This window comes from Acipenser ruthenus, chromosome 5 (assembly GCF_902713425.1).
Source record: "Acipenser ruthenus chromosome 5, fAciRut3.2 maternal haplotype, whole genome shotgun sequence".
In the NCBI taxonomy this organism is placed as follows: domain Eukaryota; kingdom Metazoa; phylum Chordata; class Actinopteri; order Acipenseriformes; family Acipenseridae; genus Acipenser; species Acipenser ruthenus.
The window spans coordinates 51054888-51199066 of NC_081193.1; the positions used below are offsets into that span (position 1 = coordinate 51054888).

Here is a 144179-nt window from a genome sequence, read left to right on the forward strand (position 1 = left end):
ACCTCCCCCCTCAGTCTCAAAGTCCCGGAAGAGGGGGAAGCAAAGTGTTTCTGGGCGTGGACACGGTGGAATGTCCTCCACCCCCCACTTCTTTCTGGCTAACAGCTCCCTATTCCGGGGCTTCAGCCATACTATCTCCTGCCGCGAAAGTGCGGCTGGGGGAGCTGGTCTCCTGACCTCCCCCCCCCCCCTTCTTCATGGCCAGCAGCTCCCCTTTGTGGGGCTCCGGCCACCGTACTTCCTGCCGCGAAAGTTGCTGCTCCTCTCTGCTGCTTCAAATAAGTTCTTCACTGTGCGATGCAACTCTTGGCCACTGAATCCGACGTCTCTGAGAAACCGGGTTGAAGAGTGTGCCACAAATCCTCGACAACCCACCTCCACTGGGTAAACCCGGACTCTCCATCCTTGCTGTTCCGCTTCAGCGGCTAGTTGATCATACCGCAGTTTCTTCCTCTCATACGCCTCATCTACAGCATCCTCCCATGGCACTGTTAACTCTACCAGATGAACAAGGCGTGATGATCCAGACCACAAGACAATATCTGGTCAAAGGCTAGTGGTGGCAATCTCATTTGAAAAAATAAGCCGTTGACCAATATCTGCCTGTATTTTCCAGTATCTAGCAGCATCCAGTTGTCCTGGGCGAGGTTTGGTTTTAACACCTTTTCTTGGCGGTTGCTCTCCTGGGCGGAGGAATGTTGTCTTTTGTGTGCAAAGTTTTGATGGAACTGGTGGCAACTTATTGGTCATGTTATGCTTGTCTTCCAATGCTAAGGCCAAACATCACAGCACCTGGTCATGGCGCCAAGTAAACCATCCTTGGCTAAGACCCACCTTACATCCTGTCAAAATGTGCCTAATGTTGCAGGTGATGAACACAAAGGACATGAGGGATCCTCTCCTACCCAAAGGTTTAGGTTCTGTGGTGATAGGAGAACATCATATGTTGACCTGATGAGGAAACTGATCCTGCTCTGTTCCATTGTCCATAGGTCTTGCCAGCCAATCTTGCATTGTTCCACACTCTCCCATCTCATCCATTCTCCCTGCTTGGCCTGGGAAATGGCCTTTACGCACCTCATCCTCTCCTCCTGCTTTTGCACCTCGTTGACTACCAGCTTCTTCCACTGAGCTGGGGCTGCCTTGTGCCATGTAGGAGGAGCTGAACTGAGGCCAAGACCCCCTCTTCCATGCTGAGCTTGCCCCATGATATCACCGATTCGAAGGGCAGCCTTCGCATCTTCCACGGCTTTCTTTGCCGCCCACTTTCTTCCAGTTTTCAACACAGGTGCTACCTCCCTTACGCATTTGTCGCAAGACTCTAATAATGTAATTTCCAGTCAGACCTTGGCGCACATAAACTCCTTGGTTAGAGCGGAGACTGGTAGCTGCAGTATTCCTTTAACAGTATTCCTTCCTCTGCTGAGGCAGCGTGGAACTCCCAACCATTTCCTGATGTATGAACTGATTAAAGCTTCCAGCCTCTCTACTGTTGTCAAAGAAACTTTGTACACAGTCAGTTTTAGTTTGCCTGGTAAAGCGCTGCTGTCTATGCTCTTCAACCCTTCCACTGCTTGTTGTCTAACTTCTCCCACACAAACTGTGTCCTTTAGATCTCCGTCGTACCATCTCCCAAGACTTTTCACTGGCTTCTCAGACACTATTGGTATTGCCTCACCTTTAATATAGAACATTTTATCTACTACTTTACCTTTAATTATAGACATGCTCCTTGATTTAGTGGGCTTGAATTGCATTCGTGCCCATGCAATGTTATTGGTTAATTTGCCCAAATAACCGATTAGTGCAGGCTACTGTTGTAGTCATGGTTGTCATGTCATCCATGTATGCTCGAATTGGTGGTAGTCACATTCCAGAAGCCAAGCGCTCTCCTCCCACTACCCATTTTGATGCTCTAATGATTACTTCCATTGCCATGGTAAAAGCCAGTGGAGAAATAGTGCATCCTGCTATTATTCCAACTTCTAGGCATTGCCATGTAGTGCTGAATTCTGAAGAAGAAAAACTAAATTGCAAATCTCCAAAGTAGACTTTCACTAAATTTGTTATTGTCATCAGTACACTGAAAAAATCAAATGCTGCCCAAAGAAGTTCATGTGGCACTGAACCATATGCATTAGCCAAATCCAGGAATGTCACATGGAGCTCCTTCCTCTCCTTTTTAGCTGATTGAATTTGTTGCCAGATCACATTGATGTGTTCAAAGCATCATGGGAAACCTGGAATGCCTGCTTTTTGTACTGAAGTGTCAATGAAGCAGTTCTTTAATAGGTAAGTTGACAATCTCTGAGCAACAATGCTGAAGAAAATCTTGCCTTCTGTGTTTAATAGGGAAATAGGGTGAAACTGACTGATGCTTGTAGAATCTTTTCCTTTAGGTGTAAAGACTCCACCTGCTCGGTGCCATGCTCTTGGTACAACCTGTTTTTCCCATGCCACTTTCATCAATTTCCACAGGATTCGTAGAACTCCTGAAGCACTCTTATACACTCTGTACAGAACTCCATTAGGCCCTGGAGATGATGAAGCCCTTGCTTTTTTCACAGCTTGCTCTGCTTCTTTCCACTTAGGTGCACAGTCCTCCATTTGGTATTCTGGTGGATTGATAGGTGGGATGTCTGAAAGAACTGACATAGGCGCCTGCCTTTTTGAATCTGTATGTGTTTCCTCCAAATATCTCTCCAGCTCAGACTTAGATGCTTTTAGTGTGCCATTCTTCTCACTAGTGAATAACTTCTTTACAAATCTGTTAGTTATCGTACGCTTCTTCTTTTTGTAGTGTTTCCGTAGGGGCTCAGCTCTGTGCAATGTTGCAATCTTGTCTTTTCTCTTGACATTGAAATAAACATAACGCTTTATTTTGGACATTTACCGGTAAATCTCAAGAATAACCAAGTGGCTCTCGCTAATTACGAAATGTCTCGCTTTTTCGTGCATTTATAATGCTTCAGCAGGAGTCCTTTGTAACTCCAAGTGCCACAAGAGTCTACCATGGTACATATATCTATTCAGTGCCTGTGTTTGTTCTATTTTGTGTCATAACCAAAGTGTGATTTTCTTAACAGAATGTTATTTTTCATCAAACTACGTATTTGGAGTACAATATCCTTCAACACCATTGCAAATTGTTTTATACGCACGTTTACCAGAATGTAGGTGGTTCTACATAAGTGGATCACAGTATTGTTCAGTACCATGCTGAATTGCTCAATTGTGCATTACTGTAAGATTATTAATGATTATTTTGTTATTGGAAAATGTGTATGCAAAAATAAATATTCAATATTAATGTTTTTTGTTAATGGAAATATGCATGCAGAAATAAATATTTTACATTATTGATTATTTTGTTAATTGACAATTTTATATGCAGGAATAAATACATTCTGTGACGATATACCTGCATTTACCAGTACACTTCGGCAAGTTACAAGATTAACTGGTAAATGTCTGAAAAGCTATTTGTTTCTTCATAATTTCTGACATTTACCACATTATTTGGTAAATGTTGACATTTACCAGTAAAAAAAGATAGACCTGATTTGGACTTTTACCATTGTGTGTGTGTGTGTGTGTGTGTGTGCGTGCGTGTGTGTGTGTGTCATGTTTTCAAAATATTTCAGTAATGTTAGAATGGGGCTGTTGTAATTAAAAATAAACTAAAACATAGTTTGGCAGTGACACAATGGTTCTCATGTAGCATAAACAAAATACAGTACCATAGACACACACACACCAAAGAAATGTTCAAAACACTTTTCCACTAATAAAATAACAGATGACAGCCTGTTTTGTTGACAGTTGTTGAACGAGGTCTTTTAGCTGAAATATTTGTTTATACTTTCTTCATCAGAGGGGAAACTGTTATGGGGTGGGTTTGGGTGCCACCCTTTTTGTGATATAGAACAAACCCTGCCCTTTGCAGCAGCAGGACACTCTGAATAAGTGCTCTGCCCATCTGTTTAAGAGACCTGTGGAATGAAATCTGATGAGTTTGCCTAAAATGGTTCAGGGGTTAAGCACACTAAAGTTTACACAATTGTTATAGCAACTTCTTGAGACATATGACCCATTGCATTCCATGCTGTAGCTGGTTGTTTGGAGAAGCCTTTACAACTTTGGTGTTTATATATTAATAAACCTGGGGGGCAAGGGCGGAAACCAGATGCACTGGCAGAGCACTCAAACTCTGTACAAACAGGCCAGGTCGGATTGAGCAGGCAGCTCTATTCGCCTAAAAGCATTAACTCTTATTTTCTTTCCCTGCAGGGGCCAGTCTGGAACCAATTTTTTTATTTGTGTCTAAATTCATTAAGAAATTGATGAATTTAGCCACGTGTTTCAGTTTTAGATTATGATCTCTTTCAATGTTTTTATTTTATTTTACTGTAAACAAGTGTTCTTTAAAATGTGCTTTAAGTCGACATATTAAAGAAAATATTGAGGCAATGTTATTGATGTTCACAGTATCTGTCAGTGTAATTGCCTTTTTTCATTTAATTATTAAGGTGAGGAGAGCTTGTATGAGTTTTCAAATTGGTTGCTACAGCTGCTACTATCTCATAAAACATTTCAGCTGTCAACTTTATAATTTCAATGTTGTGGAAACTCACTTGACCTGTGACCTAAGATGGCTGCCATATTGGGGTTATGTGACTTTTTGGTTTCTGGATGATAAAGACCTAATGCTTTGAGATATTGGCTTCATACTTGATACACAACTGCATTGTTTGATCCTGTCGAGCAAGATCAATCGTGGGCAGTAAAAATGAACCCTTTTCAGTTACCTGTCAAATTATATCTGGTTTGGTTAAAAAATTAGCCTGATTTTATAGTATTTTACACATAAGGATTTTAATGCGTTAGTATACGTAACATACAGTGCTTTCTATATAAGTTTCTGCCAGTTTCACTTTGTGTTTTTTTCATGAAAATGTGTTCAAACTGGACATTTGATCAAATATTAGTATACATTTAGACTACTGAAACAATAACAATCCAAAATACAGTAACTGTTCAGCCCAGCACTCAAGAATGCATAACCCAGACATTTCTGCCACATCTGACAGGGTGTTTCTTTTTTTTTTTGCCAAATGTTCTGTAGAAACTTATGCAGCATTTTCTTTTTAAGGATTACTATTATGTTACAATTGCAATGGGTATGTACCTGATTCAGGCTGTGGTCAATACAAATATATATTCAAGGGTTAATATGAAATGGTATGGGTGCTGCGCTAGCTTTAATTGTGTCCTGTGTAACAACAGTATCTTATATCTTATATGACCTGTGGGTGTTTTCTTTTATATATATATATATATATATATATATATATATATATATATATATATATATATATATATATATATATATGCTTTGCAGGTTTTCATGTACATAGTTTAAAATGTAGCCTTATGCAGAAAGTGATTTTGTGCTATTTACAATATATATATATATATATATATATATATATATATATATATATATATATATATATATATATTAACTTGTTCCCCATTTATCTACCTGTCTATCTATCTATCTATCTATCTATCTATCTACACACCCTTTCAAATTGTTCACCTTTTGTTGCCTTATAGCCTGGAATTTTTTTTTTTTCATTTATCTACACATCCTACCCCACAACTTCCAAGTGAAAAAAATATTCTATAGAAATTTGTAGAAAATTAAATACAAATAAAAACTGAAATAGTTTGGTTGGATAAATGCCCACACCCCTTGTAATAGCAATCCTAAATTAGTTCATGTGTAACCAATCGCCTTCAAAATCACAGTTCCTGTAGGTTACCTCTGCTGGGTAGTGCATTTCAAAGCACAGACTCAACCATTAGCACCAAGGTGCTTTCAAAAGAACTCTGGGACAAAGTTGTTGAAAGGAGAAGATCAGGGGATGGGTATAAAAAAATATCAAAGGCCTTGAATATCCCTTGGAGCACGGTCAAGACGATTATTAAGAAGTGGAAGGTGTATGGCACCACCAAGAACCTGCCTAGATCAGGCCGTCCCTCCAAACTGGATGATCGAGCAAGAAGGAGACTGATCAGAGGCTACCAAGAGGCCAATGGCAACTTTGCAAGAGCTGCAGGCTTTTATGGCCAAGACTGGTCAAAGTGTGCATGTGACAACAATATCCCAAGCACTCCACAAATCTGGCCTGTATGGTAGGGTGGCAAGAAGGAAGCCATTACTCAAGAATTCCCACCTTGCATCCCATTTGAAGTATGCAGAAAAACACTCAGGAGATTCTGTAGCCATGTGGCAAAAAGTTTTGTGGTCTGACGAAACTAAAATTGAACTTTTTGGCCTAAATGCAAAGTGTTATGTTTGGCGCAAACCCAACACAGCGCATCACCCAAAGAACACCATCCCTACTGTGAAGCATGGTGGTGGCAGCATCATGTTATGGGGATGTTTCTCATCGGCAGGGACTGGGGCACTTGTCAGGATAGAAGGGAAAATGAATGGAGCAAAGTATAGAGAAGTCCTTGAGGAAAACCTGCTGCCCTCTGCAAGAAAGCTGAAACTGGGACAGAAGTTCACCTTTCAGCATGACAACGACCCAAAGCACAACCCAAATTTGTGGCATGACTTGAAGATTGCTGTCCATCAATGCTCCCCAAGGAACTTGACAGAGCTTGAACAGTTTTGTAAAGAAGAATGGTCAAATATTGCCAAATCTAGGTGTGCAAAGTTGGTAGATACCTATCCCAACAGACTCACAGCTGTAATTGCTGCCAAAGGTGATTCCACCAAGTATTAACTCAGGGGGGTGAAGACTTATCCAGTTATGATCTTTCAGTTTTGTATTTTTAATATCTATTTTTTCTCAATAAAAACTTTTTTCTCCTTAACAGTGTGAAGTATGGTGTGTAGATAAGTGGAAAAAAATCCTCATTTAAATGCATGAAACTGAGGCACTGACACAACAAAATGTGAAAAAAGTTCAAGGGGGTGTAGACTTTCTATAGGCATTGTATACACACACATTTATCTATCATGGCATACTAATCAAGTTCCATGATGTCATTAATTTTTGTCATGCATGTTTCTATTGTGCTTATATTTAAAAACATATTAAGAATATATGTACATCAATATATGGATATAAAATGGTTACATTGCATATATTTATAATATATTAAAAACATGTGTTGGTTCCATATGGGATATGTCAGAACCCATTATATAAACCCTGCATGCTGACTGTGTTGGTGTCCATGACAATGGACTGACTGCCTTAGTCATGTGTCAGGTGTATAGGGACACTACAGTTTGAGTTTTTGGCTTAATGTTTGTTGTATTGTATGATTCTCTTAAATTCAATTTGGTGTCCTGTGAACATTAACGTCAGGCAATAAAATATACACAAACCATTCACTGTCAGACAGTACATTTACATTTGGTACACTGCTGTAATCTATGATTCTCTCATATTGGTAATAGTTCTAATACAAATTCTGTTTTACAAATACTCTTACAAATACTCTCTACCAGTGTTGGAAAATACTATACAAAACACATGGGATACTAACTTATACTGCTTTACAAATTATCTCAAAACAGTCTGAACAGCAAAAGGAAACATCACATTTCTGTCTAAGGGAGTATAAAATGCCAAAAATAAACCAAACTTTATATTAATAAAAAAGAACAAGACAAGGTGTGGCTGTTTGTTCCTTCCTCCGATCACATGCATTTTGTCTCGCACGATGGTTTCACATGATGCAGGATTGTGACCAGGGTAGTCAGAACCCAGCCAGGAGTACCAGTGTGAAAGGGGCTGGAGATGCCGCTGCTAAAATTAGCTTGTGTGTTAAACTGTTGATGAAAAAAAATCCCCATTCCCTTATTTACCAAAAGCACTCCAAGATAATTATACTTGTTCCTCCTTTACCACCCAAAACAACACATTGGGCAACACTTGGTTAGTGCAGCTGCTTTGCCAATTTTAAACCTTGCAATAGCTACTGTGGGGGTGTTCAGTAACTGCATTAAGTTACTGTAATTTACTTCTACTAAAACCACTCTAAATCCTGTTTAATTTGCCTGAAGAAATTCAGCCACTATTCAATACTCTCATGCTTATTGTGTGTTTGAGAACATTTTTTCAGTAAGTGTTAGTGTTCAAATAATTTTCTAGATAGTGGTTAAACAAGCCAATTACAGTCCAGAACAGTTTCAGCAATATCACACTCATTGATCCTTATATGAGCAATCATAAAAGGGTTTGGACAAGATAATTTGAAACACCTGTCACATGCAGCATACACTTTTGTCTAAAAGGAACAGTCCCTCCAATGATTGTTGATGATTATATTGTTACACAAATGGAAATGTCAGCAGTTGATGAGGTCGACTGCCACTTTTATTTTTGGCTAGTCTTCTGTAATTTAATTTAAAATGTCTGTTTATACCAATGGAAAATAAACCACAACAGGCCAACTTTAAAAAACAACTAAGCTAAAAAATGAATATCTAAAAAAGAACGAACATAGATAATAAGAATGTAAACCTGTCACAAACTGCAGCTCTACCCACAAGTCAACACCATGGCAATGATAGAAAGCACTGCAATGCGATTCAATTATAAAACTAACAGGTGAAAGACTGTCAAACCACAAACTGTTTACATAAATTATTTACTGCTTGGAATTTACATGAAAATACAACTTTATCCACCTTTTAATAATGTTCACAGGGTTTGAATTTCATTTTTGTGTGCTGGGGGGATTCCCCCCCTATGCTGCAGCCAATGGGGGGGATTCCAAAATTTTAGGGGGAAATGGCAAAAAAAAAGAGGCATTTTTGCATATAAAAAATGTATATAATTTTACTGCATCATCATTCACACTGGTGTTCCTTTAAAATAAGTTGCTTTCAGGAGACCTAACAGTAGGGCTGTGTCTGAAGGCCTAACAGTAGGGCTGTGTCTGAAGGTTTGTTCGCTAGCCAGGGATTCGCATTGCAGTGCTTTCTATCATTGCCATGGTGTTGACTTGCAGCCAAGAATCATGTACGAGAGAATAAAGTCTTGCTACACTTAAAATATCCAGCACTACTTTTATTTATTTATTTATTTTAACCAGAACTACTCAGAATGCGTCTCATAGCTGGCAAAATGAATAAATGAATTAGCTGAATAAAACTATGCAAGGTGGGAGCACTTACATTTTTTCATTCAGGAACAAAACATTGACTTTGACGTAATCAAACTGCAGTTGGCAGCGCATCAGTCTGGTCTAAGTTTAATAAGACAAACCTGAACTTGTTCACACTGGTGCTAATCAAGCTTGTTGTAAAACCTGGAATGGGTGAAACTGCTATGCCATAGCAATATGAGTCTTATTTACATCCCTGATGTGTGTGTGTGTGTATATATATATATATATGTGGTCCAGTGGTTAAAGAAAAGGGCATGTAACCAGGAGGTCCCTGGTTCAAATCCCATCTCAGCCACTGACTCATTGTGTGACCCTGAGCAAGTCACTTCACCTCCTTGTGCTCCGTCTTTCGGGTGAGACGTAGTATAGTATAGTTCACACACCCTAGTCTCTGTAAGTCGCCTTGGATTAAGGCGTCTGCTAAATAAACAAATAATAATAATTATATATATATATATATATATATATATATACAGTGCCTTGCAAAAGTATTCAGACCCCTGACCAATTCTCTCATATTACTGAATTACAAATGGTACATTGAAATTTCGTTCTGTTTGACATTTTATTTTAAAACACTGAAACTCAAAATCAATTACTGTAAGGTGACATTGGTTTTATGTTGGGAAATATTTTTAAGAAAAATAAAAAACTGTAATATCTTGCTTGCATAAGTAATCAAGCCCCACACATTAATATTTGGTAGAGCCACCTTTCGCTGCAATAACAGCTTTAAGTCTTTTGAGGTAAGTATGTACCAGCTTTGCACACAGTGTCGGAGTGATTTTGGCCCATTCTTCTTGGCAGATTTGCTCCAGGTTGTTCAGGTTGGTTGGATGACGCTTGTGGACTGTAATTTTCAAATAATGCCACAGATTCTCAATGGGATTGAGATCAGGACTTTGACTGGGCCACTGTAGGACATTCACCTTTTTGTTCTTGAGCCACTCCAATGTTGCTTTGGCCTTGTGCTTGGGATCATTGTCCTGCTGAAAGGTGAATTTCCTCCCAAGCTTCCGTTTTTTAGCGGACTGAAGCAGGTTCTCTTGCAGTATTTCCCTGTATTTTGCTCCATCCATTCTTCCTTTAATTTTAACAAGATGCCCAGTCCCTGCTGATGAGAAGCATCCCCACAGCATGATGCTGCCACCATCATACTTCACTGTAGGGATGGTGTGTCTTGAGGCATGGGCAGTGTTAGGTTTGCGCCACACATAGCGCTTTGAGTTTTGGCCAAAAAGCTCTATCTTGGTCTCATCTGACCACAAAACCTTTTCCCACATCACAGCTGGGTCACTCTCATGCTTTCTGGCAAACTCCAGACGTGCTTTCAGATGGTACTTTTTGATTAACGGCTTCTTTCTTGCCACCCTCCCATACGGGCCAGTGTTATGCAGAGCTCTTGACATGGTGACTGGTGCACCATTACTCCACTCCCAGCCAATGAACTCTGTAGCTCCTTCAAAGTGATTGTTGGCCTCTCTGTGGCTTCTCTCACAAGTCTCCTTCTTGTCTGAGCCCTGAGTTTTGAGGGACGGCCTTTTCTTGGCAGAGCCTGGATGGTGTGATGCAGCTTCCACTTCCTGATTATTGATCCAACTGTGCTCACTGGGATATCCAAACACTTGGATATTATTTTGTACCCTTTCCCTAATCTATGCATTTGTATTACTTTATCTCTAACTTCTGTAGAATGCTCTTTGGTCTTCATTTTCCTTCAGATTCACAGCCTGACCAATGATCCTTCAACAGTGGGGTTTTTATCCAGAAAATGTGACAGCAACTTTAATGGTTCACAGGTGGAGGCCAATGGTAAGGTAATTGTGTCCTCGTTAGGGCAATTTCTTTCATCGGTGTAAACTGGGAGCTTCCACAGCACAGGGGTTGAATACTTATGCAAGCAAGATATTTCAGTTTTTTATTTTTCTTAAAAATATTTCCCAACATAAAACCAATGTCGCCTTACAATAATTGATTTTGAGTTTCAGTGTTTTAAAATAAAATATCAAACAGAACGAAATTTAAATGTACCATTTGTAATTCAGTAATATGAGAGAATTGGTCAGGGGTCTGAATACTTTTGCAAGGCACTGTATATATATATATATAATTATTATTATTTGTTTATTTAGCAGACGCCTTTATCCAAGGCGACTTACAGAGACTAGGGTGTGTGAACTATACATCAGCTGCACCCGACTACGTCTCACCCGAAAGACGGAGTACAAGGAGGTGAAGTGACTTGCTCAGGGTCACACAATGAGTCAGTGGCTGAGATGGGATTTGAACCGGGGACCTCCTGGTTACATGCCCTTTTCTTTAACCACTGGACCACACAGCCTCCTTTTATATATATACAGTACTGTGCAAAAGTTTTAGGCAGATGTGAAAAAATGCTGTTAAGAATGCTTTCAAAAATAGACATGTTAATAGATTATATTCATCAATTAACAAAATGCAAATTGAGTGAACAGAAGGAGGCTGTGTGGTCCAGTGGTTAAAGAAAAGGGCTTGTAACCAGGAGGTCCCCGGTTCAAATCCCACCTCAGCCACTGACTCATTGTGTGACCCTGTGCAAGTCACTTAACCTCCTTGTGCTCCGTCTTTCGGGTGAGACGTAATTGTAAGTGACTCTGCAGCTGATGCATAGTTCACACACCCTAGTCTCTGTAAGTCGCCTTGGATGAAGGCGTTTGCTAAATAAACAAATAAAGAAAAATCTACATCAAATCAATATTTGGTGTGACCACCCTTTGCCTTCAAAACAGCATCAATTCTTCTAGGTACACTTGCACACAGTTTTTGAAGGAACTCGGCAGGTAGGTTGGCCCAAACATCTTGGAGAACTAACCACAGTTCTTCTGTGGATTTAGGCAAACTCAGTTGCTTCTCTCTCTTCATGTAATCCCAGACAGACTCGATGATGTTGAGATCAGGGCTCTGTGGGGGCCATACCATCACTTCCAGGACTCCTTGTTCTTCTTTACACGGAAGATAGTTCTTAATGACTTTCGCTGTATGTTTGGGGTCGTTGTCATGCTGCAGAATAAATTTGGGGCCAATCAGATGCCTCCCTGATGGTATTGCATGATGGATAAGTATCTGCCTGTACTTCTCAGCATTGAGGAGACCATTAATTCTGACCAAATCCCCAACTCCATTTGCAGAAATGCAGCCCCAAACTTGCAAGGAACCTCCACCATGCTTCACTGTTGCCTGCAGACACTCATTCGTGTACCGCTCTCCAGCCCTTCGGCGAACAAACTGCCTTCTGCTACAGCCAAATATTTCAAATTTTGACTTATCAGTCCAGAGCACCTGCTGCCATTTTTCTGCACCCCAGTTCCTGTGTTTTCGTGCATAGTTGAGTCGCTTGGCCTTGTTTCCACGTCGGAGGTATGGCTTTTTGGCCGCAAGTCTTCCATGAAGGCCACTTCTGACCAGACTTCTCCGGACAGTAGATGGGTGTACCAGGGTCCCACTGTTTTTTGCCATTTCTGAGCTGATAGCACTGATGGACATCTTCCGATTGCGAAGGGAAAAGCATGATGTGTCTTTCATCTGCTGCAGTAAGTTTCCTTGGCCGACCACTGCGTCTACGGTCCTCAACGTTGCCCGTTTCTTTGTGCTTCTTCAAAAGAGCTTGGACAGCACATCTGGAAACCCCTGTCTGCCTTGAAATTTCTGCCTGGGAGAGACCTTGCTGATACAGTATAAATACCTTGTGTCTTGTTGCTGTGCTCAGTCTTGCCATGGTGTATGACTTTTGACAGTAAACTGTCTTCAGCAACCTCACCTTGTTAGCTGAGTTTGGCTGTTCCTCACCCAGTTTTATTCCTCCTACACAGCTGTTTCTGTTTCAGTTAATGATTGTGTTTCAACCTACATATTGAATTGATGATCATTAGCACCTGTTTGGTATAATTGTTTAATCATACACCTGACTATATGCCTACAAAATCCCTGACTTTGTGCAAGTGTACCTAGAAGAATTGATGCTGTTTTGAAGGCAAAGGGTGGTCACACCAAATATGGATTTGATTTAGATTTTTCTTCTGTTCACTCACTTTGCATTTAGTTAATTGATAAATATAATCTATTAACATGTCTATTTTTGAAAGCATTCTTACTTTACAGCATTTTTTCACACCTGCCTAAAACTTTTGCACAGTACTGTATATATATATATATGGTGGAGAGGGTCCAGATTTAAAATACCTAAATGTTAAATACATTCTTAAAAGTTTTGAAATTTGAAAAAATAAATTGACATTGTATGCAGAGGAGGCGGCTCTCGGAGTGTAAGGGCATCTCTGCAGCATGCATGTCAGCTTCACATTTAGCTGGCAAAATAAATATTTTTTTATGAAAACCCAGATTTATTTTTTAAGATTTATCTGTTAGGTAAATATTGAAAAAAAAGATTTAAGTTACATGTTTTTTTTTCACAATGTATTTGTTAGAAATGTTAGCTAATTGTTGACTCGCGAAATGTAAAAAATAGATTTTAAATGTTGAATTTGTGATTTGCTTTTTCAACATTTATATATTATATCTGAAACTACAATTTTTAAACTTTGTTAACATTTATGTATTTCACTAAATCTGGACTTTTTGTGGTAAATCTAGGAAAAAATACACGATTTACTTTAAACACAATATATGCTAAGAAAAGGGGGTGGCATATAAAAAGTTTGCGCACCACTGCTCTACATACACACATAGATACCCTGTGTACCCAACAATTATGACACACTCAATAATTTGTGCTAAAGAATAAGATTCTTCTTTGTTTATTAATCTCTGTTTAACACTCACGCACACACAAAACACCCCCTTCGCCACTACAAATGACTTTGAAAATATTTTTTTGAAAAACATATTTGAGCAGCAGCCACAAGATTGGGCTTGCATAGTAGAAACAAAGGGAATGGTACAGGCAAAGAAACAAGCCCTAAGAAAAGGGTAAGCTGTTGATAGTTAAAGTTTCCTGTGACACAGTAACAAGTGAAACTGTTGCCTCATTTTCACAGGCAGAGAAGAACACATTATTTAAATAAGTTGTTAAAGTGTTAACAGCATTTGGGAAAAAAAAAAAAACTAAATATAAACGCAGAAAAAAGGCTTCTAAATAACTTTTTATTTCTTTGAAAAGGAAATAAAGACAGACATTTTGTAAAAATAAAACTCTGGTATAGGCACAATTCCACTCCAGGTTTAATAGATAATAATTACAACTTAAGGACCTAGACAGAGTTTAATTAACCAATGAAGAACATAGTTGGGACAATGACCTGGAATGGAAGGGCGCCCCTTTGACTACGTATGGCCTAACTCAACACCTTATCATCGCCAACAACTGTTCTCTTCAAATGGGTAAAATGGCCATAGCTAAGGAGTCCTCACACATGTACTATAACTAAAACATTTCTATGACACTACCTTAATTATGTAATTTAACTGAAAAACATGGATTTATCAAATAAACAACACGAAACAGTGAATTAAAAAAATATATCCCAAATGCGAGTCAGTTATAAAAGTTATATATATATATATATATATATATATATATATATATATATATATATATATATATATATATATATATAATTTATTTATTTATATACTGTTTTTTGTAAAAAGCTTTTTAATTAAGGATAACAAAAAAACTTCTTATTAGTTACCTCATCACTGGCACCCTTTCTTCAGATAACCACAGCATATATTTAAACCCAAACGTTAAAAAAACAACAGCAGCCCAGAAGCCGTCATACATCCTAGGTCATTGGCCTCCAGTGTCACCTCCAGTACTTCCAGCGGAAGTTATTCAATCAGGTCCAGAAAGTAATGTTCTGAGCTCTGTGCTGACTTTGGAAAATTATGTTTTTAAAGTCTTTTTTCTTCTCTTGTTGTGCTTCAAAAGTTCACCACAGATCTGCCTGAAATCTGTATGTCATCGAATGGAAACAGAGCGAGTATCTGAAAGATAAAATGGGAGAATATCAGAGGTTCTGTAAAAGCCTAAATACATTATTAACCAATAGAACTAAAACAGGCCAATTTTACTTTCATTATCTTCATTAAGTTCACATTCATACTTGCAGGGGTGGGTTGGAGTTACAGTATACTCCATGAATATCCTGATATTAATTACATTATTACATGAACAGTGTACGTGAAGGGAAACAAGGCCACAAACAAGCCTGAAGAAAAGTGTAAGGTGTTCATAGAGGTGCACACAGTTACAGTTTTCAGTGACACAGTACAATGTAATACTGTTGTCTCTTTTTCAGGTAGATAAGAACACATTTTTTAATGTGACTTAAGTATTAATAGTGTTTGCAAAAAAGCAGAAAAAAGGCAAAGATATTAAACATGTAACAGACTAAAGTTCTTTGGGAATATATATATATATATATATATATATATATATATATATATATACACTGTTTTCTGTGAAAATGCAGTTTTACTTTGGTTTCAGCTTTAAGACCATGCACCTGTGTCCGAGTATAAGCAACCCCCATGACTGAAGGTGTGTTTATACATTTTCATTACTTTACAACAAGTTTGTGTTACAAAAATTGATAAAAGATCATAATAAAGCCTTGTAGGTGTATTTCTAATCTATAACAAAAACACTGTCAATGTAAAAAAAAAAAAAAGTTAGAGAAAAGCAACAGCCATTTAAAGTGGTGATATCAAGCACAAAAGCCCATGTTAGGAGAAGCAATTAATATTATTATTATTTATTTACTAGCAGACGCCCTTATCTAGGGCGACTTACAATTGTTACAAGATATCACATTATTATTACATACAATTACATTATTTTTTACACATTATTTTTACATACAAAAGGTGACAAATACCGATGCAGTCACTTTACAATATTTTCCATCATGCCAACAAGTAGGCACTTTTAGGCTGCAGACTTGATAATTGCATTTTTTAAAAAAGCTATATATGGAGCTGCATTTGTGCCATATAAAAATGTGAAAAATGTCATTCGTGTGGGCGTGTGTGTGCGTGTCCATCTGTCTGCAGTTATTGTTCTCATACAGTTCTACGGTTATGCACCATACAGCGCTGTGAACACGGTTTATATTTTCTGCACACTTAAGGATAGTTCATACACTAGTACAGGGTGGTCCGTCAGCCCTGTCGACTCACTCATATGTGTTTGTGGGTTGCTTTGAGCTCCCTATGAGATATTAGGATACAAATAAGCCCTGTGTAAGGCTAATTTGATACGAATCATATGCAAAGTTTGAAATGTACGCATTTTTTCAGTATCAAACAATAATAATGAAAACGTGTCCTCAAATTGAATGAGATAACTTCTCTGAGCACTTTATGTCGGCTTTTTTATTTGCTGGTCATAGCTGTGTTTTTTTTTTTTTTTTACTTGGGTCAAGGTAAGCGATTATTATTGTTATTATTATTATTATTATTATTATTATTATTATTATTATTATTATTATTATTATTATTATTTATTTCTTAGCTGACGCCCCTTATCCAGGGCGACTTTCAATTGTTACAAGATATCACATTATTTTTACATACAATTATCCATTTATACAGTTGGGTTTTTATTGGAGCAATCTAGGTAAAGTACCTTGCTCAAGGGTACAGCAGCAGTGTCCCCCACCTGGGATTGAACCCACGACCCTCCGGTCAACAGTCCAGAGCCCTAACCACTACTCCACATTGATTATAATAAAGAAGAATAAATGGTATTCTTTCTGAATGTACATTACATCTTTTCATCTGCAATCAGCAACATGATGGGGGAAAAAACAGCAAGTTTATTTACTTATTTTTATATATATTTTTCAACACCATGTGAGCGGAGCGTGCCTATTTTGTCTGGAGCGGGGGAGCGGAGCGGGAATTACAAGGAGTGGAGCAGAATGAAAGAAAGAGTGGAGCAGAGCGGAGGATATTATGAGCGGTAAGCAGAATTGTCACCGTTTCGCTCCGCTCACATTCTCTGAACACAACACAGACGCTCGCCATTAAAATATATTGTCTTCAACACAGGATCTGCACATCACAGGAGAGTAGAAGTGAGTAAACTCTGTATCCCTTAGTTTACGATATATTGCCCAAATTCAAAGTGGGTAACGCTGTTTACCTGTGTACACCCTCGACTACACCACTGAGTAAAACTCCAAAGGAAAGTTTAAAGTACCTGGTATTGCCAGGCAGTCTCCCATCCAAGTACCAACCAGGCCTGAAAATTATTATTTTATTTCTTAGCAGACCCTTATCCAGGCCAACTTACAATTGTGATATTATTTTTTTATATACAATTACTCATTTATACAGATGGGTTTTTTACTGGACCAATCTAGGTAAAGCAGCAGTGTGTCCCCAACCTGGGACGGAACTCGCAACCTTCCAGTCAAGAGCACAGTGCTCTAACCACTACTCCACATGTGCTACAAGTGAAGAAGCACTAGTGTCTCATTGTATAACTTTTTTTAAATTTTTTAAAAATTTTTTTTTACATGAAATACGTATTTTTTATATAGGTATACACGTGTCAATTGCTCTGGATAATAGCATCTGCCAAATCAATTAATATGACATATTTTTTTCTGGCTTGTTATTTATTAATGTATTTATACATTTATAATATAAACATGTATTAATTTCTACATTTATTTAAAAATAGTTATTTCTAAATATATTTATTCCTCTATGCATTTATTTAAATCATTTATTTATTTCTACCTAATAAATTATTCCTTTATTTTTAATTAAACGAGGAACTACAATTTATCAGAGATCAGAGATTTAGACAAGGAACCTTCATACCACTCTTGTGTACAATTCCATTCTATGGTATCTACCAAACAAACAGGAAACTGGATATTTTCAAACAGGAAATCGAGAATCGAGCAGAACCTTCAGGTTTTCAGCAAAAACTGGTCAGTCATGGATGTAAGCTTAAAAAATTAACGCATTTCAACAACAGCGCCGTGGCAAGTTCAAACAAAGGTAATCATTTATTTATTTATTTTATTTGTTCGACATGTGCTGTTTTAAAACATATATAAATTGTTTAATATAAATGGTGTGGATATCAAACTGCTTGCATTCCCTGGTTTATTTTGATGTTGACCAACACGTGGAATCACATGATTGGTAGATGTCAAGTTATTTAGCTTTTCTGTTTGAAAAGTTGCTACACACTATTAAAAATTAAAAAGTAAGAAACTGAAGAGGAAGAAGAAGAAGGAGAATAACAATTTGACCTTAGTTTGACAACTTATATCTCATTGTGTATAAGAGGTATTTACATTTTTTTTCACATTTGATGTAAGAAAATTTCAGACTTTTGGTACTGGTACAGATGGTAATTCTGCCGCACACAGCCCGACTCAAGCCGATCTCATCTGAGTATGCACAGATTCTGCCCGACTCAAGCCGATCTCATCTGAGTATGCACAGATTCTGCGATCAGTTGTGCTCAGTTTTGGTTTGCCGTCACAATTGAGTTTTTCCCGACTGGGTGTCGCACACTGCTAAGACTGAATTAGATGGACCACAACTAAATCCTGGTGATTACTATGTATGCAAACGTAATTAACACTGCCCTGTACACGCGAGGCAACCAAAAGAAGCGCTTAGCCTATTAATTAATTGACCATTTACACCATGCAAACGTTTCAGGCAGTGTTTGACTTTTTGTATAGCATGTCTACTACACTTTAGCCTGTGGTAAATAAAATCCAACCTGTTGATTTTTTATTTGACTTTGGCGTTTTTTTCTCAGCGTGTGGATCTAGGGGCTTGTGATTTGTGACCTACTGGAGATCGACGCACCGGTGACTTCTGTTTAGCGCAGTAAGAAAATATAGGCTGCCAGTAGATTGAGAATAAAAAGGTAAATTGATAATTTACCTTTGATTAGTAAACGCCTAAAAAAACACTATTCAAATGTGCACATATCTGGTATTTTTGAATTCAGGACACTTGGAGCAATTCAAGACTAATGTGGAACTAAAGCTGTCAATATTCCACCATTTTGTATGACAAGTTACATGCAAGCTACGTCACTTAAACCTGCTTCATCATTGGTTGACACCCTTATGACTAATCGGTCTCAGTCAGTCTTGGTCGGCAACCGCCGCACACAGACAGACTGATCACATCTGAACGAAACTGCGCCTGAAAAAGATTCAACATGTTCAATCTTCAAATCTGAAGACATCCCGACTGAAATCTGCATAATCTTTTTAAGTGCACGCACACTGATACGATTCATCCAAACTCTGTACGCCAGTTGAGATGAGATGAGTCGGGACGGCTTGAGTTGGGCTGTGTGCGACGGGCTTAAGTGATTTAGTTTTGGCGCTGCAACATGGTGAAAACAGCAAAACTCTTAGAGCTGTATAGAGAGTCTCTAGTTTCCAACAAGTTTTTCTATCTTGTAAGAGGAACTACCGTTCCTCTCAATAGATTTTCACTTTTTTCCCCTTTAACTCTTCTTTAAAATAGTCCCCCAGACAAGCATGTGTGTTTATCTCTATGTTCTTCAGTAAATGAAATGTTAATAAACCAGAGAGGAAGTTGGCTAGACAAACATATACCTAAAAGCTATGCATCTACAAATCTACTTCCTGAGCAATGCAGTCTCTTCTGTTGAACGGCCTTATTTTTGCAAAGGTATATTTGACTTGAGAAGGGCCACAAATCATGCATTCTACTTCTCTAATGCCCGAAGCTTGGCTACTTACATCATCGTTTCCATCTGCAAGATCTTGAGCTGTCTCACCCTCCAAGTTCCTCAATAATTTGTCAGCTCCAGACTGGCACAAAAGATTGGCAATGCTGGCATCCTGCCTCCCAACGGCCAGGTGCAGTGGTGTGCAGCCATTATACATGACCATGTCTACGTTAGCCCCCATCTTCAACAGCAGCGAAACGAGGGACTGGTCATGAAGCTCCACACCGAGATGCAACGGTGTCTTCCCACTGGTGCCCTCCTGAAAGAACACATAGTACAGTGAAGTTGGGTATAAATGGTTGCTATAGAAACCAAGATATTCTGAAACACACAATTCTATGACATTTAAAAATGCACTTGAGCCGCACTAATAAAACAAGAAAAAGTTTCAAAATGTTTAAATATACTGTAATGCAATAATGAAATGCAAATATGTATTGAACAGCATCCTATGGGGGCGAACCATTCCATCTGCCATTAATTTAATGGTGTCAACAGAGCAATAAAATATACATAGCCTGGCAGTCCTTCACATATTTCAGTCAGCTCTTCCATCCTTTTCTTTAGTTACATGATTTGCGCAATTCTTCATTTTGTTACCTATAGAACTTTGGTCACCAGCTCATTTTACTAGGTTACACTGCTAGAATGTGCTATATACAGATACCAACAGCAACAAATATTGACAATTATTTCATGCTTGTTTCAGAATTTTTGTGCTTTGCCAGGGAACAGTAGCACCCAAAACAATACTATTATCAGGCAATAACAGCACTCTGACACCACTGTACAAATTCCCTTTACAAAACAAAGCTTGTTACTTTGACAAATTAAATACATTCTGCTGTTCATGTACCATTACCCAACAGTTTTATGATGACTTTGCTTAGGCTTTATATAAAGATATAAATAGAACATACAATATAAATTTATATTTATATAGAATATAAAATGTACGGTTAGGAATGTCTATATTCTGAGAAACCAACTAAGAGTAAAATTTGAATACTGGATCATTACTGAGGCCTACCTGAGCATTGATATTTGCTTTCTTCCTCATTAAGAGTTGTATCAATTGATAGTTTCCCTGGAGTGTTGCTACATGCATACAAGTCATACCTGAAATCAAAAGAAATCAAATGATCTTCAATCAAAAGTCATTGGCACTACAATGGCAATACTACTGGTACGGCAGAATGGTACCACAATGCTAACATTAACATGTCTACATTCCAATGGTATTCACAATGATCTGCTTCATTCTGATAATCCCATTCAGTATCTGTGGAATACTTGCTTTGTATTGACATTACTGTTCATGTTGTCTGCAAATAGTTCTGTAAGTGTACAACTGTAAATATGTTTTGTTTTGGAAGACAATGGTGGAGAAAAATGTCTCGTGTAAAATGTTTTTTGGGCTTTCCAGTCGCTCAGTTTATTTTACTCGACTGAACCAGGCTTTTCACCCGACGTCATACAAATGAAGGGGAAAGGTGGGGGTTGATATGTAAATCAGCTATGCGTAAAGTACTCGTGCTGTTTTTGAAGATTATTAGTGAAATTTTGTGAAAATGTGGTTTCCATGCGCAGAGAACTGGTACACAAGTTAATCTAAGCTGCTGTAATAAACCAAAATGCCCTGTGCCTGCTTGGTTAATAATGTATTTTACTGCACTTGCCCAAATTGTTTTTTTAAATGTCATTGGCGGGGTGGCATGTTATTAGTATTGAAACCAGTTTCAGCTAATTTATCTAATTTTTAACTGGGAGGTATAAAATGAAACGGACCAACACAGGTATTGCAGAGCACCATGGCTGAAAACTGGTGGCTTGTAAAGCTCTGTGCCACACATCTTCCACGTATGCTCCCAAGACTGTCTTGGGAACAGTGGATGTTTTCCCTTTGTTTTAGGAGCTTGAACCTCCAAACATCCTCTACCAGCAAATCCTTATGCCTTGTTATCTGCTAATGGCTAGTGAAAGGACGGTTTGGACACATACTCGTCCGTCTTGCTGGTGGGAAGAGGTTGTGCTGCATCACTCTTTCACAGATCTGCAGTTGATAAAGTCCTTTCGCGACACCACGGCAACATTCAGCATTATAGTGGAACTGGTAAAGGAAGACATGCAGCCAAAAAGGAATTACGTACGGTCTCCTGTGCCAGTGGAAAAAAGAGTGGCGATTGCTCTGTATAGGCTGGCATCCTCAGCTGAGTACAGGATAGTTGGCTAACGTAGACATGCATAAAACCACAGTTCATTGCTGTATTTACAAGTTTGTCAACTCCCATGTTCAGAGACACTGCAACACGTACATAGCTAGGCCAGATGTAACTGAAGCAAAAAGCATTGCTCTGCGGGACTGTACTGTTTCAATTTTTTATATTTGTTCCTAGCTTGTGGGACTGTGCACTCTATTCCTCTTTCTGAGAGGGCATCAACCACTTGTTGGTACACATGCATGTTACACTGTTTCGGGCGATCGAGCTGGGTCAACACATCCAAGTCACTAACTATACTTATTAATGCCTGGGTTTCCCACAAGAGATATACAACATGACAGGCCAGACACAGCAAAAAACAATAATAAAAAAGACACCTGCATTATCATTAAGGTGAACTACTCCACTGCTAACCATAAAACCGCCCATGAGCCACTTACTTTCTGCCGTCTTGGAATCCACAGTAACAACTGACCTGCTTCCTTGTAATATTTATAGTGATGTCACTTAAGGATAAACACGCTCATTAACATTTACAAGTGAAATGCAGGTTTCCATGTGAAACTGGGCGTGGATTTTCCCGTGTTTTTTGTCATTTACACGAGTAAATGAGATTTACCCTATCCCTCGCTTTGGCCGTTTTTTTCGGCCACAAACCTGATTTACAAACATGCACGCGCATCGCCATTTCATGTGTAAATTAATAATATATTAGTTAATGGAATATTTAACCATCTTTCTCAATTTCTAATGCACTGTAGCACACTGTGGCCCCCTGGTGCCATTTCTCAACACAAGCAGAAAACAAGGCGTTAACCCAGAATGGAGATATTAATTGTGATGCACTGCCTTCTTTTATCATGTGAGGTAAACAAAATGTCAGATGGTGAGCATGTGTAAACTAAACTACATTGGTCACATATCTAACATGGGAGCTATAATACTCCACCATTAAAATATATAATTACACTCTTGTCCCCTATCAAAATATGACAATGAATCGAGGTAGTCGCTCTGTAACCAGAAGTGTGGGCTTGGTGTGCCTTTTGTTTTATACTAATCTTAGGATCATGGAATCTGTAATCTGTAAAGTGTAAAATAATGAATAACATACTGCCATTGACAGGTTATATTTATTAATTATCTGAATAATTAATAAGCAAACCAATGTTCGTCAAATTTGATCAGCTTGAGTTCCTTACCTCTCCAGTTCTGCATCTTCAACACGTTGCTAAGCGAGCTCTCATTCTCTCTTGTCAACTCCATGGCACATTCCAGGTATCCTTGGGCACATGCCACGTGGAGAGGCGTGTTCCCATCCTGGTCCTGTAACTCTAAGCAGGCCTTTTTTTCTACCAGGGCTTGAACCACTACTGGCTGATTCAGGTATGTAGCCAAGTGTAAAGGTGTCTGTAAATAAAGTAAAGTAACCATATGAAAGGAAGGAGTCAAACAGATTGGAAGTGCGTGAATCAGACACAGATACAGCACAAGTGTATTGAAACGGATACTATACTAACATATGCATACCGGCAAACTGCAGACTACACAATTCAGTGAGGAAAAGAGTAAGTCCAGCTTTAAACAGCCTTTGTTTTTAAAACAAAATTGGTGTGTACCATATATGTAGAGGCGATGCTGTTCATTAGATTAATTGCAGGACAGAAGACTTCAAAAAAGTCTCCTCTTCAGGTGTAAGTGGAAATGTAAAGAAACGTGTTATTGTTCATATTTGCATATCAGAAAAATTGTCAGATATTTTGGAACAAAACAATTCTGAAAATAAAAACAAAGTATCCCAATCCTATGGTAACTGAATGGGATGCTGAAAAGTAACATAACAGCAGCAGTAATGACACAGAGTAACCATGGTAGCAAAAAGCGATTATATATATATATATATATATATATATATATATATATATATATATATATGACACATTGCAGATATCATGAAAAAATAGGTAATCTAATAAAAAATAAATATGTCCCATACTATCTATATTGTTGTTTCAGCAAATTTGTGCAAGTGCTCCCTATTTAGCATGAAACTATGACCTAGTAGAACGACAGTACCAAGTTTCATCACTATTGGATGAGCAGCAAATATTCTTGTCAACAGGGGGAACTCATCTACTGCAGGTGTTAACAATTAAACAATTACATTTTTGACTTCTGCATAAGATGAATCAGACCCCACCTAAGCACTGAACCCATGACCTTCTGAAAATAGGTACCTTTGCTAACCACCATGTTAATTCACTCGTAACAGTCAACTTCCAGGTCTGTTATTAGTTGTAGGGGGACATCCCCTTTCCATCGTTTCTAAATGTTTTAATGGGGGGGATCTCCACTCCTCCCACGTCCACAAAAATTCCCCAAGCTGTACCATTTGACACCCATGGAATAGAAAGCCCCAACTGTAAACAAGTAAGTTACTGTTTAAAAACACAAAGTTAAGGGATAAAACAAAATATGAGCTATAATAACTTTATTTGCAGTTCTAATAACAAGATACACATAAATCCCCCGCCAAGGATATTTATAAAAAGTTAGGTGTGAGTGTAAAAAAAAAAAAGGTAATAATGACCATCATTCACAGTAACTTCTTGTCGCAAATGTTAATGCAGAAACTACCACCCAGTTCAAACTAGCAGGTCCCAAGATATAGTCGTCATTAGTTCAGCAAGTCATGCATAAGTACGTTCCCATTATTATAAAGTATGGCTATGGCCCCTTGTTATTTGTTATATATATATATATATATATATATATATATATATATATATATATATATATATATATATATATATATATATATACATATACTGTATACATGATATTAAGTGAGGTGATATAAAACGGGTTCATCTGTGTGTAATATATATATATATATATATATATATATATATATATATATATATATACACACACAGATGAACCCATTTTATATCACCTCGCTTAATATCATGCCCCGTTTTTTATCACGATTTTTCAAAAACCACTCGCCATGCAACATAGGTTCTTTGAGAAATTACAAACCCGCTTATTGTCACGTTTTGTGCAGCCTGTGAAATACTGCGTAGCTGGGCTATACTAAGTAACCACAGGCTATAATTAATTTCCAACGCAACTAACAACCAATAATCATCTCGGCTAATAAAATGATCTTTTGTGCAGCCTGTCAAATACTGCGTGGGCATTCTTAACGGGATACAGTTCAGTTACAAAACACCAACGTCACCAAATTTTTATTTTTTAACATAGTCAGCTTTATTCACAAAAAAAAACACTAAGTGCAACGCCTAATTGATAGCTCTCATCAGTCGACAGTTCATGCCTTTTTTAGATAATGACACAAACTGTTTTGTTCCAGTTAATGATACAAAACGTATTTGTCCTTGTGACAGAGACAGAATGATTCTTGGTGATTAATCTCTCTCCCAACCTGTGTGGACGCTGTGAAAAGGGAACAGAGTGCCCTGGACTGCATGGCCAGACAATTCATTACCAGGATTAGAAGGAAGTCGGTCATCTAGAAAGGGGGCGGAGCTACGATACACTACCCGGAAGGGAAACGACGTGGCAGCCACGGATTGGAGGAGCGGCTGTATTAGTTAACCAAGAGGTCATGATTGACAGAACAAAAGGGGGCATAGCGAAGTGATCTGTTCCTTGTTATGGTTAAAGCTGAACTGGAAGGAGAACGTGTACTGTTATCGTGAGTGTTTTGTTTGTCGTGTCTAAATAATACTTGTTTGTTATTATTAGACGGCTAATACGATACGGAGCTGTCGCCAAAGGCCAGCACTTACCCAGACATCACTGCGCCATTGTTCACGATACACTGTATTTGCACCATGAGCACTAAAGCACTCAATGTGGACTTGTGATTGTGTTATGTGTGGGTGTCAACCCTTTGCGGTCCTATGTCGGACCAGGTCCGACATTACAATTTTCCCTTTCCGGTCCGATGTCGAACCCTGTCCGACATCATCAAAAAGACGTAAAACACAGGTCTCTAGTCGTTTTTTCTCCGGAAAAAGATGAGAAAACCATTCAATGGCCGAGTGAGACCGGTAGGAGCCGAGAGAAACCGAACAAAAATAAAAGGGACGGATCTGAGCAATACACATAGCCACGGAGATAACACGGCCATAAACAAACAAGACAGCTGCTTCTGCATCCAGTGCTCAAAGAATATCACGGACATCTGCAGAGCTTTTTGAGATGTTATAATAATAAAATAATGACTTGGATCGCATTATTGAGGAGTTTGGTAATAAAACGAGTAGGGCGGGGTTGGAGATGCAGTATTGAGTGTCCTGTTGATATGCAGTGCCTTTTAAACCTGTTTTACTGTGAAAAGATACTTTTAAACAGCGCGTCTAAAATAAACTGCACGTGCCTGAGACGCGCTGAATAAATGGAGCACAAAGGGCCCAACCCGTGGATTACAACAAAGCAATACACTCCGTTGTATTGCTTGTTATCATTATTATTTACTGTATTTGTGTTATCAGACCAACTGGATTAACAAATAAAAAATCATTGCACCTGGATTATCGTTACTGTCTGTTCATTGATCACTGCTGCATTCCTGCACCTGCACACTGTTAACCACTTTGCCACAGTCCTGTAGTAAACTATATGCATTTGTTTAAATGTAAATAATGACTATATGTACAGTATTAAAACACTGCTCTTTAATTCACTATTACTTTTCTTTTTTATTTTCGCACTTGTAATGTGCTGTCATAGGCAAACGTGAAACTCGCGTTTATATCATGACCTGCTTATTGTGCCACGAATTATGACTGCACGGCAATCATGATATAAAATGGGTTAATCTGTATATATATATATATATATATATATATATAGTAACGTAGCCTCTCCACAGTCGGCTCGTTTGCCCTTTAGAACACGGACCCAGACACAAGAATTGCACAATGAAGCACTTTCGTGAACTTTTATTTTTACAAAACAAAATAAACACAACAAAACAAAAGCCTAGCTCAAACATAGGGCCTAACTGCACTTGAAACAGTCCCTAACTATCAGACTGGACGGCTAAGCCGTTTACCAGTGACAAACACTTTTACAAACACTTCACACAATACCTTTCTTTGTTTAAACAGCACTTCTCTTCACAAACCAGCTCCCTGGTGATCTCTGATCTAACGGAGCTGGACGCTCTCTTTTGTAGTATGTGGCTGTTCCCAATTGACACCAATTATCTTGTTTGGGAACAGCCACACTCAAAACCACCACCAAAACACAAACAACACCCAGACTTTATTTACATGCATTGTCACGATATATATATATATATATATATATATATATATATATATATATATATATATATATATATATATATATATATATATTGACAAATTGGACAAATTATGTTTATTATAGTTTGAACTTGTGGGAAAAAGAGATTGAATAATTGAATAATGAATATTGAAGTATTTTGTTTATTTAGTGATTTAATACAGTAGTGACCAATGAGTATTGCAAACCTCATGTCTTTTCAATGCAAAATGATCCAATTGAGATCCATTTGGTTGTTATTTTTACCACTTAGGAAATGTGGATATATATTTACTATTGAGTTTTGTGTAAAATATCATATTTTGAATTAAGCAAAATATGAATATGAAAAATAAAAAAAGGATTTCCTTGTTTTTTCTTTCATTTTGTTTAAAAGTAACGAGAAATGAAAGAAAATAGATTTTGTTTTCAAAATATAAACTTTTTTGGTATTCATATTTCATTCATAATTAAAAAAAGCAGGTGTATTACATAATATTTACAAAGTATTTCAAATTGAAAAGACAAGAGGGTGTTACTACTTTTGAGCAACCCTCTCCTCCTGGCCAGCTCCATAAAATACTTGTCAATACCTTTCATTTCGAAGACAGTCTGTAGATCTTTTTTAGGATTTCCGTATCTCTCTATTAATACTTTTTTATTCAGTATTTTAATTGTAAAACTTTGAGATTTGGTACTACACTATGTACAATAAAGTTCTCTGTTTGCTTGCATTGTCTTCAAGGAAATAGGTTACTGATTGACTTCCTAGGTCACTTCACCTCATCTTCAGGGTCAAAGCATCTTACTGGCTGCTAAGTATATCAGTTATTCGGAGAAGCAGTTGGTTGGTTTCTGACAAGAAAGAAAACTCTGATGGGGTGAGTACAATGAAACACAAAAGTGCAAGACTATCAAGAGAAAGGCCTGCTAACCAAGATATCTTTAGCTTAGTGTAGTACCAGATATCATGTCTTAAAATGTAAATACATGTTTGCTAAATCATTTGAGGCCTTTATAGTGACTGGATGTGCACAAAGTGTAACATGAATGGAATTTCTTTGTTAACTACAATCACTTTACTAAAGAGTTCATATTGTATCTACCTGGTAGAGGTCATTCTGCATGTCAAGAACATCTTTTGGATACAGGGAAATCAAGTACAGTGCAAAATGTTGTTCCTCATGAATTACTGCAAGGTGTAAAATCCTGAAAAATAAAAATAAAAAATGTATCAAGATTAGTACAATGCAGGATGATTCTTTTATATAATGCTTAATCTTAACATTTCTATTGAAAACAGAATGTTTTTGTAATAGTGAGTTTGTGCTGAATTTATATCAATGTGGACACTTCTCATAAACACAATGGGTAATATGGGGGCTAGGCAGCTCAGTGAATTGATGAGACATAATAAATCACAAACCTGTAAGATGTTGGTTAAATTTCAGGCCAAGAAATTTGCATTTAATAGCTATAACCACGTAAAATGGCATCTGAGGTTTCCTAGGTTAAATAACAGGTTTTTATCAAGAACCAGCACTTACGTTGGCAGGCTTTTGAGTCATTAAAGCTGAATTGCCACTCCAGACAGTAGCTTCTTTGTAGATTAAGGCAAAAACATGCATTGCTTTTTATGCCCATCAGTAAATGTAGCTTCAAAGTATCAAAACAAGTTACTGAGATGATTAAACTGAAAGCTCTTTCTCCCAGTCTGTTTTTAGTACCATACTAGTTTCTTTTTATGTAACATTAGCAATTATTTACACCTGCATCAAGTAAGGAGAAGGACTTTTTCTGGCTCGGAAATTTTAAACCAGATCTTTTTTTATGTGAACTGATAGCTGACAATATGCCCTTCTTTTGATGTTTTTCTACATTTCTTCCTGCAGCACTGTACGTGGCAACTTGGCTTTAAATATGGGAAAAACAGCATAACTTTAAGCTGAGATTCGAGAAATTCTTCCATGATTAACACAGGTGATTGTCTTTGTATCCAATGCCTTCAAGATTCATTTCACAATCTCTAAAATGATCATAAAACCTAAACAAACAAGCCTGAGCAAGACCTCAGGAAAAAAAGCATAACAGCAGAATTCAAATCAAAGAGCTTGGGAAGTGAAAGAAGTAGCATTATTGGTTGTGCTGCCTCCCCCATAAAATGTGTAGGATTAGAAGAAAAACTCATTTCAGTAGCAAGAAAATAACTGGAACATTTTCCTGCCCAAGATCACTTTAAGTTTGAAAACATGATACATTAAGCTTGTGTTTTATTTGCATGTTTTATTATTACTTATATTTGGATATATAGTAATACTTGGATATCAGAGTGAAATCCACCCTTGCTTTTAGCTTTTTTTTATTTGATGACAAAAGATGCCAAACATAACTAATTTTTAAAATTAAAATCAATTAGTTACAGGGTTACAGAAAATCAGGAAGAATACATAACTGTTAAAATTCCCTATGCAACAAAACAGTTCCTCATAACATCAATGTCAGTATACAAGCCTCTTTTTTAAACATACTGAAGAAGTTAGCAATTTTTTCCCTCTGGACACTTATCACTCTTCCTTAAATGCGCTTTACTTGCTCTTATCTGCCCCCTATTTTACTGTATTTAATCCTGTACTTTAGAGTACCGTAATCTGTCAAGTGTAATTTAATCTGTAGTATTTTGTATTTAATTATATCCTGATGTAAGTATCACTGACACCGTTACCTGCTCCGTTATTAAATCGTATTTTGTCATACTTGTACTTGCTAGAACCAAAGTCATTGTATTTATCTTGCTCTTAATTGTATTATTACTTGAACTGTGATTCTTGAAATGTATTTGTTTATGACTGTAAGTTGCCCTGGATAAGGGTGTCTGCTAAGAAATAAATAATAATAATAATAATAATAATACTCACTGATTAAAACAGATCTTTAAAATGTTTGAGTTTGATGAATACAGAGAAATGCATTCGGTACACATGTGTAAATAAACTGCCAATAACAACAAATCATTTACAGTCCCTAAAGGAAATACAGCGGCTGTGCTATCTGTATCTCAACTAATAACGAATACTAATGTTTCCCAACAAATAGTTTAAAGTGTGAGGAATCTATGGACTAGAGACTCCAAATTTTCATGCCCAACCTCCCACAAGGATGGTGTCTGGATATGGGGATATAAGTCCTGGTGTTTGTGAAAGATAATCAGAAATCACACTTTGGCATTGCAGATAACTTTTACTGTATTACAGTGATAGTGGGAACAAAGAGCTCTTCAGGGAATAGGGAAGTCTTGGGTCCCGGAAATCACAGAATAGCATAACACCATCTCATTGCTCTCTCTGCTCATCCAATAATAAAAGGCAATATGTCCGTCCCCCCTCCATCCCATTTAGGGGCCGATGTAAAGATAGGCGTAGTGCAAACAATTGCGGTAGAGCATGAAAATATGTCAGAGGAAGGGCAGCAAAGTCCTCTTTGCCCATGGAAAAGAAAATAAAAGTTTTCTGAGGAGGAGCTGAGAGTCCTTAACCAACCTCAGTTGTGCTACCAAAGAGGCCATATGGTCCTCTATAGTGGAGAAAGTAAATGCTGTTGGTGTTACCAGGAGGACAGTCATCCAGGTGATGAAAAGGTGAAATTCAGCTATTAGGTCTAGGATGACCTGTGGAGTGAGACAATAATGCCTTATCAACGCATCTTCTGGCATCCCAAACAAAGTGACCCTGGGTTTGAATATGCAGGGTCTTCTCAGTCTTGACCTTCTACCCCGAAAGTTTTCTTGCCTGTCCTCAACAAGAGCCAAGTGTCGCCAGGAGGTTTACCACAGCAGCCATCCTGAGGCCAATGACAGGTCTCTGAAGGTGTGTGGTTTTATAAGGTTCTTAATTACTCGCTTCTACAATCATCTGCACCTTGTAAGAGGAGGTGCAAAGTTTTCAGAGGTTCAGCAATTGCCCACGTGCAAGGCAAAACGCTTACATCTCATTGTGTTTGAGCCCGTTTAGTATTCCAGATCCCTGCCCAATTCCATGCTCTTTTCTTCATTTTAATACATTTCAATATTTAAAGGTGAAAACCATTCTTTACATACGCCACATTTTTTTGTGGCCGCTAAAGTCCGACTTTACGGCAGCTAAACATGGTTTGCGCGTGCAAAACGCAGATTTTGGCCGCAAATCACATTGCACGTATGCTTACATCAGCCCCTTAGTGTATTACATACAGTACAGGCAAACAAACCAACTCTTATATGTGGGCTGTTAATGTATTTCTGTGGTCTATCGCAATCACTTGTTTGTTATGTGAGTAACTTAATGAAAAGGAAATGTTGGAGGGTGTTGTGGTGAAAGGGCATGATGGGATGCATTCCAAACTGACATTAGTCCAGGAAAGGGGTCCTGAACTTTCCTGTGCTTCCAAGTTATTGCTAGGGTTATGTCAGACAGTCGTGACATGCAACTCTGGACATCTTTTTTAAATTCCACCCATTTGCTTACATGAAACTGCATTACCCTCAGATGTCAGTCTATTATTATTATTATTATTATTATTATTATTATTATTATTATTATTATTATTATTTATTTATTAGCAGACGCCCTTATCCAGGGCGACTTACAATTGTTACAAGATATCACATTATTTTTACATACAATTACATTATTTTTTACACATTATTTTTACATACAATTACCCATTTATACAGTTGGGTTTTTACTGGAGCAATCTAGGTAAAGTACCTTGCTCAAGGGTACAGCAGCAGTGTTCCCCAGCTGGGATTGAACCCACGACACTCTGGTCAGGAGTCCAGGACCCTAACCACTACTCCACACTGCTGCCCTAGGCTAGTATTCTGGCTGACACCGAAGACTAGTCAGCTGTCTAAAATAAATTTGCCATTCAAGTGTTAAAATGTCCTCATTTAAAACTTTAACCTTTTATAGTTTTTTACTCAGAACATTTTTGTTGCATTCAAAGAAAACAAGAAGAGTCACCTCAATTTTTTTCTTCTGTTGTTAGACCCTATATCAGGCTTTCCCAACTTGCGGAAGCAATTTTTTCTGGACACCACGTGCATCTGCCATTTGTCTGGCCTTTCAGTAATAATAGTCTGAAATGTACCCACAATACCCAGATAAAACCGACAGTGGAAGACAGTGCACATTAAAAGCACTGACTTAAGTTTGTTTGTCTTTTAAAATATATCCTGCTTTTTATTTTTTTAAATATGAAAAAAAGATGTAATTTGTTTTATAAACATCAATAGTGACTTATGTCCAGTATATTTAAACCTTTGAGAACTGAGAACAAGCTATGCTGTTTTGAAGTCTCTGGGTTTCCTACGTCTACATTATGCTTAGGGTAATATAAGCTGTTAGTCAGAGGCAGTATTTTACAGCACCATCTAAACAACATCTAAAAAATGTCACAAAGCAATGTGCCATTTTCAACACATGCCTCGTCTGTAAGGGGCAATTCTGCTGGTAATTTTAGTACTTGTGCTTTCTTGGTAAAGTCTACTTACAGGTTGCAACAGTGCAAATAAGTATCACTTTTCCAAATGTGGGTTAGACTCCCATTAAACATCCTGCGTACGAAGTCACATTAGTCCTCACTGAATCTAATGCAAATTTCTAGTACTACAAGGCTATGGTTAAGTGAAATCCATTAGTTGTCCACAATTAAAGTATAAACCTTATCTATCACTGCCTGACAACTGTCAATAACATAATTTGTATCCCTCTTATTTAAAACTAAAGGTAAAAAGTACTACGCTGAACTAGGTAAGTGGAAATTACAATTGTAACATGGCAAATTGTCCTATGTTTGTTCAATGGCAATGTTATGCTATAGCAGTGCACATTAATTTGTGTCAGCTATAAAGATTTAATGTAATTTATTAATGCCAAGCTACTGAGATTTTTTCATTGTTATTTATTATTCAAACACTAACAGGAAATGTACAGTAATTTAAAATCTCAATTTACAATGTGCATGTAAGTTTATATTTACAGGTTGCTGGTAAATTGATAGGAAAACATGTTGTGAGATTACACTAGGGATTCCTGTACAAAGTTCTCTTAGAGATGAGTCACTAAACCGTCCTTTGAATTTGCATATGAAACCAGAAGCTACTTAAATAAAATGTGTTAGTTTGATTTTTACAGTTCTTCAATAACCATTTATAATGAAACTGAAAGCTGCACAGAATCCTGAACTTCCAGTAACAGTGAACGCTGTTTACGGCTCATGTTCTCAAGGTACTTGGGACACTATCATAATAAACCTATAGAAATGACAAATCCGCTTTAGAACTGGGCCCCCAGTTACAAACAACTGGGTTACAAACCTCTTGACTTCTTCATAACATTCTTCCTATTTCCTCATTTGGCTAGACTTAGCTCACTTGGACTAAAACCTGATAAATGTTTTTTTATTAGTCATAGGTCATGGGTCTGCCTGCATTTTAGACATCCAATTTTTATGTCTTTAACAGCTGCCCATTACTGCCTTACTGACTGCACTTTTTGGTGGTGACCTGCAGTCTCAGACATGAACCTTCATGGAGTTCTGTAGTACCACCAATGATGATGGCTAAATGGCCAACAAGGCATCAAAGTTATGCAACCCTACTACAAAGAATCCACAGTAATATATTACAATCAAGCTTTATCCTGGCTTTATCCTGTTTTTGTTTGAGCGTCCATTATTCTTCTCTCAATTCTCTCTCTATCTTGGAGGATAAAATAATAATCACAAATCAGAATAAAGCATTCAGGGCCTTTTCTTCAATGTCATTGTCTCAAGACATTGTAGACGACACTGTCCTGAAACATATTAATGATTTCACTTTAAAGAATACTAGGCTCAAGCAAATTACGGGTCTCTTAACACTTCAAGGTCAAAGTATGTCACACAGAGGAGCAGAAAGACTACCAGGAGTGTTCTTGGTAGCAGTCTTTCAATTTTATATGAAAAATGATAGCTAAATTAGGGGGATAGGAGACAGGGGGTGAATGCTTTACCTGGAATGTAAACGAATATTAAATCTAAGTTATTCACAATCATCTCTTGCACATCACAATACTGCTACCTAACTATCTGCAATGCACATTGTGTGCTGAAGCTCATTTATGCCGATATGCTTTCCCCAAGGAGACAGCAGAGATGCCTGGTACTTTTAAGTCCAGGGGCTGGTTTTTCCAAAAAATCGGATTTCCACATTTGATCTGGATTATATTGTGCATTTGGGTTTTTCAAAACATCGAAATGTGTTCAGGATTAGTGTGATCCGGATTTCGTTTTGGTAATCCAATCACACTGTCATCACGATTAAATGTTGTAGTTGGATTTTTCAGAATTTAAAGAGGAGATCAGGGTTACTTCAATCCAAAATACCATATTGTGATCCTACTGCGGAGGTGGATTTAGCTTTTAAATTATCACAGAACATCGATATTTTGTTTGAATTGTCATAGCAAACACACACTATAAGAGTGTTATAATATAATATTTACATATGTATTTAAGTTTTGTAGCCATGCAAGCAAAAAGGAAAACAGGTATTTAGTGGTATAGCTTTAATAAAAAAGCATACGCATACGCCTTCACATACACCTCCTTAAAGCGAGAGATGCTGGCCTCCCGACCGACGAGGAAGACTATGAAGATGTCTAAAAACACATATCCTTTTTTCAAAAGTTGTATTTGTATTCAGTTTAGATTTAGTTATTTAATTTCTGCTAAGTAGGCATAAATAAAATAAACATTGTTTGCACTAACATTAAAAGTGATTTAGATTTTGTTAAAAAAATAATATAAATAAAAGTTGTGTATTAATCATTATTACCACAATCTTATTTATTTTGTTAAATTAGGTAATATCATTAAAAAATCAATATTTTAAAAAAACTATTAAAAACTAGCCTATTCAAAAACTGGATTTTGTAATCGTGATTATTTGTTATCTGGATAAATGTAATCCAGCAGTGACATTTTCTGAAAAACCGGATCAAAATGATCCAGATAAAAGTAATCCTGATTACAAAATCAAGTTTTGAAAAACCCGCCCCTGGTCCTTATTTTCAACCGATATAAAAGTCTGACTTGTCTATATTTTAATTTGTACTTACTTTGTCGTACTGACCAGTCCTCAACATAGTCAATAGATTAAGACTTGGAGAATCAACATGGGGTTAATGACAAATTTGTATGGTCATTTTGCAGTTCACTGTGCTTTTTCATGCAACCACACATTTCTGTGCTAGCATTCGTTTCCATGATTTGTAGCACATTACTGTGTTTTTACTATCTGAACTTATTTTATCACTGCAAAAACAGCAGACACTTCCATTTTGTGGATACCCTTTGCCAATTCTGTGAATCAATACACAAGATCAATAGTAATACAACGGCGCATGAGGTCAATGATTTGCTCTCTGTCCATTTATTCTAATTATATTATTTTTCCAAATTTCCTTTTACTTAGTTATTCACAGCAGTGATTAATTCAAAATAATAATATTTATGTTTTCTACGATCATCAGTTGCTATAAACTGGCTTGTGGCTTTTTTTGGTCCTTTTCCATTTTTTTCAGGATCGAGTATGTTTGTGTTCACAATGCAGTTTGCAAGTGCAGTTGGTTCACTTAGTCTGTGAACCGGATGTTTACAATATCCTGCAAGGTATCTTGAAAGATGGCAGCTACTGAAGTATTGCTCAAGTTTTTAATAGCATGTTTTAGATTCTTACAAATTGGTGAGGAAAAAAGCAGGGGAACAGGGAAGCACTTCTCTAATTTAATAAATGCATTTGTTGAATGCCTGCAGGAGGGGAATAGTGCAGCATTCAGTTACGAAACACTGCACTTTTCTCCTACTGTAGGCATTGAACAAAGTAATTTGTTGTACCAGTGTTTCAAGGATCAAGTTGGCTAAACACATAATACAGTTAAAGTATTTGAATGAATAGTACATTGATTATTAGGCTGTGTTCACACTGGGTCCATTTAGAGGGTTTGGTCTGCACTCGGTATGGTTCAGTACGTTTGATATGAAGTGTGAACAACAGTCTGCTTGGGAAATGAATCGTACCGAGCTTGTATCGAGTCTAGTTCACTTGCTGAACCTCAATGTGAACTGCAATGTGAACTATACAAGGTAACCAGACTTGGAAGTAAACATTTCACGCGTAGTTTAGTTCAGATTCTGTGGAAACAAGTAGAGCAAAAACAAAATGTCTTGGGGCTACATTAGGGATTGTCCCAGTTTCCAGCCTTCATTTTTTGTCCCGGTAGGAAACAGTAAAATTGTTAAATCGTCCTGGTTTTGCAGTTGTATCTTTTTCTTTTTTAAGTACAAAACTGTATCATTTCATTGTCCTGCCTTTTAAAGTGTACTATCTTCTGTAATAGTAGCAGGAGTCACTTATTATGAACCTATAGGCTATAATATTTAGTGGTCACTGATATCAATGTGATACAACCATCAAAAATATTGGGGATCAGATGGCTTGTATGTCAAGGCCTGTAACAAACAGCTTCCCACAGATGTATCAAACTGAAGCAGTTATGGGTGCAATTAAACAAAAGGACAAAAATAGACATTCACTACATTCAGCCACAAATGAAATATAGTAACATGCAATAGTTATTTACAGTATGCTGTTTTTTAATGTTTTAATTAATAAAAGTTTAGCAACTGTTCTAGGCTATTGTTAAAGTAACCAAAGGTAATCCAGAACAGTTTCAGGAAACACAAACTTTATTTAACACAAATTTGTCTTAGTTCATAATACATTATGATAATATCCTATGTTCTCTACAGTATATAATATGTTTTTTGTGCAATCAGTAGCATTTGGATGCTTAAAACCAAGCTGCCTTTACGGTTTCATTGTTCTAAGCATAGATGGCCTTGTATATGAAACTGCCTCCCACTGCTCCTCCAGCCAAGAGAAAACAGAGGGGATATTCTGCTGTTATGTGGGTGTGCCCAACTCAAATGTACTGACAAGCTCAAACACACACAAATGCATTTTAGACATTTGTTTCAGGAGCAAATTGGTCAGCAGTTACCCTAGACATGTATTTTGTGAATGCACCACAATGGTGTCCAATCTCTCTGGTGTGTTTCCCTTTTTAAGGTCCTCTTTCAAAATGTGAATGCTTATACACTCTACATGGTGAACAACGCAACCTGAATTTTCACCAATCATCTCCAAACTGTTATCATAGACTCTTAGCCTCCTATAGAGCTTCTGGGTTGCATTTGGATATAATCAGATAGTGTTCATACAAATTTTACAAATATTGGCATTGCACGATTATGAGAACTTCCATAGTTCTATTACTGATGGGGGTACATCTATCAATCTGAGCTCCAAGAATACTCTCCTAGGCATTACTGTATCCAAAAAAAGATGATTGTCCCTCTATTTTTCTCAGATTGCCAACTGGTTTAATCCTGGCTATACTGTACTCTTTCAGGCATATCTTTCTGGAGTGATCACATTATACACTAATGGATCTTGTTCAGCATGAATAACAGCTAGGATGTACATTTGACTCAGTTATATACTTGAGATACACCTGCTTTTCAGTAAGGTTTTGTATATGACTTTCTACAAAGACTGTTTTATGAAAAGTTACTCAAGCTGTTGTAGTAACGCTGTCTGTGGTAATGCATTTGACCCATGTACAAACTTACAATCCAACTTCTATTCAAAAGGGTTCTGAACCTTGGTTCCATAACTTTCTACAAAGTTCAAGACTGTTTAATGAAAACTTACTCAACTTAGTGTGGTAAGGTCACTTACAGATTATATGGACATGAGTGGCATACAATTGATCACAAAAACTACTTCAATACTAAATATTGCCATAAGAGCAAAACACCATTAACCACCATGATAGGCTGGATTTTATTTTTCATAATTTGAACTTTATTTTGTGATAATAGAACAGATAGATAGCCCTCATCAAGATTACAGATTAACCTTGATACACAAGATCTTGAAACACAGCAGTGGAACAGTTAGCAGCTTCACAGTCATAATGTAATGGAACCAGAGTTCAAATCCACCTCTGTAGACAGTAATTTGAAGATACACGGCTTAGTATGAAACCTCAAAAAAGTTGAGAATCTTTTTTTTTTTTTTTTTTTATGAATGCCGACTTTTTAAAAGGTTTTCCATGTAGTTTCCATGACTGTAGCATCAAACACTTCCCTAAATGACTATGCAGAATAAAACACCACCATACTTTTTAAATATCAAGGGGAAATACGCATATGGGGAAAAGCTGACCTTTATTTCATAGCTGAAGCTGAATAATACCGCAGATGCGTACATGCTGTTTCAAAACATGCTTTAAGAAAAATGTACACACATAATACCTTATAAGGTGTGGGAGAAAAAAAAGCACAATGAACTGAAAGTTAGGAGCTAGCTGCTACCGAGCAGCTTACAAGGCCATCATAAATGTAAGCACTGACGTACTGCTAAATGTATGTGATGCAAAAGTAAAAAGTGGTTTTAATAGTTTCATAACGTGTTTGTGTCTAATAAAGTACGCTTGACACAGTATGCAAAAATGATTTCATATTACATTGTATGTTCAATTTTATATTGGTTACTTCCTTTGTTTCGGTTGTCCTACTTTCATACTAGACCTGGACACAGTCCATAATAGTTTTAGATGTAGGGGCAAAAGCTTCCTTTCCATTTAAACTTGATTGACACTGGGCCATTTTGACAAGGCCTTTACATCAAGGAAAACAAAACTTTAATGCTATAAAGCATTAAATAAATAATTGGCCTACCTGGCTCATTAAGGAGTGCATGCCAGTTCTTGGTCTTGTGTTAACTAAGATAGTGAATTCCTCTTTAATTTCAGGTGCGGTTCACCCAGGTTTGAAACTGGCGTAGATGAGACCTCTTAAGAAACAAGATCTCTCTCCTGAGGTGTTAAGAAACTAACGTCCTACTTTCAGCATACCATTTTTAGCCAAAGTAATTGAAAAAGTTGTTGCTGACCATCTTTACGACCATCTCAGCAGTAATGATTTGCTGGAGAAATTGAAATCTGGTTTTCTTTCCATTCATAGTATTGAGACTGCTTTGACAGTTTGCAATGATCTTCATATGGCTACAGACTTCAGTACACTTTCAATTCTTGTTTTGTTGGATACTGTTGATCATGAGATTTTGTTAAATCATCTGCAGTCTCATGTTAGTCTTTCTGGGAAAGTTCTAGATTGGTTTGTTTCCTATCTATCTCACTGTCACCAATTTGTCTCTCTGGGCAACTGTACCTTTGAAATGTACAGTTTGGCGTTCCTAAGGGCTCTGTTTTGGGCCCTTTGTTGTTCAGTGTATACATGTTACCTCTTGGTGACATTCTTAGGAAATTCAATCTTGTCTTTCATTTTTATGCTGATGATACACAAACCTATGCATCATTTCCAGCACAGGCAGGTATGGCAATAGATACTCTTACAAAGTGTCTAACTAACATCTGATCATAGATGGCTACAAACTGGTTGAAAATAAACCCAGATAAAACTGAGGTTTATTAATTGGATCTAGCGAAATGTAATACAATCAATATTATTTTTGATGGCAATTCCATTTTACTTTCCACTAGAGTGAATAACCTGGGGCCGGTTTTTCAAAACTTGTACTCTGACCTATTTTGTTTTGTTTTTAAACTTTGTACAGCTCTCTGATATGCTATATAAAAAAACAAAAAACATTTGTATTGTTTCACCGTTGCAGATGTGCTTTGTGAATGTGGCCCTTTATCACCTTGTGAATCAAATATTCTATTACTTTCAGCAGTCACAGGTTATTAACAAGCTCCATTACAGCTCAATTGCCAAAACGAATTCAGAAAGCATGGGAATGTAAGTATTTAGATTACAAAATAGAGTTTTATAGACTCCAAGGTGGCGTGATACTTCCTGTGTTACAGGTAATAAAATCCCACCTGATCTCACATAGTTTAATATGTGCATTATAGAGCATGTGTACAACTCAAGTTGTATTACTGTACCTGTAACACAGGAAGCAACGTGGTAGGAAAACAATGCTCCAAAAGTTTCATAGTGAAATAATTTAAACAAAAAAAAAAAAAAAGCAGCAGCAAAACAACAATAGGCCTATTAATATCACTGATTATAACATATAACAACTTACTAAACCAATATTCTGCAGTATTACAAAAACCAGCATGAAGAAAATGATTTCAAACTGCTACAATATTGGTCCAGGACATCTTGAATCAGCACAGCCACTGTTAGTCAATGTATCCCTTCTATGCCATAATATACGTGTGCCCTGGACCCCCTCCCTACTCACCTCTTTCAAGCTGCTGCTCCTGCTCTACTTCCCACCATCTCCTCCCTTCTCAACACCTCTCTCCTTTCTGGTCTCTTTCCCTCTGCCTTCAAAAAAGCCTCTATCACTCCCCTCCTCAAAAAACCTACCCTCGACCCCACCTCCCTCCAGAGCTACCGTCCTGTCTCCCTCCTACACTTCCTCTCCAAAACCCTAGAGCGGACTGTACACCGCCAGCTCTCTGCTTTCCTGTCCAACCACTCTCTGCTTTCCTGTCCAACCACTCTCTGCTCGACCCTCTCCAATCTGGCTTCCGCGCTGCTCACTCCACTGAAACCGCCCTCCTGTCTGTCACCAACTCACTAAACTCTGCCTGAGCTGCCTCTCTCTCCTCTGTCCTAATTCTCCTCGACCTCTCTGCTGCCTTTGACACTGTCGATCACTCTATTCTACTATCCTCTCTCGCTGACCTGGGAATCTCTGGCACTGCTCTGGCCTGGTTCTCCTCCTTCCTCTCCAACCGCACATCCAGGTGACCTGGCGTGGAGCAACCTCCACACCTCGCCCTCTCTCAACAGGAGTCCCCCAAGGGTCAGTCTTGGGTCCTCTCCTGTTCTCTCTCTACACCCGCTCCCTGGGCCCCCTCATCGCATCCTATGGTTTCTCATACCATTTCTATGCTGATGATGCTCAGATTTTCCTCTCCTTCTCCACCTCTGACTCCACCATCCCCTCCTGTATCTCTACCTGTCTGTCTGCTATTTCCTCCTGGATGCACTCGTATCACCTCAAACTCAACTTCTCTAAATCTGACCTCTCCCTCCTCCTCCTCCCCCTCCTCTGATCTCTCTATCTCTGTTCCTCTAGAATCTACCACACTCTCTCCCTCTTCCTCCGCCAAGAACCTCGGAGTCACCCTGGACCCCTGCCTCTCTTATTCCCAGCACATCTCCACTCTGGCACGCACTTGCCGATTCTTCCTGAGCAACATCCGAAGAATCCGACCCTTCCTCACCAACTACGCCACCCAGCTCCTGGTCCAGGCCTTGGTACTCTCCTGTCTAGACTACTGCAGCTCCCTCCTGACTGTCCTCCCTGCGTCCGTCACCCGTCCGCTCCAGCTCATCCAGAACTCCGCTGCCCGCCTGGTGTTCTCTCTGGCTCGCTTCTCCCATGCAACTCCACTACTCTGCTCACTCCACTGGCTCCCGATCACCGCTCGCATCCAGTTCAAGACTCTTGTACTAGCCTACAGATGCCTTGACCAGACTGCACCCAGTTACCTCCAGACCCTCATCTCTCCCTACACCCCCACTCGATCTTTCCGCTCCGCCTGCACTAGAAGACTGGCTGTACCTCCTCTACACTCCCCTGCCTCCAGAGCCCGCTCCTTCTCATATCCTCGCCCTGCAGTGGTGGAATGACCTTCCCACAGATGCCAGGACTGCCCAGTCCCTGACCACATTCCGGCACCTCCTCAAGACTCACCTCTTCAGAAAGCACCTGTAGAACTCCTCTGTTTTTCCCCAGGGACACATATCAAACTTCCTTAAATGCGCTTTACTTGCTCTTATCTGCCCCCTATTTTACTGCATTTAATCCTGTACTTCAGAGTACTATAATCTGCCAAGTGTTTAATCTGTAGTATTTTGTATTTAATGATATCCTGATGTAACTATCACTGACACTTATCTGCTGTATTACTGAATTGTATTTTGTTACACTTGTACTTGCTTGAACCAAAGTCAGTGTATTCATCACTGTATTTATCTTGCTCTTAATTGTATTATTACTTGCACTGTGATTCTTGAAATGTATTTGTTTACGACTGTAAGTCGGCCTGGATAAGAGCGTCTGCTAATAAATAAATAATAATAATAATAATGGTAACAGCAGACAATAAAACCCAACCGAATCAAGGCCACAAAGGAAACCACATTGTTTCTGTGAACTAAAGCGTATGTTCCTGTTACTATCTGTAGCTGGAGGGGAGTTCTGTCATTTCCAAACACTACTGAAGCAAAAGGAAAAAAAATGGATCCCCTCTTTGTATTTTTGTCACACTAATAACTATTTATCACCAATGAATAAAGCTGATATGCTCAATATGGTTTTTAAGTTGCAATATATACAGTGCCTATAAAAAGTATACACTCCCTTTCAAAATGTTCACCTTTTGTTGCCTTATAGCCTGGAATTAAATGCATTAAAAGTTTTTTTTTTTTTTTCATTTATCTACACATCCTACCCCACAACTTCCAAGTGAAAAATATATTCTAGAAATGTGTAGAAAATTAATTAAAAATAAAAACTGAAATAGCTTGGTTGGATAAGTGTCCACCCCCCTTGTAAAGCAATCCTAAATTAGCTCAGGTGTATCCCGTTGCCTTCAAAATCACACACCAAGTTAAGTGGCCTCCATCTGTGTTAAATTGTAGCGATTCACATGATTTCAGGATAGATTCAGCAGTTCCTGTAGGTTCCCTCTGCTGGGTAGTGCATTTCAAAGCAAAGACTCAACCATGAGCACCGAGGCGCTTTCAAAAGAACTCCAGGACAAAATTGCTGAAAGGCACAGATCAGGGGATGGGTATAAAAAATATCAAAGGCCTTGAATATCCCTTGGAGCATGGTCAAGATGATTATTAAGAAGTGGAAGGTGTATGGCACCACCAAGACCCTCCAAACTGGAGGACCGTGCAAGAAGGAGACTGATCAGAGGCTACCAAGAGGCCAATGGCAACTTTGCAAGAGCTACAGGCTTTTATGGCCAAGACTGGTCAAAGTGTGCATGTGACAACAATATCCCAAGCATTCCACAAATCTGGCTTGTATGGTAGGGTGGCAAGATGGAAGCCATTACTCAAGAAAGCCCACCTTGAATCCTGTTTGAAGTATGCAAAAAAACACTCAGGAGATTCTGTAGCCATGTGGCAAAAGGTTTTGTGGTCTGACGAAACTAAAATGGAACTTTTTGGCCTAAATGCAAAGCATTATGTTTGGCGCAAACCCAAGACAGCGCATCACCCAAAGAACACCATCCCTACTGTGAAGCATGGTGGTGGCAGCATCATGTTATGGGGATGTTTCTCATCGACAGGGACTGGGGCACTTGTCAGGATAGAAGGGAAAATGAATGGACCAAAGTACAGAGAAGTCCTGGAGGAAAACCTGCTGCCATCTGCAAGAAAGCTGAAACTGGGATGGAAGTTCACCTTTCAGCATGACAACGACCCAAAGCACACAGCCAAAGCTACACTGGAGTGGCTAAATAACAAAAAGGTAAATGTCCTTGAGTGGCCCAGTCAGAGCCCCAACCTAAATCCAATCGAAAATTTGTGACATGACTTGAAGATTGCTGTCCATCAATACTCCCCATGGAACTTGACAGAGCTTGAACAGTTTTGTAAAGAAGAATGGTCAAATATTGCCAAACCTAGGTGTGCAAAGTTGGTAGAGACCTATCCCAACAGACTCACAGCTGTAATTGCTGCCAAATGTGCTTCCACCAAATATTAACTCAGGGGGGTGGAGACTTATCCAATTATGATCTTTCAGTTTTGTGTTTTTATTATATAATTTTTTTCTCAATAAAAACTTTTTTCCCCTTAACAGTGTGGAGTATGGTGTGTAGATAAGTGGAAAAAAATCATCATTTAAATGCATGAAACTCTGAGGCACTGACACAACAAAATGTGAAAAAAGTTCAAGGGGGTGTAGACTTTCTATAGGCACTGTGTGTGTGTGTGTATATATATATATATATATATATATATATATATATATATATATATATATATATATATATATATATATATTAATGGTGTATGTTTTATATCATACTGAGTAGGATGGTGGGGCTCCCCCCTGGCTTTTCCAGTAAGGTTCTCACTTGGGAAGTGAAGATCCAGAGTACAATTAATCTTTAATAGCTCCTCCCTTAATGTATTGGTTTGAGGAAGCTGCATCTGGCAAGGGACTTTCCTCACAATACTCCACCTTCTGTTTTCCTTTTCTTCCACTTCTGCATTTTTTTAAAAGAGTCCCCTGGTATGGCAATGTGCATGCAAAGACTGGTGTACTAGTGTAAAGTCAGAAAGTGGTATGCTTTCCGATTTTAGTACAGGTGCAGTTAATTGTGATCTGATGGGTGTTCTGCTATTGTCAAAAAGTGGTACAATTTACTGTTAATTATACTGTTTTGCAAAATTAAACTGGAAACAGAAAACCACTTCTCTTAAAAGAAAAAAAAAATTCACGACGAACAAGACAAAATGAGAAGTCACTAAATTTGCACAAATAAAGAATTTTACAAGACCAATATATTGCATATGTTAAATATTTGTATACTATTTTCTTAATGGTGGATAAATATGATAAATTACATTAAAATGTGTAAAAGACTGTAAAATATGATACATTCAATATTAAAAGATGTGATAGAATGAAAACAGCATAATGTGCCAGATTTCAATGGGCGTTCCCCTGCTTTCTTAGCGGAAGTTGTTTGGGCATGCCTGAGCAAGGACAGTGCTCTGCTTACCACTTTTTAACGCATTACACTTCACCTGTTCATTTTTATTTATTTATGTTTTACTTTTAAAAACTTTATAAATCAATTAAATATACTTAAAAAAATTATGCACTTTGTACCTAAAAAGCTGTAATTATTCTGCTCTTGTGATCATTCTTTTCTAAACTACACTTGCTATTTTCTTAGAGAACAAGAAGCACGTTTTACCTGAATGTGTGCCGTTTCTGTTACCTTTTACAGAAACGTCAACGAGCTTTGCATTTCCGTAACTTGTCACTTCCTTTTTCTGTTTTATTATTAATGTCCAGCGGACAACCAGGTAGACGATACATTTCACACTGTAATTATTAACCAGGAAATAGCAAATGACCAGGTTTTCATCACACACACAAACTAAAAAATCAAATTAAATAAAGATTTCCCTGGAAACAAATTAGAATTGTGTACAATCTTAGAATTGGTTGGTTAAATCTAAACCATCGTTACATGGGCTGAATGTGTACATAATAATAATAATAATAATAATAATAATAATAATAATAATAATAATAATAATAATAATAATAATGTTCCCTTGTAAAAAATAAAAATAAAGCCGGGTCTATGAGGCAGAATATTACATAGGAAATCGACTTGTGGTGCAGAAGAATGCTTTTAATAAACTATTCAAAAATAACCTACGTGTCTCCATCATCGCTGATTGAAGTTAAGACCTCTATTTCTTGTTGGCTAAGTCCTTCAGGTTCTGGCTTTTTTGGGTGTTTTTCCTCTGTAATTTTACAAATTTGTAAAATTTCCGACAGGTTTTCTGATGTGATGGATGATGACCCATAGGAAGAATCAAGTCTGTCCTCTGTAACACTGTCAACTTTATTGTCGTTATCTTTTTTATCGCCATCATCTGCCTCCTTTGGTGATTCTTTCTTAATATTGCGATTATCTTCTTGATTTATCGATCTGAGGGAATCTGAAACTGAATCAAATCCTGAATCGCAGATATCTTCAGGATGATCATCCGCCTCCTTTTTTCTGTCTTCTCTAATATCCATGGTCGTGTAATTTAAGTTGTATAAATTCAACGTTATTTTCTCCACAGGGCTTGTGGTTCACTCAGTCGAGACAGAGCCTTGTGTAAATTGAGCACAACACAAGGCCGTTCGTTTCAGTAGCACAACGAACGAAGTGTGTAGTTTCATGCCACCAAAGACTTATCTGTTTTGAATTCTTTACAAAATAAAAAAAAGAGCAACATTAAAATAAAATAAAAACGTTTAAAGTTAATATTTAGCTTTTACATTCGGAAGGAAAAAAACCGTAAGTTACTACAATACGTTTGTGGAACATTTTTGAGACTCTAAAGCCGTACTTGCGCTGAAGTTCGAGCCGAGCCGAGCCGAGCCACATACACGCCAGAACCCAAGTGTACTCTGTCCAAATACCCTGTATTAAAATAACATACGCCTGTTAATGATTACGTCTTTGGTTAGGGGTGGGTGTGACCTTGTCACAAGCTGTTTCACTCGGGGAATCCCCAAAGGGAGTGGCTTAGGGATTTTTTTTTCTTTCTTTCTTTCAAAAACCGGTAGTGAAAGGTAACTTTTTGCTTGGAGTCTCCGTGGTTTAGCCGGTTTATTGAGTTACCCTTGCTCAGGCATAAACGTGTTGTTTGTGGAGCAGGTGAATGTCTGAATACAAAACACACGATCAACAAACTTGCTGAGACACCGTCACCTGACAAATGTATTTAAAAATAAATGTAATTGATGTGACTGCTAAATGACTCCGTTGTTTAGCTTTCAGATAACTGTGTTTGCATTATAACTAAAATAAAGAATACCTTTCAATTACCGGTTGCATGTTTCCCTGAGCAAATGTGTAAATACAATAGCAATGGAATGATGGTTGTGTGGTAAACATTAGCAGAATGACAGCTCCAATGCCAGACTGTGGAACCACACAATTCATAGAACACAGGACCACAATGTTGTTTACAAATCCACAGTGTTTCTATTTCTGGTAATGCTGCAAATGATTCTGGTCAGGATTTTTTTTTATAAACCCACACAGTTGTTATAATCCCAATAATACTTGTCTGTCACCTTAATTAAATCACCCAACACCCTATAAAATATACATTATAGAAACGCACCCCAAGATAACACCTATAAAAATACTATAATATACCACCTATACTTAGTACATTTTTCTAGCAAACCAAGGCTACGTGCATACATTCACACTAGGTCAATTTAAATTGAACTTCTAATCGTGGCCTGTTGCAGGAAAAAGCTCAAATGAAGTAATTGGATTTTAACTTAGTTCATGGTGCCACCCGGTGGTCAAATGTTGCATTTTTTTCAGGCTGCTGAGTGGTACAGCAGGTTAGTTTTTCTAGATCAGGTCTTTCAACGGTGGTGAAATGAGTGTGGGTGGTCTCAGTTAGCCCCTAGTGGTCGTTAGTTTACATCACAAAACCAGCACAATGATCTGCTTGAGAGACTGGTGATATTTTAAGTGTAATCATGAAGCATTATCTTTTAAGAAGTCATAAAAAGTTGCAAATTAAAATTCATGTGGAAAAACTAGTCATGTTTCACCACTAAAATAGATACAAAGAGAGATCACAACCATCGAGTTAAATAGAGGATGCTGGTGCATTTGCACTTGCTGTACCAGGACCACATGTTTTTAACTTGTTAGTTACCAGACATCATTAAAGCTCATACATAAAATAAAACATTGGCATTGCTAGTATTTATTAGCAGTTTATTGTTGCTTAATAGATTATGTAAAAGGTGTTTATAGTAATTACAGAGCAAGTTAAAAACCTAAAAGAAAGGAGTCAATTTTTACAATACAAACTCTAAAAGGTCATTTCTTTTGGTGAGGTCACAGTTGACTGTGGGTTACAAATCTGTTTAGTTTTGTGGACCTCACAACCACACAATAAAAAACAAAAAATCTAGTCAAGATTTTCTATTTTTATTTTTTGAACAGCAGGCACATCACTAAAAGAATATGAAATGAGCAATGGTGAACTATACTCGTGTGAACCATGAATTGTTAAAGAAAAAATACTGAACACAAGAGGGCAGAACACAATACGTGGAATATATTTATTGAAACTCTCACTAGATTATAGTATATTAATGCAACATGTATATACTGGGAATACTGAGCTGTCGCTATGGAAACAGAAACACCAGTTCGACATGTAGGTAAAATAAAATAAACAGGCTCATCAACTGTCAGTCTGATTGACTAATGACACACATGTGTCACCAAACAGCTATAAGAAAGACAGCATAAATATGCCTGTATTTAGAGATGGCATTTAGAGTGCCATGGAATCAAGTGCGATAGGTGCAACAGTACATTTGCTAACCTAAAACCTCATTAGTCCTGGATTCAAATGCACCTTAGCTTTCAACTTAAATTAGTTTGGTGGTCTCAAGTAAGCCAGTGGTCATTAGTCCACATCCCAAAAGCACCACACAATTCAACACAATACAGACCTAGAAGGCTTCAGGTCAGGACTGAGATGTGCAGCCAGTTGCCCCTTGCCTTCCATGAGCATTAAACCACATCAATATAATTTTTAAAAAGGGAGGCAATTAATACTTCTTTCTCTGTGTAAATATATAATAATGAAGTATCCACTTATATTTAAACACAGACAATTCTGGAGAATTCAGAATGCATTTGCTACGTAAACGTATAGTAATCTTTGTTTTGTTTTTTGACAAAGACAAATGCAAATTATTACAGTTTCAGTGATACTTACTGTATCATAGGATATATCACTCTGTTGGTAGTTTTCAAATTTCAGGTGGCTTTTCTAGGAAGGAGTTTATCTCAGGATAACTTTTCCTTTGGGGAGAAACCACCAATCCAGTTAAACACAAAAAGAGAAATCAAATCTTGTTAGTACTGTATCCTTGATTCCAGCTGGTAAATTAATGTTTTGATTCATTCATTTAATTTAGAAGAGTTGACTGGGAGTCATTCAAATTGGAAGCAGTGGATATATTACATGCATACAGCAGCCATGACAATAAATTACACTTTGTTGTATTCATTATCAGAAGCAAAACTGAAACATTTTATTTTAGAATAAAATCCTAAAATGTCATAAATTCACAGAACACCTTCTTGTAAGCAATGCAGGACTAGTTCTAGGAGCATTTTTATTATGCACAACATCAAAAATTACTATAATATGACAGCCTGTAGAACAGAACTTTGAACCCATGTCATGGTACTAAAAAGGAGGATCAATTGTAGTTGCGATTAAAGTTGGACTGCCCCATTGTGTTCGACCTACATATATAGAGAGAGACAGTAGGTTGGGCTAGCAGTGTTGAAAGTTTGTATTGTCATGTAATTTAAATGGAATGTGTAAGTCTTTTAACAAAGTATTAACACATACAATTAGCTGAACATGTACAATGGGGCTAATATTGTATTGGTATATAGAGGTCGTTTTCATGGAAACTGCACATGAACAAGGTGCCTAGTGCTTTCACATGGCTATAAAGTCTTCTGGAAAACTGTATTTACCATTACACTTTATACATATTTTATTTACACTCCTGTAAAACCACTTTTTAATTGTAAATAAAGCTAATTATTTGAATGTTAATATAAAGACAAATAAATCATTCCTGGGAGTAAATACCAGCAGATTTATGGGTGGTGGTGTATTATCATCATCACTATCTTTCAGATAGATCCCGCTTTGTCCAAAGTACTACTATACAACAGTTTATTCAAGTAAATATGCCATGAACCCAAACACTTTTTTTTCTGTGGTTTCATTAGCGGTAATATATTCGGTGTAAAAAATAATAAAACATAGCCTTTGATATTACTTAACAGAAAGTACTGCAACGCTTACGCATAGTAGTGTATTCTTAATCTGAACCAGACTACGTGTTACCCATATTAATATTACTTTTTCAAATTGTCAACAAACGATGGTATATTTTCTGTTATACGTCTATGAAGCTGTGCTGAAATAATATCTACAAAAAGATTCTTTTTTTTGGTGGTAGTTTGCTCTAAGAGCCGAGGCAATTATATAAATGATCATTGCAGTTGCAGACAGCAAAGGAGAAAATCACAGCAAGACAAGGTCACGTTTCTCCCCCAGCAGAGGGAGAGAAGGGAAGATTTTTTTTTGTATGCAGCCAGACTCTTTCCCTTCAAAGTACCTGGATTGCATTCCCAAGGACTGTCAACGCGGCTCGGTTTACCTCTATACACCACTGGATTTCAACTGGTAGGGCTCACGAATGCCTGGATTTTTTTTTTTTTGACATGACATGGATGAGGGAATGTGTTTTTTTCTAACAGACCAAATAGCCGCATTTTAACGACGCTGCAAGTGATGTCTTTTTCCTTATTCTCTGAAACGAACGAACTAGCTGGAGCTTTCATTAGATGCCAAACGTCAGTATGCTGTAGAAAAAAGGGTTATTATTTAAAAACAACTGCATTTGCTTCCCACAAAAGTTGATGACTATAACAAAAATACCAATTTTGCAACAGGGGTAGAATAAAAAGGATTCCACAAACTGTGGTGGAGGCGTGGATGTTTTGATCCTAAATTTATTTTGTCACAGGGTATCCTGGATGATGTATATTGTGCTTGCGGGCAGTTTTTTCGGAATGCTCTGACTTTGGACTTTGTTAAAAAGGTGATCCATGCCCTATCATCATTACTATCATAATCACCATGTCCCCACCAGCCTCTGCTGCGGCGATGGCCAGTGAAAGCAGCACCACCAACATACCCGATGAAGAGGAGGCTGAGAATGGCAGGGAAGAGGTGAGGGGAATATTTAACTACACTACTTGCTTATGCTAATTTACACCTTTTCTTTTTTTCCCCTTTTCCATGCCCTATATATATATATATATATATATATATATATATATATATATATATATATATACACATACAATCTATTTACACATCGATGTGTAGCACGATCGTGTTTCTGTTTTTCGAATCACAAACCAATATTTATTTGTATTGGCTAACTAGTTGGTTGTTACCTGTAATTCGGTGTTTTCGAAAAACAAACAAAAAAACAAGAACTCTTATTTATTTGCTCAACATTTTAGAATATAGATTACATAACGTATTTCTAAACGACCTGTTTTCATAATTTTGTAAAGAACAACCTGTGAAATATCGGCGGTTCACATGGTCTTCGTATGTTTTTTTATGTCTATGTGTGTGATTTTGTGTGTGTGCAGAGGGCTGCATCACATATAAATGAAGCGTATTGTTGGTATTGAAAGAAGTAGGAAAATGTGCAGTTCGGTTCTTTTAAATGTTGCGTGCATTTTTTCATGTTTATCCACATACCAGCAGAATATATTCCCTATCTGTTTAATTAATCTGTTCATTGTTACCAACTGCATACTATCCAGATAATCCTTTATTATGTAGAATTTTCACCTAATAAAAATTAAAACACGTATTTTATGTTTTCCCCCTAATGTGGAAATGCAGCATGATTACTATTTATAAATACTACCTGTAATCAACGTCTAACTAGCAGGATATATCCCCTAGCTACTTAATGCATGCGCTTATTGCATAATATTCAAGGAGTGCATTATTGTCTAGTAAAAAATAAAACATATATGTCGTTTTTTTCTCTTATGTAAAAGTGGAAGCATGTTATTTTTATACTTTAAAAATACTGTATTTATATTATTTATACTGTTGCATACTATTTTTGGATAGTATAATTGAAGTAAATGATATATTTTAAAAGGCTTGAAACATATTTTGTGCAGATAGTTGCATTGATATTTTTAGACAGGGAGATAAAACAGAACACATAAATTCATTATAAGGCTGTCACCAGAGCCTCTCTTTGGCACAGAACAAGCACATTATGTTTGCACATGCACTGCTGCTCCTCAAGCCCCATGTGTTGTATGTCATACTTTAAAATCCTGAAAGGGTGGTAGCAAGTACAACTGAATCTGTATGTATGATTGCTGATTTGAGGTCCATTGTTCAAAAGATCCAACATTGTTAGAATCATTAAATATAGTTGCTGATACTCAACACACTAGGTCATGTGGTGTTTATGTTGATATGCAATTTGCACCACTTTTTTTATTCAGCCGTTATAAAATTAGTAAGAAGAATTTTTCAATAATATATTTTTTTCCCACCAAAAAAATGTTCAATTACACTTTGGAGTAAAAACCTTAATAAATGTGGCCCAAACATTTAAATGAACAGCCCAGATCATACAAAACTAAAAACATCACACCATTTTGATAGTATTGTCTCAAAAATGTTATTTTATTTTTGTGGGGAAAATATTTAATTTGAGTTAATATAAAGCATACGAGCAGTTTTCATTTGCTTAAAGTTGTTGGCATATGAATATATTAGACACACAATTTTTTTGCAAGAGGTGGGCTTTTCCTATTAATGCATTACTTAGTCACCTAGATACTCTTGTTGACTGCGGTATGCAATGAAAAAAAGAAGGTAATGCCGTAGTTTCAGTGGAGGATGTGTACTTCATGGTATACCTGTAGTGTATGTCATCTTTTACTTTGCTTGCCTATTGAAACAGAACCTCTGAACAGACAAGTAATCAGAAATGTTGGTGTGGTGATAGGCTGTAATTGTACTTGAACTGCCAATCTTATGGATGGTGATGCTTACAAAATGTTGTACATTTTCAAACAGTATAATATAACATTCATATTTCATATTTGCATGAGAAAAAGGTAGGGTTTAAAAAAATAAACATCAAACAATTAATAAATATATACAAAATATAACTTAGTTATTTGTTTCTAATGGTTCAATCTTGCTATAACATGTCAATAACCATGTTGTGATGCCTACAGACTTTCTGGGATATCTAAAAAATCCTGTACTGCGAAAGCATTGGACAAGACCATAGCTGTTGATTTGGTTCTGTTACATTTGGACCCCTGTAGCAGGACAATTGCCCTGCACATGTGTAAATTAGTGTTGGTATAATTTGTATGTGGAAATGGGTTTATTGTGTATCTTTTTGTAGTTGGTTTGTGTGATTACATTATTGTTTACAGACGGGCGCTTGATTGAGACTTGCTGCCTGCTAGGCTTGGTTGAGGGGAAGGGCAGCAAGTGATTGGCTGTGCTGGTTCTCAATCAGCAGGTGGGCGGGTCTCGACCGAGTGTCCGTCAGGTTAAAAGCATCCACGGGAGATGGCTCGGGGTGACTGCAACGTCATGCCAGAGGGGAGCGGCGTATACTCAGGAGGAGAGGGTCTGCTCTGCAGGAATGACAGCTACGCAACCCTGACACTGCAAGCGGTGCTTGTGAAGGCAATGCCCAGCCAAGGCCGTATGAAGCAGCAGGAGTCATCGTATGAATACCGGCTCATCAGTAGGTTAGTTTAGAGGATAGTGATCCCATGTGATGTATAGTGAGGGTTACGTAGTGTAGCCGGTTCCTGAGCGGGACGCCTCATTTTAAGGCTAGCGCTCACCCTCTGTGGCACCTTTTATTTGTAGTTTTTGTACTGTTTTTTATTTTGTATTTTTGTACAGCTTGCTGTATGTGTCCTCTGTGCGTTACCATGGCTGGTAACGTCACATGACCACCTTTATTTACTTGCTGTTTGTGAATAAATCCTGCGCGCCTGTGCCGGCATTTTCAACTCGACCTCCATTGTGTCTCTCTGTGTTGCTTAAACAGCGGCTACCCACACACATGACATGAGCACCTTGTCACAACCCCCAAAAAACATGCCTGAGGAAATGCCTCAAAAAGCCGAGAAAAGAGTAGATTTGGTACAAAAATATTTAGTGTAACAGGAAGTGTTGTGTGATGTATTGCAGTTATGGATTCTGGTGAGATGAGATGAGGTTAAATCTCTGTAACTATGAATGCAGACAAGCCTGACTCTTTTTGCATAGTGGATAAGATGCTCGCTTGCTTTGTTTCGCCCAGCTTCTGCCCTGTTACATGAGCAGCACTATAAATCATTATATACCAAGCTTAATATTGTGCCCCCCCCACATCTCTGCGAGTGCACCTCAGTCCATTTCAAACATCCCCTGGCATTCAGTCCAAGACATTGGTCCTTGTCCTCTCCACATTTGTAAGATTAATGTAATGACTCAAAATGCTGCCTACTTTGTTTGGTACTAGTTATGCAAGTCGTATTCTCTTTCACAAAAGGAATGTGTAGATATCTCTTGCAAATACCTCAATCAATCTGACCCATTATGTGGTTTTGCTGTGTCTTTGCTGTGACCCCCAAACACAGTTCAATTGTTACCAGGGACATTCAAACCCAGGCCACTAGAGGTGACGGGCAAATAGTAACCAAACTACATCACACTTTTACAAATAAATATACCACATATAACTATGTGGTAGTTTTTACTTACACTAGGGGAAGACTGTTGCTGGGGAGGCAGGTTAATGGTTACATTATGCTTGTAAAGATACCCTGAAATCTATTAATAAGTCTACATTTGTAGTTCTGGTTTTATTAAACAGGTTTTTGTTTTTCCATTTCAAAAAGTTGGTTAAAGACTGGAGTAAATGCTTGGAAAATATGCCCAAAAAGCAATACATTCAAACATCTAAATATAAAGTAGTAAAATGTAATTGCAGTGGTTAACAAAAGTCTATTTTTCAGCCACATACAGATTTCCAGTAATATATGGATGGTAATTGTGATATGGTGAAGGCTAATAGAAGGAGTGAAGGGCGGCCTCCCAGCAGACGGAGGTGCTGTTGAGGCTAACTTATTTGCCCTTATCGAGATGGAACTGACAATAGGTCTACAGTCAGGTTGTGGTGGCCATCTTGATAAGTTATTTGGGGCATAAGTTGATAAGTTGATAAGTTGGGGCAGCAGTGTGGAGTAGTGGTTAGGGCTCTGGACTCTTGACCGGAGGGTCGGGGGTTCAATCCCAGGATGGGGGACACTGCTGCTGTACCCTTGAGCAAGGTACTTTACCTAGATTGTTCCAGTAAAAACCCAACTGTTAAATGGGTAATTGTATAAAAATAAATAAATAAATAAATAATGTGATATCTGTATAATGTGAAATAATGTATAATGTGATATCTTGTAACAATTGTAAGTCGCCCTGGATAAGGGCGTCTGCTAAGAAATAAATAATAATAATAATAATAATAATAATAATAATAATAATAATAATAATGGGGTGGAGTCGGGAGCATATAATGAACCTGTGTTAGCTGAGAAAGTTAGATCCTTGTAGGGAATAGGCAGGAGAAGCAGAAAGTCCAGTTGGTGGATTTTTTGTTGCATTCAGTTACATCTTGCTGTGTTCCTGTGACCAGGACTGGTAGCTCGGGAACCCTGTAACCAGGGCTGAAAAGCCTTCGGACCAGGCCGTCTCTCTCTTGTTACAAACCCTCTCCCTGCAAATATTGTAAATATTGTAAATACAAACCTGTGTGCACTCTACTCTTGGACTTTTTATTCCTCACCACTTACTAGTACTGTTCACCCATACCGCATGCATGTGGTGTTAAGGGTGGGATGACAGCACCCCCTGGCGGTACACCACTATGAACACAGACCGGTTCTTTAAATTCTTGCAGGAGCAAGAACGACGGCGAGGTGCCCAAGAAAGTCAGCATCAGCTGCAGTGGGCCAACTTCTTTACACAGATGGAGAAGCTGACCACCCCACCCCCTCCGAGCCCGGACGCAACAGTAGTCAGGTGATTCTCAGTGCAGCCCAAGCTGACTGCGAACGATGATCCTGAGGTGCTCCTGATTACATTCGAGAGGATGGTGGAGGGAGCCCAGTGACTTAAGGACACTTGGGCGATCAAGACAGCACCTTGCCTGATGGGGGAAGCCCAGGCCGCATATCGGGCCCTAGACTGCCGTGGCACAGGATTACGAACAAGTTAAAGTGGCCATCTTACATTGCCTGGGGATTACCCCTGAAAAAATCGATTGCCAAAATGTTTCCTCTGCAGTCTGACCTGTTTTCCCCTAAAATCCGCCTTAAGAAAAGCAAGAGGGAGCAAAGGGTGGAAAAAGAGAAGGGGAGCAGACGTAGGCTGGAGGAAGGGGCTGGCGTAGCCATTCGGTTAAACAGAGTGGAAAGGGTGTGGTTATACAATGTGAGCTACAGGGTGTGACTCACAAAGCAGGAGAGACTGCTGCACTTGATATACTGACATTTTGGGACAGAGATATTGATTTGGCCCTTGAGCAAAACAACGATCCGACCTTGAAGTCCGTCAAGAATCAAATTCAGTGTATCGACGGTAAGAGGGTTATCAATTTGAGTCCTATCACTTTTCCATATTTGGCCGCAAAACCAGCTGCTGTACATTGTGTCACACATCTCAGGGACAGGACAGACTGTGTGGCAGCTGTTAGTTCTGATGTCTTTTTGAATCGAGATGCTCAGACTTGCCCATGATATCCTGTTTTCGATTCACCTCAACAGAGAAAAGACAGAGAAACGTATACATTGGTAGCCACAGTCAGCTATTTACTTGTCGTGATACTGTCACGGTGTGACAACCCAAAAATGTTGCAGCTTTGCAATCCTGTTTTTTCTGAATACATTAAATCAGCTGCACTTCATTAGTCCTGCCACCAGGTGGAAAATAGGAGCAGAAAATGCATTAAACAAACCAGCAGGAAGCTCAAGCGTTGCTAAAAGGCTCATGGTTTGGAGTTCTGCTTTTACGTCAATTGATTGTTGACGCGTGTTCAGATGGGAGGAGTTATAGTTATTGAACTAAAATCAATATACTGTAGCAGGCCTACAAGTATAAATACCCCACAAAACACTCACCCTTTTTTAAGTGTACAGGAGATGATCAGTCCAGCAGGAATCTCAAATGATCTGCAGCGTCCTTATTGTAATATTAATGTAAATATGTATATATACTACCTGTACAGTACTTCCACTATATTGGTTCAATATTCTGTACCAACGATTATGCAGTCCTGATAATTTTGTATTTGTTAATACTGTATATGCAGTCCACTGAAGTCCAACTATAATCGAAAGCACAACAGTTTATATTGTCTTAAAGAGTAAGTAGTGGGGTTCTGTGTGAGTTCAAAAGTCTAAAGTTTTCTTGTTGACATAAAATAGTGTATTGGATACATTAACCTAGATTTACGTTTTTTAATTAATGCAATTCTGTCCATCCGTTTGCCATATCTTCGTAACATTACTGTGATCTGTATACAGATTTGACAGCCGGGGTCTTTAAACTTCACGCCACGTATGTTCGCTTCTCATTGGTTAGTTTCCCAAGCTGCAGGATCGGATCAAGATTATGGATCAGTGGAGCCAGAGCCATATCCAGATCTGCTTAGTAAAACACCTTTGCACGATCTGACTCCAGTGATCTCGGTTCCGATCACGTTTTTTTTTAATCTCGTTAGTACAACCGGCCCTGTGATTAATCAGACAGCGAATGACAGTACTGTGCGTCAGTGCAACAGTGAGTCATTGCACAAGCACCTCCCCCCTTGCTCGAGGTTAGCAAACCAATGCAGGGTATATTTTATGCTATACTCTCTTCCTTTTGAATCATCGTCTGATTATTCTAATATATATTTTTTTTAAATCCGACTGGTAAAACATTTTGGCGACCCACCTGAGCATGGCTTGCGACCCACTGGTGGGTCCCAACCCACAGGTTGAAAAACCCTGATTTAGAGGACAGATCTCAAACCCGTGCACTAGAGCGGACATTTTGAAAAGACCTTCAAACCGACTTTAAAATTACAAATTTAAAAAGTTGTCAGGATGTTAACAATGAAAAGAAAAACTAGAGGTACGTCAGGGCTTGAATTTCAGCGCGGGATTGCAGGAATCGCGCATTTTCCAAGTTGCTCCCACATATCTGCAACTTTCAGTGCAGGAAAATCCCACAGAGATATTTTAAGACAACAAGCTACTGTATTTTTCACCCAATTTAGAATGCCTGAAACGCTACAACAATCTCTAAAGAAGTGGGTGTCAGTGACGAAAGCACTATGAGTCGCATTCTGAGTAGTTCTGGTTAAAATAAATAAATAAATAAATAAATAAATACAAGTAGTGCTGGATATTTCAACTGTCGTGAGACTTTATTCTCTCGCACGTGATTCTCGGCCGCTATCTTTAAAGATTCTAGTAACTCAGTACACTAAAGTAAGTAAACAGTTTTGAAAAAAAATATGCTATCTAGGTGTTGTTTTGCAAGCGGTGAGTTTCGCTTTAACTCTTAAAACTCACCCCTGTTCATTTTGGGGCGCCAGCGCACCGAAGGTTATGCACATATTACTCAGGCACCGTAAAAGTACAGACACAGGGCTTTCCAAAGACGTATTAAGTGTGTGTATGAGGTACTCCTAGCCGGAACTACGATCACCTGAAGTTAAGCCTCTCATCATGTGACAGAGTTCACAGCTTAGGTTTCATTTTAAGTCAATTGCTCCGTCGTAGGAGCTAGACTGAAAGGTGCGGTATCGTTGGGAAGCTTAGAAGCTCAGCTCCCTCCCCCCGCCCCCCCTCATGTACATATCATATTGAAGTTCAATGGTGCAGTGTTGTTGTTGTTTTTTTTTTTGAGCCATCTATGATTACAATATATATAGCAGTGACCAAACATGATTATTTTGGAAAAACGTTTTTTTTGGTTTTGCATATATTGCCTGATCCTGTTGCAACTTACATAATATGAAAGGGAATGTTGTGGCCTTTCATTTGATAAGTTACATGCATGCAGCTGTTTGTATCCTGGGACACTATCACCCTTCATGTAAATATGCTTTATTTTGCTCTTATCTGCCCCCTATTTTACTGCATTTAATCCTGTACTTCAGAATACTGTAATCTGCCAAGTGTTTAACCTGTAGTACTTTGTATTTAATCACATCCTGATGTAACTATCACTATTTAATCATATCCTGATGTAACTATCACTATTATCTGCTGTATTATTGAATTGTGGTTTGTCACACTTGTACTTTGCTTGAACAAAAGTTATTGTATTTCTTGCTCTTATTGTATTGTAACACTTGAAATGTATTTGCTTACGATTGTAAGTCGCCCTGGATAAGGGCGTCTGCTAAGAAATAAATAATAATAATAATAATAATAATAATGCAGCACAAACTATCCAGTAGTTACACATACATCAATGAAAACAGTGACAGTTGGAAATAGGGCTGAGTGTAAAGAGTTAAAAAAAAAAAATGGAGCGCTGGTTAAAGAAAAGCACCTTTTTCTTCTGCTGCAGCAAAAACTTCACGTCAGGCAATGGCAAAAGCAATGGAGAGTGCTCTGTCTCACAGTGATGAACAACTGTAGGTCTCCTGAAAGCAGCTTATTTTAAGCAACACCAGTATGAATGATGATGCAGTAAAATATATGTAGTTTTTTATTTGCAAAAATGCCTTTTCTTTTGCAATTCCCGCTAAAATTTTGGAATCTTCCCCATTGGCTGCAGCATAGAGGGGAAATCCCCCCAGCACACAAAAATGAAATTAAAGCCCTGTACGTTATTTAAACAGTTGTAGCAACATGTGGGGATGTATATATTATATTTTTTGGAACCCCGCTATTTACTCTTTAAGAGTCTGTGTACCCAGATAGCCCAACGTCAGTGGTCAACTATGTATTGATGGGCCATGGGCCAACATGAATCTAATTATTATCCAACCTTGGCAAATGGCTCTCTGTATATGTAATATAATCATTGTTTGTATTTTGTCCCATTATCACCCTCCTGCCTTGCATAAGGCAAAGGGATGCTGCTGCCCCAACTTAGTCCTCAGTGCTTGGTAATGCTTTCTGTGTTTTTGCTTAAGTATGTAATTTTGTTATTAGATTTTTTCATTTATTTGCCTTTATTTTCTTAAGTATGTAATATTACAACATTTGAACTAGTATGATAAAATAACCAAAATAACAAAATCTGCAAATTAATAAATATTGATACTGCCAACGCTATGTAGGAAGTAACTGAGATGAGTGTAAAGACAAAACAATACCCAATTACTGCCCTGTAAATAATGTCAGCAGTGTATGTACTGTACCTTCACATTGCATTTGCTGCACTGTGTAGTTTGTGTCTCAGTTAATGTTGTTGCACTGTAGAAAACTTAACCTAGAATTTGGTTAGAATGCTGTGTTTGCTGTATTAAGTTATCTGCCCCACAACACAATAAGAGTAGATGGTACACAATACAGTAAATTGTAGAGGATACCATGGCTAGAACTAATTATATGTCAAAGGAGTAATTAACTATACAACTGTGCATGTAAAGGAACAAAAAAGTTGCGTACATTTTTAAAATAATACATTGAATTTATTTGTTTTAAAGTTTAAATTTAACAAAATTAACAAACAAAATATCATTTTGACAGAATAACACAATAGTGTGACGTAATAATACAATAACAGAAAAAAAGACAATATCTGAGTAATTCTTTCAGCGATTCCAACCTGTAAAAAAAATATATATATATATATATTTTAGCTCAAAAATATTGTACTACATCAAAATACAATCTATTCTATTCTATTCTATCTATTCTAGATTGGTTTTGTTACAAAGTAGTGGCAAGCAACAGAAATTAATATTCATTTAACATAAAAGGTTATACATAAAGGGTTAACAAGGAGTAGAAATCAGAAAAGGTGAATGCTGTATCGTGTGATTACAGCTGTCTTGTCTTGTCTACAGTGCTGTGGATAAGAATTTAATTATGGCATGGTTTAATTGTATTATATTCATAAATAACTAATAGAAGCTTGGCAAGTAGCAGACCATTTTTCTGGTTTATGTATAAACCCATAGTCCATGATATTTTTATATTGATTTTTGCTTGAAATATTGCATATCAGCACAATTATTAGCGTTCTAAGTATTCTGGGGTAAATTGCAGCGTAACAGATTTAGAGTAAGCCATTATTGATTGCAGCGTAAGACGTTTTATTAGACATTTGATCTTTAAGTATGCCTTTAAGTTTACCTTACTGCCTGTGCCTCTGTTTTCTCCCTCCATCCCTATCACCAGCATATTTTAGCCATGATTTTATGGTGGCTTCAACTGCAGCATCGCTTGCATTAGCTGCTTGTAGATTTTTCCTTACAGCTCCTGCAGAAATTAGCATATTAATTATTAAAACATGTACAAAGTAAAAGAAATCCCAAACAAAACACATATTTATATGAATGCATTTACGTATACATATCTAAGTGTATTTGCATGCAAGTGTTTACAAAATGTAATAAAACTAGCCCTCTGAAATGTATGCTAAATAAATGCCATCCTTAAATACCGGTAGTTCTATTTCCTAAATAAATGCAATATACTGTAAATGTCTTACAGATGTAAACTTAAATGTCAGTATGTCACAAGGCTGGCTCGCAGTGGGGAGGTTGATGACGTCACGGACCAGGAAGTAACTGAAACCAAACAGTGGATGGGCGGGTGAAGCTGAGTGCAATGGCACTCAGCGCGTTTAATAAACAAAACAAAAGATTTAAACAATGAACAAAACACAAAACAAAAAGGCGCGATGGCCAAACAAATAGAAACAAGTATATTTGTTTAAATATAGCAATTGTTAATTTTATATATTCTCGCGCTCTCTCTCCGCTCTCCCGTACTCTCCTCTCTACACTCACCCCCGAGAGCAGAGAGCTGCAGGTTTATATACTCTGGCTGAGGGATTAACTAGTTGTTAATTATCTTATTACTCCTCGGCCAGAGTCTGCACGCGTTTGGTAAGGATGCATGACTGTCAGCTAGTTAAATAATCAGTAGCTGATCAGCCATGCATCCTCACAGGGTTTTTAAATATAATAATAAAAGACGCGGCGCTTTTATCCGCGCAGCAAACAAAAATACAAATAATAATAAATAGGGGCGGGACACTCCGCCACACAGTACTTACGGAGCATCACAGTTTTCAGTTCAAGGTTGGCGAAGGCACGCTTTTGTACCTTTTGCTTCCAGTTTAACTTTGTTGCTAATCCTGTGTCTAGTGTCCTCTTTAAAACTCCTGGTTGTTTCCAAGACTTCTGCCCCACCAGTGGTACTTAAAAATGAAGCCTATTGATTGAAATATGACAAAATACTTAGCACAATTCAGTGTAACTAAGCACAACTGATCACTATTAAATACAGAATGTATATGTATTATTGATAACTAAAAAAGTGGACAGGCTTTTAAAATTTACATTTTATTTTTTAAACTTCCGTATAATTTCAATATTATAAAAAAGAAAAAAGCACCATCCAAATTCTGTTATCCATAACTATCAATACTATACTGTCATTAGATTTTAGTTTCAATATACAATTTTTTTTTTTTTTATTGAAGTCTTCCATGATGTGTGTCTAATATTTATATAACAATGCAATTCTTGGATAAAATACTTTAATGCAATACTCACAAGTTGTTTTTTCGGTCTGTTGTTATTTTTTAGTCTTCAAAGAGGGGATGTCCATAACAGACAGTGTCACCTCTTCGGGCATTTCATCCACATCCGCTCTGCTCTCCAACTGAGTGGAATTTATTATTTGATTTAATAATCTTGTGTTATGGTCAAGCTTTTCCTCTATGTCCACCAGCATCTTCATGGTATGCCTTTCTACAGCTGCAAAAAGAAACAAGTATTTTGCAGTTTATGTAAAACATTCTGAAAAAAACACTGTACCAATTTAAATCACTCATACAAAGCACTGTATAGCTAAATTATACAGAGAATCATTGATAAAACTCTCCTCACTGGAGCTACAGGAGGAAGCAGAACAGGTGGAGGTGGACATGGAGTTGGTGGCACTGCAACAGGCTCATCCTCAGATTCAGGGCTTGACCAATATTTTCTGTTTGGTCTGGAATAAATAACATGAATAATGTTGTGTGAGAAATGGGGCACTTTTTCTTTACGAAATGGCGGGTGGCATTAAAAATACATACATTCCCAGGGTGCTTAGCTTCGGTTAGCGGAAGGGGCGGGGCATCCTGGGGATAAAAAGGAAGTGTGCACTCAAGTAGAGGAGAGTGTGTGTACCGGGTCTGAACAAAGGAACAAAAATAAACGAAAACAAACACCTAGCTCTACTCAAGCAATAACTAAAACACAGGAACAGGAATCTAAACTATAAAACAGGACAGCTAAGCTGTTTACCTGTTAAACAAAAACAAACAAACAAAAACACACAGTTTTTCACAATTCTCAAAAGGTTTTACACTACCTTTCTTTTAACAGACACGACTGTACACAAACAAACACACACACACACACACACACACACACACACACACACACACACACACACAAACAGAGTCAGGCTTATTCACACAACAGCCCTGAAGAGACTGGCTGCTCTCTTTAAATACCCTGCAACTGGCTCTAATTTACAATGATTGCCAGGTGCAGGGGATAATTAATAATAAAACAATACAATTATAATGAAACAATTAAACAATACTAACAATAATACAAATAAATAAACAAATACACAGTTCTGGCAGGGAGGATATTAACCCCACTTCCTGCCTTGTCACAATACATTTAAATTATGTTGTAACCATATGGAACATACAGAGACCTGACATAAGTAAATCAACATCCAAGCTTGAAAGAACATCCGTTTATTATGGGAACACTAGCAAAATATGAGTGGGGTTAATACTTTGTGGAGCATCCCTTTGCCTTATGCAAGGCAGCAACGTGCATACTCATTGTGTGAATGAGATTAGTAATCCTGGTCTTTGGGTTTGCAGCCCATTTCTGGCACAGAATCTGTATTAGGGAGTCCCAGGAAGTGGGTACAGTGCTGTCAGTGCTCCCAGGAAGTGCTACAGTGCTACAGTCTTTACAGTGCAGATAATACATTTTGACACACTATCATTAAAATCATTGCTGGGCCAACAATCATAGCATTGTTTTCAGTATTCTATATGTAAACATAAAAGTGGGATATGTGTATATTTCCTCCACTATATTGAAAACTAAAATGACATGACTTACATTCTCTTATGCTTGTAGTGGTTCATCATCTGTTTAAACTCTATTGTGGGACTACAACATTCAGATAGTTGTAACTTGTACTAAAGAATGTTCTTAAGTTTTATGACAATTGTGGAGATAATAAAAACTTAACCTGATTCGTACAAAATTTGAATTTTGTGTTCCTGCCAGGAATTTGCAGGAGGCTCCTTGTTTTGAACTGCCTTATTAATCATGTTTCCTGTTTTGTAAAGAGGGCACTTGCACATATCCATCCCCCTTCACCCAAATGCTTTGGACAACTGCCACTTCTTGGTCGCTCACAAATTCGACGATTAAAAACAAAAACTTGTGATCACAGCAACTCAGGGTAAAGTGTGCATGGGCAGCTGGTGCAAGTTGTTGTGGTGCCTTGTCCATTACATTTGCCCGGTGGTTCTCAACCCTAGACGGTGCACCCCCTAGGGGGGGAGCGAAGAAATGCAAGGTGGGCGCGAGAAGCATCCAAAAAAAAAAAAAAGCAAAATGTTATATATATATATCAATAGAAAGGCCATTAAAAATTGATGTAAGGCACAGCAGGGTCAGATAAACAATGCGCGATTAAAAAAAAAATGCAGAGTAGAAACGTGCAAAAATGCACAGTAGTGTGTGTGTATATATATATATATATATATATATATATATATATATATATATATATATATATATATATATATATTCTTTATGTACGTGCACAGATACAGTCAATTGTAAAGGTTGAAAAATCGGAATATCGGCTTGTACCATATCAATTGAGATCTATGACAGCCAGCTAATCTTAAAATAGGTCAGTTGGCGCCGTGTTGGTCAAACACCAGCTTCCCAACCGCGATGATCAGCCGACCATGCAAACCTTATGCCAACATTGGGCCAACGCTGTGTGCTATCAGGGTAGTATAAACAGCGACAACAACTGTGTTGTTTGTATTTTTGCAACGTTTGAATATAATAAAAAATATGATTTATTATATTCATACTATACTGTAGCCTACAGCATGTTACATTGTTATAAATCTTGATTTATCTTTTTAACAGTACAGTAATTTTATTAATCCATTGCTTTCTTGTTTTCTTTTATTTAACATTAAATAATTTATTTCATTTAAACTGGGCAAGTGACAGCATGTAAAAAATTAAACTGAATCGCATCACAATTTTTATTTGCAACTGAATCCATCCTTTCCTGCTAAGAGCTGTATTTACTGTTTTAAACCCATAATATGATGTGCATTGATCAGTTTCCAGCATACCATTCAGTTTGTAATAGTGGCCTCTATTCATGGAAGTGTTCAGAATTTGTCTAGAAATATTTTCCGAAATTTTCATGCTTAATTTTTTTCTTAAATGGGGAGTGATTCATCAAAGTTTTATTTAGAAAAACTGTCATTCGGACAGACTTTTTGTGTTGAATTTTATACATAAATTAAGGGAGCTTTACATATGGACTGCCTTAAATGCAACTTGATTTAAATAAAGCTGGTGACGTTTTGTCAGGAACATGTGTTAAAGGCAGAGGCCCTGCACATTGATAATTGGGTGTTTTGTAACAGTTTTTACACAGCCACGTGTTTAATTGCTTAAGTTTTAATTGTTTTATTAATTTAATTGGAAACACCTGCCTGTAATTATGCAGACAGTTGTGTAAAATAACAGGTCTGCCTCTGGGTAGGGAGATCTGTATGAAGATGAAAGCCTGGAGGAAGCCTGTGGGGACAGACCTGATAGGTAATACTGTAATACTTTTGTGTTACTGGTAAACGGCTTAGCTGTCCAGTTATAACTAGGACTGTGAAAGCGCTCCTTGGTGGAGCTAGGGCTTTGTTTTGTTTGTTAATGAAAATAAGTATCCAGGCACTATTTTTTTTAAATATAACTGTGGTTTCAAGTACTATTCTTACACTAGAAGACAGTGGAAAAGGTCCTGAATGTGGCAAAGCATCCCCACTTTGCCACACATGGAATGAAAAGAGCAGGCTTTATGTCATGAAGCACACATGTAGAAGGAAGTGGGTGAAAATCGGACCAAGACATAACTGCTCAGACGGGGCATTAAAGTTATGCAAAACGTCTTGAAAAATCTCTAGTCTACATCAATAATATTTATTATGAGTTGTCATGCTTTTGTAATTGTGTGGTATAGTGTGTAAGACATTTCTCTGATTCCAGTGCCATCACAGTAACAGTTACAAACTGGTCACAAATCTTAATAAAATACCTGTATGTGAACTTTGTTTAGAAGAGGTCAGAGGCAGTGTTAACTATTATTATTTCTTAGCAGACGCCCTTATCCAGGGCAACTTACAGTTGTTAAAGAATATCATATTATTTTTTACATACAATTACCCATTTATACAGTTTTTACTGGAGCAATCTAGGTAAAGTACCTTGCTCAAGGGTACAGCAGCAGTGTCCCCCACCTGGGATTGAACCCATGACCCTCCGGTCAAGAGTCCAAAGCCCTAACCACTACTCCACACTGGGGCTGCAACGAAGGGTACTGTGGAAGGGTGGTTTGTAATTCACTGACACACACGGGAGACACAAGTTTTATTTGCAAACACTGCACTGGTGCCCAGTTTTATTATTTTAGACGTTTGTCTTATTGCCCGCAGAGGGCGCTGTTGTCCGTGGCCTGAGTACCGACAATGGTACACAGGACCACAGGAATACCAATACTGGTAAAACAGTTAAAAGCTGGCGCACTCACAGGTGCTCAAAATAATAATGAAAACAAAAGGCGAAATGAAAAGGGAATATAAAACACAGTAATAAAACTACAAAATAAAGGTACTGCTTACGTAGTGCCCCCACTGACGCTAAGCCAGTCAGCTCGGGATCTCCGTCCTACGCTGTTATGCACTATACACTGGGTGGCCAAGGTTCCCCTATCACTACACCCGTCCCCTTGGGTATGTAACAAGAGATTTTAATAAAATTGTTTATTTTTTTCTGGCTGTTTTCCTCAGCCGTGCGTGCCTGTTTTGGTCGCTCGCTCCAACCACTGGCCTTCTCAGCCAGCGTCTCTGTGTGTTTCCAATTACAGCCACCCGAATGCATAACCTAGTGCAGTACTTATGGGCCGAGCAATCCCCCAAGGCCCGCCTCTCAGCCACTGAGAGAGAGGGAAAGCCATCATAATAACAGGCGGATCTACGAGGCTGCTGCCCCCTTCCTGCAGTACCACGCATGCACCAGATAGTCAGCACAGATCTCCCCACTGTTACAAGCACATTTAATCCTTCGAAGGTTTGGAACACATTGCCGAAGGAAGGTTAAAACCTTCAATGGTACTTATTTTCATAATTTACTGGTGACACCACCATAGCTTGTTTATATTTGATATTTTATTTTACAGGTAATCCATATAAATGGAATAAAGCATTCACATGTAGTTTAAAAATACATTATATAGAACAGTAATCATGTTTTTATTATTTAAATAAAAGTAAAAATACACGTTTATGTACACGTAATTGATGCTGCTTGCGATATATACAGTAAGCTTGCATTGCAGCAGCACCTTATTGCAGCCAATTAAAAGAAAGTTAGGTTACTTACCGTAACCCTGGTTCCCTGAAAGAGAAGACGACCACCAAGACATTATGTATGGTATTTTCTGGTACCCAAGAAGGACGGTGGGTTTTGCCCCATCTTAGACCTGAGGCTCCTCAACGGGTTCTTAAAAGAAAGGAGGTTCCAAATGCTGACGCATCGTCACATCCTCCAGTCCATCCGGCCGGGCGACTGGTTTACCACTGTGGACTTACGGGATGCGTATTTTCACGTTCCTATTCGTCCAGAGCACAGAAAGTATCTCCGCTTTTCCTTTCAGGGAAGCGTTTGCGAGTTTGCTGTGCTGCCATTCGGCCTTTCCCTAGCTCCTTGTACGTTTTCAAAGTGCGTGGATGCTATCCTGGCTCCCCTGTGGCTGCAGGGGATCAGAGTGTCGCGGGAGGAAGCCCTGGAAGCACTGGCCCACACGGCAGTTGTGACAGAGCATCTGGCAAGGCTGGGCCTCACCATCAACGATGCAAAGAGTCGGCTTACACTACGTACGTAGTGCGTAGTGCACTACGTACTTGGGGCTCCAGCTGGACTCCATTGCGATGCGTGCATACCTGTCGGACGACAGAGTTGCAGCTATCCAAGGTTGCCTCTCCCTGTTTCAACAGGGATCGCAGGTCACCCTCCTATTGTGCCAGAAACTATTGGGTCTGATGGCCGCAGCCACATCAGCCATTCAGCTGGGTCTGCTTCGCATGCGACCGCTAAAAGCGTGGCTCAATGCGTTCCACCTCAATGCCAAACGCAACAGACACCGTCGGCTGACTGTGTCTCACGCGTTCTCGGCAGTCCTAAGTTGGTGGAGGACGTCCTCTCACCTGTGCGAAGGTGTGAGAATGGGAGTAGTGTCGAACCACCAAGTGGTGACGACAGAGGCCTCCAACTTGGGTTGGGGGGCAGTCTGGGAAGGCAGAGGAGTACGCGGATACTGGCCGGACCACTGGACAGCAGTGTGGAGTAGTGGTTAAGGCTCTGGACTCTTGACCGGAGGGTCGTAGTTTCAGTCCCAGGTGGGGGACATTGCTGCTGTAACCTTGAGCAAGGTACTTTACCTAGATTGCTCCAGTAAAAACCCAACTGTATAAATTGGTAATTGTATGTAAAAATAATGTGATATCTTGTAACAATTGTAAGTCGCCCTGGATAAGGGCATCTGCTAAGAAATTAATAATAATAATAATAATAATAATAATAATAATAATAATAATAATAATCCCTGCACATAAACATGCTGGAGTTGCAAGCGGTTTCCCTTGCTCTCCACCACTTTCTCCCAGTGCTGAGCAGCACGCATGTGTTGATCCGGATGGACAACACGACAGTGGTAGCGTATGTCAAACACCAGGGAGACCTACGGTCCTCGGGATTACATGGCATAGCCTTCAGGCTATTGCAGTGGGCTCAGAGGAACTTGCTGTCCCTACGGGCGACGCACATTCCTGGGGCAGTGAACTGGGCAGCGGACCTCCTCTCCAGGAGCGGTCCGCATCCGTCAGAGTGGCGACTCCACCCTCGGGTAGTGGAGCGTATTTGGAACGGTTCAGGAAGGCGCAGGTCGATCTCTTTTCCTTGGCAGAGATGACGCATTGCCCCCGCTTAGACGGTCCACTTGGCGTAGATGCCCTAGCGCACAAATGGCCCAAAGCGATTTTGTATGCTTTCCCGCCTATACCGCTTCTCCCGGCATTTCTCGAAAAAGTACGGTTAGAGAAAGCGTCAGTTCTCCTAGTGGCCCCCAAGTGGCCCAGGAGAGTCTTTTTTCAACCCTGTGCCAGTTGTTACACGGCCAGCCCTGGGAGATTCCACTTTGCTTGGATCTCCTCAGTCAGGCGAAAGGCTCTCTTTGGCACCCGGAACCGGGCAGGTTCCAGCTCTGGGTCTGGCCCCTGAAAGGGACCGCTGGTTAGCCCTAGGACTATCAGATGCGGTTGTGGGTACATTGCAGAGTGCTAAGGCAGACCCCACTAGGTCTTTGTATACCTATAAGTGGAGGTATTTCCAAACTTGGTGTTTGGATAGAAGCCATGACCCCATATGTTGCCCTATGCCAGTCATCTTAGTTTCTTCAAGAACTGCTTGATGCTGGTAGGTCACCTTCCACCTTGAAGGTGTATTTAGCGGCTATCTCTGCTTGCCGTGCCCCCTAGATTCAGTGTCTCCGGGCACGCATTTTTTGGCTACCCGTTTTCTTAAAGGCACTCGGCGATTATGCCCTCCTAGGAGGACTGTTCTCCCCAAATTGAGCCTCAGTGTTGTACTGGAGGCTCTCACGAAGGCCCTGTTTGAGCCCATACACTCCATAGAGTTATCCCATACATAATGTCTTGGTGTTCACATCGGTCACCCTCACGGGTTTGATGGAAAAAGAGAAATGGCTTCCTTTGGATAGTAGTTTTATTCCCTCGGTGGGCGGGACCGAGTGCATCATCCAAGGAAGGGGCCTATTGGCAGCTGTGATATAGAAAGCTCAGCAATACCTACCAGTGGGCAGGCATATCCCATACATAATGTCTTGGTGGTCGTCTTCGAATTGAAAGGGAACTGCAGGGACTTAGACTTAGAGACTTAGAGACTTAGAGACTTAGAGCGTACTCAGAGGAGCAAGGCGAGCGCTTTCACCAGGATACCAAGCCACCGCTACCAAGGACAGTATAACGAGAATATGATGGGAGACTACATTTGGGGGCTGATTTGTGAAAGTGATTTACAATATAATCGTAAATCTCGAAAAACTACTCACTTCTAAATCTTTTGTAGTCATTTTTGTATTACTTTAGTATAAATACATGTTAATTTGGATTCATATGTTGTTTTTTTCTGACTTTATGTGAACGAAAAGACACAAATTCGCCTGTTTTCTCATTGGAAATAGGTAAATTTCAAAATATCACTGTCCTGGTCACAAAAGCAAAGTTTGTGGGGAATAATAGCCATTTTCTATACTTTTGAGGCATAAGCAATTAGGAAATAACACTTACTACCCAGGAACAAAAAAAAATAAAAAATTTGTTACACGCACAGACATGCCAACAGTCCCTATATGGTCGGGACAGTCCTGATTTCCTAGCAAATGTCCCGTGTCCCAATGCATAGGAAGAAAGTCCCGATATTTACCCATAGAAAAAAAATAATTTATTCTGCACAGTAGTGTTAGTGAAAACCACACGTTGTGCCCTTCGTGCGGCTGACACATCTGCTGATCACTAACTTATACAAAGGTAAGAACGCTTCATTATGTCTATTTTTACTGTCATGATGGTCATGTCGTGTTGAGTTGGGAGGGATACGTCTATTATATGAAAATGAGCATTTTTTGCGTCTGACTCCTCCCATGTGTATGATGCATATACACTTTTAATTTACACTGGGGACATGTCTCTCTCACTTTTAATTTACACTGGGGACATGTCTCTCACTTTTAATTTACACTGGGGACATGTCCCTCTCACTTTTAATTTACAATGGGGACATGTCACTCTTACCTTTTCAACGACAGGGAAATACCCTCCCCCCCATGCAGCAGTACTATACCTCAATCATGTATTCATATAATCGGTATAGTCGCAACTAGGACCCAGCGGAAACACCAATAAACTGAGGCAGCATTGACGCGCAGTGCATTAAGGGTGATCTCAAGCAGACAGGAGATGCCTTAAACAAGCAGCGATTCACACTTCAGGGGGAGGGGTAAGGTGTTTGGTGTAGAAAGCAGGGTGGTGAGGGGAAGAGAGTTGTCACAAAGAAACATGCAAAATACTTCTGATCTTTTTCAAAACAGGCATCTATTAATTGCTTCCGCCCACTCGCATCAGAATGTCAATTTAATGTAGCCTTCACTTATCTGTACACCACACTTTTGGAAACGTTACGTACATTTCACATATAAATATATTTAAATACAACTGAGTTTACAGGTACAGTGTCGTACTTTAATGTACAAAACATGGTGATTTAGTGGGGGAGGGAGGTTAAAAAATCTGTGATCGCTTTTCTTTGTGTCAATAAGGCAAACGTTTGCTGTATTTATATTCTCAGAAGTAACCAGCTTTATCAGAGCTTTGGCAGATGTTTTACTGAAAATACTTACAGGTGAAAAAAGGAAAAACAAAACATTTTTTTAAAGTCATGAAATTATTATTTTTCTGTACAATTTAACCCATTGGGTTTTCTCTGACTCAGACTTCTATTTTTTTGTAACGTTGCAACACACTAACAACTTGCTGAGACACCCAAAACATAATTGTAAACACACAGGACATTTTTTAGGCTAAAACTAAGGAGATTTACAAAGTGATGATGAAATTGCTTTTGTTCCTTAACCTGTCCAAAAGATATGTGGCTGTATTTACGTGGAAATTAATTTTGTGCTAGAGGCATAAAATTGTAGAAGGGAGATACATAGGACCCCAACGAGTACGCAGTCTTTATCCTGGTAGGCATTAAAAATGTGGGTGGAAAAAAAGAAATGCAGTCCTTGCTGTTTAAACAAAGAATAGAAAACTACATCTCCCAGAACGCCACAGCTATCTAAACTATCACATTTTAACAACACTCTTTTTTTTTACTGTTAAGCAATGTTTAGCCAAATAGATTGTTGTTCAACTAATGTAAAAATTCGATCTGTGAGCGGAATTGTACAGTGCAGTATAAAATTACTTTAACCCTTTGCGGTCCTATGTCGGACCTGGTCTGACATTGCAATTTTCCCTTTCTGGTCCAATGTCGGACCCTGTCCGACATCATCAAAAAGACATAAAAAACAGGTCTCTAGTCGTTTTTTTTCTCCGGAAAAACCAGAGTGAGACCGATAGGAGCCGAGAGAAGCCGAAAAAAAGGGGTGTATCTCATAAATACAGATAGCCCCGGCACCACATAGATAACACGGACATAAACAAACAAGATAGCTGCTTCTCCATCCAACGCTCAAAGAATATCACAGACATTTGCCTAGCTTTTTTTAGATGTTATAGTAATAAAATAATGACGGATCGCATTATTGAGGAGTTTGGTGATAAAACGAGTGATCAGGAGATGATTTATCGGTATGCACTACTATGAAGAGGTATGTGAAAAATACAGCGAACAAAGGGTGGGGCGGGGCTGGAGATGCAGTACTGAGTGTCCTGTTGATATGCAGTGCCTTTTAAACCTGTTTTACTGTGAAAAAAAATACTTTTAAACAGCATGTCTAAAATAAACTGCGCGTGTGAAAATAAATTGGACCTGACACGCCTGAGACACGCTGAATAAATGGACCGCTAAGGGTTAACTCAGTGTAAGCTTTAAGCTTTTGGCGTTCACGAGCTTTAGCGTCTGGCATCCGTTGACCATGAGACTGACCATGCCGACTCCCAGCCAGCTGTCTGTAGGGAAGTTGGGGCTATGCTCAAACTGGGAGTGATTGAGCTGTCACACAGTCTGTGGTGTAATCCGGTGATGCTGGTGTCTAAACTGGACTGAACCATTTGCTTCAATGTTGGCTTTTGGAAAATCAACTCACTGGCGACAAAGTGAAGGCTAATAGAAGGAATGAAGTGTGGCCTTCCGATAGACGGAAGTGCTGTTGAGGCTAACTTCTTTGACCTTATCGAGATGGAACTGACAATAGGTCTACAGTCGGGTTGGAACAGCCATGTTGAAAAGGGAAGCTACACAGGTGCTGTGGGTTCCAATCCACCAATACCAGGTTTAAGCAATAGACCAATCTGCTAGAGCTTGGCTGTTGCTGGATTTATGGGGTGGAGTCGGGAGCATATAAGGGACTTGTGTTAGCTGAGAAAGTTAGTTCCTTGTAGGGAAAAGGCAGGAGAAGGAGAGAGCCCGGCTGGTGGATTTTTGGTTGCATTCAATTACACCTTGCTGTTTTCCTGTGACCAGGATTGGCAGCTCGGGAGCCCTGTAACCAGAGCTGAAAAGGACAATCTCACCACATCACCAATGGAGCCAGCTCATGACCCATCTGACTCCAGGACTGAAAACCCTTCGGACTACGCCATTTCTCTCTCTTGCTACAAATCCTGTCTGTCACTAAATATTATAAATACAAACTTGTGTGAAATCTACTCTTGAATTTTTTTTATTCCTCACCACTTACCAGTACTGTTCACCGGTATCGCCTACAGTGATTTATTCATAGCTCTCTCCTTTTTAAAATTATATTTGATTGAAATGAACTATCAGACAGGGCAGACTTCAGTGAACAAATAAAACATGTCTGCAGATGTCTGTTTCCACTGATGTAACGAACCTATGGGAAATGAAAATATCCAAACTGATGCATAAACAATGAAGGAACAGTAAAACATTCAAATCTGCTTTTCATACTTGACACAGAGAGTAATAGCTGTACACGCTTGACTGCAGTGCAAGCTTTTTACATCACTTACTATTGTAAGACAAGTATTTTATTTCCTTTCAGATTAAAAGAAAGCAAAACACAAGTTGCATTCGATATGAGTAAAGTTGGTGCACAATCAACACATTTAAAAGTTTAATGTCACTTTATACTCATATAAAGGTACAAACAAAGGTTTTAAAATCCATCTTCTTACCTAGGATTAACAAGCAATATTCTCTCTTTTCAATTTGGAATTTGCAGATATTTCAAAAACAAGCATCTGGGGGGCTCCCGAATGGCGCATCCAGTAAAGGCACTCCGCGTGGAGTGCAGGATGTACTAATTGGCCGAACGCAACCCGGTTGGGGAGGGGTTAGGTTGGCCAGGGTGTCCTTGGCTCACCATGCACCAGCGACCTGTGTAGTCTGGCTGGGCGCCTGCGTTGTCTTCCGCCGCTGTAGCTCTGAGGTAGCTGCATGGCGGGTCTGCAGAGTGAAAAGAAGCGGACGGCTGATGACACACGTTTCGGAGGACACGTGTGTTCGTCTTCGTCTCTCCTGAGTCAGCGTGGGGGTTGCAGCGGTGAGCCAGGCTTAAAAAAAATTGGGTATTTCAAATTGGGGAGAAAATGGGGTAAAAACAACATATATTTTTGTTTATATTTCTTTTGTATTTTAGTGTAAGTTATGCCCTGTAACTTGGTTGGAGTCAGAAACCAAGTTTTAGGGCAATTTTACAGTAAAAACATGTTTTAGATTTTTAAGAAGGCTGTTACCTCATGAATAATCTCTGAAAAAATTTGGGGAATGTAAAAAAACTAGAAAGATAAAAATATCTAATTTCTGATGATGTAGAAGGCTCAGAAGCGTGCAGAAAAATCTACTATGCAGTTTGAACAAGATGACATCACTGGCAAGCTGTTTCTACCAGGAAGAGACTCAAACACAAGAAAGCTGCAGCTTTAAATGCAAATGTGCCATTAATTATTAAACAAAATTAAATATTTGAACAAAAACAAAACACTACACAAAATAAAATGGCATGGTGGCCAAAATAAACAATCAAACAAAAACTATATATATTTTTAAACTGTGGTTTTAGGCTGAGCCTCCACTTTCATAACACACACATGGCTTAAAAACTCCCCTAAACACCCACGATAATTACATATATATACAGCATTTAAACAGCACCTCAAAACACATACCTTCACCCACAAACACCGACATAAATTCCCTCCTGTCATTTCACATTACCACCCGTGAACACCTATTTTATACACCCGTGGCTGGAGCCTTAATTAATCATTTAAACATGTATTCAATTAACGGCTCCAGCCACATTCCCACGTGTGTTTGCAGGGAGGATTTTAATTCCCTCCCTGCCATCCAATACTCCCCACACAACACACACTCTGCCGTGTTGCCACACGGCTACACTAATAATACAAAATACCTTTACATAATAACAATAATCATACTAATAATACAAAATAATACAAATAAACCCAGGGGCGGGGTGTATCCCGTCACATGCAGTCGTGTATTTTATAGAAAAAATAAATATGATTGTAGGACACAGCACCTGTATATTTTTGATGTAGTTGATGTATGGACCAATTGCATATACCTGTAAAATCTATTGCTGTGCATCTACTAATGCCATGTTGTTGTTTCTTTTTTCTTTTTATGATTTTTGTTTCCGTGGATGGCCATACAGCAGCGACCACTGAAGCAGTCCCTTAGCAAATCACTGTGCAGAGAATCCCACTGGAAATGCCTCCTGCTTTCCCTTCTCATGTATGGATGCATTGGAGCCATGACCTGGTGCCACGTGACCACAGTCACCAGACTGAGCTTTGGCACCGCCTACAATGAGGACACCATGATATACCATGACAGCCCCTGTTCTAATGGCTATGTCTACATCCCCCTGGCCTTCCTGGTCATGCTTTATGTCGTGTATCTGGTAGAATGTTGGCACTGCTATACCAGAAATGAGCTGCAGTACAAAGTAGATGTGGAAAGCATCTCCGAACGGATACAGAGGATGCAGCAAGCCACACCATGCATCTGGTGGAAGGCTATCAGCTACCATTATGTGCGAAGGACAAGGCAAGTCACGAGATATAGAAATGGAGATGCCTACACCACAACCCAGGTTTATCACGAAAGGGTCAACACCCATGTGGCTGAAGCTGAGTTTGACTATGCCAACTGTGGAGTAAAAGACATTTCCAAGGACCTCATGGGCTTGGAGAGCTTTGCTGTCACCAAGCTGAGGTTCACCAAGTGCTTTAGCTTTGCTAATGTTGAGTCAGAAAACTCATACCTGACCCAACGTGCTAGGTTCTTCACCGAAAACGAAGGCTTAGATGACTACATGGAGGCAAGGGAAGGAATGCATCTTAAGAATGTAGACTTTAAAGAATACATGATTGCCTTTTCCAATCCAGACCACCCCCCTTGGTATATCTCCCACTATGTCTTCTGGATTACAGCCCTTTTGACTCTGTCTTGGCCTCTTAGGGTGCTGACAGAGTATCACACTGCTTATGTCCACTACCATGTGGAAAAACTTTTTGGCTTCGACTATGTTCCTGTGACCCCATCTGAGGAGCGGCCCTACTGCAGGAGGATACCTCGGGTTAACACCATTGACAGCACAGAGCTTGAGTGGCACATTAGGTCCAACCAACAGCTGGTCCCCAGCTACTCCGAGGCCGCCTTAATGGACCTTGCCCAGCTCTCCCGCTGCAACACTTACACTGTGTGCAATTATGGTAGCTACAGACAGAACTGCGAGAGGTGTCACCGAACCATCAGCAGCTCTTCCATCTTCTCCAGGAGTGCGCTAAGCATATGTAATGGCAGTCCTAGGATCCCCTTTAGCGCTAGCAGGTTCTCACTGGGACGTCTCTATGGGTCGAGACGCAGCTGTCTGTGGAGGAGCCAGAGTGGGAGTCTTAATGAACAGAATTGCCCCAACGAGAATACACGCTGCTTGTCCGGGCTGATCACAAATGAAGAGGATCCTCCACCCTATCAGGACGCCCTTTACTTCCCTGTTTTAATAGTTCACAGGAATGAAGGCTGCCTCAACCATGATCACAGGACCCTGCACAGGAATGGCTCCTGCGTCGAAACATCCTTATAACTAAATATGGGAACTTAAAATCAAGGTAGATTTGGTGAATATGTGCTTTGCTGTTTCATAGAAACCAAATTGTATACTGTTTACACATTTGGAATTTATGGAGTGACTAAAGTTGTGTTAAAATATCTGAGTAAAAGAAAAAGTTGTAGTGCCCCACACAGTTAAAACAGGTTTATATATTTAAGATGGTTACCTTATAAGCCCATACTGAAAATATCGTCAAAAATATAGTGCTTCCTGTAAAATGTTCAAAGTATTAAACAAAAATACCATTCCTTTGTAGTCGGTACTATTTTATTTTGCCCATTTAGTTAACAGAGAAAGATGAATAAAATGTATGTGCCTGGAACTGAAACTAAGACATTTGGAGAATGTAAACAGACTGGGAATAACATGTGAAGTGCACAGAAGGGTTAACTATGGAAGAATGTAGTAAACAGTCACCAGGGATCATAACTTTGTATACAATTTTATATGATAGTGGGTCACTGCTGCTTTCTTTTTCTTTTATTTAACTAAAATTGTCATGATTTATGTAATATGTGGCCAGCTGGATATATATGTCAAGTCTATTACTGTTTATCTACTAGTGATACTGTTGTTATTGTTTTTATCAAATTGTCTCCATGGAGGGGGCTCCCGAGTGGCGCATCCGGTAAAGGCGCCCCGCATGGAGTGCAGGATGTACCCTATAGCCTGGACGTCGCTGGTTCGGGGGGTGGGTTTAGGTCGGCCAGGGTGTCCTCGGCTCACCGCGCACCAGCGACCCCTGTAGTCTGATTGGGCGCCTGCGGGCTTGCCTGAGAGTTGCATTGTCCTCCGACGCTGTAGCTCTTGGATGGCTGCATGGTGAGTCTGCAGTGTGAAAAAAGCAGTCGGCTGATGACACATGCTTCGGAGGACAGCGTGTGTTTGTCTTCGCCGCTGCCGTGTCAGCACAGGGGTGGTAGCAGTGAGCAGAGCCTAAAAAAAATAATTGGCCATTCCAAATTGGGAAAAAATAATAAAAACAATAATTGGCAATGACTAAATTAAAAAAAAAAAAAAAAAAAAATTGTGTCCATGGATTGCCATATATCAACAACCACTGAAGCAGTCTCTTGGCAAATCTCTGTGCAGAGAATCCCACTAAAAGGACATGCAGCTTTCCTTGCTCGTGTATTGGTGCATGGGGGCCATGACCTAGTGCCATGTGACTACAGTCTTTAGTCTGACTTTTGACACCAAAATATACCATGACAGCCCCTGCTGCAATAACTATGTCTACATCGTCCTGGCCTTGCTGGTTATGCTTTTTGTTATGTACCTGGTGGAATGTTGGCACCTCTACAACAGAAATGAGTTGCAGTACAATAAGGATATTAAAAGAGTTAGGTACAAAGAATACAGCAAGCCATTCATCTGGTGGAAGGCCATCAATTACCATTATGTGCAAAGGACTGGGCACATAATACAATATGTAGGGCATTTCCAAAGACCCCGTGGGACTAGAGAGATTTGCCGTCACCAACCTGAGGTTTACCAAGTACTTTAGCATTGATACCATGGAATCGGTTTAATATCATGGACAGCACGGCACATCAGGTCCAACCGACAGCTGGTCCCAAGTCTTAATAAACCTATCCCAGCTCTGCAGCTGCAACGCTTACACTGTGTGAAACTATAGTAGCTTTGAGAGAAGCTACAGTATCTTAACCATGAGTGCACCAAGCATATACAGTGGCAGTGCTAGGATCACTGGGACATCTCTGTAGCTTATGACACACAGAGTGGGAGTCTTAAACAATTAGAACTACCCCAATGGGAACATCTGCTGTTTGTCTGATCAGATCAGAGGTGAAATAGATCCTCATTCCTATCAAGACGCCTTTTACTTCTATTGCTTACAGAAACAAAGGCTGTCACAACCATAATCACAGGTCCCTGCAGAGGACTGCCCCCTGCATCGAGACAACTATATGACTAGATATGAGAACTTAAACTCTGAGGATATATATACAAAATATAAAAAAGGAATGTATTTCCCAAGGTTTTCCAACGGTCATTCGCACAGTTGCAAAGTCCAAGAATCTACGGATTTAACATATGAAGAATGCTGCAAGCTAATTGTCTTTCAATGTTGATTAGCAGAAAAATTAAGAATCATATATGTCCATGGAATTATAATACCACTTTTTAACAAAGTTCCCGGTGCCTTGGTAAGTGAAAACATAATGACTTCTCAAGAACACACTCATCCAGGGACCTGTTAGTATAAATAGGGGATGTATTAGGGCTCTGGATCGATACCAGTTCATTAGCCTCAGCAACCTGAAGCAGTACATCCCACAGTTATTGCTTTCTACTGATATTTGTTAGGGGCAACCTATTCAATTATAAGAAAAGTATTACATAAATCTAAGGGAATGCCATTCTTATGTACCAGCTGCAGTCAAAGCATATTTCAGTCTTGAGCTTTAATACCATACCTAAGGAATTAAAAGCAACAACCTTGAAAAGTCACAAGCTAAAAAAGCAGTATTTGAGGACGTGGATGTTTTTAATTAAAATGAAAGTCTTATTACATTACAAATAGTATTTTAAAAGAATATTAACTAATTAGAATGGCAACATTCTCACAAGGCCCCCTATTGATTTGCTGTTTATCTTTTTGTTTTCCAGACTTTAATATTACTGTAATATAATGTTCACACAACCTTGCAAGTACTTGTGCTTTAGGTAATTGGCCCTTGTGTGAGCCATACACTTGCCTACTAAGGAATACATAGGAAATGATGTGAGGTCAGATGGGGTCCTGTTATCTGTAACACAGGAAATAAATGGGGAAACCAGTATTTCAGTTTGTTCCGTGGCAGGATACACCGGTTTACTGAATGCAAGTGAAAATGTTCAAAAAACTTATGAAGGGCTTTTGTGAAAACATTGTTAAAGCCTTGGTATCTATATATTTTAAAGTGAATATTTATAGTGTGGAAGTTTAACAAAACAGAGCTTACCTTTGTTTTGTTTAATATTCACATTCCTTTGAATAATTTATTTAGGCTTGTATATGCAACTTTAACATTACAATTATTGTAAGCATCTCTCCTCAGAAATTGTAAACAAAATATCCCCAACAACCATGGCTGCTCAATGTTTCTTACTGTGACGTAATGATTTCCTGACCTCAAGCAGAGCCATGGTGGTGACATGCAAATTGACCCCTAAGCAATCAGGTGGGCGGGCCTGGGTCCTAAAATTTCTACACACACACATAACTGAGATTATTATTTTTTTAATCTCGATGAATCACAATTCATTTTTGTAATCACTTGATAGGCCATATATATATATATATATATATATATATATATATATATATATATATACAGTGCCTTGCATAAGTATTCACCTTGGACTTTTCCACATTTTGTAGTGTTACAACCTGGAATTAAAATGGATTTAATTGGGATTTTTACCATTTGATTTACACAACATACTTAACACTTTGAAGGTGCAAAATATTTTTTATTGTGACACAAAAGTTAATTAAACAAAAAAAAAGACATTTGTTGGTTGCATAAGTATTCACCCTCCTGAGTCAATACTTGGTAGAAGCACCTTTGGCAGCAATTTTTGTCCATTCTTCTTGGCAAAATTGCTCAAGCTCTGTCACGTTGGATGGGGACCGTTGGTGAACAGCAATTTTCAAGTCTTGCCACAGATTCTCAGTCGGATTGAGGTCTGGGCTTTGACTGGGCCATTCTAGGACATTCAGATTCTTGTTTTTAAACCACTCCAGTGTAGCTTTGGCTGTGTGTTTAGGGTCATTGTCCTGCTGGAAGGTGAACCTCCGCCCCAGTCCCAGGACTCTTCCAGACTGAAACAGGTTTTCCTCAAGAATTTCCATGTATTTGGCTCCATCCATCTTGCCCTCACTCCTGACCAGTTTCCCAGTCCCTGCTGATGAAAAGCATCCCCATAACATGATGCTGCCACCACCGTGCTTCACCGTGGGGATGGTGTTCTCAGGGTGATGAGCATTGTGTGCTTTGCGCCACACATAGCATTTTGCGCTAAGGCCAAAAGGTCTCATCAGACCAGAGAACCTTTTTCCACATGTTTGCTGTGTCTCCCACATGCCTTTTGGCAAAATCCAAACAGGATTTGATATGGGTTTTTTTCAGCAATGGCTTTCTTTTCGCCACTCTTCCATAAAGCCCAGCTTTGTGGAGCGTCCGGGTTATAGTTGTCTCATGGACGGTTTCTCCCATCTCTCCAGCTCCTTCAGAGTTACCATTGGCCTTTTGGTTGCTTCTCTGACTAATGCCCTCCTTACCTGGTCACTGAGTTTTGGTGGACGGCCTTCTCTAGGCAGAGTCGCGGTTGTGCCATATTCTTTCCATTTTTTAATAATGGATTTAACGGTGCTCCGGGGGATGTTCAAAATTTGGGATATTTTTTTATAACCCAACCCTGATTGGTGCTTCTCCAGAACTTTATCCCGGACTTGTTTTGATAGCTCCTTGGTCTTCATGAGGCTGTTTGTTTAGATATGCTCTCTAACAAACTATGGGGCCTTCCAGAAACAGGTGTATTTAATCTGAGATCATGTGACACTTTAATTGCACACAGGTGGACTAATTATGTGACTTCTGAAGGCAATTGGTTGCACCAGAGCTTATTTAGGGGTGAATACTTATGCAATCAAGACTTTTCAGTTTTTTATTTGTAAATAATTTTGAAAAATATGTAGATTTTTTTCCCCACTTCGACATTATGGACTATTTTGTGTAGATCAGTGACAAAAAATCCTAATTAAATCCATTTTAATTCCAGGTTGTAACACTACAAAATGTGGAAAAATCCAAGGGGGGTGAATACTTATGCAAGGCACTTAATCTTAGTTTTAATTGCATATTTCATTGATGCAATTACTTCATCCATCTAATTTAAGTTATTATTATTATTATTATTATTATTATTATTATTATTATTATTATTATTATTATCATCATCCAAAAAACAACCCAGCATAAAAACCATGTTATCCTATTTCTGGATTCTCTTTTTATTTACAGTCTAGCGTTGTTGTTAAATTGTTTGAACCAACTGCTAAATCACAATGGAGTCAGTTTATTACTCACCAAACTGCATTTACAATTATCAGTTTGCTTTACAGTTTCCTTTACTCATAAACTGATGCCGCAGGAAATGAATTACGGTATGCTAAGAGGGACAAGACAGGAGTGCGAGTAACGTGCATTAAAAAAATGTATCTTCCAAAAAATATTCACACAATTATTATTTTGAGATTCAGATTTTATTAGGGAGCTCCCCTAAATCCCTTATTTAGAACGTTTTAGGGTATTAATGCTTGTGACAGCCGTTTGGATGCGTGCATTTGCTGCTGAGTGACAGACAGGAGATGGAGGTTGAAGTGGATACGTCCCACAGGCGAACAGGATTTATTTACATTTCAACACACTGAACAGCTCACGTGACACAACCAGCAATGGCATCGCACGGAGTACATAGAACACAGTGTACGAAAACTTTGGTAGGATCTACAATCTCTGAACCAATCTCTGTTCAATAATAAACTAACATTCCTGAAGAGATTGACGAATAAACGGTTAGGGCGGATATGCGGCAGATTACTGTATATATATATTAGGGGTGGGCAACGTTATGAAAATTGAATATCGATATCGTACATGTATATATCGTGCAAGTCTTCCAAAATACAGAAAACTGTAACACAATTGCAACATGAAACATACAGACGTTAACAGATATTTACATAAGAAATGCAATAGCTTACTTTAACTTAGTATCTTAATATCCATGGAGAAAAACAAGGTCTAGTTATATTGTTTTACTATTCCATGCCATCATCAACTACCTCAAAACTGAAATACTGTACTTCACTGTGCATGCTAGCCAATCCGGAAGTCATTTAATCTTCTCTCATGCATCTAAATGTATTAAGTAGCCTACGGTGTCATGCTGAATGTTGCATTATTTTGAGATGTTTTTTGATGTTTTAAAAATACATCTTGTTTATAATACCGAATGTTCACATTTTAAAAATACATTACTAATAGTAATCACATGGAAAACATGCAGTGAACCACACTGACTCATGAGCATATCTCAAAATAATCCCAATAGCACTTAATGCAGCATTTAAATTGTGTTTGGTATCTTGTGAACACGTTCTGAATGGAAGAAAAAAATACATATATCAAACTATTTAAGCCGATTTTCCTGTTTATTATGTTTGTTTGTGTTAAGTTTGTTTTTAGGTGTGTATCCCTTTAAAAAAGACGATTCTGTTTTTAAATAGATGGTAACTTTACAAGTAAAGTTGTGAGGCTTGCTTTATTGGGAAAGTGGTCAAAGTAGCTGATTTGTGTCAAAAGTCACATTGTTTACTAATTGTCTCATGCTTAGAATGTGCTATAATTTTAAATTTCTCAAAGTTCTATGACAGTTAATTCAACAATGGGAAGCAGCCTACTGAAAGTTGATGCTGTTACTAAAACAGCTGTACCTCTTGATTGGTAGACGCCATTCCTGTTTTGATTTCACATTTGAATAGCTGAGTAGAGAAAGATTTCATTTCCTCTAAGTATTTGTCTAACTTGTTGAGAAAGTGGTCAAAACGGCAGTTATTTCTAAAAGTTCACAGAAAATGTAGTTGGTGCTGTTACTAAAACAGGTGCACCTCTTGATTGGTAGTTATTAGTGGGGCTTGCGAAGCAAGAGTCCCCACTTTAAATCTTCGACACACTGCTTCTTCTTCTTCTTCTTCTTCTTCTTCTTCTTCTTATTCTTTGGCACGCTACTCATCTTACACCGTTTAATCTACAAACGCCGTTCAAACTTTAAAACGTGTAGACCCGTCTGGAATAGTGTGCTTGTATACAACTTCTTGATATCTTTTATACTTTTAAGCTTTTTGTCCTTTTTTTGTCCATCTTCATTCACTTTAATGGGACTTTTTTCAACATTCTAAAGCTCCCCATTGTTTAAAAACTCCCTGACTTCCAACATTCTATTTACTGTAAATGATGTAACTTTTGACACAAATCAGCTACTTTGAAATATTTGTTCATGCCAAAAGTATTGGCACTTTTACATTAAAAGTATAATAGAGCTAATTTAAAGATATATTCATTGATTGAAAACCATTACACAGTAACTAAACTGCATTATAAAGCCAATAGCCAGAAAAATAGGTCATTATTTCCAACATCTGTTGAAGAAGAATGTTTTGGCAACAAAGCAGATGATGGTCAAGATAAAGGAGTTGGATTCACATTTGAGAATAGCACTTGTAGTAGACTACAACCAAGGAAATAGATACAGAACAGTATCAAAGAAATATGGAATACCAAAATCCACAAATAATCAAGAAGTACCACAGAACACATTTTACTGAAATGCTTAAAAGAAGCGGACAACCAAAGAAATTACGGGTACAGCGAGTAGAAAAATCATCCAAGCAGCTAAAAAAAAAAAAGAAAAAAAGATTATAAGCCAAGGACTTAAAGAAGGATTTAGAAGCATCAGGCATCAGTGCATGTAATAACTTTACAAAAGACACAGAACACAGAAGAGTCATATACATGTAGACCTCCCTGCAAACCACTTAAAAAAAAAAATCTTCTTAAATAAGCCAAGAAATATGAACAGGAATCTGAAGCATTCTCTGGTCCAATGAGTCTAAAATAGAACTGTTCCCTAAACAATGGACCATCGTATGTTTGGAGAAAAAAAAGGAGAAAGCATTCAATGAAGGAAACCTTGTATTTACAGTTAAACATGGAGGTGGTTCGATCATGACATGGGGGTGTTTTAGCAGTCCAGGTACTGGAGACATTGATGTGATTGAAGATCGAATGAATGCAGCCATGTATCAGAACATTCTATAAAGTACAATGATACATTCTGCTCATAGGCTGATTGGCATTCCAAAATGACAACGACCCAAAGCATACTGCTAAGTCAACTCTGGAGTTCTTGAAGAAAACAAATATAAAAGTTCTGGAATGTCCTTCGCAATCACTAAATCTCAATGACTGATCTGAAAAAATCTGTCTGAGCTGATTATGATTTCCATTACACGAGAGTAGATGTGAAAACTTCATGCTGATTTGAACTCGGCTCTCGCCAAGATAAGCACCAACTAAGACGTAGCTTTACAGTAAACTAATGTGATCCATAGGTGTCTCCATCCATTTGCGCTTCCTTCCATATGATGATGTAGATATCCTTCTGTCAGGTGTTGATGGCTGAAGCGTAATGCTGGCTCCAGGGATCAGCTTATTTTGCCTCCCTAGCGCATCAGCACACACAACGGCTGCGATGCTGGCTCCGGGGATCAACCACAGTGCAGTCTCCCCAGCGCATCAGCATGACAACCGTCTGGATTGAGCGAAGTAGAGTACATCTCTGGGGTCTTCAAGTGTGCACCTTCCATCCTCGGTGTTTCATTGACTAGCCCACGACACCTCAAGAGGGCTCAGCGGTGATTCTGGTGTCCCAGCATCACCCCCCTCCATCCCCCACTCAACTCAGCCCAGCTTACTTACCCGTACATCAAAGTTTCTTTCTTTCTGTTGTGATTGAGATACCCAGCTAGAATCTTTCCGTCTCAACCACAGTAAGTTGCTGCTTCTCTCTGCTGCTTCAGATAAGTTCTTCACTGTGAGACGCAACTCTTGGCCACTGAATCCGACGTCTCTGAGAAACCGGGTTGTAGAGTGTGCCACAAATCCTCGACAACCCACCTCCACTGGGTAAACCCGGACTCTCCATCCTCGCTGTTCCGCTTCAGAGGCTAGTTGAGCATACCGCAGTTTCTTACTCTTATCTACAGCATACTCCCATGGCACTGTTAACTCTACAATAAAAGTTAAAATACTTAACATAATGATTTAGTATTTAAATAATGTCTATTTTAGACACGGTTGCTGCAGAAGGCCTTTATATGAATGAAGGGGTGTCTAGTCTATCTGTGTCAGTAATCTGAGTTTTGTGCACTCCCACTTGATCACTAAGGTGTTAATTTGCACATGCACCATGCCGTTGCTTGGGGTCAGGAAAACATTATGTCAGAGTCAGGAATTTTGTAGTAAACTGGAGGGGTTACAGATATTAATTTACATTCTTAACAACTATTTCAAAGATCATAGGTTCTGATACCAAGGTCATTTTATTAATTTTATGAATCGGTATATATAAAAGGAAAGAAAAATCCCATTGAGAATGTATGAAATTATAGTAGAATATAGAATAGCATTGTTAGAATATAGAATAGCCAATTAAAAAAAAAATATATAATTAACAAGGTGGATTATGCGTTAAAACCCCTTGTGCCGCAATTATTTTACATACCATTCCCAGGCACCATCTGTCCATCTGAAACTGAATTTAATGTGCTTAAAAGTTTTCATTTAATTTAGGATTTATAAAAAAAATATTGTCTAATTTATTTTCCCAAACCTAAAGGTAAGGCTCTACTTTCTGGGATATAATATAGAGATTTGTATCCTCCAGTAGTTGGCTTTTACTCATAAACAACAGGCTGGATTTGTCAATATTTAAAGTGAAGCAATTAAAGCTAGGACCTTACTGAGATTTTTTTTTCCAAAAGGTCTTCAAATTAAATCAATAACTGTTGACCATCTAGGTACAATTTCCTTTACCTTTCCTGCAAACACATTCATCTGTGCAAGACCCATAACCAATATCTGGGGAGCCTAACCAAGCCAAGTGACAGGACTGTTTTATTTGTAAAAAGTACAAACAATTCCATCCTTAAATAGCAGCATTGACTTCTTTACACTTTCTGAAGGAATGTATGTTTGTGAACTTCATTCCAGTTGCCTGGGGGCTTTGTGGAAAATTCACTGTGATACTAGTTGGATGTACTGGATAAATGTAAGAGCTGAAGTTCATCTTTGCAAGCTGGATTTGCAATATTAGGTTTCATTGTTTTCCAAGAACAGCTGTAAGTCAAGTCAAGTCAAGCATTATTCACATTGAGTGTATGATGGATTAATTTTCCAGTTACCAATTAATCCATTTTGACTGGAACTAAATGTTTCCAATCTGAGTTGAATTTTTAGGTACTCCCTATGCTGGGTTGTAAAAGTCTTTGAGATTTACCTCTGAGATTTACCATGAAGACTGTTTTTTTCTTACTCCCAAAAGAATTGTGAATAGCCCTGCATTCCAAGTGCCAAAGTTTATTGTTTTTAACAACAATCGAGGGCAGATCTTCTGATGATCATCAGTAAAGCTGTACAGGTATAACTACAGTATAAGTATTTTGCATGAGATTCACATTTTGCAATCAGATATGCAGGAGACACCAATAAAGCAGTGTATATGGTGTTTGTTATTAATTTATTTGCCATTTTCACTTTTTTCTTAGTACAGTGTACAGTACAAGTTTTTCTTTTCCTCATTGCTGTTCGTCACCTTTTCATAATTTTTTTTCAGTTTTTAACCAAAATAATACGTAATACCTGCCATTGTCTTGTATTTAGTGTATTTTTTTTCTTTACGAAGAATATTTCAGAACATTTCTTTGTCTATGTATGTTGATGATAAATCTTAAAATGCCACCTAATTACAGACGGCAAGTGATTTATGAAAAAATAAATACTGTGACACCTACTTTCCCAATATGGCAACTCCCTTTCATTGAATTTTAAAATATTATGTTATTATGTGGCTAATACTCCAGCAAAGTGAGTACCTAAATAAACCCAAATTCATTGGTTTATAAGGGTGGTAGATGTTTAACTGCACACTAATATTGCCAAGTATAAAACTAATCATTGGCTCATTAGCCAAGTGTTAAGCACATAATTTAAATGGACCAACATTGGCTATAAGAGGCTGTGTGGTCCAGTGATTAAAGAAAAGGGCTTGTAACCAAGAGGTCAGTGGTTCACTCACTGACTCACTGTGTGATCCTGAGCAAGTCACTTAAATGTTAACCTATTTAGTGTGGTTCGGGGGGGGGGGGGGGGGTGGAGCTAGGCCCCCCTGCATCCTATCATCTCCTTTCATCAATTAAATCTACCTTATTTAGCCGTCAGTCACCCCTATCTAGCTGTCTTGTGTTTTTTTGTTCTGGTATAAAGCTACGTAGAATGCAAGACGCACATCTGATTACTCATCAGCAAAAGAAGCATTTAATATGGAGTACTCACAGCAACTCTCTTCCTCGGATTCAGACGATTTTCAGGATATCTTGTCTGTAGCAGAGCATTCTCCCGCAGCTTCAAACCAGGGTCTGATCAGCCCACCATTCTTTTCTCCGCCCGGCGTCTGTGTAAGATCTGAACAGATGCCTCCCGACCAGGATAATTTATCTCTACCTGCCGTCCAAGGAGTTAATCTCTGCTGATCCAAGTGACTCTTGCCTCAGGATGCATCTCCTGAGCGACTGTACTGGAAGGATTGGATGCTCAACAAGCTCATAAAGCTTAATAAAAGTAATTGAGAATCGCTTTTTCTTCTTTATTGTAATTTCATTTCGGCTGAACCAGTATTTCCATCCAAGAAAGCTCCCCGGCCACGCCCGGCTGTTCAGCGGCCTCAACCAGGCAGCAGGCAGTCTGCACCAGACATCCCCACAGCTAGCACATCAAACCAGCAGGCAGCCGCTCTAGCCAGTGAAATTCAGCAAGAGCACTCCCTGATATTTCATGAAATAAAAGCATTCATGCAGCTATTTGCTGACACATTATCTTCATTCAGTACTAAATTGAGCGATTTGGATAAACGGGTGTCTAATATTGAGCAAGAGAAGCAAAGTTTAGCTCTTTTAGTGTTCTCCACCATTCCTGCAGTAAACACAGCAGTGACCACTACAGTCACTTCTGGCTCTGCTCTAACTTTGGTCCCTTCAGTACAGCCTCCCATGTACAACCTCGCTACTGCAACAGCATATGGTTCCGCCTCCTTAATCACAGCACGTCATCATTCAATATCCCCGCAAACTTGGCGCAACATAATAGAAGGTAAGGGCATCAGTCTAGTTTCATTATTGATGGCGACATCAGAGTTCTTGGATCACAGAGTGGTGGATTGTGGAGATCTATCAGTAACACTGAAATCCAGAGACCCCAGATTACTCAAAAATCGAACTTTTGGGGAATTCGTCCTTGCATTCGCCATATTCAGAGATGTACTATGTTCAATATACCCAAACCACATAGCTAAATATCTTCAGTGCTCACAGTCTCCTCTCCCATAAACATGTCGGTTCTATCACAAACACTTCTGAATCATCCTGACAAGATTTTCACCAGTTACTTAATCGATGGACAGGAAAACTTTTTTCAAGCGGGCTCAGTCAAATTCCTTCTTCCTCTTTTCAAAGTAAAAACCTTCATTCTGCTAATCAAGAACCAGAGTCAGTTCAATCTCTCATTGAAAAATAAATCAAAAAAGGATTTATAGTCGGCCCATTTTCAGCTTCCCCGTTTCCAATCTACAGGATTATTATTATTATTATTATTTATTTCTTAGCAGACGCCCTTATCCAGGGCGACTTACAATTGGTACAAGATTTCACATTATACAGATATCACATTATTTTTACATACAATTACCCATTTATACAGTTGGGTTTTTACTGGAGCAATCTAGGTAAAGTACCTTGCTCAAGGGTACAACAGCAGTGTCCCCCACTGGGGATTGAACCCACAACCCTCCGGTCAAGAGTCCAGAGCCCTAACCACCACTCCACACTCCACACATTAATCCTATTGGCATTGCCACTCGGAAAATGTCAGAAAAAAAGCGGCTCATCATCGATCTATCAGCACCACGGGAGTCAAGCACCAGCAACATCAACTCGCTCATTCCTCACGATCAATTTTCTCTTCATTACATTACCATCTCAGATGCAATTCATGCAATTAAATTAGCAGGCCACGGTTCATGGTTAGCAAAAGCAGATATATCAGACGCATTTAAAGTAATGCCAATCAATCATTCTCTTTGCCACCTGTTTTGTATATGCTGGGAAGGAAAGTTTTATTTCGCTACTCAGTTAACCTTCATATTCAACACTCTTTCAGAAGCGCTATGTGGGATTCTTCTCAAGTCTTACGATGTTCCATTTCTGCTTCACCTCCTTGATGATCTCCCCTCTGCTTTCATAGTTCATGCAAAGGATTCTTTACACCTGGCACCAGCTACTATCAAATCCTATCTGTCAAGAATTCAACACCAATTTCACTTGATGTCCATCTCTTCTCCACCTATACTATCAATCCCAGCTGTTCGTCTCCTCTTGCGAGGAATTTCCAAGTGCTCACCGGCTCTATCTCCTGCTCGCCTGCCTATCTCTATAGACATTCTCTGCAACTTGATTTCATTTCACCGCCAAAGCTGCTTCTCTCCATTCGATGATTTAACTATGGAAACCATATGCCTATCCACATTTTTGTTTTTTTATAGATGCTCCGAATATACAGTTCCTTCTGTTTCTAGCTTTCCTACTCTAAGTATCCGCTGCAGTGACCTCAAGCTCATTCAAGATTCCTATTTCATCCTATTCCTTCGCATTTCAAAACGGATCAGCTGCAGCAAGGACAATGCATTCAGCTTTCAAAAACTCTCTATGCCCCTACACTTCCATGCTGAAGTACATCGCAGAACTCAAGGCCACTTCATCGCAATTCTACACTCCTCATTCATTCAGAATAGGAGCAGGCACATCAGCTGCAAAAGCAAATATCAACCAGCATCTAATCAAAAGTATGGGGCACTGGACCTCATCAGCAGTCGAAGCTGATATTCATTCTTCATCATCCGAAATTGAACCCCCCTACTATTACATGATAGGCCTTTGAAAAGGCAGAACCTCTCTCATGTGTTTTAATACATACTAATCCATGTTTTTCTTTTCGGGCCTCTTCGTATGTCATGTCATCTCAGAGAGGGTGACCCCTCTTCGTATGTCGGGTTACCTCAGAGACGGTAACCCCCCTCCTGTTTATTGGGTCTCCTCAATGGCGGATCCCCCCTTCTACATGTTGGGCCTTGAAGAGGCGGAGCCCCTCTCACTAGGTGTTTTATATGTTACTAACTACATAACTTTAAACACTACATCAGGTGGCCTTGCTCCACCCCATGAACCTCCTTGTGCTCCGTCTTTCGGGTGAGACATTGTTGTAAGTGACTCTGGAGCTGATGCATAGTTCACTCTCTGTAAGTCACCTTGGATAAGCATCTGCTAAATAACCTAATAATAATAATAACCAATATGGTATACTTGAGGGCTGTTAAGTATAAGAGGCCCAATTCAATAAAAATGTGTTCTGTAACTTTAAGATGACATTGTTTTCTCTAAGTTACAAATCTTTATTCTTTATAAAAATGTTTAAGATATGCATTGTAGTATGACATTCTTTAATTTGATAAATCATTTTAATGGAATGTATATTTCTAAAGACCATGAAATACAACTTTCAATCAGCCTGGCAACTTTCAAAGCAATGTGTTGAAGCTGATATTTTAAGGAATATTTCTGACCGTTCAAGCAACAAAATATAATGATTCTTAATTTTAAAAAAATGGTGAGATGTCACCTACAATGACTGTAGTTGACTTATGTTTCATGACCTTAAAACCCATTCATATATTTTATTGAATATGGCCCAATATGTATTTGTAAGATTTTGAGTTGTCATTTATAGTCACATATTCAGTAATTCTAAAACCTCAATATCTACGTTAACTTCATAAATACTGCATTATACTCATGTTAAACCAGATTGGACTGATAATGATGTCATTACTCACATACTGTATTTACAGGAAATAATCCAAACTTGCTTCTGATAAATTGTTAGCCACTTGAATTTAGTTATTTGTGATGCATGGGTAAAAGAGAATAAACAATATTACAAAAAATACTCTGAAAAAAATGAGTTTCAGATGATATGTTCTTTTTTAATGTTTCATTCATTCTTTGTGGTTCTTTTTGTAAACACAATTGTATTTGTCGGTGATTTCACTGTATGTTTAGGAGCTGCTCTTCAGTTCTTGTGGTTTGTCAGGCCTATGTAATGTAGGCTTGATCAGCCACAGTGCCTATGCCAGTAAGTGCCCGCACCATCTAGTGCACAGCAGTGTATTGCCAGGCATACTAAAGGAAAATTGTAACGTGCGGATCTGTAGATGGCACTGGCTCTAACATCTAAAAACACACTTTAGTTGAGATTACATATATCTATGGCAGGCAGCTAGAACTAAAGAGCACTAAAACAAATTGCAAACATGATAAAAAGTTGACAGTGAAACAAAATAAAACCAAACTTGAAGCTACTTAACCTTTAACCAACAGTATAATAAACAGAGACTGTTACCATCACTAGATGTTTTGCTGAAGGTTTATTCTCACTTAAGTATACATCTTATGTCTTTTATAATTGAAAATTGTTAAGGTTTTCATCTTTAAATAATAACACATATTGTACACTGTTTGTGGTAAGATAAACTTTTTACTGTAAATAGTGCAAATACATGGTATTAAAAAGCTTTTCTCTTCTCATCTTGTACCACTATGTCCCACACACAGTAAAGAAAGTATAAAACTTGATTCAAACAAAAGTGTTATTTGTTAAACCTGAAATTTAAACATGCACTGTCATGTTAAAATGTACTTAAGAACATGTTGTAAATACAAGGTAAAAAAGCAAACTGTTAAGAGATTGATAAGCAGTTGATTAATTTTGCTCTATCCTGCTCATTGCTGTATCCTTTGAATATATGTTTTTCTAATTTAAGTTACAAAATCAGCATTGGAGTTTTGGGATGAAGGAAGTTCTAGCTGTTGCAACAACATGGTTGTTTTCTTAAAATAGGGTTCACTTGAATATCAATAAATAAAACACTGGATCTGTCTGCCAGATATAAGAAAATACAACTTCAATTACAGGACAAAGGAAGAGAGCTTTTTTATGACTGGTAAAAAAAAACATCTTGATAATGGAAGCCGGTTTGAAACAAATTGTTCAATTGAAAAGAATACACGAGTTAATCCAAATAAGATCCCGTTATCCAAAAAAATAATGACTGACAAAAGCAAAAGTTTAAATTACTCATCTTGAAGAAAAGTATTGTATGTACTAAATCTCATTGTTGTTGAAATCCTTGTACAAATTATTGCCTGGCACCACACTATAAATGTTCGGACGTATCCTAATTTCAACTCAAAACACGTCACAAAAGTTTACAAGAAAGCCGTTGGCTATGAAAGGGCACTGTCTTTATGTCAAATGAGTTGTATTGCATGGAACTATTGAAATAGTGCTTTATCCCCTACCAAATGATCTTCATTGGTAGTAGATCACAGTTATTGACACAATAGCATAAACCAATGCACACTGGTAATCCCTTGCACTACCATGGTACCATATTTAACTGTGTGTTGCTGTCTCTGGACCACAGTGCAATGGTCATTCTAAATACATTGTGCTGTGTCACAAAGACGGCCGGAGTGGGTGGCGTCAGACCAGATCCAGGAAATAAACAACAGAGACTTGGAGTTTTGGTGAAGCACGCGCTCAGCATTTAATAATTAACAGACCAGAAAATAAAAGGGTTTTAAACACAAAACAGGACACGGCACTGGAGCCAAAATAAACAGGTAAACAAAACGAACTAACACACAAAACAAGCGGACGAACGTTTAAACAAGTACCGTGCTAGCACTTCCAGCACGCTGTAGCAATTGTTATTCTTTACTTTTTAGTTCTCCTCCTCTCTCCCGTTCTCCACTCACGAACACCCAACCCCGAGTGAATGAAAATGTGTCTATATATACTGTTGTGCTAGGATTCAATTACTAATTAATTATTCACTTGAATCCCAGCACGTGAATGAATTACGTGCAACCCCGTGCTCACATATTGCATTTAACCAGCACGTGAAGTGATTTGTGCCCTCCTCATGCCTAAATATAAATTACCTTTTTAAATCACACGTGAAACACAGACCCGTTTATATCCCGTGTACCAATCTATACACCAACATTAACACACGCACGCAACATACAACACATAATATGCACACAGGGGCGGGGCACATTGCCACATGCTGTCATGACTGCTAAGGTTTCTTCAGAGTAATACACTGGTTTTATTACGGCATTCCATTCAAATTTTGTAATGTATTTTTTCATAAGCAGTGGTATAGCCAGAACAATTGCTTGACATTATGCAATTATGCAAGTTCTTCTTTATAAAAGTGTCAGGTAAACTCTAACAAGCAGATACCAACTGGTTCAACTTTCTTATGGTATAAACAACACTATAAACCCTGTTTTACAGTTTACAGATGCTGACATCCTTTGTTATTGTAAATTTGTAAACTTATGCTAACAAAAACTTTTACTGGTATGTTTAAAGCCCTTTAGAGTTCTTGTTTACTAGACATTTTAGATAAACACCCCGTGGCGGGGCAGAAGAGAGCCCTGCACATAATTAGAGGGGGAAGGGCAAAGCCCTGCTTGTAAATGTATTTATTTATTTATTAACATTTTTATAGCGCCTTTAGCCAAGGTGCTTTACAAGTTTAAACAAAACGGTAAAATCAAGAAAAATGGGTGAAAAATAATGTAAGTTTATTGGGCTAGGGTGGGGAGATACAGATTAGTTGCTTATATGAAAGCAGAGGGCAGAGGCTAGGTCAGAGTCAGGCAAGCAGAGTTATAACAGGAGGTTAGGGGCCAGAAGTAGCAGTAAGATGGGCCAGGGAGAAGAGATGCGTTTTGAGGGAGGAGCGGAAACTACGCAGTGTGGGTGACTGTTTTATGATAAGTGGGAGTCTATTCTAATGAAGGGGAGCAAGAAGGGAAAAGGAACGGAAACACGATTGGGCACATGGTGAGGGTGGGACAGAGAGGGACTATAGTGATTGGGAGCGTAAGGGGTTTGGAGGAACATAGTAGGTGATCAGTGCAGCCAGAAAAGGTGGGGCAAGACCATGGAGAGATTTGTACACAAGGGTAAGGAATTTGGACAAGCAACGATAATAGACACAGAGCCAGTGTAGCTGGAGGAGGAGAGGGGAGGTATGGAAGGAGCGACGGAGGTTGAATATGATACGGGCAGAGCTGTTCTGAATTTGTTGTAATGGTGTAAAAGCGTAGGAGGGGAGGCCAAGGAGGAGGGAATTACAGTAATCGAGATGGGTGAAAATGAGAGAGTGGACCAGGAGTTTAGTAGCAGAAAAGGAAATGTAGGGGCGTATTTTGCGGATGTTGAATAGGTGGAAACGGCAGGTGCTTGTTATTGCCGAGATATGGTCAGAAAGGAGAGGGTGGAGTCGAAGATGATGCCGAGGTTATGAGCAGAGAGGGATGGAATAAGGGACAAGGGAGGGAATGAGATGGTAGGGCAGGGTGGGGGTAAGAAGGGGGAGGGGAAGAAAAGTATTTCAGTTTTTGATGGGTTGATGAGGAGGTATCGGCGCACCATCCAGGATTGGATAGCAACCAAGCAAGCTGATATATGGATGGCAAGGTCGGGGGTAAAGGAGGGGAACGAAAAAAAAAACCTGAGTGTCATCAGCAAAGAAATGATGAGGGAAGTTAAATGAAGAAATAAGAGCTTTAAGGGGTGAAATGTATAGGAAAAATAGCAAGCGTCCAGTGCAGCCAGATAAGGTGGGGCAAGACCATGGAGAGATTTGTACACAAGGGTAAGGAATTTGGACAAGCAACGATAATAGACACCGACAGGGACACCGACAGTCAGAGAAGAGGGGAAGTGGGGCTGTTGAAAGCAACAGCAGAGGTGCGTGAAGATAGGTATGACTGCAGCCAGCCAAGGGGTGTGCCCAGAGATTATTATTATTTTATTATTATTATTATTTATTTCTTAGCAGACGCCCTTATCCAGGGCGACTTACAATTGTTACAAGATATTACATTATTTTTACATACAATTATATTATTTTTAACACATTATTTTTACATACAATTACCCATTTATACAGTTGGGTTTTTACTGGAGCAATCTAGGTAAAGTACCTTGCTCAAGAGTACAGCAGCAGTGTCCTCTATCTGGGATTGAACCCACGACCCTCCGGTCAAGAGTCCAGAGCCCTAACCACTGCTCCACAGAGATGCTGAGGAAAGGCAAAGGAAAGATCAAGGAAAGTGATAATTGAGGCCAGCATGGGAGGAGTTGGCCAGATGATTCTGGACAGTGAGGAGGGCGGTCTCAGTGGAATGGGAGGGACAGAAGCCAGACTGAAAATGGGGGTAGAGTGAATTAGCGGATATGTAGTGTGATAGGCGCGAGTGGACTAAATACTCAAGGAGCTTAGAGAAATATGGGAGAAGAGAGATTGGGCGGTAATTAGCAGGGCAGGCAGGGTCGAGAGAGGGTTTTTTTAACAGTGGGATGATGGTAGCTGATTTGAAGATGGCAGGACAGGTATCAGTGGATGGAGATAAGGCAGGATAAGAGATCACTAGCAGTGAGGGCTGGGAGGGATGGAGATTGGGATGAGGGAGGGGGACAGACTAACTTATTGAGGGTTGAGAAGAGTTTACGGGGATGGGGGGGGCAAGAGCAGTGATGAGGGTTAGGAAGTAGTCGTGTTTGGCTATTTCCAGAGCAGAGTGAAAATTGAAAAGGAGGGAGTGGTAGGCTTAGAGATTCAAAGGTGAGGGGGATGACTTCCAGAGTTGCTCCGCCCGACACAAGGTACATTTCTCCGTTTTAAGGAAAGGGGTAAGCCATGGTTGAGGAGGCCTAAATGAAGGAGGTGCTAGCGAGTTGAGGGAAGAGGATAGTGCAGTAGATAGGGTGGCAGATAAATAGTGTGTTTATTTATCACAGGTGATTGTGTTATGATTAAAAATGTATTGGTGTATTACTTAAAAGAATGTATTGTCTGGTGAGTGTTCATGAAGGAGGAACAGGAGTGAGAGAGGAGAACAAAACGAAAGTAAAAAGAAAAACTGGATTATATAGGATCAGTGAAGGCGACTGCCCAGCCTGACCTAGGTATTGGTTTTCTTATGTGTTCGAGACTTTGTTTTTTGTTTAAAACTTTATTTTGCTATGTGAGCAGTGTTTCTGTTAAAATATTGTATTTATTTTTGTGTAATAAACACGGCGCCACAGTACCTATCTGTGTGGTATCTATTTCTTGCCTGATGTCACCACCCTTGGCTACCCTGTCGCACAAGGTGTCCTAAGTGGGATAACAGCGCCGCCTCCAGGACTCAGGCCAGAACAGGTACTGCGGGTACCTTATTATCGTTTTTTTATGTATTTTTGTGGAAATGGGAAGGAAAAGCTGCAGGAAACAGCAGCAACGACACCTGCAGTACCAACAGCAGCAGCAGCAACAACAACAGCAGCGCAAGAGGTGGTGGTCATGGGTTCTGACCCTTTTTGGGACCCCCCGGACTGAGCAAGAACAGTGGAGGACTGAAGGGACCCCCCAGTGCGGCGTTTGTGGAGAGTTCGGGCATGACCGGGAGGACTGCCCCTATGGAGACCCCTTCTATGAAGAAGCGTGGAACCAGAGAATGGTTCTGGATGGTAGACGCGGAGCACGGCAAATAAATAATAATAATAATAATAATAAAAGTCTATTCTCAGTCTCTCACTTGCTCTCCGCTTCACAGCGCTGTTTCAAAATGATTGTGCCAGAGAATACGTTCTTGTGTGAGTATATATTGTATTAAACATTTTCCTTCATATAAAGCTACCGATTTTTAGTTTTTTTTTTTTTTTAAATAGGCAGTGTTGATCACGGGTATGTCAAACTGTATAACAGAGCAAGTATAGTAATAAAATAGGTCTTTAAAAAAATAGTCTGCAGAGGTTGTCGTTAGTTTAGACTTGACTGCAGAATGTGTTCAATAACTCCTAGTTATTGACAGCATTTTGCTGTCATTCACGCTTATGAATAGCAGGTTGATGCTCAGGATCGTTAACCTTTCTCTCAATTTGTTAAAAACATGCCTTCAAAGACGAAAATCGTTGGGGCTTAACAATGCATCTGAATTATCTCTTATGAATAGCAACTGCCGTTAAATAGGCGTTAACCCTTCATGAATAGACCCCTACGTATGTTGAAAAAGCTTACAAAAATTACAAAATTACAAAAAATCTGTGTATGGGGGGGCACCCGAGTGGTGCATCCAGTAAAGGCGCTCCACGTGGAGTGCAGGATGCGCTCTATAGTCTGGACGTCGCGAGTTCGGGTCCAGGCTATTCCTTTGCCGACCGAGGACGGGAGTTTCCAGGGGGGCGGCGCTCAATTGGCCGAGCGCCGCCCGGGGTGAGGGAGTGTCCTCGGCTCACCGCACACCAGCGACCCCTGTAGTCTGGCCGGGCGCCTGCAGGCTTGTCTGTAAGCTGCCCAAGAGCTGCGTTGTCCTCCTACGCTGTAGCTCTTGGGTGGCTGCATGGTGAGTCCTCAGTGTGAAAAAAAGCGGTCGGCTGACGGCACACACTTTGGAGGACAGTGTGTGTTCGTCTCCGCCCTCCCGATTCAGCGCAGGGGTGGTAGCAGTGAGCTGAGCATAATAAAATAATTGGCGATTCCAAATTTGGAGAAAATAATAAAAATAATTGGCAACGACTAAATAAAAAAAAAATAATCTGTGTATAAAAGTTTCAAATAGTAAAATAAAAAATTATAATAATAACATTACCATAACATAGAGGGTGAGGGTAGTATGATTATTAGTATTTAAGCTTTTGTGGGCTGTTAACATCCAAGTCAATCTGCAATTCAGATGATACTATGATGGTATCTCTTTACACTAGGTAAGTTTAATAATATTAAAGGGTACTGACCCAAGCATGCACCCAGCCTAAAACAAATAAGGTTAAACTTTATAAATACATGACACATAGCTTCTTTAATATTTTAAATCCATTTCTCAAATGAAACCTCAATAGATTTATTGACACCAAGAAAGGGTATTCATAACTAAAAATGCCTTTACTAAGCTATATAGTTTTATCAAAAATCAGGATACCTTAAATTTCAGGGGATGTTTAATATATTAAATTCATCTTTGTAAAAAACACAAACTCATAATGGGATTGCTCCCCAGATGAATTCTCAAATTAAAACTTTAAAAAGCAATTAAAACAGTCTCTAGGGCAATTGCCTTTATTACAGTAATACACACAAACCAATTAATCAACAGCAAAAAAGCTGCAACCATCCTAACAGCAGCACTTTTCATTGGTTCAATATAACTGGCAAATCCTTTATATCTGTACACTTTGCTGCAGTTTAATTTCATCTTAACATGATAAGATTATTTTACAAATATCTACTGTATGTACAGATTAGTATATTGCTGTCTATATTTCTTTTTCTGGACACATTGGGCAGGATTTTCAAAAACCAGTGTTATTGTATCGAACTCGTGGTATAGTAACAAGAGCTTTAGTAGCAAGTGATTTTCAAATGAAACGTGTTAATTAAATCAATCCATTAATGCTTTGAAATTGAGTCGATGAGGTCGTTAATGAACACATTTGTTAAAAAGCTTAATTGTTGCAGGTCACATACATACTGTCTCAACAACTTGATAAGGGGAACTTGTTAATCAAAATGCATGCTAATGAGATCAAGAAAAATGAATGGAAGCATAATTTGCTGTTATGGAAACTACTAGCATACAGGGAGATGGCTCTCACACCAGCCAAATGAAATAAAAAATAATGGGAATATCTATTTTTGTGAAGACCTCAGAGATGTACCCTACTTTGCTCAATCCAGACGGTTGTCATGCTGATGCACTGATCCCCGGAGCCAGCACCGCAGCCGTAGTGTGTGCTGATGCGCCAGGGAGGCAAATAAGCTGATCCCTGGAGCCAGCATTACACTTCAGCCATCAACCCCAGACGGATATTTACATCATCATATGGAAGGAAACGCAAATGGATAGAGACACAGATGGATCACATTAGTTTACTGTAAAGCTACGTCTTAGTTGGTGCTTATCTTGGCGAGAGCCGGGATCAAATCAGCATGAAGTTTTAACATCTACTCTCGTGTAATGGAAATCTAAACGTCATTTAAAATTGTGCATTTTGTTATGCAGAATGTACATTTATTTAGAACACTTCACATATAAAATGTTGATTTAAGAATATCTGGTGTGTGGGTAAAAATCGGACGGCATGGATTAAAAAATAATGTAAACCCCATTAGTCATTTACCCTCATTCGCGGGGATATTTTGCCACAGCTTACTACATAAAACTCTTTTAATGTGCATTTTGCAATCTTTTTTTGGTTAAAAAGAAAATAATACCTAAGCCATCTATGTATATTGGTTGGAATTTATTTTCTTATGATGATCTACTTTTGTATGTATTTTAGCATGTACGATTGTAGGTTATAAATACATATGTTTCAAGTGCCATTGGTGTTTGTAGTTGTTTGTTATTATACATGTATACCATATATGTAACACATACTTAATTACATATCTATTAAGCTTTTAAAATTACCATAGTACTCCCTAACCCAATACACAATTTGTTTATAGTTAATTGTTCAGTGAATTTTTCTAATCATGCATTTTATCTAGTACTCTTTGCTCGCCTCTGCGATAAATAAACTCAACATGATTAGAAGTAGCCACCGAACACTTGCAGTATTATAAGAACATTTTATATGCATACAAATGTGTGAAGGTGAAAGTGTACATTTTACATAAAGTGTGGGGGGAGTCTGACAACATTACAAATACATCTAGGCATAATCCACGTCAATGCGCTCGATCACATTCCTAGTTCATCGCTGTGTGTCCTTGACGCCTGTTCTTCATTCTTGTGTGGATAAGACATAGATGTTAAAACTAAATCTGCAATCACCTAAGGAAACTTTATTGTAATATCTAATATGCTGTTTTCTATACCAAGACTTCAGTTGTATAAATCAAATAAAATCTACAGTAGATGTTGGCTGTCATATAATGTACATATGCAAAATTCAAATAGGCTACAGTTGCATTGATAATTTCTTGGTAGTCACTGGGTGCAGATAACGGTATATATTTTTTTTATCAATACAACACATGTTCCATAAGGTTAAAATAAGTGAATAAATCTAATTCATAACCACAAGTATAGAAAAGGCTAAAATATTTTTATAACTACAAATATTGAATTATCAAGGGAGTCTGTAAGAAATTAAACCTGGTCCTGTACACTCTCTCTCTCTCTCTGTATCATCCATCCATCCATTATCATTAACCACTTACTCCTTTACAGGGTCACGGTGAGCCAGAGCCTAACCCGGCATACACAGGGTGCAAGGCGAGACAACACCCTGGACAGGACGCCAGTCCATCGCAGGGCACCACACATACAGTCACTCACACATTCACACAGAGGGCAATTTAGAGTGACCAATCAACCTGGACAGCATGTCTTTGGACTGTGGGAGGAAACCGGAGTACCCGGAGAAAACCCACGTGAACATGGGGAGAACATGCAAACTCCACACAGACAGTACCTTAGGCTGGATTCAAACCTAAGACCCTGGCGGTGTGAGGCAGCAGTGCTAACCAGTACGCCACCGTGCCACCCTGCATCTCTGTATCAAACTTTTGAATATCCTGCCCATTGTGGGGTGCAAGAGCCTACTATTCAGGATGATCACAGAACTAATAAAAATCAGGTATGTCATCAACAGACAGCCTCAGCCAAGCAACACACAAAAGTAGACCACAATTGACCTAAACATATATATTGAAAAATAGTAATGCCCAAGCAGTTACATTAAAACTAAACAAGCAATTTCAAAGATCATTCAGTAGCTTTTTAGCCATTGATAATATCTGAACTTGGGCATTGTTTTTGTGTATGAATAAATTGGGGTAGAAGTATGCCAGGGCATAATACATTACAATGTGAAATAGGCTTTTGTAATGTTAGAGATGTATTTTATCCTGGTCATTTTTTTTTTTTTTTTTGCTTTAATGTTAATTCTCCGATATTTCCTGGTGTTTCACCCGTCACATCACTGTGTTGCATGGTCTCAACGAGACAAGATTCTTTATATCCTCTGATGCGGCTCATAACATGATGGGGAAATGATCAGGAAATGCTAGGATAAATGGTTGTGAAATCCCCTAAAGAATATTCTCCTTTCCATTATCAAGACCATTTCTAGCCAGTTCTCTAAATAATGAAATAAGTGTATGAAATATGCACTTGTATCTTGGCTAGGAAAAACTGTACAGTACCTTTTGATTTTCCAGATCTTTTAAACTCTCCTCTCTCTCTCTCTCTCTCTCTCTCTCTCTCTCTCTCTCTCTCTCTCTCTCTCTCTCTCTCTCTCTCTCTATATATATATATATATATATATATATTGTTAGCCAAGAGTAATCTTTAAAAATAGGTCACAGAAAGAGCAACATTTTTCACACCATATGTGCTGTGTTACTTTTTGTCACTTCATATATTTATAAATAAAAATGCATAAAGGGGTGCTGCGATAAAGAAAAAAATACTGTGCCAAGCCACTGTAAAATCGTATTAGGTGTGGTTTTATATAAGGCCCTCTTTTACTTGAAATATAAAAAAAAACCTTATAAGTTCCTGCACTCTGCTCCAAAACCTCTAAACAATGATTATACAAGTGTTAAGAGTTCTAGCGTTTTATAACCTTTTTGCTACTGAGTGATTTTTTTTTTTTAACCAGATCTCATTTTTTAATTTGTCTTGGTTGTATTTAAACCCAACAACAGACTGACAAATTACACTGTTCAAAAGACGGCCTCCCAGTGCCACAAAAATCCTTTGCCTGGGGATATTGAATGAAAACAAGAATATACAGCTTGAAATGGCGGAATAATCCCAATCGAACAGGTTCAGTTAATATATGTTCTATCTGATGAAGTACAATCAGCTTCCAACAGAGCAACAGTTCACTTACTTCAAGTTATGGTCATTATTTTTCTAATACCTTCAATAACTGTAAACCGGGAAGGACTATTAAGATAGCCCTTAGAATTGGAAAACGTTTATTATAGTTTTGAACTCAGAAGCGAGTGTTTTTTGAAAGGTAGACTTAAAGAAGGCGATCAGTGACAATGATAAAAAAGCTCAAGAGAAAGAGAAAATGACTGGAAGTGAATGCACTTTCAGTGAGGATAATCGTGCCTTAAATAACCACCTTTATTATAATACAAAATCTTACAGATTTCCAAAAACATTGAACCCAAACAATGGTAGAGCATTACGTGCCACCTGCTAAAAAACAAAGAATAAAATAATAAATCTATGCGATGTGTTCAACCCGGTGAACAAAAAATATTAGGCAGAGGAGCATCTTACTCCCCCCAAAGGAAAGAGAGGCTGAGAGATTTTCAGAGAATCATTATTTGCTAAAAATCGGTGTGCCGTGTTCATCCCGGTGAACAAAAGCCAGTTGTCAAAAACAAAAATATATATAAATACATACATAATTATGGCCACCAACACCACTGCACACATTTTATTGAATGCACAAAAAAATATCAAAAATGTAAATAGTGAACTCCCCCCCCCAAAAAAAAGATATTACATAATGTGATATCTAATTTTTTAGTGACCGAAGTAATGGAGGGAAGAAAAAAAAAAACCTAAAAGGAAAAAATCTCTGGCGGTCCTAGACCTTCAGCTCCTCTCCTCAAGGCCTACCCCCCCCCCCCCCCCCCACACACAAATATACACAATAGGTGGCATCATACAGCAAAATGCAGTTTGTTGGGTTTTTGTTTGTTTTTATGTTTTTTTCAAATATAACAAAGAATATGGTAGGGTTGGATCCCAGAATAAAGTCCTTCATTACGATGCAGGTTCCAGGTGTTGTTGGGCAATGAGAATGTCTTTAATGTTGCTCCTCATTTAAATCTCATAAGCATCTGAAGACCACCGACCAAGGTTTTTGATGACATGCGCAGGAATGTTCGCTGAGCAGCTGTGGTTGCAGCTGTGGTTGCAGCTGTAATCCTGAAGGAATGGCACAAATAGTTTGATGAAGAAAGGATGCTTTTTGGAGATGTGGAGTTTTGCAGAAAACCAGGATCTGGAGACTGGCAGGTTCTGCACAGTTAGCTGGTCCTGAGCCGCAGATCGGGGTCTGGAGGCCAGATATCTCCGCATGGAAACGTGGGGACATAAAACAGAATTAGTACAAGCAATTTGAATAGTTACTTCTTCCCTTAATTTATCAGATTTACTTTGTTTAAAAAGGAAAGAAAAACACCCCTTGAATTGCAGTAGGAACTCGATAGATAGCTAGAGGGAGCAGAAAAGGGGGAATACAATTAGTACGATATTTTACGTGCTTTGAATGTATGGAACCGTCACAGGGTGGCTTGTAGTGGTGACGTCAGACCTGGAAGAAATACACACAGTACTGTGAGGTGAAATGATGAATGCACTTGCTGGCACTGGTTTATTGTAAAATAAAAGGTTTACCTTTGCGGTCCTATGTCGGACCAGGTCTGACATTACAATTTTCCCTTTCTGGTCCGAAGTATCATAAAGACATAAAATAAAACAGGTCTCTAGTCGTTTTTTCTCCCGAAAAAGCAGAGAAAACCATTCAATGGCCGCGTGAGACCGATAGGAGCCGAGAGAAGCCAAAAAAAGGGGCTGATCTGAGCAATACACATAGCCCTGGCACCACAGAGATAACATGGACATAAACAAACAAGATAGCTGCTTCTGCATCCAGCGCTCAAAGAATATCACAGACTTGGATCGCATTATTGAGGAGTTTGGTGATAAAACGAGTGATTAGGTGATGATTTATCGGTATGCACGACTATGAAGAGGTATGTGAAAAATACAGCAAACAAGGGGTGGGGCGGGGCTGGAGATGCAGTACTGAGTGTCCTGTTGATATGCAGTGCCTTTTAAAACAGTTTTACTGTGAAAAAAATACTTTTAAACAGCATGTCTAAAATAAACTGCGCATGTGAAAATAAATTGGACCTGACGCACCTGAGACGCGCTGAATAAATGGACCGCAAAGGGTTAAACAAAACAAAACACTCAAAATAAACGGCGCAATGGCCAAACTAACAGACAGACAAAACAGTGGACTAACAGACAAGCAAGTACCGTGCTGGTGCTTCCAGCACGTCGTAGCAATTGTTATTATTTCTCTTTCTTTTTAATTAATTCCCCTCTCCACACCCGTTCTCCACTCACCGAACACACAACCCTGTGTGAGTGCTTTGTGTCTTTATATATACAGTTGTGCCGGGATTCAATTACTAATTAATTATTCACTTGAATCCCAGCACGTGAACTAATTTGTGCAATCCCCGTGCTCACATATTATTACATACTTTATATGCACGTGAAGTGATTGTGCAATCCCTATGCCTAAAGACAACTATATATTTTAAATAACTCGTGCTACACAGACCCATTTATATCCCGTGCACCCATATATACATTATATATACACCAACATTAACACACCGCACGCAATATATAACACAAAATACACACAGGGCAGGGCACACTGCCACAGGAACACATGACCTGAGATTGAAGTTCAAGGTCTATATGACTGCAGCAGGACGCCTCGATAGATAGTTAGAAGGAGGAGAAAAGTCAATTAATACAATTAGTACAATATTTAACGTGTTTTAAATGTATGGAATATGTGACCCAGAGACTGAAGTTTAAAGTCTCCGATTCGGGGGTCCGATAATGGATCAAGGAACGGGTTTCAGTGGTGATTTCGCCATGCCGGAGGAAATGCGATGTACTAGGAACTGTATTAATGATACTATAGATTTTCTGCCTGAGAATCTCACAAGCTTTATATTAAAATTAGTTAAAATTGCTTTCTATTACACAGAAGCATGTAGAAATGCTTTTGTGTAACCTTTGTCCCTGGTACATTTTCAGTAATAAAAGGTGCATCTCCTTAAGACTAGATAGCAGATCTGACAGACATTGACAGTGGGCTTAATGTAGGTGCTTGGTTGACAGGTGCTTCTGTATACAAGACTGCATAAATTACATAAGGATTAGTCTTTAAGCCATTCTGGAGAACAGACTTCAGAGCAGATTTCCACTCCCACCCTCCCTGAAGGAATTAGAGACGGTAAGCATAGTAATGGTCGCATATCCCTCCAGACGTGTCATGTTGAATCAGTGCCAGTCCCATGCAGGCCTCTACTGATAGTGTCATGGCAGATGTTTTTCTTTTTTTCAAAAAGGCCTATTTACCAGACCCAGTGTGTTGCAGTCCCTGAGATAGAACAGTAGCTGTGGTTTCTGGCAGCTCATTACTTCCCATATGAATATTGGTAAGGGAAGCATTCTTTAGAAGAGCATGAGCAATGGCCTGTCTCCTTTCATCTCCTATCTGATTCAGCCTGAGATTCAAAGATGTGAATGTTATACTTTTGGTAATAGACAATGGCCTTGGCACTATGAGGCCTGATCTTGTTATCATAGACAGTGCTACTCTTCTTTTCTTTTTCATTGATCAGTTTTCCGATAGCTCTTGCCCCTCTGTCCCCAGTCAGATTATGGGAGAGGTCAAGCACTGTCAAGAATGGGTGATCCAACAAACTGTTGATAAGTAACCTCACTTTTTCATCAACAACTTTGCTTTGATGTATCCTGAAGACCTGTCAAAATAAGATTCAGTATGTTAATTAATATTCTGCTGTTTCTTGTGAAGTCAATGTAAGAAGAGCCTGAGGCTAGGTGGAGTACAACAAGCTTATTGGGCATGACAGCTGGACAGCAGTGTAAAATAATGTGATGCTGGCTTTTGCATGCCTGCGTTTCGAGATCAAATAAGAAATGGTGTACTGAATGTGCACAATATTTAACTGAATGCTAGTTCTCTGAAAAGTGATCATTAGGTGCTGTCAATGCACCATTTTTTGGCTAAGCTGTTTGAACTAAATACGTCATAAACTAGAATATGGATTAAACCATGGGTTTTCAACCGGGGGTACACTTACCCCTGGGGGTAGTTCTAAGGGTCACAGGGGGCAAAATTCAAAAACAAAAGTAAAAGTAATGATCTTGAATGTATTTTTGTAACAGCATTATATATTATCTCTAAACCACTGTGCATCTGTAGTATTTTGTATTTAATTATATCCTGATATAACTATCACTGTCACTGTTATCTGCTCCGTTATTGAATCGTATTTTTTCATATACTTGTACTTGCTAGAAACAAAGTCATTGTATTTTTATCTTGCTCTTAATTGTATTATTACTTGTACTGTGATTCTTGAAATGTATTTTTGTTTACGACTGTAAGTCGCCCTGGATAAGGGCATCTGTTAATAAATAAATAATAATAATAATAATAATAATAATAATAATAATAATAATAATAATAAATATTTCATTTTTGTTTAGCAGCTCGAAGGTTAATATAGTATAGTTTCAAAATTATTATCCACCTGTACGCATGTGTGATTCGATTGAGCAGATTTCCACTCTGATAGGGTGGATGAAGCAGGCGTCTGGTGATTTTGCCTATGGAGAGCGCTCTGTGCAGCTCTTGAACTTTGTAGTTTTATGTATAGACGTATAAATGCTCCGGTAAACATAAATAATAATCACAATACTCATACTTCGACTGTTTTTGTTTTATTTATTAAGCGCGGCTGCATTTTAGCAACAGTAATAGCGGAAGGTTGAATTTGTTTTTTGTGTTTGCTATAGTACATCAGTGGTTGTCAAATGGCGGCCTGCGGGCCAAATCCGGCCCACAGACGTGTGTCGTCTGGCCCACGGAAGCCTCCTTGGCAGAGCTGTATGACGGGTGGCGTGAGAGCGGAACTTTATTGTAATATTGTAATATGGGGGATTCCCCATATGACCTTCATATATAGTAGCCGCGGGGCAAACACAACAAACTGTATACTGTACACATAATGTTTCCTGTGTTGTCCGCTGATGTGAGTGGGTGTGTGATGTGAGTCTGTTTCGTCGGCTAATCTCTCTCCATAGCAGCCTGCCTGCATGTCAGTTCTGCGTGTGCTTTGAGTTGGGGGTGTAAGTGGCCTGCTCTGCAGCTGCCCGCAGGTCATTTGGCCCACCATGAAATTTAATTGCCGACCCCTGGAGTACATCAGATTTCATGTGTATCGTTTTGAGTCTAAAATTGATACATTTCATACTTGAAAAAGAAAAACAAAGGAAGAAAACACAAGTGTCTTCAGAAAGTGCAAAGCGACAGGAAGTTATACCAGTCCCTTTGGATAATTTTTATGTTGGCTTCAATAAAAAGTTTATCATTGTTAGTTATTATAGTTCATGTTTTTTTTATATTGTAAACATTTTAAATCACTGTGACAGAGAGTGAATGAATCCAAGTCAACAATCTCCCTCCCGACCTGTGAGGGCGCTGTGTAACATGCTGGATGGTACAAGGCAGTTCATTAGAGGGTCAGTCGGAAGCCGGCCATCCGGGAAGGGGGTGGAGTCACAGTACCAGAAGTCATTGCCCTAGTACAGTAAGCGATGTGTCAGTAATGGATAGGAGGAGACGTGATTGAACTAGCGGAGGGGGTGTGACTAAGGGTATATTAGGGGACGTGACGCCGTAATCTGTTCCTTCGTTGTGGTTACTGAAAGGACCTTTAAGGAAACAGAAGTAATTAATTATTGTGAGTGTTTCATGTTTTGTTTGTTTGATGTGCTAACTGTTTGTTATTTGTCTTTGTTAGACAGCTAAGCACTAGCCGGGAGCTGTCGCTACAAGCCAGCACTAAACCTGGACTATACTACGCCACTGTTCCACGAACTGTTTGTCTTTCACTAGACCTGCAAAGAGCACTCATTATCGGGAGAAGTGACCCTGTCTATGTTGTGTCTTATTGTTTCGTGACTGAAACCCTTGTTTTGCACAGAGCGATACACATTGCTTATTATTTAAGTGTTGTTGACACGCAACCCAGCCAAATAAAGGAGCTGTTTTATTGAACTTTCACTGTCTTGTGTGTGTTATTCCTGAGCACTGCACCAACTATGTCTGTGCACAGCAAGCCACTTTGCCACAATCACACACTTAATTATGCTGAGATGGGAAGTAAATGGTAACGTGGCAAACATTTACAGTGCAGTCTATTTTGGATTATTTATAATTTTGCCAAATAGAAAGCAACTACATGTGATTCCGAAGAGATTCCCAAATCAGAGGTCAAAGTTGGAGATTAGGTGGATATAGACAATCAGGGAATGTGATACTTACAGTCCCTAATAACCAACCATTTTGTACTAACCCAGTATTTAAATGTGTAATACAAGAGTACTGAATCCATTAGTCTATTTTATATTTTAATGGTCAGTTCATAGGTTGTTGGCATACTATTTAATATTAATTTACTTAATCAAAGAATAAAGTCTTTATATTTTAGAATCGTGGTACAATGTGTGCCTAATGACGTTGTGTTCTGCTACACTGCTGTACATCAAGCAGCTCAATGAAGACTGATAGAAAGACAGGTGTAGGTGGCCTGGTAGCTTTTTCACTCACGATAAAGTTGAAGTGTTTACATGCCAGTTTGCAGACAGGCTTCAGGGCGAGGCGTGGGGGATACTATATGAAGCTCACTGAAGGCACAGCATGATGACATACTGGGACACAAAAACTAGAAGTTGAAAGCTTAGAGGGATGTAATATGGGGCTAACTGCAATTATGTGTCCAGATGAGTACATTCAATTTAGCGTCTGCTGCCAGAAACGTATTAAAATGAATTCTATGAGTTTTAATTGGACCGATTCTCCCTTCTTGGAGACCCAGAAGTTGTTCTCTCGGTTTCTGTACTGTAAATAGTTGTGAGCTATCTCTATGACATAGACTGTGAGACTGTAAAACCTACAGAACTGAAATGTCATTCCAGTAGTAGCACCAGCTTGCATCTGTTGCACTTGAACAGTAGATATTCCTTGGAGGGTTTAACGTGGGAATGGGGTGTTCAGACACAGTACATTACAGTTCAATGTGACGACAAGATGAGTGGGATGCAGTTTAGACTGAGACACGGCATGGGAAACTGTTTGAGAGGGTCCCCCGGACACTGCCTGTGCTGATTTAAACATGCTTTGAGATGAAAGCCTACAGAGAACATGTGAAAACACAGATTGGAACGAAGATGGCTTTTTTTTAACCTGTTTTGTGTCTTGAAAATTCAGTAGCAACCTCATTGCACCAATGCAGATTCGTATGTCCTGATATTCTCAAATAAATGATTGCTTATTAGTATTCAAGGCTTGCTTTTGGTACTGTCATTTTATTTTGTATAGCTGTCTATCTATTTTTTGTTAATGGCAGATAACAAGCTGTGGGCAGTGTGTTCTGCTAGCTGTACAGTCTCAAACATCGTAGGGATTCAAAGTTACCTAGAGTGTTACTCCAAGGCAGTCAATTGCTTTTCACTCCTAATTGTCTGAAGCAATTAATTAGTACTGAAGCTTTTCTTCTGTTCTACAGATGCTTTAGAAGTCGTTCAGTTTATTGTTTTGTAGCTCTACAGTTGCATTGCACATACAGTATGGAACTGCACTGTGTGTTTTTGTTTTACACACAGTTATGGGTTCTGAGAAAAAATCTTTAGTATATTTCAGACCCAGCAAAATGCGTGCTTAAATGTACGTAAAATTCTTCACAGTTGGTGTGTACATGTACTGAGAAAGAGAGTTCAAAAACAGCAAACAGCTCTATATCCAAGGAGAATCAGACAGTCAGACACAGACATTTAGGCAAATTCCTGGTGGATTTGAAGAACACAGTAAGCAGCATCTTCTCAGTTTATCACTGACGCTATGACTTCTTAAACCACAAGATAATGACTTCACTTGTGTGCCTCATGAGACTTGGGAAAGGGGAAGTACTTGATTTCCTGTGCCGTATGTACATATTGAAGACAAACATTTATTTGACCGTCATGCTTTCCGTTTTACCCTGAAATACAAGACCAGGTCCCAGAAGATTGAATACTAGTAGCTGGAAACTGTGAATGGTCTGGTCTTGCAGCAACTACTCATGTTGTATTTTAGGATTTAATATCAACCGAAATGGATTTCAATTAATTATCACTAATTTCACATAACTGCTGGTAGTTACTGGTGTGAAGGGTGTTATTGCAAGTGAAGATATGGAATGTGTGGTTTATTTCTGCTTTTTTTTATTATTCTTAAAAATAATAATAATCCAAAAAATAATTTTAAAAAAGTGCATACAAGCTTTCAGCTCACATACTGTTTTTTTTTATTTTATTTATTTTGTGTGTGTGTGTGTTTATTTTGTCTGTGTTTTTATTTTATTGTGTTTATTTTTTTATTTTTTTATATACATTTTCATGTTTGGATGTTTCTATCCATGCCACTTAAAAAAGAAAAAATGTATAAATGTATAAAGTTGTATTATTAACAATTGTATTGTTAAAGACCAAAGCCAAGTGCATTAAGTGTACATGGCTAATATAGAAACATTTGACTACACTTGATGCATCCTCTGGTTATCGCTTAATTAGGATTTGTTTTTAAAGCAGATGAACTGGCAGGTTTTCTGGTCATTGACATGTACCATACAGTTTAATCTATTTGTAGGTGGTCTCCTGCCTCTGATTCTGTAACAGCAGTAACAGAAAATGAAATGTAATGCCTCTGCACAAATCCCTCTGTGGCACCTGGAGTGGATTGGCAGTAATGTTTTGAAGATGTTTCATGCCTGTCGATACAGTATCTCCCGTACACACTGATGGAAAAGGTTTACAAACAAGGATGTATCTCCCAGCTTTAGTGTGTGTAGCTCCCACAGTCGCTCGCTTTAAATCAACTCTCAAGACCCACTTGTTCTCTCTTGCTTTCAATGCTCTTTAAGCCTGATATCTGTTATTAGCTGCTGTCTAAATTGCTATTTCAGGTTTTTCACCCCATCTTATTCATATGATTCTGTATGACACACGCATCCACAATGTTTAGAATTTACATCCTAGCCTTATATTTAATGTATTATGCCTGTATTTAAAAAGCTGCAGGTCTTTCATATTGCAACAGAGGGATTAACTGGCTCTTAATTACCTTGTGTATCCCACTGTCACATTCAGCACAGGGTTTCTCATCTGCGTGGTCAACACCCAGTTTGTCAATAAGCACTTGCTATTGCCACGCGTTCTCACAAGGTATAAACAATAACAAATCAGCGTGTTTTTAAATACAAATAAAAACAATACATTTTTAAATAATAATACACCAAATACAAACTATAATATGCACAGGGGCGGGGAGTACCCTGACACAGTTTGTAACTTATATAAGGTACATCGGATACAAAATACGGTATTATTCTCTTCATCATTTTACAGTATAAATACTTGAAACTAATGGGGGTAGGCTGAATACAAGGGAGTTCTCAGTAAGATTTGCCATTCTAAGTTTCATTACAAACAGTGCACTGTAGGCAAAGTAGTGAACAGTCAAAGTCTGGCATGCATGACTGGAAGTGCCGTAAGATCAGCCACTCAAAGCGCAATTACGGTACCATAACCATAGGCACTGCCTTTAATATCCACATGTATATTGTAACATGTCATAAACATGCTCTCTACTTAGTTAATAGGGAAGTTAAATGGTGGTAGTGTTTAAAACATTAAAATTGACTCTTTTTTTAATCTTAAATCTGTTTATATTCCGCAGGTAGAGTTGGGACACAAGCATCCTCACTCTTCTGCTTGTCATTAGTTACCTCACTGAGATAGAAATGATGTAAAACACAGTACAATGAAAAACTACTCTACATTTCATGCTATAAATTGCTATAAATTACTGGATATATTATAGCTTTTTTGTACATCTACCGTCAGTAAACTCATTTCACGGGGCAGAGCAAGGCCACTTGATGTAATGTTTGCAAACATGGAGTTAGTAACATATAAACATGAAAAGAGAGGGGCTCCGCCTCTTCGAAGGCCCAACATATAGAAGAGGGGTTCCATCATTGAGGAGACCCAACAAACAGGAGAAGGATCACCGTCTCTGAGATGACCCGGCATACGAAGAGGCTCGTGAACCAGAAAAAAAAACATGAATTAGTACATATTAAACACATGAGAGAGGCACCTGTTCAAAGGCCCAACATGTAGCTGGGGGGTCACCGTCTCTGAGGAGACCCAACATACGAAGAGGGGTCACCGTCTCTCGAGATATAAACGTCCGCCCCTGGGGGATAATGTGAATTGCAGAGTTGAAATGACCCAGCAAAGAGAGCAGTGCACGTTTCCTGATTGTTTTACTGATTTGGAAGTTCTGGATAAGAAAACGAAAGTGATTGAGTTTAGACACGGGGAGGCTGGCTTCGTTTTTTCTTCTGAAAGTGGGACGCCAACTTCTAAAAATAAACTCTTAAGATTAATGATCGCTTCTGCTGGTGGATGTGAGGGAGGAGAGATCAATAGAAAATCATCAAGTAGGTGGAGCAGAAATGGAACATGGTAGGCATTGAGAAGTTTCCAGCATAATGCTTCTGAGAGAAGCGAAGTTAACTGAGTAACCAAATAAAACTTTCCTTCCCAGCATATCCCAAACAGGTGGCGAAGAGAAGGATGGATTGGCATTACTTTAAATGTGTCTGATATATCTGTGTTCTGATAGCTGTATATCTATCTGAACATAGTATCATTGCGCTACTGTTCTACACTGCCATCTAGTGGCGAACTTGGGTACTGCAGCTTTAAATCAGTTAACTTCCTGTTCAGAGCTTATTCCTGTCCAAGCAATCTGAAGAACGGAAACACCACAGACGAGCTCCGTCTTTCTTACTTACTAGGCTTTGGATAAAGATAAGTCTGTAAGTAGGCACTTTTTGTTTTCAAGTCATTAGTACATGTTTTCGTTAATTCAAGCTGTGCTTTCTAGATGATTTACGTTTTTACATGTTTATTTTAGTCTTTAGCGTCGCGATGATGCTAAGCTAATATGTTCTAACTATTCCCTATAGGAATTGCATTGATTGTTAGCACGCTAGCTAATGTTTCGACATGGGACTTAGCTACTTTTGTTTGTAATGTATCTAGCCCTTCTAATACTTAGATATCAGTATATTACAAGAATATGTGCTTGTAATTATGTTGTATGTGTGCATAGTTCTGGTACTATCATTTAGTGGCACTTTTTCTGTCATGCAAATTGTCATATTTCTTCAGTGTCATGTTGGCTAGCTAGGCCTACTGTATTGTTAGCTCGTGATGGTTTGTGGAGTCAGGCTATTCTTTATGTGTATGTATTGTGTGAATGTATGCTGAACATTTTTTTATACATATTTTCTTTATTCTGTATTTTACAGTTTTACAGAAAAAATATTCACTAAAGATTTCAAATGGTACTCCTGCCTCCTGGGTCTTTATTGGAGTTGTTAGCTGTCTGCCAAGCTTTGTACTTTATACACATCCTGAGGGCAGAACAGTAAAAAGACTTACTACACGGTGGGCCCAGCCACAGGAAGAGTGGATCCCTTCTACACTTCGTCATCCAGCTTCTTCAGCCATCAGACACTTCAGAGAGATAACCCGGCTCATCATGCAACAATCAGAGGATCAAGGTAACACACCAGACATCCTTCAGCATCCAGACGCAGAGGACAGCACATACAATACGCTGGAGACCAGGTCACGGTGCTCAAGCTCTAGAGACTCCAGTCAATCTGATTTGACATCAGTTAGTGCTGAAGCTGCCAGGTCTAAGCGCATTAGTTCTAGACATTCGAGCCACTCTAACTTGTCATCAGCTAGTGCTGCCGCCACCAGGGCTCGTGCAAAAGCAGAGGCTGCACGCGCACTGGCTTCCTATGCAATACGAGAAGCTGACATGATAAGAGAACAAGGCTGCATAGAAGAAGAGTAACATAGGGTTACAGCTGAAACAGCTAAAAGAAAAGCAGAGGTGAAAGCACACTTACATATTCTCAAGCAGGAGAAAGCTGCCACTGCAGCCATAGCTGAAGTCAAGATTCTTGAAGCAGCTGCCGTAGATGAAAACAGAGAGCCAAGCTGTCTGATAGAAACCCAGATGACACCTCTCAGCTCAATTCAACACACCCATGAGTATGTACAGTCACACACAACCATGTACAGTGCTCAACAGCCTTGTGACACAAAGCTATCGAAACCATCGAAGGTCCAGCCAGCAGCAGCCAACATTGATACAGCCAGCCGCTACAAGACTGAACCAGACCTCCGATGTAACAAGCCAAGTGGTCATGAGCAGAGAGACCTACCTGTCAGTCCTTCAGGAAACCAGCAGAACACTGACATAATCCCTCCATGTCAGAACACCATTATGGGCTACAGAGGAGAGATTATCCAAGAGAGGGTCCAACCAAGCCCACCTGCCATCTCGCCAGCCACAGCCAAGCCCTGCGGCTGCCCCCAGAGAGGATTCACCCAGACAGAACTCACCCGATACATCAGGAGCTACAGATGTAACCAAGTACCTGGTACGTCGTGAAATGGTGAGTTCTGGCCTTTTGAAGTTTGACGACCACCCAGAAAACTATTGGGCTTGGAAATCATCCTTCCTTAGCAGCACCCAAGACTTAAACCTGACAGCCAGAGAAGAGCTGGACCTACTCTCCAAATGGCTCGGGCCCGGGTCATCTGAGCAGGCCAAGAGAATCAGATCGGTGCATGTTTACAATGCAACAGCAGGGCTCACAATGGTATGGCAGAGACTTGAAGACATCTACAGTTCACCTGAAGTGATTGAAAACGCGCTACTGAAGAAAATGGAAGATTTTCAGAAGATAACAAACAAAGACAACCAGAAGTTAAGAGAGCTTGGGGACATGCTTCTAGAGCTGGAAGCAGCTAAAGCTGGTGGATACCTGCCAGGCCTCTCGTATCTGGACACAGCTCGCGGAGTCAATCCAATCATAGAGAAGCTCCCCTACAACCTACAAGAAAGATGGATCTTGCAAGCGTCAAAATAAAAGGAAGATCATCGGGTTGCATTCCCACCGTTTTCCTTCTTCTCCAAGTTCATCGTCAACCAAGCGAAGACACGCAACGATCCAAGCTTCGCCTTCTTGAACTCAGGAGGCTCTAGCTCCGCAAAGACTGAGAAACCACCTGTGAAGCACAACAGAGAACACAGAACGCCAGTGTCCGTACAAAGCCAGTCTGAAGCCAGCCAGGCTAGACTCTCAAGGAAGAAAGTTGAGGACCCAGGTAAACAGTGTCCGCTACACAACAAGCCTCATCCACTGAGAAAATGCCTCAGCTTCAGGAGCAAGACACTAGATGAGCGCAAGTCTTATCTCAAGGACAACCTCATCTGTTACTGATGCTGTGCTTCAACCCGACATCTCGCAAAAGACTGTGAGAAAGCGTTGCAGTGCAAAGAGTGCGACAGTGATAGACATCCGTCCGCACTGCATCAGGGGCCAGCCCCATGGAGAACAGAGAACTCCGCAACCAAGGAAGATCATGGCAGGGAGCAAAAGGAGACCACAACACCTGCAGTAACCTCAAAGTGCACTGAGATCTGTGGAGATGCAGTCAGCTCTAGATCATGCTCCAAGATATGCTTAGTCAAAGTGTATCCCGCAGGACACAGAGAGAAGGCAGTCAGAATGTATGCTGTCTTAGACGAACAAAGTAACAAGTCTTTGGCAAGAACAGAGTTCTTCGAACTCTTCGCTGTCAGAGGAGGTTCCGCTCCGTAAACTCTGAAGACATGTTCAGGAGTTGTGGAGACATCCGGGAGGAGAGCAAGCAGCTACATCATCGAGTCGATGGACGGCAAAACAGCTCACTCTCCCCACTCTCATAGAATGTGACATGATGCCAGACGACAGATCAGAGATCCCCTCACCTGAAGTTGCACATCATCACCCTCATCTGACGCAGACAAGATTCCAGCACTCGACCCTGACGCAGCAATCCTCCTTCTGCTCGGAAGAGACATACTGAGGGTGCACAAAGTCAGAGAGCAGTACAATGGGCCGCACAACGCACCCGACGCGGATGGGTCATCATCGGTGAGGTATGTCTGGACGGAGCTCAAGCCAGCTAAAGTGAGCATCTACAAAACAAACATGCTGCACAATGGACGCACATCATTCCTTAGCCCCTGCGCTAACAGCATCCAGATCAAGGAGAAACTGGATAACACTACACAGCGCCAGGGAGCTCAGAGCGGCATGGAGGCCGCCGTCCCAGCTGGAGATACGGACGACCTCGGATGCAAGGTGTTCGAAAGAACACAAGACGACGAGAACACAAACCAGCCCCATCTGTTGAAGATGGCATCTTCCTCAAGATCATGTACAGGGAAGTCTTCATGGACAAGTCTAACAGCTGGGTAGCTCCCCTACCTTTCCGTTCACCCCTGGTGTCACCTCCCCAACAACAGGGGACAAGCAGTGAAACGCCTCGCTTCACTGCAACGCACTTTGGAGAGAAAGCCGGACATGAAAGAACACTTCCACGACTTCATGCAGAAGATCTTTGACAGCGATCAAGCTGAAAAGGCACCACTGTTGGAGGGAGAACAAGAGTGTTGATACCAATCTTTGGTGTGTATCATCCCCAGAAACCAGGTCAGATACGAATAGTATTTGACTCCAGCGCCAAGTATGAAGGCGTCTCCCTCAACGATGTCCTCCTCAGTGGACCAGACCTGAATAACACACTCCTCGGAGTCCTCATCCGATTCCGAAAAGAACACGTTGCAATTACGGCAGATGTGCAACAGATGTTCTACTGCTTCCTAGTCTGCGAAGACCACCGCAACTATCTGAGGTTCCTGTGGTATGAAGACAATGACCTCAACAAAGATATCACAGAATACAGAATGAAGGTACATGTGTTCGGCAAAAGCCCCTCCCCAGCTGTGGCCATCTACGTCCTGAGACGAGCAGCCCAGGGGGGTGAAGAAGAGCACGGCACAGATGCAAAACAGTTCATCATGAGAAACTTCTATGTAGATGATGGACTTACCTCATTCTCCAGCGACGAAGAAGCAATCGACACCCTGAAAAGAACAAAAGAAATTTTAGCAGAGTCCAATGTGAGGCTGCACAAGATAGCCTCCAACAGCAGCAAAGTCATGGAAGCGTTTCCTCCAGAGGATCGTGCGCGAGAGACCTCAAGGACCTGGATCTGGGAGTACATCCGCTACCTCTTCAGCGAAGCCTGGGGCTCAGTTGGAACCTGGAAACGGATAGCTTGAACTTCCGTGTATCCCGAGAAGAGGAGCCACAAGAAGAGGTGTCCTGTCCACGGTCAACAGCCTGTACGACCCCCTAGGGTTCGTAGCACCTATCACTATGCAAGGCAAGGCTCTAATGAGAGAACTCTCTACCGAACATGAACAATGTGAATGGGACACACCACTCTGTGGCGGAGTGTCCCGCCCCTATGTATTTATTTATTATTATTTATATTATTGTTTGCAGCGCAGATAAAAGCGCCGCGTATTTGTTATTTGTTATTTATAATTTAAAACCCCGTGAGGATGTGTGGCTGATCAGCTACTGATTATTTAACTAGCTGACAGTCACGCATCCTTACCAAACGCGTGCAGACTGTGGCCGAGGGGTAATAAGATAATTAACAGCTAGTTAACCCCTCGGCCAGAGTATAAGAACCTGCAGCTGTCCATGCTGCGGGGAGTGAGTGTACAGAGGAGAGTACGGGAGAACACGGGAGAGCGAGCGAAAAACAATTGCTACATTTAAAATATATTTGTTTCTGTTTATTTGTTTGGCCATCGCGCCTTTTTGTTTCGTGTTTTGTTGTTGGTTTAAATCTTTTGTTTATTTATTTATTTATTAAATACGCTGACCGCCGTTGTGTTCAGCTTCACCCACCCATCCATTGTTTTGGTTCAGTTACTTCCTGGTCCGTGAAGTCACCACACCTCACCACTGGAAGCCATCCTGCCACACACTCCCAGAAAAGAAAGAAACGCAGTGGAAGCTGAGGAAATACTCATTGATGGAACTCGAACAGCTCACCATCCGAAGGCCCTACGTCCCTGTCTCCTTGTCCTCCACGCAGCAGAGAGAACTGTGCGTCTTCTCAGATGCATCCACTATGGCCATAGCAGCTGTAGCCTACCTCAGAGTGGTCGACATCGAGGGACAAAGTCACGTTGGGTTCATCAAGGGAAAGTCCAAATTCACTCCACGTCCTGCTCACACTGTTCCACGCCTAGAGCTTTGTGCCACTGTCTTAGCAGTGGAGATGGCAGACCTGATCATCGATGAAATGGACATTGAGATTCATGCAGTGCAAGCTCTACACAGACAGCAAGATTGTGCTAGGATATATTCACAACGCATCCAGAAGATTCCATGTGTACGTGTCAAACAGAGTGACACGCATCAGGAATTCCACACACCCAGACCAGTGGCACAACGTCAGTACGGTCAAAAATCCAGCAGACCATGGTACTAGGCCTGTGCCAGTAGCCGCCCTCAAGCACACCAACTGGTTCTCAGGCCCAGCCTTCTTAACAGGAACAGAGACAGAAGAGACTACTCAGTCAGAAACCTTCGAACTTGTGGGACCAGATACCGACACAGAGGTCCAACCGCAAGTCAAAACCTTCACTACCAAAGCAATTGGAGGCCAGCTTGGCTCACACAGGTTTGAACGATTCTCCAGCTTGAAGTCGCTCACCCGAGCAACAGCATAGCTCAGACACCTGGCCAGATCCTTCTCCAGGGCTCCAAACAATGACAAGTGCAATGGTAATCACCTTGCACAAGCCAAAACCAACATTATTATTATTATTTATTATTATTTATTTCTTAGCAGACGCCCTTATCCAGGGCGACTTACAATTGTTACAAGATATCACATTATACACATTATACGTTATTTCACATTATACAGATATCACATTATTTTTTTTACATGCAATTACCCATTTATACAGTTGGGTTTTTACTGGAGCAATCTAGGTAAAGTACCTTGCTCAAGGGTACAGCAGCAGTGTCCCCCAGCTGGGATTGAACCCACGACCCTCTGGTCAAGAGTCCAGAGCCCTATCCAGTACTCCACACTGCTGCCCTCATCAGATGTGTACATCACGTCTTCAAAGAAGAAATCAAGTGCCTCACCAAAGGAGAAGAGGTCACCAAACACAGTCCTCTCAAGAAGCTGAACCCCATCATTGATGAAGATGGGTTGATGAGAATCTGAGGCCGCACATCAGCAGTTGATGGGACGTGGGAAGAGAAACACCCTCTCATTCCCAAGAACCACCACATCGCCACTCTGTTGATAAGATACTACCACGAGCAAGTTGCACACCAGGGTCGTCACTTCACCAAAGGTGCAGTCCAGTCAGCTGGATTGTGGATCGTTGGAAGTAAAAGACTGGTATCCAATGTGATCCATAAGTGTGTGACCTGCAGAAAACTCAGAGGTAAACTGGAAGATCAAAAAATGTCAGACTTGCCTGCAGATAGACTTACCTCAGATCCACCGTTCACTCATGTTGGACTGGACGTCTTCGGACCCTGGAACATCACCTCTCGCCGGACCAGAGGAGGCAGCGCAGAGAGTAAACGCTGGGCTGTCCTGTTTTCCTGCATGAGTACAAGAGTGGTACATATTGAAGTGATTGAGTCTATGTCTACCCCCAGCTTCATCAACGCTTTGAGAAGATTCTTCTCAATCCGAGGACTTGCGAAGCAACTCCGCTCAGATCGTAGCACGAACTTCATCGGAGCCTGCAAAGAACTGAAGATCCACACAGAGGACTCTGAGATGAGTACTTACCTTCAAGACCAAGGATGCACATGGACCTTCAATCCCCCTCATGTGTCACATATGGGAGGAGCTTGGGAGAGGATGATTGGAGTCGCTCGTCGCATTCTGGATGCCATGCCTCTGGAAGTTGGCTCTACTCGTCTCACACATGAAGTTCTCACCACACTCATGGCTGAAGTCATGGCCATCATAAACGCTTGACCCTTAGTTCCAGTGTCTACAGATCCGGAGATGCCAGCAGTCCTGACACCTGCAATGCTTCTGACTCAGAAGATTGAAACAACAACAGCGCCCCAAGGAGACTTTGACCTCAAAGATCTCTACGGTAAGCAATGGAAACAAGTTCAGAGTCTCGCAGACACATTCTGGAGACGATGGAGACAAGAATACCTGGTGACACTCCAGCCACGCAGAAAATGGCAAGTTGACAAACCTAACCTACAAGTCGGAGATGTTGTCTTACTGAAAGACACTCAGGTCCACAGAAACGAATGGCCTGTTGGACTTATCGTCAAAACTGTACTCAGCAGTGACAACAAAGTCCGAAAGGTTGAATTCAGAATCATGAGACAGGGCACCCCTAAGGTGTACTTTAGACCTGTCTCCGAAGTCATCCTACTAAAAGGTCATTATACCAGGCGGGGAGTGTTCTGATAGCTGTATATCTATCTGTACATAGTATTATTGCGCTACTGTTCTACACTGCCATCTGGTGGCGAACTTGGGTACTGCAGCTTTAAATCAGTTAACTTCCTGTTCAGAGCTTATTCCTGTCCAAGCAATCTGAAGAACGGCAACACCACAGACGAGCTCCATCTTTCTTACTTGCTAGGCCTTGGATAAAGATAAGTCTGTAAGTAGGCACTTTTTGTTTTCAAGTCATTTGTACATGTTTTCGTTAATTCAAGCTGTGCTTTCTAGAAGATTTACGTTTTTACATGTTTATTTTAGTCTTTAGCGTCGCAATGATGCTAAGCTAATGTGTTCTAACTATTCCCTATAGGAATTGCATTGATTGTTAGCACGCTAGCTAATGTTTCGACATGGGACTTAGCTACTTTTGTTTGTAATGTATCTAGCCCTTCTAATACTTAGATATCAGTATATTATGAGAATATATGCTTGTAATTATGTTGTATATGTGGATAGTTCTGGTACTATCATTTAGTGGCACTTTTTCTGTCATGCAAATTGTCATATTTCTTCAGTGTCATATTGGCTAGCTAGGCCTATTGTATTGTTAGCTCGTGCTGGTTTGTGGAGTCAGGCTATTCTTTATGTGTATGTATTGTGTGAATGTATGCTGAACATTTTTTGATACATATTTTCTTTATTCTGTATTTTACAGTTTTACAGAAAAATATTCACGAAAGATTTCAAATGGTACTCCTGCCTCCTGGGTCTTTATTGGAGTTGTTAGCTGTCTGCCAAGATTTGTACTTTATACACATCGTGAGGGCAGAATAATCTGCTTTTGCTAACCATGAACCCGGCCTGCTAATTTAATTGCATGAATTGTGTCTGAGATGGTAATGTAATGAAGAGAAAATTGATCGTGAGGAAAGAACGAGTTGGCTGCTGGTGCTGATAAATCGATGATGAGCCGCTTTTTTTCCTGACATTTTCCGAGTGGCAATGCCAGGATTAATCCTGTAGATTGGAAATGGGGGAGCTGAAAATGGGCCGACTATAAATCATTTTTTGATTTCTTTTTCAATGAGAGATTGAACTGAATCTGGTTCTTGATTAGTAGAATGAAGGTTTTTACTTTGAAAAGAGGAAGAAGGAATTTGAGCCCGCTTGAAAAAACGTTTTCCTGTCCATTGATTAAGTAACTGGTGAAAATCTTGTCAGGATGATTCAGAAGTTTTTGTGATAGTACCGAAATGTTTATGGGAGTGGAGACTGTGAGCATTGAAGATAGTCACTTGGGAGCTACTGGGCAGATTGCTTTAGAATGAGCATCTCCGCAAGTACTGCACATGTGAATATAATTGCATTGCCTGTTTGAACACAAACCGGTATTGAAATTATTGCAGATTTGTCTTCCTCCTGCAAATCTGATTCTACACCCACGTTTGTCTTACCTTGTGGATTGCTCCGGGGGGGCTGAAGAATGTATGGAGTTGGGGATGGAGATTCTGTTTGAATAGTGAGGAGGAGCGATGCCGACTGCTGAACTGGAGGAGGATAATGCTATGGCTACCTTCGGGCAGAGAGATGTTGAGTGACCAGTGGAACCACAGTCCCCGCATGCATTAGCTCTGAGACCACCGAAAATCCTGTTGAACAGATTTGAATTGGGTTGTGCCCAGTCAATGATGTGGTTATCTGATGTCAATGTAGCTGCTGCTTTTGCTGAAAAAGCTTTGTGATAATTGAAAAACATGGACCCTCTGACAGACAGCTCCACAATGTAAAATTCATAGGAGTCTAATTCAGCTCTGTGGGTGGGTATACTGAACATAGTACATCTCTGAATATGGCGAATGCAAGGACGAATACCTCCAAAGTTTTTTGAGTGGGGTTTCAGTGTTAGTGTCACTGATATATCTCCACAATCCACCACTATGATCCAAGAACTCTGATGTCGCCATCAATAATGAAACTAGATTGACATCCTTACCTTCTATTATGTTGCTCCGAATTTGCGGGGATATTGAATGATGACGTGCTGTGATTAAGGAGGCGGAACTATATGCTACTGCAGTAGTGAGGTTGTACACGGGAGGCTCTACTGAAGAGACCAAAGTTAGAGCAGAACCGGAAGTGACTGTAACGGCCACTGCTGTGTTTACTGCAGGAATGGTGGAGAACACTGAAAGAGCTGAACTTTGCTTCTGTTGCTCTATGTTAGACACCCGTTTATCCAAATTGCTCAGTTTGGTACTGACTGAAGATAATGTGTCGGAGAATGGCTGCATGAATTATTTTATTTCATGAAATATCAGGGCGTGCTCTTGCTGAATTTCGCTGGCTGGAGTGGCTGCCTGCTTGTTTGATGTGCTAGCTGTGGGGACGTTTTGCTCTGGCGCAGATTGCCTGCTGTCTGGTTGGATCCACTGAACAACCAAGTGCGGCTGGGTAGCTTTGTTTGGTGGAAAAACTGGTTCAGCCGAGATGGAATTGCAGTAAAGAAGAAAAAGCAATTCTCGATTACTCCCTGCTGGGATCGCACTGCCATTTTTGAAAAGGGTCTTTATGAGCTTGTTGAATATCTAGTCCTTCCAGTACAGTTGCTCCAGAGATGCATCCTGATCCCGGAGTCACTTGGATCGGTGGAGATTGGGCAGCAGGTAGAGATAAAGTATCCCGGTCGGAAGGTACCTGTTCAGATCTTATGGAGACACCGGACGGAGAGAAGAATGGTGGCCTGATCAGACCGTGGTTTGACACTGCAGAGGAATGCTCTGCTATGGACAAGAAATCCTGAAAATCTTCTGAATCCGAGAAAGAGAGTTGCTGTGAGTACTCTGTATTAAATGCTTCTTTTGCTGATGAGAGTAATCAAATGCGAGTCTTGCAATCCGCTTAGGTTTACAGCACAATGAAAAAACACAAGACAACTACTTAGGGGTAACTGATGGTTAGAGTAGATTTAACTAATGAAAGGAGATGATAGGATATCGGGACCTAGCTCTGCCCCTCGCACCACACTAATAGGTTAACATGATTTTTTTTTTTTAATATTTGCATTTAAACATATATACCGTAATTAGTGGTACATGTACCTGTTTAACCCTTTGCATTCCATTTATTCAGGCGTGTCAGGTCCAATTTATTTTCAAATGTCCTGTTTATTTTACATGCACTGTTTTAAAGTATTTTTATTCATAGTAAAATGGGTTTAAAAGGCACTGCATATCAACAGGACACTCAGTACTGCATCTCCAGCCCTGCCCCACTCCTTGTTCGCTGTATTTTTCATATATCTCTTCATAGTAGTGCATACTGCTAAATCATCTCCTGACCACTTGTTTTATCACCAAACTCCTCAATAATGCTATATAAGTCATTATTTTATTGCTATAACATCTCAAAAAGCTTTGGAAATGTCAGTGATATTCTTTGAGCACTGGATGCGGAAGCAGCTATCTTTGTTTATGTCCGTGTTATGTCTGTGGTGAAGGGGCTATGTGTATTGCTCAGATGCACCTCCTTTTTTCCCGTTTCTCTCGACTTCTTTCAGCTTCTACCAGTCTCACTTGGCCATTAACCCTTTGCAGTCCATTTATTAAGTGCGCGTCAGGTCCAATTTATTTTCACACGCGCAGTTAATTTTAGACACGCTGTTTAAAAGTATTTTTTTTCCACAGTCAAACGGGTTTAGAAGGCCCTGCATATCAACAAAGCACTCACTAGGCATCTCCAGCCTACCCCACCCTTTTGTTCGTTATAGCTTTCACATATGCTAATAAATAAATAATAATAATAATAATAATAATAATAAAAAATAATAATAATAATAATAATAATAATTCGGTTTTCGGTACAGCAGCAGTGTCCCCCATCTGGGATTGAACCCACAACCCTCTGGTCAAGAGTCCAGAGCCCTAACCACTACTCCACACTGCTGCCCTTATCAAACATGTTATAACAAAACCGGACCAATAATTCAATAGCTGCCACCTTTCAATATGCCTTGCAGGATTTTGTAAACATCCGGTTCACACACCATGTAAATGAGCCAAGTGCACTTGCAAACTGCATTGTGAACACAAACGAACTCGGTCCTGAAAAAAACGGAAAGGGACAAAAAAAACAGCTTTAGTTTGCATCCAAATGAACTCGGCCGCTTTGCTCGCAGATATATGTGAACAGCAAGCACATTGATACATTGTTTCAAACAAAACAAACCAGACCAAGTCTGTTTGAAACATCTACCCCTTTATGTCAACAGCAAAACTACCAGTTTCAAAAGCTGTAGTAAAGGTGATGTCATATTTACATTTGTTAACAGAGAAGAGTATCAAGATGTTCTTCTGTAGGTTTATAAAATCAATTATGGAGGCCAAGAATTCTGTCACATGCCTTGACAGCCACCCGCCAGTCAGTGCGCCTATCATTTCCTGTTTCTAGAAGTAATTATTAAAGGGTTAACACACAGCCAAAGCATTATTGCAGAAAAAAATATGGGTGCTTGCAGGCATTCTAGGAATCCATAAAATGGCTGCCCAGTGGTGTTTTACAATGTGCCAGTATACAGAAAGAAAGCATGTGTGACTTGTGAAACTGAGAATATAAAAGAAAAGGAAACATGCAACAAAAACTATCAAGATTAAGGTAATGTGACTTTTGTGCTTCTATGTACAGTACCAAAAACATGTTGTATTGTGGACTATGCAGTTTGGTCTCTGCGTTACCAATAATATTTATATTAACACAGCACTGATTTTCTCAAAATCTAATTTACCATAAAAAATACTTGGAGTGGCCATCTGTTAATGCTTTATTATGGCCATATACAATAGTATGTCCTTGGTAAAATTGAGTTTAACACCACTGTGTAAACATAATACAATGCCTTTCAGGATAGGCTAATACATTAGCTGCTATGTGATTAGCTGCTAGGTTAAGGGTCGGGAAACTAATACACTACATTACACTACATTGCTGTTCTATGTTGTCTGTTCAAAGTGTGTGTGGTGCACTTGATGTTAGTGCTGGAGATTGCAATGTAATTCATACTACCCATGATGGGTGCCAGTCCTGGGCGCCAATCAATCAGCATCCCTAAACGATGACCACACCACTAATAAGACATGACAGCATACAACTGGAGCCACTGAGAAATGGTAGTTTGCAACTCTGGATCTTCCTGGCCAGATTCTCGCAGCCCCGAGGGAAAAATGACTCAGATAAAATGAAAGGTCAAACTCATGATTGCAGTAAATTGAAGAGTATTATTTTTAAATCCCTACCCATCTTAATCCTTAGGCTACCATGGCTCTGAGTGTGTAGAATTTACTATACATCACTGTCACAAAGACGGCCGGAGTGGGTGGCGTCAGACCAGAAGCAGGGAGTAAACAGACAGAGACTTGGGGTTTTGGTGGAGCTGAGCGCGTGATTGCGCTCAGCATTTAATAAACAGAACAGAAAATAAAAGGTTTGAACAGACAAAAACACGGGACACGGCACTACACGCCAAAATAAAAAGACAAACAAAACGTACTAAACACTTAACAAACGGTGCACGGAGAGACAAACAAACACGGTGAGTACAAACACTTCTAGATATTATTTTTACTATTTTTACTACTTTTACTACTTTTACGTTCTCCTTCTCTCTCACCCGTTCTCCACTCTCGAACACCCAACCCTGAGTGCAAGAAATGTGCGTCTATATATACTATTGTGCTGGGATTCAATTACTAATTAATTATTCACTTGAATCCCAGCACGTGAATTAATTCTGTGCAACCCTGTGCTCACATATTACATTTAACCAGCATGTGAAGTGATTTGTGCTCTCCTCGTGCCTAAATACAAATCTACACTTTTTAAATACACGTGAAACACAGACCCGTTTATATCCCGTGTACCAATCTATACACCAACATTTACACACGCACGTAACATACAACACATAAATGCACACAGGGGCGGGGCGCACTGCCACAATCACCTATGTACAGATGTGTTTATCATTTTAGTATTTTCATTAGTTTGCCTGAATGGAGAAATATGATCTTCTGAGTAACATATAAAGTTCATAATTTCCCGAGCAAACATATTTCTTAGAACATTACTTCTTATCCAATCAATTCAATTACGTTCAGTTTTATATTTCCAAAAATTACTTGGGGGCAGGGGGGGGGGACACCCCTGAAAAGAGTACTGTGACCACTGTAACACAGGATTCCCTGTGTTAGATATGTCATTTGTTAATCACTTGGATAAAAAAGAAAATCTGGAGCAATTTTATGACAGTTGTGAATGGTTGATATAAACAGGTTTGAATGTACAGGTCTTATTTGGCAGAATATATTGTCTTAATTATGCTGCTTTTCATTTGTCCTTACACTAAAGAAAAGCAGGGATTATTCCATGTGCAGTAGGTTGTAATGAATCTCCTCCTAACGGCTGATGAGTTAATAAAACTGACATTAGCATAAGACCTGAACTTACCACTTGACTACAGAGCTTGCTCTTTAGTTTAACGGAAAGACATTTGTCTTTGAACTGTATGGTTTGTGGTTCGCGTCCAGCCTTTGCCTTTCCATTCAATTCAATGGGCTGAAATGCCAGTTCATTACAAAGTCTAAGTGCCCATCACTTACAGTAATAGTCACACCAATCATAGACTCACAATAGGGGATTTCTTTCAGACAGCTGGGCGAGTCAACTTTTTGTTGGGTTAATGCTCAGAAGCTACATTGGAATATGGAAATTCACATTCAAAAGTAATAGCATACATTAATTGTCCTTACCTTTCCTTATAACCTTTACTTCTAAGCAGCCATGACTATATAGAACTATAGAAAGTTTTTGCCTTTATTGTTTTTACCGATTTCTCTCATCTTGCTCATATTCCTGACACTTTGTTTAAATTAGTATTTTATATATTGTAAGATAGCGGGTTGTGAGAGACAGCAGGGAGGGGGTTAAAACCTCCCTGCGAGAGAAACATGTGAGAATGCACCTTTTGTTAATTGTTTGATTGTATTGCTTTATTGTTTCATTTAGTTTGCTAATTGTTTTATTGTTTAGTTTAATTGTTTTATTATTAATTATCATCCGCACCTGGGCGTTATTGGGGGAATTAGATCCAGGTGCGGGGTTTAAAAGGAGAGCAGGCAGTCTGCTCGAGGCTGCTGAGTAGAAGGAGGCAGAAGAGGTGCTTTGTCTCCGAGTAGCCAGAGTTAAAAAAGTAAGTGCGGTGTTAAACCTGTGTTTTTGTAAGGACGGGAAAACAGCTTAGCTGTCCCACGTTAGGCAGTGTGTTCCTGAAAGTTGAGTTAGTGCTCCAAGAGGAGTTAGGTGTTTATTTTGATTTTGTATTTGTTTATTTTGTGTTTATTAAAAATTAGCGCAAATGTGCTTTAAAAATCCACTTCTGTTGTGCTGGGTGAGTGAGTGCCGCTCGTTCACAATTCTTCTAGGTACACTTGCACACAGTTTTTGAAGGAACTCGGCAGGTAGGTTGGCCCAAACATCTTGGAGAACTAACCACTGTTCTTCTGTGGATTTAGGCAGCCTCAGTTGCTTCTCTCTCTTCATGTAATCCCAGACAGACTCTGATGTTGAGATCAGGGCTCTGTGTGGGCCATACCATCACTTCCAGGACTCCTTGTTCTTCTTTACGCTGAAGATAGTTCTTAATGACTTTCGCTGTATGTTTGGGGTCGTTGTCATGCTGCAGAATAAATTTGGGGCCAATCAGATGCCTCCCTGATGGTATTGCATAATGGATAAGTATCTGCCTTTACTTCTCAGCATTGAGGAGACTATTAATTCTGACCAAATCCCCAACTCCATTTGCAGAAATGCAGCCCCAAACTTGCAAGGAACCTCCACCATGCTTCACTGTTGCCTGCAGACACTCATTCGTGTACCGCTCTCCAGCCCTTCGGCGAACAAACTGCCTTCTGCTACAGCCAAATATTTCAAATTTTGACTCATCAGTCCAGAGCACCTGCTGCCATTTTTCTGCACCCCAGTTCCTGTGTTTTCGTGCATAGTTGAGTCGCTTGGCCTTGTTTCCACATCAGAGGTATGGCTTTTTGGCCGCAAGTCTTCCATGAAGGCCACTTCTGACCAGACTTCTCCGGACAGTAGATGGGTGTACCAGGGTCCCATTGTTTTCTGCCAATTCTGAGCTGATGGCACTGCTGGACATCTTCTGATTGCAAAGGGAAGTACGCATGATGTGTCTTTCATCTGCTGCAGTAAGTTTCCTTGGCCAACCACTGCATCTACGGTCCTCAACGTTGCCCGTTTCTTTGTGCTTCTTCAAAAGAGCTTGGACAGCACATCTGGAAACCCCTGTCTGCCTTGAAATTTCTGCCTGGGAGAGACCTTGCTGATGCAGTATAACTACCTTGTGTCTTGTTGCTGTGCTCAGTCTTGCCATGGTGTATGACTTTTGACAGTATACTGTCTTCAGCAACCTCACCTTGTTAGCTGAGTTTGGCTGTTCCTCACCCAGTTTTATTCCTCCTACACAGCTGTTTCTGTTTCAGTTAATGATTGTGTTTCAACCTACATATTGAATTGATGATCATTAACACCTGTTTGGTATAATTGTTTAATCATACACCTGACTATATGCCTACAAAATCCCTGACTTTGTGCAAGTGTACCTTGAAGAAGTGATGCTGTTTTGAAGGCAAAGGGTGGTCACACCAAATATGGATTTAATTTAGATTTTTCTTCTGTTCACTCACTTTGCATTTAGTTAATTGATAAATATAAACTATTAACATGTCTATTTTTGAAAGCATTCTTACTTTACAGCATTTTTTCACACCTGCCTAAAACTTTTGCACAGTACTGTGTGTATATGTGTATATATATATATATATATATATATATATATATATATATATGCAATAAAGCCCGGCACGAAACGAAGTCAAGTGCCTTCAAACCCTGAGAAGTCTGTATATTCAACGTATACAGACACGCCTGGCCGGGCCTTATTACATTTATAATCCATGTAAAACAGTGGATTTGAAGAAAAAAAAAAGCATAAATCATGTTTAAGGCAAAAAATTATTAGTGTTTTTTTTATTAAATATCCTAACGCCAACTAAAGTAGTCTCATGTATAACTTTAAACTACACACTAAGTTAAGATGAGTAAATTAATTCAATTAAAACATGTAAAAGAAAGTAAATAATTTTTTTGATAGTGTGCATATTGCCTTGAACAAATACACCAGGGGGCGGAGCTGAGATGGCACACTGCACTAAATTCAACAACGTCTCTGATTTCAGTAATTTGTTCAAGATCTGTGTCAGAGAGGGGTGGACACGGTGCTTGGTGTGCTTGGCGTTCGGTGCCTCGGTGCACATAGTGCCTCGGTGGTCGGTATCCACAGTGCACTCACTACACGTGGTGCTCGGTGCACGTGTTGTGCAGGGTACTTGGTGCGCACGGTGCTGTGGTGCCCTGGTGCATGGTGCACACAGTGCTCGGTGCACTTGGTGCACACTGCATTCAGTGCACACGGTGCTTGATACGAACGGTATCCTCCGTGCTTGGGTACCTCGGTGCACGCAGTGCTTAGGCGCTCCCGTGCTTTCACTAAGTGCAAGACGGTGTGCAGTGCCAGGGTTATATCCCAGCTGGAATGTCTTGGTTCCATGCTTGCATGTCCTGCCGGGCGAATATGCCCCAGGAAGATGGGCATACATTATGTGCATGCCACTTCAGCTCTAGGGGAGGAGACATTCTGTGGCTTTCCAAACCTGAGTGCTTTGCAGATGGCTTAACAGGGCCATGGGGACTGAAGGTTCGTCCCCTATAACCGAGCCGTCCTAGGAGCCCCGGTTTCCCCCCATCCTCCAAATGTCCCAGTGCCCCTCGTAGGGTATTTCTGCGTGCAGACTCAGTCACTAACCTCTTGGAGCTGCTCCCTGTCTCCACAGTCGGTGAAGCGGGTCAAACGCTCAAGACAGGCAAGGGACATTATGGACCTAAGGCACAGATGGCCCAGGTCCTGGAGCTGTTGGCGCAGCAGCAGACTGCTTCCGCTCCAACCGCGGCTCCACCAGTGCCTGTCCCAGTACCAGCCCCTGTCTTCCCCAAGGGAGTACAGAATGAGCTGGAATCATCGGCACGGACCGCAGAGGAGGAGGACACATTCTCCATAGCGGCCTCCTGGAATGAGGACTCTTTCCACACTGAAATGGAGGAAGGAGAGGAACCTACACTCTCTACCAAGGCCGGGTGATTGGTTTACAACAGTGGACTTGAAGGATGTGTATTTTCATGTTCCTATCCATCCAGCGCACAGGAAATATCTCCGCTTCGCCTTTCAGGGGAGCGTATTCAAGTTTTCCGTGCTGCCTTTTGGCCTCTCCTTAGCCCCCCGCACCTTTTCGAAGTGCATGGATGCAATCCTAGCTCCCTTGCAGCTGCAAGGGATCAGGGTGTTGAACTACCTGGACAACTGATTGATTTGTTCCCAGTTGCAGGAAGGACCAGTGGCTTACAGATTTCCCAGAACAGCTGCCTCAGAAGGAGAACAATCCTGGCAAAACCAGAACAGATGGCTATGAATGTAGCATTTTCAGCAGCACGTCGCAGTTTACACAAACAACACGAAACTAGAAGGTAAGAAACATAGAACATATAAAATAAAAATATGGGTCAATAATATTACCACACAAAAATAGCCTTGAAGTTTTGAGATAGCAATGCACTCGTGGTTATGCCACTCGTGTATTACGGCTTATTATTATTATTATTATTTATTTCTTAGCAGACGCCCTTATCCAGGGCGACTTACAATCGTAAGCAAAAACATTTCAAGCGTTACAATACAAGTAATACAATAAGAGCAAGAAATACAATAAAACAAGTAAAGTACAAGTTTGACAAACCACAATTCAATAATACAGCAGGTAATAGTGATAGTTACATCAGGATATGATTAAATAGTGATAGTTACATCAGGATGTGATTAAATACAAAGTACTACAGGTTAAAAACTTGGCAGATTACAGTATTCTGAAGTACAGGATTAAATGCAGTAAAATAGGGGCTGATAAGAGCAAAATAAAGCACATTTACATGAAGGGTGATAGTGTCCCAGGATACAAACAGAGGAGTTCTACAGGTGCTCTTTGAAGAGGTGAGTCTTAAGGAGGCGCCGGAATGTGGTCAGGGACTGGGCAGTCCTGACATCTGTAGGAAGGTCATTCCACCACTGCGGAGCAAGGGTGGAGAAGGAGCGGGCTTTGGAGGCAGGGGAGCGTAGCGGTGGTAGAGCTAGTCTTCTAGTGCAGGCGGAGCGGAGAGGTCGAGTGGGGGTGTAGGGAGAGATGAGGGTCTGGAGGTAGCTGGGTGCAGACTGGTCAAGGCATCTGTAGGCTAGTACAAGAGTCTTGAACTGGATGCGAGCGGTGATCGGGAGCCAGTGGAGCGAGCGGAGTAGTGGAGTAGCGTGGGCGAAGCGAGGCAGAGAGAACACTAGGCGGGCAGCAGAGTTCTGGATGAGCTGGAGCGGACGGCTGGCGGACGCAGGGAGGCCAGCCAGGAGGGAGTTGCAGTAGTCTAGGCGGGAGAGTACCAGGGCCTGGACCAGGAGCTGGGTAGCATAGTTGGTGAGGAAGGGTCGGATTCTTCGGATGTTGCTCAGGAAGAATCGGCAAGTGCGTGCCAGAGTGGAGATGTGCTGGGAATAAGAGAGGCAGGGGTCCAGGGTGACTCCAAGGTTCTTAGCTGAGGAAGAGGGAGAGAGTGTGGTAGATTCCAGAGGAACAGAGATGGAGAGATCAGAGGAGGGGGAGGAGGAGGGAAAGAAAAGGAGGTCAGATTTAGAGAGGTTGAGCTGGAGGTGATGCGAGTGCATCCAGGAGGAAATAGCAGACAGACAGGTAGAGATACGGGAGGAGATGGTGGAGTCAGAGGTGGGGAAGGAGAGGAAAATCTGAGCATCATCAGCATAGAAATGGTATGAGAAACCATAGGATGCGATGAGGGGGCCCAGGGAGCGGGTGTAGAGAGAGAACAGGAGAGGACCCAAGACTGACCCTTGGGGGACTCCAGTTAAGAGAGGGTGAGGTGTGGAGGTTGCTCCACGCCAGGTTACCTGGTAAGTGCGGTTGGAGAGGTAGGAGGAGAACCAGGCCAGAGCAGTGCCAGAGATCCCCAGGTCAGCAAGAGATGATAGTAGAATAGAGTGATCAACAGTGTCAAAGGCAGCAGAGAGGTCGAGGAGAATTAGGACAGAGGAGAGAGAGGCAGCTCGGGCACATTTAAGTGAGTTGGTGACAGACAGGAGGGCGGTTTCAGTAGAGTGAGCAGAGCGGAAGGCTTAAAACTAACTCAAGACATATTATTGTGTGGTACTATATTTTGACCCATATGTTATTCTCAAATTGGTTTCACACTTAATGACTTGACTGTATATTGGTTTTACAGTTTTTCACAACCATTTACACACGTTTCCTGAAATAATACTCCATTTACTCAAAACTATAAACACAAAACAAAAAACCCACACCGTACTGGTCAAACCTCAGAAGTCTCAGACAAAACGAGACATTCTAAAACATGGTATCTTCCATCTAAATGTAACTTTGACTTCAAATGGCACACAAAAGCCATCAAATAAATAGACCCTACTGAATACCCATTACACACAGGTGAGATCAATGAAAAACACTATTATAAAATATGCTTTTTCAGTATTACCTCTATAAAAAATGCACTTTGCAACAGCATGCTACTGTAATCTGTGTAAATTATGTTAGAGAGTATGCTCAAGTGTAAAAACAATACACACATACCAAAATTTTATTTTCAGAATTTCAACTGAATTTGCTAGCAGTCAAGAAAAGTTGGGGAAACAAACGTAGCCCAAGTAAAAATACTTCAACTAAAGTAAGAGAATATATACTAATTGTAGGTAAAGAAAGAAAAAGGAAAAGTTTATTCGGCCTCAGCATTCTGTCTCTGGGTCAGGCCAGAGGTTTTCGTCTGCATCACAGGCAATGTTTTCCATGGCCAGGCAGCGGGGGAAATACCCCCTGGTATGCCTTATCCACCCTTGGCAGGACTCCAAAGCTATTTCCCCACAAGCCTCCCCATAGCCTGGAGAAGGTTTTCCCACTCATAGGGACTGCGGTCGTAGACCTTCCACCGCCATGCTGAGAAAAACTCCTCTATGGGGTTAAGGAATGGTGAGTAGGGTGGAAGAAACAGATTAGAGAATGTTGGGTTGTCATCAAACCACTTGCGGACCAGAGCAGCACGGTGCAAACTGACATTGTCCCAAATGACAACGTAACAGGGCTGCTCTGGCTGCCCTGGCTCCCTTTGCTCCTGTTGGAACAGAGCATCCCGTAGACCATCAAGGAATGTGAGCAGATGGCCTGTGTTATATGGGCCAAGGGTGGCATGGTGGTGGAGGACACCATGGTGGCCGATGGCTGCACAAAGAGTGGTGTTGGCTTCACGCTGGCCAAGGACATCCACAATAGCACGGTGGCCAATAATGTTCCGTCCTCTTCTTCTCCGCTTGGTCAGACTAAACCCTGCCTCGTCTACGAATATTCTCTAAAAAAAAGATGTGATTTCCAAAATAAATCACTGCAGTCAATACAGTATTGTAAAGCACAGCAAAACATATCAGCAAAAGTAGGCCATCATGTAGCCTACACTACATAGTGTAATACAATAATAAATTATTGTTTGAAAACTTACTTGCACATATTGGAAGCGCAGTTCTTTCACTCATTCAGAGTTCCTCTCGAATGGAACACGTTTCACTTGCTTCATTCGCACTCGGTTGAAGGATGCGGTCGATATTTGACACGCTTACCCGCTCAATACCTTGAAAAATACCATTATCCTCAATTATTCTATTTTGTATTTCTCGCAGGCGAATGGCATTGTTCGCAAGAACCATGTTTACAATGGCAGTTTCTTGACCTTCTGAGAACATGCGTGGTCTACCACCATGAGCTGGTTGTCTCTCAATTCTGCAAAAATAGAAGAACAACTGTTCGGCTACCGTGATCCATTTGTACAAAAGATGGATACAACTCCCAGGTTTATGTGATAATGTAATGTACTTGTACTGTCCCACTTACACTAATGCACACAGTTGCACAATACAGTAGAGCAAAGAACAGGTTAGAGAGCAGAGTACAGTACTCCAATGTTAGATAACTGTAACTTACCTATTTTCATTTCTGAATGTCCGGATTATAGATGCAACAGTGAAGCGTCTCAAATTTGGCTGCACTCTCTGCCCAGCTTCCCTCATTGTCATACCATGGACAAGAACTGGTCGACCAAAGTCGCACAAATCTCATCAGAGATAATTGTTCTTCTTGCTCTTCCTTGTCCACCTCCTCTCATTCGCACCCTTCCTCTCCCTCTACCTCTCTCTCTGTTGTTGGCATCCATTGTTCCAAAACACAGGTGAGCTCACCTGTGGCCCTTTTATTCCTGCCAAGGTTCTGATTGCTTGTTGAACAATTAAGCTTAATAGTGTTTGCACCTTGAGGACTGTGTGTTAATAGTGTTGAGTTTAATGATTGGAGTTTGGTATATTGAATGGCAGTGCTTTCTACATGAAAACATGAGGCTTCATTGATGAAGGTTGTGCTTTATGAAGAGAATTGTGTGTAGGGTTTAGCAAAAAAAGGTTTAATTAATCTGCAATTTGTGAGAAAACAGGTGAATAATGCTTATAGTTTAGTTGAAATAATCTTTCTTTTGGTACCTAAACTAATGGTTTGGGATATTTTGTTCATAGAACAAAATAGTTTCAGTGTGTAACTGATTGTGAAAAACTGTAACTGATAGGCCCTGGAGGTGAATTGAAAGATTATATTTCTGCTCCTCATGGTACAGTAAACCAGTTCCTTGCTCTCTTTGCCTCTTGCATTCACACTCTAATGGGTGTCACAACACCAGCAGCATCGAGTTAATTTAGCAGAAAGGATGGTGGGTTTTGAGCAGGGATTTCAGATCATATATCGCAGAGCACTGATGCATGAAAAGCAGATGGGTCCTTAACTTCCACTGGGAAGATATAAGGAGAAAGCTGAATGTCAATATGGAACCAGCTTGCTTGTGTGTTTGTGTGTGTGAGTGTGTGTGTGTGTGTGTGTGTGTGTGTGTGTGTGTGTGCATTGGTCAGCGTGTTTACCCCTCATACTAAGACCTTGAAGGTCTCACATAAATAGATACATGTGAAAAAACCCTCTTGAAGTGAGAGCTTGCTTCACTCCCACTTTTTTTTTTTCAACGGTTGGCTGAGAATAGTAATTCTTTCAATGGAAAATGCTAGTTTTTCTTATTCTCTTTCTATCAATCCAGAGACAGATAACTCTACATGACGACTCACACTGAGAGTCAAGTGAATGTAGCCTGATGCATTGCCTTTTTGGGAACCACGAAGGGCAATCTTGCTCCATCTCTAATCTCTAACAACACTAGGTTAAATAAACACTCACAGGACAGGTGATTGCACATTATTTGCACCTCTGCAGTGTGTCTCAAAGCAAGTTACTGGCAGAAAGCATGTCAGTCATTAGGGGAAGCAGGTGGTTGGTTAAATACAGGAAAGAAGCCATTGAATATGTGAAGACAATTTAACCCTGCAGGTGAAATGACCCAGGAAGTGCAACACTATGTGAACGGAGGGCTTGCAAACAGAGATTTATTTAACATGTAGTACCATATATCATCTTTAAAAATAAAATACATGTTTACTATAACATTTATATATTTTAAAAACTGCAGTTGAGACCAATATTACTAATGGAAATGCACAACAGGCAGTATTTGTGTAATTAAGGACACTGATTAACCTTTTTGACAGTTTTGTTTAGAGAGGTGACTCCTGTATAGCTGCTCCTGTATAGTTTAATCATACTTGAAAAATGTGTGTCAAACCTTTCACTGTGAAAGGTGCATGGGTGTGTTACGTATGTGTGTGAAAATCATTTTGAGCAAGTCATTTATTTTGATACCAGTTCATTTGAAGGGAAATTTAGCAAAGTGGTGGTTTAGGCAGCTAGTTTAAAATCGTAGACATCAAGAAAGCATATTAGGCACCCTCATTACCAGAACCTTCATAGGTCAAATGGCTAGTATCTAATTTGTCATTCGATAAACAACATGTCCAATGATTAGCTGGAAAGGGCTTTATATATTACCTCAAATCATTCGTCCCCGCTGTATGTCAGAGTTCGCCTCCTCCCCAGCCTCCACCTGTTTTTCATCTAAGGGAGAGGGCAGCTGCCTGCTCATGGCTTCCCTACAGTCAGCCTCTCCACTATCAGCAAACTAAATTATGGGCAGGGGTACCTCGAAGGGTGAGGCCAAATACCAAATATGTAATGAAAATATGTATAACGTAGTATTTGTTTTCTAAGTTTTAATAAATATTGTTCTCTATCAGATGAGTTTTCCTGACTGAACCAAAGCATGGTACATTTACTGTAAATATATCTGCCTATTGTGATCTAATACAGAGATGATATCAGTACTTGCATTATGTTTGTAAAAATGTTTAGGTGTTTATACAAAGTGTTGACTAAAGTGATTACTAAATATTACCATAAACTATTAAAGTAATTTTAGCTAACAAAATAATTTCATAAATCATGTTTTGTACTTCCATTAGCTAAATAGGTTTCAAATGTGCAGTTTTGAAAGAAACACATGTTACAGCACACATGTATTTTAATTTTAAAACATAATGGGCCCTATTTAGCAAATATGTGTGCAGCCACTTTCACTCAGGCAAAAATGATAGTGTTAGCGAACCGCCACCATAGTGCACGAAAACGTGATTTAGAAGTCGGGTCTCATGCATGGGCTAACACATAGCAAATAGCGAATCATGCACCCAGCCAATCAAAGCACAGTGGGGGAGTAAGGTTACAACCAATAAGGATTCATCATCCCCTTTAACAGCACCTGTGCATCTACGATAGCAAACGGAGGGCATTTTGAAACCCCCCAAAAAAGAAGAAATGCGAAAGCCCCAAAAAAATATGTCCAGCAGCCCAATCAAGGAGGATAACCAAGCCCCTCAAGCAAAGCTACACAATTTTTTAAGCAGCCTGGAGGTGGAGAGTAAATACTGTTCTAATATTATTATATGTTGTTGATCCTAACCAAATGCTTCAAACCTTAAAAAAACATTTTTTATACCCCAAGCTTATTATAATCCTAACTTTAAAGAGCAACTTTGTACAGGTCTGAAATATCACAGTTTTCCTTAAATATTCTTGTAGGTCCGTTGCAATCCAGGACTATGTTCCAATTAAGGCCTATATTAGTTACTTAATGATTAGCCATTTCAATTAAATCATTTAGCAATTGGTTGGAAAAAAATATCTGAGCTGGAATGGATCTTGAGATCAGAAGTGGAAACCACTGCCATAGAGTGACCATTAACCTGCCCACCCACACCCCAGTGAATTTGTTCTAAGTAGAATTTTTTACTGCTTTATTTCTTATATGTTCCAGGGGGACCCTCTAGTGTACCAGCTGTACTAGGAGAGAACACATGTTTGAGAGCCATTTTGAGGCCCCACGGGTGCTTTAAAAAGTCACCAGGATGTGTTGACTGAAACAGAAAGTGATTCTAAACAATATGAATTCATTACTTACAATAACTATAATATTTTATACACATACCAAGTTGCATTTTAAAGTCACTATTTTGCAGTGGGGTGATTGAAATATTATTCTCTATACAACAAATGTAATACTGGAAAGTAAGCAACCTGCAGATACTGTACCTCATCTGAACCCTAACTGAACTACCTTTTTTTGCCCAATCACTCAATGAAGTACTTGAATATTTTGATTTTGGGTTAATGTTAAATGATTGTTTAGTTATCTTTGAAACCAAACCCTGCTGTGATTTAAACAGAATGGTGGATTTCTTAGCACCCTTGTGACAGGATGGCTGAGGGTGGTGACGTCAGGCCTGAAGCTGGAACTGCAACCCACACAGATATTCGGGTACAAAGCGCACTCCTTCGCTGTTTTTATTGAAACAAAAATAATGAAAATATTTAAACACCAAAACACTGCTCACAGAACGAAAATAAAGTTTTAAACAAAAACAAATCTCGCCACACATAAACGAAACATAGGTCAGGCTGGGCAGTCGCCTTTACTGATCCTATACTTCTTTTCTTTTCTTTCTTACTTTGGTTTTGCTTTCCCCACCATCTCTCTTGCACACGTTTCTCCTTCCAAACACCCACACCGAACAGAAGCTACAGGCTTTTATCCTTGGAACCATCTCCGAATTAACACTTAATTAGTCCATTTCGGAGATTGTCACATTCTACATGAGTTTTGTTTTGCATGGCTGACAGTCAATAATCACAGACTGTCGACCATGCATTCACACAAGCTATCTGGCAGAGATAAGCTGCTAGCACCACCTCTGCCAGACCACATTCAAACCAAACATAAAACAAAACGTTGTATTTTAAATCAAAATACAAAACAATACATTTAAAATCATAACACCATATTGTGTTTTTACCGAAACACAAACTAAGTTTTAAATAAGACAAAATAAAATCACCCCTTCTAAAATAAACAAACAATACATTCAAACAGCAGGGCTTTGGCCTTCCCCCTATTCATGTGCAGGGCTTTCCCTCCACAGTGCCACAACCCTAAACAAAATTTATATATAGTACTGGTTGAACAACACTACTATGGTTTGAGTGATTGACAGAGTGGTATCACTTGGTAGAAACGCACACACATATTGAAACTATTTTTTGGTAATGCTTCTAATAGTTATGCTATGGTTTCTTAAAGGTAATACACTGGTTTCCTTATGATATCCATCCATTAGGTTTTTTTGAGACCAAGCAAAACCTGTAAAACAGGACTAATTTGCTTAATGCTTGTGGCAGACGGGACACACAAACATGGACCTCCACCTCTATCACCAACATTAATTCTCCTAATCCTCACTAACACCCGTGAATACCTATTTTATACATCTTCACACTGCCACAGTGCTTTTTTGAGATTGAAACATTTTCTACTTCTTAAAACCAACTTGCTTGTCCAGTGAAGGGGAACAGAAGGCTTGCCTTGCATCTTGCATATTAAATCAGGCTGCAGCCAATTTGTTTTCAGAAACACACAAGCAGCAGGATGATGAGAGCTAGAAGATATGGCTCTCCCTGTCAGTGCTGCTTTGGAGATTTACATCCGAGTGCAGTCTTGCTGTCATGTCAGGGATATTTCCTTCTAGATGAGCAGGCAAGGTTTAGCAATCCAATGTCTAATCTCTTTTTTTTTATCTTCTGTTGCAAGTGCAAGAAAATGGGTTTGGGAAACACTCAAAAAACAGTCCGCAGACAATTTTACTCACAAGTAAAGGAAAATTAAACGCATGTGTGGCCTTCACAATATGGCATCCCTGTTTTGTTAGAATAGTATACATTAATACAAAAGCTTTATGCTGGAATAGTTGAAAGTTATGAGGTGAAGGTCACAGGTTGACCAGGAAAGAAACTAATTATGCTCCTAGGGGATGCATGCCCTTGGTGGCAGGTCGATTATAGGGCTCGCTTCCTGAATTTAAACTTATAAAACGTGGACGTTATTTACGCAGAGGATACACCATGAATGTTTATAGAATATTGTACTTATTTATATAACAAGTACAGTGTTTGAAAAGAAAGTATGTTTAAACTAAAACATTTTGTCGTTGGATTTGAGTAAATGGGTAGTTGACAAAAAGACATGTCCGGAAATTGAAAAAAAAAAAAATTCATATTGATGAATAGTTGCATTACATTGAGCCTGAAGTTCTCAAACGAATATGTCGTAACCTTGGATTTTACATTTCAGTCCAATTTTATGAACCTTTTAATGCTTCAGTGCCTTGAATTTGTCCTGCGGTGTGACACCATAAAATATGTATATGTAACAAATAATCTCATTTTGATAACAAAATTGTTTATCTTCATCCTTAACTACTCCTGTTTCTATGTCATTGACTATATTTTGATTATCAAGTGAAATGAGACAGAATTAACTGTTATAATGGTGAAACCCGGGTGTCTCCCACTAAATTTTGAGTAAGATTTGCTGCCATTTTTCTGCACATTGTTAAAAATCCATGAATTTACTTGTGTGGTATAATGACATTACCTGCCACATACTCTACAGTTATTTTCATATTCTTCTTTGGACTCAACCTTTTTTGCCCTCTCATTTATAAGCGTCACCCCAAAGGACACCATGTCACACCAAAGGAAGAAACAAGAAGCAGTGAGATTTTTCTCTTTCAAAAATATATTTTATGAAACTTTCAAAAGTGTGTGAACACCATACAATCTTTTAAATGTAACAATTCAACAAAAGAACTTGAAATGTGTTTAACACAAGCTTGAGAAATGTGCCAACTCTATGAAACTTGAGGTTTAATAGGCATAACAAGGAATGATTTGCTAATGTTTGTTTGAAAAATAATTAGTTTGCATAAAATGTACCCCACATCCTTAAAATGTTCAACATGATATTCAATTGGTACAAATAACTCTGTAAAACACCATGTCCACTGGTGTGACATGAAAATAGTGTCAATGGACTTCTCATGATGTTTGGCCATTTTGGGGCCTTGTGGTGATTCTCAAGCATTCCATTTTAACTCACTGGACTCTTTTCTCATTAGTTTTCATAGTTTAATGATTAAAAAGGAATACTTTTTTGCATTCTCATTTAAAAGGTGTCACACCAAAGGATGTAACAGATGGACACAAAGGGCAGTGCTAGAAAAGTGCAATATTTTGATACATTTATGATAAAAAATTCACCCTCTGGCCACACCATGTGCTCCAGCGATGCCGTCTATACTTCCTGATTGAGGAAGGACCCTCTTCTCCGCAATGGTGTCCAAGTAAATGCACGTGTTAAAATCACATTATGGTGTCACACCGCGGGACGTCCTCTTTGCGGACAACACATAACCTATTATAACTATTTAAAAATGTCATGTATAGACTTGAGGAATATCATTCTTATAAATACACTTCTGTGTTGACATGCCAGGAATTTGAGAGTGGACTTTTACTAATTATTCTTAAAATTATCAATGTTTTTCAATTTTGCAGCCCTTCATAACAGTCACACCAGTGGACATTGATCATGTTTAGTTCAAAATTCCCCCCAAAATTGTTCTGCATTTTGCAACTTTTCATATAGTTTAGATTAAATACAAAGCCTTTTACTATATGACACAGTTTTAATCAAAATAAAATTAAGTTATAATTGTTTTTTGCTCCATGGAAAGCAAAAACAACACGCCACGTCAACTACCCAAATGCAAGTACATTTCAAAAATTTGAAACTGGATCAGAGATTTCCTTTAACCTGATTGGTCAATACAAGGGTCTTAATTTCTGGTACTGTTATTTTTTAAACTTTATTTAATCACTGTTCCAAATCAATCCGCTGGAAAATATGTAAATACAGCATTTATGTATTTTACCTTTTTTTCTGCTTGATGAAAGAAAATCTCAGTTCTTGTACACTCCCTCTGAATGGTGTCTGTCAAAGCCCCTTTCACACTTGCACCCCTTCCCGGGTCTGGATCCAGGGCCTGGCTAACCGGGTCACAATCCCACGTAGTGTGAAACCACGTACCTGGGTAACCTCAGGATGTGGATTGATACGCTTTGACCCGGGTTGAGCGATACAAAATGCTTGACGGCCGTTCGTGACCCGATGCAATAACAAACAGCCACGTCTGCGTGAAGGTTTCACTTCTGCAAGGAACGTTTCTTTTTATTCTGTTTAGCCATATTTTTGTTGCTTGAGACACAGCATGAGCCAGATTGCAGCAGGAATGAAAAAACATTTGCTCAAATCAACATTTGGACAGACGGTTCAATCCAGAGAAGCTTGGATGGACGCATCTGTAACAAGCTGCTTCCGGGGCATTAATACGCGCATTGTGCACTTGCATTTGTCACCCAGGTCAACCCTGGTTTATCAAAAGCAGTGTGAAATTGCGTACCCGACCCACATGACATTGGGTTCTGCCCGGGTAGGTTCTGATCATGCCAGTGAGAAAGGGGCTTAAGTCTGCTTCCTTGCTGTCCTATACATTCAGTCTATCTATTTAAATTTAGTATAGCAAATAAATAAAGTAAAAAAAAAAAACATTAAATAGTGTTTGCTGTCAGAGACAATACAGTAACCACAATAGCAGCTAGTCTCTGGTT

At 39.5% G+C, this 144179-nt stretch overlaps 2 protein-coding genes across 2 annotated transcripts; one reads left to right on the plus strand and one right to left on the minus strand.

The window, feature by feature from the left end:
- Positions 1 to 14803: 14803 nt before the first annotated feature.
- LOC117402626 (NF-kappa-B inhibitor epsilon-like) lies at positions 14804 to 46462 on the minus strand. The gene is made up of 6 exons (XM_034003962.3): positions 46041 to 46462; positions 28593 to 28695; positions 23370 to 23577; positions 20976 to 21064; positions 19956 to 20204; positions 14804 to 15183 (listed from the first exon to the last, which is right to left on the minus strand). The coding sequence occupies exons 1-6, from the start codon at positions 46406 to 46408 to the stop codon at positions 15121 to 15123; spliced, it is 1080 nt and encodes a 359-aa protein (XP_033859853.2). The 5' UTR covers positions 46409 to 46462; the 3' UTR covers positions 14804 to 15120.
- Positions 46463 to 50471: 4009 nt separating this feature from the next.
- Positions 50472 to 80794, plus strand: LOC117403436 (transmembrane protein 151B-like). Its single transcript, XM_034005595.3, has 2 exons — positions 50472 to 51189; positions 76041 to 80794. Exons 1-2 carry the CDS (start codon positions 51097 to 51099, stop codon positions 77475 to 77477), a joined length of 1530 nt encoding a protein of 509 aa, XP_033861486.1. The 5' UTR covers positions 50472 to 51096; the 3' UTR covers positions 77478 to 80794.
- Positions 80795 to 144179: the final 63385 nt, after the last annotated feature.

What these genes read in the sequence shown, in the direction of transcription:
- LOC117402626 (XM_034003962.3), bottom strand. Translation starts at nt 46,408, where the DNA reads ATGGATATTAGAGAAGACAGAAAAAAGGAGGCGGATGATCATCCTGAA. An exon ending in GAAGATGCAGAACTGGAGAG is followed by an intron (nt 21,065 to 23,369) that starts GTAAGGAACTCA and finishes TTTTGATTTCAG; the next exon opens with GTATGACTTGTATGCATGTA. An exon ending in TTGCAGATGGAAACGATGAT is followed by an intron (nt 15,184 to 19,955) that starts GTAAGTAGCCAA and finishes TTTATCTTTCAG; the next exon opens with ATACTCGCTCTGTTTCCATT.
- LOC117403436 (XM_034005595.3), top strand. Translation starts at nt 51,097, where the DNA reads ATGTCCCCACCAGCCTCTGCTGCGGCGATGGCCAGTGAAAGCAGCACC. An exon ending in CTGAGAATGGCAGGGAAGAG is followed by an intron (nt 51,190 to 76,040) that starts GTGAGGGGAATA and finishes ATGGCCATACAG; the next exon opens with CAGCGACCACTGAAGCAGTC.